General features: G+C 34.1%; 6 protein-coding genes and 1 long non-coding RNA gene across 10 annotated transcripts; 5 read left to right on the top strand and 2 right to left on the bottom strand.

Moving 5' to 3' along the window:
• Positions 1 to 557: 557 nt before the first annotated feature.
• LOC143052921 (uncharacterized) lies at positions 558 to 2,253 on the top strand. Its single transcript, XM_076226092.1, has 3 exons — positions 558 to 707; positions 998 to 1,144; positions 1,860 to 2,253. The coding sequence occupies exons 1-3, from the start codon at positions 569 to 571 to the stop codon at positions 2,165 to 2,167; spliced, it is 594 nt and encodes a 197-aa protein (XP_076082207.1). The 5' UTR covers positions 558 to 568; the 3' UTR covers positions 2,168 to 2,253.
• A 3,558-nt stretch (positions 2,254 to 5,811) lies between these two features.
• LOC143050937 (uncharacterized) lies at positions 5,812 to 7,248 on the bottom strand. Its single transcript, XM_076224037.1, has one exon. The coding sequence runs from the start codon at positions 7,246 to 7,248 to the stop codon at positions 5,812 to 5,814; it is 1,437 nt and encodes a 478-aa protein (XP_076080152.1).
• A 12,892-nt stretch (positions 7,249 to 20,140) lies between these two features.
• Positions 20,141 to 25,637, top strand: LOC143051444 (angiopoietin-related protein 2-like). Its single transcript, XM_076224335.1, has 5 exons — positions 20,141 to 20,217; positions 20,304 to 20,455; positions 22,386 to 22,482; positions 23,742 to 23,906; positions 25,191 to 25,637. The coding sequence occupies exons 1-5, from the start codon at positions 20,172 to 20,174 to the stop codon at positions 25,448 to 25,450; spliced, it is 720 nt and encodes a 239-aa protein (XP_076080450.1). The 5' UTR covers positions 20,141 to 20,171; the 3' UTR covers positions 25,451 to 25,637.
• A 5,848-nt stretch (positions 25,638 to 31,485) lies between these two features.
• Positions 31,486 to 34,591, top strand: LOC143052917 (uncharacterized). Its single transcript, XR_012971292.1, has 2 exons — positions 31,486 to 31,848; positions 34,121 to 34,591. It is a non-coding gene; the product is annotated as an uncharacterized LOC143052917 (long non-coding RNA).
• Positions 34,592 to 54,558: 19,967 nt separating this feature from the next.
• On the top strand, positions 54,559 to 76,566 carry LOC143052916 (F-box only protein 31-like). 4 transcript variants are annotated; one of them, XM_076226082.1, is made up of 10 exons: positions 54,559 to 54,657; positions 57,470 to 57,677; positions 58,332 to 58,388; positions 58,904 to 58,980; positions 60,265 to 60,438; positions 61,467 to 61,541; positions 62,580 to 62,674; positions 63,326 to 63,485; positions 65,798 to 66,021; positions 76,111 to 76,566. In XM_076226082.1, the coding sequence occupies exons 2-10, from the start codon at positions 57,524 to 57,526 to the stop codon at positions 76,268 to 76,270; spliced, it is 1,176 nt and encodes a 391-aa protein (XP_076082197.1). In that variant the 5' UTR covers positions 54,559 to 54,657; positions 57,470 to 57,523; the 3' UTR covers positions 76,271 to 76,566. The 4 variants fall into 4 exon arrangements, with proteins under 4 accessions (XP_076082197.1, XP_076082200.1, XP_076082198.1 ...); XM_076226085.1 differs by having other exon boundaries at positions 65,798 to 66,051; positions 76,111 to 76,300; XM_076226083.1 differs by lacking the exon at positions 76,111 to 76,566 and adding an exon at positions 75,306 to 75,464.
• Positions 71,069 to 73,398, top strand: LOC143052915 (zinc finger protein 862-like). Its single transcript, XM_076226081.1, has one exon. It carries the CDS (start codon positions 71,552 to 71,554, stop codon positions 73,130 to 73,132), a length of 1,581 nt encoding a protein of 526 aa, XP_076082196.1. The 5' UTR covers positions 71,069 to 71,551; the 3' UTR covers positions 73,133 to 73,398.
• Positions 76,567 to 86,701: 10,135 nt separating the features above from the next.
• On the bottom strand, positions 86,702 to 101,962 carry LOC143052914 (cholinesterase-like). Its single transcript, XM_076226080.1, has 4 exons — positions 101,813 to 101,962; positions 89,983 to 91,306; positions 88,428 to 88,689; positions 86,702 to 86,904 (listed from the first exon to the last, which is right to left on the bottom strand). Exons 2-4 carry the CDS (start codon positions 91,208 to 91,210, stop codon positions 86,751 to 86,753), a joined length of 1,644 nt encoding a protein of 547 aa, XP_076082195.1. The 5' UTR covers positions 91,211 to 91,306; positions 101,813 to 101,962; the 3' UTR covers positions 86,702 to 86,750.
• Between the last annotated feature and the right edge of the window lie 18,745 nt (positions 101,963 to 120,707).

The raw sequence follows: 120,707 nt of genomic DNA, 5'->3' as shown, positions 1-120,707 counted from the left end.
TTAATTTTGTTTTGACAATTTTAGGTATGTGAATCGTGTATGTGATAGCCGACATATATAAAAGAACTATATTATATGGGAATGATATATAAAGTATAAATAAAGAAGATGTGTTGTCGTTGCCACTTAGACAACTCTCTACAAGAGAGTCAACAAATGAAAGTCACTGTACACCTTTCAACAAAATGCAAAGCCCATACCGCATAGTCAGCTATACAAGTCCCCGGAATAACAAATAGGAAACAATTCAAACGAACAAAACTAACGGTCTAATTTATGTACAAAAAATAAACAAAAAAACAAATATGTTACACAGCAATAACGGATAGGCATTGAATTACAGGTTACTAACTTAGAACATGCAAATGCATTTAGATTGTGACATGGTTAAACACGCTAGTCCTTTGACTGTTATAAAAGGCGTGTCGTATCACTCATTCCCAATCACGTTTAATCGATTCAGTATTATCAATCAGAATTGAAAAAAGTTCTGATTACACGAAATGGTATAAATACAGATATACGCCGTCGTATCACCACACGTTAAACTCGTCAAACAAAATCAACCATGGTTATGATCAATCTACTGATGTTGAGCTTTATCGGAGCTGCATTTAGCACTGGTCCATATGGCAATCGAAGAGGGTACAGTGCTGGGTACGGCGGTGGTGGTGGAGGAGGAAGAGGCGGTGGTGGTGGAAAAGGAGGTTAGTTAATGTGTCAGTATTTATGTTTTCGACTACTGTAAATTCAGAACTTCGAATGCATTTATTATTGCGATTTTGTCATTTTAGACTAAGATACGTTTAAATTGTTTGCAATATTGAGAAAAAAAACTTTGATTTATTGCAAAAATAACTGTGTCGCATTGCTCGCTATAATTTTTGAATTAACAGTATCATGACATATTAACTGTGATTTGTCTATTTGATAGTGTTCTAGATTATACGACAGTGTTGAATGCTATACTCTAGTTTTGACATTTTTACTTATCAAGGTTATGGCCAAGGTTATGGTGGTGGAAGAAGCGGAGGTTATAGTGTTGGATATGTCGGCGGTGGTAGGGGAGGATTTGGATTAGGATATGGAGTTGGTGGTGATGGACTGTTGGTATTAGGGGGAGGAGGAGGTGGAGGAAAAAAAGGTAAATAAAAGTTACATTTTTTTTTTTTTTTGTATTTTATTATCAGTACGTTACTACTTTGATGCATAACTGGAAAAAATACACCATGATCATAGTGAAGTATAACAGTAGCAATTTTATCGATAATTGATAAAGTGCACGAGTTTATAATTTCAAAACACTTTTTCACTTATAATGCATTTATAGACTAGTTAACTCGAACGCTCTATTCATGCTCGTGTGCACCTGTATTCATTAAAACCTCAAACAAAGTTACCATTTTACTTTGAAAATGAAATTGCAATTTTTTAATTATTTGTGTTTAAATTAAATATGAACAAACCACTTGTCATAAAAAAGGAAAATATGAGGTTAAATTATTTCATGTGGCCGAAGCGCTTATCTTGATTTAATTCAGGAACGCTCATACATGTAGCCAAATAAATGAAAGCCGTGAATGTATAATTTCCTAAACATTGGAAGAGATACATGACACACAAAATAAATACCAAATAGCTTAATCCATCTTAGGTTAACTTTGCCTCAGGAGTTCATAATTTCAAACTTTATAAACGGACATATTCTAAAATTGCCTGCAGTATATTGAAAATATATTTTGCTATTTGTTCATTTCACAAACACACCAACCGGTAACCTACTATTATTATTACCTTGTAAATCAAAATTTTAAATGTCATTATTAAATGCAATGTGTTTTTGTCATCGGTAATTACAGGTGGTCAAGTATGGTGTACCTGTCGTAAAGGACAATGTCTTAAAGGAGAATTTGTTTTGGACAAGTATTGCAGACTAACACCCTTATTCCCAGGAAAGTGGACTACATGTTGTAAGGTGTTACCAGGAAGTGTAACTAACCGTAGTTACGGGGGAGGTGGTGGGGCTGGATTCGGCGGTGGTGCTAGAATCGGTGGCGGAGCTGTTATCGTAGTTGGATCTGGAGGTGGTGGAGGATCTGGATATGGTGGAGGATCCGGGTATGGAGGTGGATCTGGATATGGAGGCAAAAAAGGAAGTTCATACTAAACAAGATTCGTCTGACTAGTTATTAAGCAAATAATGTGTTTTCTGATATATTTCAAAATACAATTAAAATATATTCATACATAATGGTGGTTTTTTTTTAATTATTTATGGCGAATCAGACATTGTTTGGTTGTTTTTTTTTTATTTAAACCACGTTATATATGTTCAAGACCATATGAGTATTTGAACCATACGCGTATGGTCATGACCATATGCTTATACTCATATAGTCCGACCATACGCGTATGGTCCGACCGTACGCGTATGGTCGGACCATTTGAGTATAATACTCGTTTGGTTATTAACAGGCCGGACCATATGAGTATTTTGACAATATAGGTATCTTTTTTAATTACATTTAAAAAGTTTCAATAATACAAAAACTTTATCTTAAAAAACAATGATGGTTACATGACAGTATATAATTATTTTTATAATTCAAATACTACGTAAAAATTAAACATTGATGCCATATTTAGTTTTCATCTCTAATTACATTCTTGTATGTAGACTTGTGGTGACATTTACTTCCACACGGTATCATAGATGTTATGCATCTGCAAGTCTTGGTTGTGCACGATCCTTTTTGTAGCTGCGTACAGTGATATCGAGGTCTTGGCCCATTCTGATATGTCTACGGTGTTTTTAAAAAGCTATAGATCTCAAATATCGTAACATGACTGCAATGCACACTATTCACAAGACAAATTAAATAAACTATGTTACTTTCCAGTGCCATCAAATCTTGTGTAACAGTTCAAGAATTTTTTTATTTTTTTTTTAAGTCACTCCTTATAAAAAAAATCGGTAATGACCATCGGTTATGATCATCGGTATAAAATGTGTTTCTCATAGTTTTCGTATAGTATATAAAAATAAAATTAACTATGTGGAACTTCTAATTCTTATTTAGCTAATTTTTATTATAATATAATAATAAAATCATCTATATGATAGCGTCTTTTTAATGAACTGTCATACCATATAAATAGTTTATAAGTTTAAAAAGTAAACTGTAACAGAGTGTAACAGTGTTAATTACCCCGACCATACGCGTATGGTCGGACCATATGAGTATATACCCATATGGTCCAAATACTCATGTGGTCCGGAACATATACACAAAAATATTTTCATTGAAAGGAAGATTAATGCTTATTTCAATTAAGTTTGTTAAAATTCACATGGTGTTCTTTATACTTGTCAGAGGTACTATTGGTTTTCATAGTCACTTCCTGTTGCACGTCAAAAGGATTTGAATATCACTGCATGCATCTCATCCACCATTTGCTATCTCAAAATACACTTACAGACTGTAGTAAAAAAACATTCCAGTTCCGAATTTAAAACAAAAACTCTAAATATTGATATTAAAGTATCCTTTGTCACCATCTAATGGTGTTTATACATCTAAGCGTATTTTATACGCTCATGTTGGTAACAACGTATTTGATTTTAACGAAAGACGTTTTTGTCTAACTAAAATATATCACACCAGAAAAGTGGACGGGCTCGTAGCTACGAAGTTTTAGAATATTCGCTTTAATATTTCATAACGGTCAAAACAAACATACATCTCATAAAAAGAATCAATTGACTACAAATTTCAAAAATACACACACACACACATACATGTTCTTTAATCTTATTTGAAGTTCTTGAAGGAACTGTGACTCATGCGAAATCATAATATAATAAACGATAACACGTAACATCCGTACAAGCAAGGCAAATAATATATATTTGCTCAGGGACACATTTTTGTCTATAACAAAATAAAAATAAGGAAATAAAAATACACGGCAATCTGACATATAGCATTTGTCAAACGTGACAACACTGTTATTCTTCTACTTGACTTACAAATGCGATTGAGTTCAGGTTATTTATCTACTGATAAACAAATGCATGATTGATGTTTTAAAATGTATGCATTTATTTCTTTTTCCTATTAATAGATTCGTATATATTTGGTGACCTTTATACGGCGTTGTCTGTTTATTTGTAATATATAGTGATATATTTTGCCTCTCTTTTACAAAACAAATGCTATTCATTCAAAAATAATTTAATTTTGGATGTAACGCGTCTTCTGATTGGCTGACGTTATTTTGCCCATAGACATAATTTAATCATGTGACCGTGACGTCATCAACGTTTTTTCAAGGTTTTCTACGGTTTAAAATAGAATTTAGAATTAAATTATAAGAAATGACTGTAATATTTTTTTCGAAATAACATGAAAAATGTGGTGCACACTGTTAAATAACCCGCTATGCGCGTTATTCAGTGTGCACCAAATTTTTTATGTTATTTCTTCATAGACAGAAAAAATATTACAGTCATTCCTTAAATGTTTTTCTGTGTTTCATCAGAATCAAAACTGAAGACAAAAACAATTGGCTGCCTTGAAATTAAAAAAAATGTTTTAAAACGGATGTTTACCATTTATAAATTAATTCTATTTTACTTGTATTGGTTTTCGACATATTTGAACGAACACTGCCCTGCTACTGGTATTAATCACTGTGTTTGAAAGTAATATAAATCAATTGGAAGAGCTTTTACGGAGTTTATTCGATAACATGAGTATTAATGTTCAATATTTTATATGATAAATATTGAACTTCTGTATCGATGTAAATAAAACTATTTACTGATATTTTTTCGTAATTGCAATGCTCATTTGCTAAAGAATGTTAAAATGGGTTATTATTTGTGTATGCATTGTGAACATAGACGGTGATTTTCCACAAAAATCAATATGAAAATGAGGTGACTTTAAAATCCAGTCGGACGTCTTAAATTAACACAAATTACCTGATGGTTTTATTTGAAGTTCCTTTTATGTCAGATAGCGCTTCAAGTTTATAAGTACTCACCCATTCCTGGTTTTCATATGCATAGTTCAAGCGATCCCGATGAAGGTAATTCAAAACATCGACGGAACACTTGTGCTTATATATATAACTGTGTTGATTTACAGAATATTTTTTCAGCACATCAAATGATTTATCCTGTTGTCAATATCTTATTCGTGTTGTTGATAGTATTTTTTTTTTATTATTAAGTGAAAATGTAGTTTTTGAAATTATTCTACAAAAGCACTATAAATGCGTTTTCGAAAAGGCTTACCCTGCCGCTTTTTTGCGTCAGTCCGAAGTTCGGAGCCTCTGGCCTTTGTTAGTCTTGTATGATTTTTAATTTTAGTTCTTTTATATATTTCGGAGTTTAATAAGACGTCCATTATCACTGAACTAGTTTACATTTGTGTTTAGGGGCCAGCTGCAGCACGCCGCCGGGTGCGGGATTTACCCGCTGCATTGAAGACCCATTTGTGGTCTTCGGCTGTTATCTGATGTATTTGGCAAAACTTTTAGGAATTTTTGTTCTCAATGCTCGTCAACTTCGTACTTTATTTGGCCTTTTTAACTTTTTTTGGATTCGAGCATCACTGATGAGTCTTTTGTAGACGAAACGCGCGTCTGGCGTATATACTAAATTTAATCCTGGTATCTATGATGAGATCCTGATCCTGATCCTAAGGTCAATAATTGACACTACTGTTCTCTGTGTGCTATCTTCCTCCTCTTATGGTACACCGTTGCTCGAGGTAATATCTCGCGGTACTTTGGTATACTTGTTTAGGCGCAGAATCGGGAATCAGGGATTGCAAGTTCTTGGAATCTCCCTGATTTTGTAATATATTCCCCTACAATTTGCGATGTTGCTTCGTAGGTTTCTCTTTTTGGTGGTGCTAGTATTGACTGTATATTTGTTGGATCGATGTTAAGTAGTTCCATTTGTCTTCGCATGTCCTCTCTTTCTTGTTGGTATCTTGGGCAGTATAGCAGGAAGTGGTCTGATGTTTCTTCTTCTCCGCATTCACAATATGGCGTGAGGGATTGACCGATTTGGTTTCTGTATTTGTTTAGTCTGCTGTAGCCCGTTCTTATTTCTGACAATATTCTTCCTATTTGGTTGTTAGGCTTGTCTAGTTGTGCGTCCTTACCAACGATAGGAATTAGGTTGAAAAGCTGTCTTCCAGTTTCACTAATTGTCCATCTGCTTTGCCATTTGAGTTTTGTAGACATCTTGACTGCACATCTTACATCTGACATGGTTATGACATTATACTGATCATTTAGTGATGAGGCCTCTTTTGCAGCGTCTTTTGCCAACTGGTCCGCTATCTCGTTCCCGGCTATATTAGCATGGCCTGGGATCCAAGATAGGGTTGTTAGTATGCCGTGTCTTAAGAGCGTTCCCATGCATTCTTTGATATCAGTAATTGTGTCGATGTAGTTAGAAGATTTCCAGTTCAGAGTCAAGATGCCTACAGCAGTCTGGCTATCTGACAGTATTTTAAGCTCAGAAAACTGGTCCTTTATAGTCGTTATACAGTGCTCCAGGACCATTAGTATGGCTACTAGTTCAGCAAGAAGTATCGATCCTCTATTAGCTACTGGCCTCTTTAGACTTATGCCTTGGCTATTTCCAGAATATACTACTGCTCCTGCCCCACATGGTCCCGGGTTACCTTGACATGAACCATCAGTGAATGCCACTACTGTTGAGTCTGTGCTGTCTCCTAATAGGTCCTTTACAACCTGTTTACTTTCAACAGTTTGTTCGGCTGTTCTGTTCTTTGAGCTACCTAGACGACTCCAATAACTTGGTGATCTCCTTAGCATGACATCTACACCAGCTTTGTATGTGAATTCTGGTTCTATAAGTTTGATGTCAACTTTCGTGGCTTTGAACATGTCTATGGATTGGTTTATAGCTTTACCAAATGGAGAATCCTGTTGTTCATAGGTTGCGTTGTTTGTTAAATACTGTTCTAGTTGTTGTTTAATTGGTTCTGCTATGTTCTTTGATTGTATTTTTGCCAGTTCACGTACTGATATTTCCTCTATTCTGAGGTCTATGGGTTGTATATTGGCTTCAACTTCCATGGCCTCTCTACCTGATGTTCCTGGTAGTCCTAGGCATATTGACAAGCCTTTTCTTTGTACAGCTTCTAATTTCTTCATATTCTCTGCAGATGTTATTTGCCAGACTGGGCATGCATACTCCATGATAGATCTAACCATGCTGTTGTATATTTGGAGTAGTTTTGATCTTGATATTCCTCCCATGCCCTTAATATCTCTAATTACATATATTGCATTATTTGCCCTCTTCTGCATCAGATTGATGTGGGTGTCAAATTTAAGCTTCTCGTCTAGAGTTACTCCAAGTAGCTTCGGTGTTGGACTATATCTATAGGAGAAGGAGTTGACTTTTAATGTTTTCTGCTCTGCATCTGTGTTGCCTTTTGAGAATAGGCATACTTCACACTTTTCCAGGTTTACATTAATTCTCCATTTTTCTGTCCATTTTAAAATAGTTTTGACATCCTCTGAAGTTCTTTCTTTCATTTCCTTTATGTCTTTCCCCTTATGCCATAGAGTGCCATCATCTGCAAACTTGCAATTTTCTCCTTTTGTGTTATCCATTATATCAGCTATGAATATGTTAAACAAGGTGGGTGATAGTACTGACCCTTGTGGCAAGCCGATTTTGGTATCAAATTGTTCTCCAAAGAAGTTATTCAGCATACATCTGGCTGTTCGATTTGTGAGAAAGCTGTTTATCCATAACCAGGTTTTTCCCTTTATCCCAAGTTTATGCAGCTTGATCATTAACCCCTCACGCCATATTGAGTCATATGCCTTTTCAAGGTCCACTAGCCATGCAAGAGTTGATTCATCCTCATTGAAACCATCCGCTATTGTTTGGACTAACCGAAGTAGAGCATTGGTGGTTGAGTGATTCTTTCTGAACCCTTCTTGAGTTAAATCAATCAATCTGTGACCCTCAATATATGCCACAATGCGTTCTAGGATGACTCTCTCCATTAGTTTGCATATAATGCAAGTTAGGCTGATTGGTCTGTAAGAAGAGGATGAGTAATAGCTGGTTTTTCCTGGTTTTCTTAGAAATTTTACATCTGCCATTTTCCATTCTGTTGGTAATTCCCCTTTTTGCCATATGATGTTCATCATTGTTACTAAGGCTTCTGTAAATTTGTCACCTGCATGCTTATAGAGTTTATTTAAGACAATAGACCCCATACAATTGATAATCGAGACTTCAAGAATGCCAATGATCATATGTCGTTATTAAAATATCATATTATTTTTTTTTTAAAACAAGCAAACACGTGCAATGAATTGTATTTATATTGACAATATTGTGTTTGTGAATGTTGTAACAAAAGTAAGTGCACAAAAGTACCCTGGAAATGTTGTAAAAATAATTTCAAATCAGTTATGATCAATCAAGTTTAATTGCTTTAGTATTATCAAGCATAACCAATGTAGTTATGATTACTTCGAATAGTATAAATACAGATTTTAGCAGTTGTATCACCACACTGTGTTAAATCGTCAAACCTCATTCACAATGACAATGATAACTATACTACTGTTTTTATACTACTTTTTTGGAGTGCATATTGCGGTGGTGGTGGTAGAGGATTTGGATCAGGTAGTGGTGGTGGTGGTGGACCATTGGTTTAAGTCGGAGGAGGAGGGGGAGGTGGAGGAAAAAAGGTAAATGTTAAAATATTATCAAGAGTTGCATGATCCATATAGTCTCAATCTAACCTATTTGCTTCCTGATGCCTGTCCCTTCTTAATCAATGAAATAATTGTCGTTTTTAACAATAGTGTGTTTTGTCATGGGTAATTACAGGTGGTCAAGTATGGTGTACCTGTCATAGAGGACAATGTTTTAAAGGAGAATTTGTTTTGGACAAGTATTGCAGACTAACACCCTTATTCCCAGGCAAATGTACTACATGCAGCAAGGTGTTACCAGCAAGTGTAACTTTTTGCGTGTCAAACATCATCTAGCTGCTATTTGAAAATTCACTTAGTACCAAAAACATTCCAAATCCGAATTCGTAAAGGTCTAAATTTTTTATTTTACAGTAAACTTTGTCACCATCATATGGTAAAATTGAGAATGGAAATGGGGAATGTGTCAAAGAGACAACAATCCGACTATAGAGCAGACAACAGCAGAAGGTCACCAACAGGTGTTTATATATCCTTGCTTGTTCGATTCATCTTGAAAGGATGTATCTACATCGGTGCCAAACAAAAGAAAATCCAAAGATCGTTGGACTTTTTGTTTCTTGGCAGGTTGCTTGTCAACTTCAGTTTAACTGGTTCTTGATGACTTTTTAACTGTACGTTTTCTAGATACATCTATATCGTAACATGAGACATTTGCTTCAAAACTGCGGAGATTTCAACCAGATAATCCAACTCGTGATCTTTGAGAGGCATATATGTGTCACTTTTCTTAATAACAGGTGTATCCAGCATTACAACCGTTATAACTGTACGTTGTTCACATAGGAGTTCAAGCTTTAGCAGAGTCGAATTCCATCTCGTAACAACGTCTTGTATAAGTTCGTTCAGTCGTAATCCGAACAACATTTGTATTTGCCTCATTTCTGCTGTTATTGTAGTTGAATGCTTAAAATGTCCCACTAACCTACGGGTACGTGAAGTAAGTTTGGCAATAGCGGGTATTTCCAAGCAAGGTATGATGCAAAGCTGAATGGTATGACCAAAGCATCTCAGGCATCAGTCATAATAACATTCCATCATTACCGAACTGAACAAATAAATCACACGACGGGTGCCGTATACGGTCCAGGAAATGCTTACCTTTCCGGAGCACCTGATTTCACACCCGGTTTTTAGGGGAGTTCGTGTTGTTTCTTATTTATTATTTATAACTGTTGATGTAAATGTCCTTTTGTTTTTTTGAGTCTTTGTTTACTCCTTGGTTTTGATTGTTATTGTCATCATCAAAGTCACATTTTCCTGATGCACAATTCCTGTTCCTAACATTGTCATATACAGAACTCACAATTTTACCGTCCAATTCAAATTCTGAAACTGTAGATATTACACGTTCAGAAAGATGTTCGCCTGTATGGCGTTCAGGACTTTTCAAGAGTAACGAGCACATTTGACTGTTTATTCCAGTCTTTGTAAATGTGGTGTTCTGTGACTCTTAAAACGCTTTTTGTAGCATTCGATGTCCATGTATCAGAAGCAAGGGATACGCTTGTCAAGCAGATTAGACTCTTTAATCAAACTTTCTTTGTTATCACTGTATGACTTTTCTATTCTGGATTTTATAGTATTTCTAGATGAAATTTTTAATTCTGGAGCTTTTTCGACATAAGTTTTGAAAATCCCTTTCTTTCAACTACACGAATGGGTAAGTAATCCAATACAGTCATTTCCACTATTGAACTTGTTATTAGTTTAGATCTGGGTGTATTAAAAAAGTCTAAGAGTAATCAATAAACTAAACAATTGATCTGTAAAATCAAGTACCACGCTAATCATACAATCATTCCACAATCATATAATAAATATTTCAGTACACATCAATATCAATTTATTAAAATTCTAAAAAGGTCCGCTTAACCGGTTACGGATTTTGGTATTGGGTATTCGGTCCTTCCGACGATTAACCGGTTAACCGTTGACAACACTAGTAATAGTATTTGGCCAACTTTCTGTATGATGACGATACTTGTTCCTTGTACAACAGCAGTACAAAGATAAGAGACACTCATAGAAGAGTCTTATCTAAAGAAATAATGATACTGGAAATTGATCACCGTAGAAGTGAGCCATTTTATGAAACACTAAGGAAGTAACATTATCCAGTGGTTACTGAGAATACCAGATTACTGTTCATGCAACATGTTAAATGTTCGCAATGTCTTGCAGCAGATGATTTACCAAAGACACAGATAACTAGAAGACCAGTACCAGCTACATATTCCGATAAAAGGTGACAAATGGATTTAATTTCAATGCAGAAACCAAATTTCAAAATTGTCAAGACGTTAGAAGCATAACAATATTACAATGTCACCGATAATTTCAGATTTTCAACGTTGACATTCCTACCGCATTTGTTACTCTTTCTCCATACATAGGACGCATACTTTTAATTCATTGCGCGCTGTGACGGTCTATGGTTGTTGGATATATTTAGGTGAGGAGCAATAAACATTAGGAAGATAGATATTAGTTGATTTTCGCAACAAAAAAAAGAAAAGAAAATGAAACAATTGCAAAAAAACAGCAGTAAATTAACAAAACAATGCAATTGCAAGTTAGTAATATCGATAGTTTCAATAAAGATATGATCGAATAATCGGGGATGTATCTGACCAATTGATTGTTCTTTCATTGAATTATTTACCACATCTCCTTTTATTCATCATCGACATTTTTACCACATCTCCTTTTATTCACCATTGACGTATTTACCACATCTTCTTTTGTTCATCATTGATGTATTTACCACATCTCATTTTATTCATCCTTGACGTATTTGCCACATCTCATTTTATTCATCATTGACGTTTTACCACATCTCATTTTATTCATCATTGATGTATTTACCACATCTCCTTATATTCATCTTTAACAATTACGGGGGCTTTCAAATAAAGATGATACATAAACTAGTAATAGTTTCATTTTAGAAGCTTCAGTTAACATATAGGCGTAAACAAATAAGTAAAATATAAACACAAAATATTCATATAATACAATACAAAAGATACACATGTGAATAATCGAAATAAAGCGGGTCCAAAAGAATTAACAAAACGCGCCAACTTTACAATTGAACATTCAAATAATAAATTTTTATTTTGGAAAATGGGTTTGGGAGGGTGGTTGAAAAATTATACGTTTCAAATCAAATAATAAAGGAACAACATACCAGTGTGAGCAGACTTACAAATGTATATATTATCCTTGTACCTTAAGGCTTTCAGTCAAATGAGCAGACGGATTTCAGCCGAGTAATTACTGGTTTTTAAATTATAAAAAAACGTATAAAATGTCTGTTTTAGACGTAGACCTCAAGTCCTCAGCAACAAGATCAATACCGTTGTTAATCTTTCCAGCAAACAACTTACTGAGGACGAAACGTCATTACTATCTAGAAGCCTAAACTTTTGTCCAGTCCCAGGTCCAGTGAATGATACTAAATTGTCTGAGGAACTGGATTATTTTGCCATGAGCCTCCGCATCAAGGAACATTTTGCATCGAAAGAGGACGATAGCACCACCTCAGATAGTGACTCTGATGACTCCAATGAATATAACTATAGATTTAGAAAGAAAAGCAACTGGGTCCCTAAACCAAGCAAAAACACCACCTTAGAATCATTTATAGACAATGTTAAAACGGATATACTTACAAATGTAAAAATAAACAATCAGACCTATGATAATTTAACACCTGATGAACGTGTGGCTTTGACAAATTTGAGAGATAATGACGACATTGTTATTAAACCTGCAGACAAAGGGAGTGCAGTTGTCGTCATGGACAAATCTAACTATGTCCAAGAGGCCATTCGCCAATTAGATGATGACCGGTTTTACAAAAAACTTAATTCGGACCCCACCCTCCAATTCAGCGAGGAAATAACAGAATGTTTAAAGGAAATGTGTGACAATAACATCATTGATATAGATACTTTCAAATATTTAAAACCTGAAAATTCAAAACCTGGGCGATTCTACCTGCTCCCTAAAATTCATAAACCTGGTAACCCAGGTAGACCAATCGTCTCAGCTAATGGTCATCCCACCGAAAAAATATCCGAATTCGTTGATTACTATCTTCGACCACATGTAGAAAACTTGCCATCTTTTATTAAAGATTCTACAGATTACTTACTAAAGATGCAAGATTTAAACCCTCTACCTGCCAATACTACTCTTGTCACTATGGATGTCACCTCTCTCTATACGAATATTCCCCATGCGGATGGTATTGAAGCATGTAGAGAAGTTTGGGACTCTCGATCTCCTAAAATTCCACCTACTGATTGCTTAGTTGAAATGCTTACTATGGTCTTGAAAAAGAACAACTTCACATTCCAAGGAGAACACTATTTACAGACAAATGGCACTGCTATGGGTACAAAAATGGCTCCATCTTATGCCAATATATTCATGGGTAAATTTGAAAAGCAACTGCTCCATCGAAAAACCGCTTTCCTGGTATCGATTTATTGATGACGTTGACATGAAATGGGACAAGGGAGATCAAAAATTACAAACTTTTATAACAAATGCTAACAATCAACACCCTACCATCAAATGCACCCATGAAACATCTAATTCCACCATAAACTTCCTTGATACATCTAGCACCCTCTCTGTAGGTATAATAAACACAGATATAATTATACTCTAAACCTACAGATACTCATCAATACTTGTCGCCTGAAAGTTGCCATCCTCCACACTGCACGAAGAGCATTCCATACAGCCAAGCTCTCAGAATAAGGCGAATCTGTTCCTCTGAAGACACTGCAAAACAACGTCTGGGGCAGCTTAAAGGACATTTAAAAAGAAGGGGATATAAACACAAAAACATCAAAAATAGTTTTCGAAAAGCGGAATCCATCCCCAGTAGCAGTCTGCTAACTTACAAAGATAAACAGAAAAGTAAAAGAATCCCATGTGTGCTCACCTACCATCCATGCCTGAGAAATAGTTTCAAGACCATTCGTGATCATTGGACAGCAATCGAGAAACATTCGAAGTTATCCAAAATCTTTCCTGAGCCTCCCATGATTTCCTTCAAACAACCTAACAGCCTGAGAAATATACTTGTCCGTGCTGACCTTTCCAAACCTAACCATACTGTAGGTAATTGTCAGCCTTGTGGCGACAAGCGCTGCAAATGTTGCAACCAATTGCAGCATTCATCAACATTTCACAGTTAGACCACAGAAAAGACATACAAGATCTTTTGCAATGTCAACTGCAAAAGCTCAAACGTGATTTACGTTCTTGAGTGTCCTAGATGTGGTCTCCAATATGTTGGTGAATCTATGCAGCCATTTCACAAACGCCTCAATGGCCACAGGAGTGACCTCACAAAAAAACTGTATATTCCTGTCAGCCAACATTTCAGGTTACCAGATCACAATCTGAAAGATTTTGATCACATGAAGATCCTTGTGATCGAACAGGATTGTACATGGCAAAATAGGCAAAGAGAAAATCGGGAGAGGTTTTGGATAAAAACACTGGGTGTCCTCCATCCAGATGGAATCAATAGAAAGAAATAATTAAATTTACAGTCTAGTGTTTATATTATTATATTCAGGATTTTGGATCAAAATCAATCGACCAAAACTTACCTGTATTATTAGTGATCTATGTTTACACCTTATACATTATATCTCATTATTGCTAAAACTTTTGTCACCGAGGAAGGCCATTCGTTGAGCCGAAATATTTGCAATTATTGTATAATTAATATCATCTGTTCAGTTTTTCCATCTTTGTGCAATGATATTCAACACTTTTTAGTGTTTTGTTTTCCATCTATTTATCGGTATTGTTACACAATCTTTCAGACTCATATATATATAAAGTGCCTAGAAAATCAACCTAACGATGTTAGAGTAGATTTGATTCGTAACTTCCTCCCCGGCGACGGGGCTGGAACCTGTACTTTATTTTCTAACTTCTACGACAACACCGCCTAGCATTATATATATATATATATATATATATATATATATATATATATATATATATATATATATATATATAATTACATTATGTAACAGCTGATAAAACTCACTAATATAGATGTATCAATAGCATAATGATTTGAATTCACCGTAAAATTGAATATCGTTCCTGCATGATTATAAGACTTTTCAGGCATAGTAACTATGCGTTACGTTCTACTTATTCTTCGTCTTACAAATTGTCGGTGTTTAACGCTTCTTTCTGTACTATATTGTGACAGTCAGTTTTGTTTTCGTTGGAGGAAAACCAGAGTACCCATTTAGAATCTCCGACCTTCCGAGACAAATCTTACATTTTAAAGAAGTTTTTTAAAGTTAATTGCCTTTTGTTTGGTGGGGGGGGGGGTCTGTTCACAACTAATATCACTTATTTATTTTTAGAAATCATAATGGTGAATAATAAATTAAAATGAATAATATGTGACAATCTTTATTATTTGTAAATGTCAAATTGTTACTGTTTGTCGTATAGAACTGAATGTCGATTGAAACACAAATTGTGTACACCGCTGAGACATCTACAACATTGTAGTTTTGATAGTTTCCTTCTTCCGTTATGTCGATAAGAACATGCAACATAATCTTTCACATTGCCGTTGCTAACTTTGGAAGTTCTTGCTTCCTATTTCAAGTTGACCCCGAGAATTGAACTCTCATGTGTTCCGTTGATAAACTTTCAACTACCGCAGGAAATAACTGTACGCTTGATAGTGGACGAGGGTTATTTGAGTTCTTTTTTTTTATATAAAGAATGTACGAATTTATCACAAATTTTTAAAAAAGATTTAACATCAATTTCTTCCATATTTCATGTAATGTTTTGTCGTTATCAAATACAATGTGTGTTGGTCATTGTTGATTACAGGTGGACAAGCATTGTGTACCTGTCGTAAAGGACTTTGTCTTAAAGGAGAATTGGTTTTGGACAAGAATTGCAGACCTTCACCCTTATTCCAATGGAAATGGAATACATGCTGCAAGTGGTTTCCAGGAAGTGTAACTAGCCGTAGTTACGGGGGAGGAATTGGTGGTGGAGGAGCAGGATATGAAAGTGGAAGTGGATGTGCATACATACATACCGGTTTTTAGTGATGGATACGGCAGTGCACCTGCAGTTATAGTTTTGTCAGGTGGAGTCAAAAAATGGAAGTTCATACTAAACGAGATACGTCGGATAGCACTTATTATGTTTACACATGTATATGTATTTTCCAATGTGTAAACCTAAAATAAAAACATTTTCATGCTTAATGTTTTATTTTATTATCTATTACTGGCGAACCATATTGTCTTTTTTAATAACAACAACATTTCCATAACATATATATATATATAACAGTGTGTTTACAAGGAATTAGATTAAAGCTGTGTTTATTTCAATAATTACGTTAAATGAGCTCGAGCATGTAATTTAATCCTGAGATAAAATTTGTATTTTCCTTTTGTATGTGTGTTGTACTATGATAGTATTTTAATTTAACTGTATGCGGTCCAAACATCATTTTCTATCTTCAAAAGAAATAAAACAAAACACCGAACTCCAAGGAAAATTTGAAAACAAAAATTTCCTAACCAGATGGCAACATTAAAGTGCAAACGCATCAAACAAATAGATAACAACTGTCATATTCCAGACTTTTAAAAGACATTTTCTTATTTAAAATCTGTTTTGTATAGCTAGCTTCACCTCTCATTTGTATCAGATTCGCATAAAACTCCATTATATTAACAACGATATCTGAACAATAATACACTTAGTAAACAAACATATCAAACCCGAATGTTTAAGAGTCCACTACATTTTGATATGAAAGTATATTTTTTTATTAGACATTTGTTTTACGGGTTTTTAAGATACATAACAAGAAGTAATGTCTTTTGCAATAATTTTTCAGAGTTTAGCTGAGTCTGTGCTTTCTCTGTTCTGTGTTTTGTATATTGTTGTGGTTTATTTAGCTGATATTAGTTTATTTTTGCTTTGAAGTTTGTAGGTAAGTTTTCGATTTTTTAGTTTCATTACCTTTTTGGTATTTTTCGCCTTTCTTTTAAAACAAGTCATATGATTTACTTATTATATGTTATAAGTAATTTTCATTGAATGTCGTCGTCCATTTTAGGTCTATGAATCTGGAAAAAGATAAATGCGAGTAGATAAATAAATAATGAGCATGGAGTGGTTTTCAAACGGGACATGTTCATGTATATACACAAAACGCAGTCCACTATTCTAAATATATTAGATTAGCTGTCTGCAACTCAAATTTGCATTTCATCTTTACAGTTCTATTTATACCATGACACCTTGTTCAACCTATACAATGTTAACGTGTTTCAAGGCAACTGTTCTCGATATATTGTCCTTAATGATAAAGAACAAAAGATGCATAAAAATGAATTATATTATTTTCTTTGCTATGTACATTGTTTTACATATCATGCCTCTGAAAGAATCCAATATAAAAATTCGAAAATATGGTATGATTGCCATTATATCACTTTCAATTCAATTCGATTAAATCTAATTAAACTTTTATCTGTGAGCTTTTCAAATTGACCCAACCGCGAATAACAAAATATATACACACATACAAAAGTCACAAAAGTCATGAAAGTCATAATTTGTACATTCAGTGCTAAATGACATATAAAAAATTGAAAACAACACGTTTAATAATTGCATGCGTCCGAATTAAGCGCTTTTCTGGATTAACCGTCATCAGGAACGCTCAAAGCCAAACATTTGAAATCCGAGGATGTATACGTATCGAAACCGTTGAAGAGCTATATGACAAAAATACCTAAAATAAATAGCCAAATTCATCTAAAGTCAACTTGCTTGAGGGAGTTGAAACCTTAGTTTCCTAATAATTTCAAAATTTATAAACGGACAATTTTAGAAAGGTTTGTAAAAAAAGTCTCCATTTCATAATATCAGTTACCAATAATCTATATGACATCTGGCAAACCCAAAATACCATGGAAAAAACAAAAATAGCGGAAAGTTTAAAAGACCTAAAATGAATTAGTCTAAAAAATCATATAACTTTTTTTCGAATTGTTTGTCAACAGATGCATTATTTTATCTTAACAAATCAGACATTATCGATTTCCAATGCCGACAGCTACTTTTAACGTCGTTTTTGTGAAGAGAACGAAGTATGAAAATTAAAACATTATTCATTGAGGATTCCGAAATACTTATGTGTTTTTAAAACAGTCTCACTTTTTGTGGCTTTATCAAGTACACATTTTCTCAAAATATTTCATTTCTTTTTCTCAGTGTAAGAAATGTGGAATATCTGCAATGTTCATTGCATATATGCTTTGATTTTATTTTCTACATTTGTCATTACAAATGCCCACAAAAGATTAAAAGCAGGTAAAAGAAACAAACAATTTGATGATAAATATAAGACAGGAAATGTTTTATGGATGATAAAAACAGAAAATGTGCATATATGTTTAACTTCATGTTATGACCACATAGACTGTAGGTCGATCGCCTATAATAACAAAGATAAAAGATGTCAGCTTTTTAATAGGAACTTTCAGAATCAGAATTCTGCGGGTGTAGGATTCTTTAACGCTGGATGGAGACATTATGACGTTTCACAAGGTACGCTTATTTTTTCTACATTCAAGCAACAGTCATAAAAGGGGTATTTATACGATAATTTAAGTTGCTTAAAATCTTTTGTTGAGATGTACGTGCTACTTATACATTTTCTTACGAAACAAAATCTGTATAAAGAAATTTTTCAATCTGATATGACAATTGAAATATGTTGATGATGTAATTGCAACATCACAAATGAGGTCATTTTATCACTGACCAATTACACCATATATTCCTATATGTCATATTTATATAAGCTCTTCAGATTGTTTTGGCTCACCTGGTGCATCAACATTGGTCAATATTTGATGTATATATCATACTCAAGGAAAGAACGACTTGAAGCATTGACAAATAAATAAAATGAGAATGGCATTGGAGAATGTACAAAGAGACAACAACCCGACCAAAATGTTTCACAAGATTCATGATCTTAGTTTCTTTATTGCGCCTTTTCCTTTTTATTCAACTGATATAGAATTGGGTTTCTTTTCAACATACGAAATGTGTAAACAGCAACCGGGTATCAACAAATAATGTACACAAGTTTAATTCGGGTTGGTTTAGGAATATAAATGAATTGGTCTATTTCTAAACATTTATCAATTCACAATAACGTGTAAATTTTGTGTGCATAGATGAGTGCAGTCCTGTGCGGTGACCTATAGTTGTTAATATCTGTGTAATTTTGGTCTTTTGTGGATAGTTGTCTCATTGGCAATCATACCACATCTTCTTTTGTATATACTAACCTGTTATCATGGGTAATAAATCAGACATATGTCTGTTTTTAGGACTTCTTCATACTTATAAACAAATATACTCAAAACCAGATCGCCCTGTTATAGACATTTCATATTTGACTTTTCATATTAGACCTTAGCTTTTATTATGAACACATTTATCAAATTGATTTCCCCCCTGCTTGTCAATGTATTATATTCGTTAGTCACTTAGTTGATCTGTATACTGTAAATTCATTTATTATTGCTGTTTTGTCATTTAAGACTAAAATGCTATTTTAATTTATGCGATATTGAGAAAAATCCTGTTTGATTTATATAAAAAAAAATCAAATGCAAGTTTAAATTTTTGCAATTATAACTCGCTTTTTTCGCACGAATAAACAAAATCGCAATAATTTCTCAATTTACAGAAGAATAGGTTTTTAATCAATTAGAAGTTGGATATAAAGATTCCTACAATGCAACAATTGTGTTACGAGACATTTAAATTTCGAGTCTTTCTAAATAATTGAAAATTTGACTGTTGAGCGAGGAGAAATATCGTATCGCACTTAACTGATAATTGTTGGTGATGATTAAATGATTTAAATAAAAAGAAAACATGCTGTCAATGTTAACTAATGGCGACAACGAAACAGTAGTAATATTGAAATTAGTTGACTATAAACATAATATATATTTGTAAATGTACACCAATATTGTTTTCATTTGTCGATTTTGATAACCAGATTTTGAGATTAAACACGCTACATTTTAAAACAGATCTAAACTTATAGAACTTTATATAGAATGCTTGCAGGTATATACGACGTAAAGAATTTATATTCAACTGATAAAATGAAGATCGTTTATATCGCTAAAATACAATCAATTGTTTTTTCAAGTAAGCACTTTAAGTACATTGACATCCAGGGAAACATAAAAATTTCAATGTTGCTTAGGGAACATGTATACGCGTTTTTAAAAAGATGTTTGCCGATGAGACAACTATCCATCAAAGTTCAAATGAAGTGGATGTTAGCAAGTATAAAACATTTTCGTTTTGTTTCTCTTTTAACAGACATTGCATTGTATTGTCTTATACAAGTCCACATCATCTTCTTTATACAGGGTCCTGCAAAGTTGGATTGACTACAGCAAGAGATTGCTCTGAGGTACAGTCACAAGGTCACGACTGTAGTGGGGTATACACCATTAAACCATCATCAACAAGTACAGTTCAGGTCTGGTGTGATCTACATACAGACGGTGGTCGGTGGACTGTAAGTTATCCTTATTCATGTAATTATCATCAACATATACAGTCCACGTTATATACTTTAAATGAGTCTAGACGGTGTTTGATAATAGGTATTTTATTGTATGAATCATTAAACAAAATTACAGTCATTGATATAGTGATATTACTTGGTTACTTTTGTATTTCCCCGGCGAACCCACAACCTCTTATGATTCACGTATAGTTATTTATTTTGTTTACAAGTTTGATTAAAATCTAAATTCTTAATTTTTCTATTTGTGTATGTATTAATGGACATATAACTGTTTCACGCTTGCTAATAAAAAACAAATTATGTTTTATATTAAATGTGTTAAATAAGCGATATAACATTTTCCTGCAGTTTTGTTTTTATGCCCCACCTACGATAGTAGAAGGGCATTGTGTTTTCTGGTCTGTGCCTCCGTTTGTTCGTTCGTTCGTCCGTTCGTCCGTTCGTCCCGCTTCAGGTTAAAGTTTTTGGTCAAGGTAGTTTTTGATGAAGCTGAAGTCCAATCAACTTGAAACTTAGTACACTTGTTGCTTATAATATGATCTTTCTAATTTAAAAGCCAAATTAGACTTTTGACCCCAATTTCACGGTCCACTGAACATAGGAAATTAAAGAGAGAGTTTCAGGTTAAAGTTTTTGGTCAAGGTAGTTTTTGATGAAGCTTGATTCCAATCAACTTGAAACTTAGTACACTTGTTGTTTATGATATGATCTTTCTAATTTTAAAGCCAAATTAGACTTTTGACCCCAATTTCACGGTCCACTGAACATAGAAAATGAAAGTGGGAGTTTCAGGTTAAAGTTTTTGGTCAAGGTAGTTTTTGATGAAGCTGAAGTCGATTCAACTGGAAACTTAGTACACTTGTTGCTTATGATATGATCTTTCTAATTTTAAAGCCAAATTAGACTTTTGACCCCAATTTCACGGTCCACTGAACATAGAAAATGAAAGTGGGAGTTTCAGGTTAAAGTTTTTGGTCAAGGTAGTTTTTGATGAAGTTGAAGACCAAACAACTTGAAACTTAGTACACATGTTCCATATGGTATGATCTTTCTAATTTTAATGCCAAATTAGATTTTTTACCCAATTTCACGGTCCATTGAACATGGAAAATGATAGTGCGAGTGGGGCATCCGTGTACTTAGAACACATTCTTGTTTACTTTATAATTTAACTACAAATTATCCACGCTAGCAAGTCTTGAATAAATATAAGAAGATGTAGTATGAGTGTCATTGAGACAATTAACTCTACATCAAAGTCACAATTTGTAAAAGTTGAAGTCTATTTGAAAAAATAAATTATGACAATTGTCAAAATACACAGCTCGGGTTCGTGTTTCTCAAACTCTTGTTATGAACTGTTGTATTATGTTGATAGTTTTGATTAGTTTGCCAGTCCTTCTTCCCTATCAGTTTTAATGTCCATTTAGAAGCTTCAAAATTTTATAGTATAATCATTCAGACGAATAAAAAAAACGACAGTAGTATATCGCTGTTCAAATTATAATATTTCACATTCGAACTTCTTTGAACGAATGGAATGTCTAAATGCCATTTTGTTTTTCATTGGTGGAATAGCTATTTGTTTTCATAGTTATTAAGCTTATAACACAATGTTGACTGTTATATTTCCATATTGACGACTTTACCTACTATGTCTGTTTGATTTGTTCACACATTGTTGTTAATATAATGGAATTGTATGCGACTGTCATACAAGTAAGAGATTTAGCTAGCTATGAAACCATGTTTCATTCACTATGTTCTACATACGGATATTTCTGTACCATGCTAGGAATATGACATGCATTCGTTCGTTGTGTTTTAGATTTTCATTTTGTCATTTAACAAAAGAATTTTTGATTTCAATTTTTCTTGGTACTCAGGTATTTTTCTTTTATACTTTGATTTTATCAAGGTTGTCCAGCGTAGACAGGACGGGTCTGTAGATTTTGACAGGAACTGGGTCAATTATCGAGCTGGCTTTGGTGCTCCACATACTGAGTATTGGATAGGTTTGTACATTATATTATTATATTGTTCTTCATTAAATTTCTGCTTTTAATACTGAAGGTTAATTGCATCAATTAAAAAAACCTGATGAAAGTCATTAGACACTAAAAAAAAGTAAAATCACAAAAATACTGAACTCAGGAAAAAATCTGATCGGAAAGTCCATAATCACATGGCAAAATAAAATGACAAAACACATCAAAAACGGATGGACAAGAACTGTCATATTCCTGACTTTTAAATGTAGAAAATTGTGGATTAAACCTGGTTTTAAAGCGCTAAACCTCTCACTTTGTCAGTATCATCAAATTCCTGTTAGTTTATGAACAGTATAGTTTTGAAAGTGAATAAAATTTTGATGCAATAGTTTCTTTTAATAAATGGACACGTTGTTTTATTTTATAAATTTTCTACGAGGATATTCTCAGCACCAGATATTGAACCATTATAAACAGTCAGTTGTGTTACTTAAACAAGTTATTTTTTTTAATTACTTACATAAGTATTTTTTTATTTTAAAAATAATAAAATTACTTAATAGAGTTATTTTAATTTGCAATAGAAACATAGATTAAATGTAGTTTTCATGATTTTAAACAACATTTTATATCATAAAATAAAGAATTTATCAGATTTGAGAGGAGTATAGAGATAAATGGTTACTTTGAAAATAATGACAAAAATATTACTTGAAGAAGTTATTTTAAACATTTTTGACAAAAATAGCAATAACACTTATCTAAGGCACATATGTAATTGATTTAGGTTACAAATTATAAATAACTTCAGGTCTTAATTAATTCACAAGTATCTATCTATTTATATCAGTCTACCGTCAAGATTTTAGAGGAAAATGATAATTTAATAGTCCCAAGAGACCAATCTTTGACCCAGAAGCGTCGGTATGAAAGATAAGTGCATCGGAAAGTTAATTAGTGTTTCTGAAGAATTAGTTTTTATATATCAAGGGAAAAATAACCAGATAACTGTGAAAATTATTTAAAGCTAGTAAAATCTGTATTCTTGAACACCTATGAAAATAATATTCAGAAAAATAACTTATATAAGTTATATTTAAATTAGCCTCGTTTTCAACATTACTTGTATAGGTAATTTTAATTGTTACTTGTTTAAGTAATGCCCCTGACTGATAAAGTACGTAGTATCATTTTCAGATAGCTAACTCGGCAATTTATACATATTTGAACATAACATGCGTTCATAATATAAAATCCTCAGCACATTAACTATATCAATTTAGGAAATGAGAATTTGTTCGGGTTGACTTCATCTGGTAAGACAGAACTTCTAATCTTGATGGAAACCTGGAATGGAGTTTGGAGATATGCCAGATATTCTGAGTTTTGGATTAATAGTGAGAGTGATAAATACCGTTTAGGACTAGTAGGTTACAGTGGTACAGCAGGTAATGTTAATTTTGATCTTCAGTGCTGTACAACTTTGTACTTTTTTTTCACTTTCGATCTTTTATATCTGGGCGTCACTGGTGAGTCTTGTGTGGACGAGACGCGTTTTTGGCGTATTGAATTTTAAACCTGATGCCTTTTGTTATCTATTAATCTTGTGTTTCTTTGTAACATTCGTTCTCCTATTTATTTGTATTGTAGTCCTGTAATATTATGTTGTCATGTCAATGTTATATTTAACATTGCCATTAAAGTGCGAGGTTTGGCATGCCATAAAACCAGGTTCAACCCACCATTTTTATCTTTAAAAATGTCCTGCACCAAGTCAGGAAAATGGCCATTGTTATATTATAGTTTTTTTCTGTGTGTGTAACATTTTAACGTTGTGTTTCCGTTGTGTCGTTTGTTTTCTCTTATGTTTGAGTGTGAATTCACAATACTATAAGACGTGTCACGGTACTTTTCTATCCCAAATTCATGTATTTGGTTTTGATGTTATATTTGTTATTCTCATCGGATTTTGTCTAATGCTTAGTCCGTTTCTGTGTATAATACATTTTAATGTTGTGTCGTTGTTCTCCTCTTATATTTAATGCGTTTCCCTCAGTTTGGGTTTGTTACCCCGATTTTGTTTTTTATCCATATATTTACGAGTTTTGAACAGCGGTATACTACTGTTGCCTTTATGTAATATGTTCCTTAAGTTGAAACTATAATCCTGTTCTCTTTTCACAAATATAACCTACCGAATCAGACTTATTACCTTGTGTGTACTAGAATGAAAAATACGAAAGGTGCCAAATGTGGAGCAGGATCTGCTTATCATTCTAGATCACCTGAGATCAACCACAGTAGTGGGTGGGGTTTCCATTGCTTAGTCTTTTTTATGTTGTGCTGTGTGTACTATTGTTTATTTGTTTGTCTTTGTTCAACTATGGCGTTATCAGTTTATTTTCGATTTAGACCTTCAGTATTAAATAATCAACATAACAATGATACTCGAAGGTTGCATGGCGATACTATCCCATATTTCTGAGTGTCAATGAATTCTGAGGTTTCACTTATATTTGTCGGAGTCGCTAATATGAAAATCTAAATAAAGATTATTTTATTTTCTCCAGTTTACTAGATATCGGTTACATATATAATAACAGATTGTTCATGTTATTCATACAAAGAGACATAGAAATACGGCTTGTTTATTTTCGTTTGAGTTTGTTATTCTTTTCTAATTATGTGTAAGAAAATTGTTAATGTTATGAGTTATTTTTCCTTACTTACAGGTGATAGTCTACTTAACGATACTGCTTCACAACAGGCAGGATGTCAGTTCAGTACTCGTGATAGAGACAACGACAAATTCTATGATGGAGTTTGTACGGACATTGTTCGCGGAGGATTCTGGTACAACATGTGCGCTATGGCAACCCTCAATGGGTATTATTACAGCTCTGCTGTTACGGGGGTTCCTTCTTGTCATTGGAACACATTCAAATATCAAGAATCGCTTAAGACAGTTTACATGATGGTTAGAAAAGTTTGAGTGTTCTTTAAGTTTGTTTCAATGTACTTTTTTTTATATAGATTAGACATTTGGTTTTCCCGTTTGAATGGTTTTACACTAGTTATTCTGGGGCCCTTTATAGCTTGTTGTTCGGTGTGAGCCAAGGCTCCGTGTTGAAGGCCGTACATTGACCTTATTGGTTTACTTTTTTTAAATTGTTATTTGGATGGAGAGTTGTCTCATTGGCACTCACATCACATCTTCCTATATCTATTAACAATTTGTGTTTGCACTATGTAGGTGTTGATAACTGCTCATTATTGTAAAACTGTCAATAGAGCTTTCCAAATTAAAAACCTGAAGTGCTAATTATTTGTGTTAGCTTTTTTCTCCAATTTAAAAATGGTTTGATATAACGTGCTACCACTGTAAAATCCAAGTCACCATAAACTAAGAGGCTTATATGGACAAAGGATAGGCGAAATAAACAAAAGGGATAATTAAATTCATAAGTTGAAAACAAACTGACCATATCGTGTCCTAGAACGAAAAACGACGTTTATTATTGTTTACACATCATATATTTTTTTAATCCAAAACTCACCTAAATGTGACAATAATTTGGACCGGGAGTCATCTATGCACACAACTTTATAAATATGCATAACACATATGAATAAAATCACCACTGATACTTATTAAAATGGACAAAAGAAGACTGGCACCCAGTGTTTAAATTCTAAGTAATTTAAGTGTTTATACAAAGAAGAGGACGTTTTATCTGACTAACTTTCAATGACAATGGACTCATCGCTAGTTTGGTTGGTATTGCTCAGTTTTATTGGTCAGTTTGAATTTTTTTGTAATGTCTTCTGCATCAAATAATTATTTTTTTCCGCCAACAGACTCACACACTAGTGTTGACGACATGCAATTATTCAAATCAGACGCGAACGATTTAAAATTTAATTTGAGATGTTACAAGTCTCTTGATTGGCTGAACGTTTTATTTTTGTCTATCGGCTCATGTGCATACTTTTGTCGTGAGGCCAAATCATCATAATTTTTCATGGTATTTTTGCATTGACAGGGGAAAAAATATTACAGTAATTTCTTGATATCTGCATTCTTTGATACGGTATGTTTTCTTCTGTCTAATGTTCTACTTGTATCTTTAATGAGGCCCATGGTGCCATAATTATGTAAAGATTGCTGTTTAGCGTAAAACAATGGTCAAATATACCAAGCTTATAATTTTGTAAGTCGCAAACACAAACGACTATCAAATCAAAACAGTTAAAAATTTAATTTCTTTATTTTTTAATTAAAATTGAGTATGGAAATGGGGAATGTGCCAAAGAGACTACAACCCGACCATAGAAAAAAAACAACAGCAGAAGGTCACCAACAGGTCTTCAATGTAGCGAGAAATTCCCGCACCCGGAGGCGTCCTTCAGCTGGCCCCTAAACAAATCTATACTAGTTCAGTGATAATTACCTTTCCAAAAGAAAGAACGTGAAATGCTGACATAACTCGATTATTTCCGATACATTGTATGTACGATTCCTCGTGTCAGTAATCCTATTTTCAGTTTGTACTAACCTACCTCGGAGTTATGATCAATTGTGGTTGTTCTCTCTGGTAGAAATAGACATCGACAGCATAACTTTGATCAACACTGTAAAATATTCAGTACTTTTCCCGACTTTTGAAAATCAAGTGCTTGCTGTGGACGACCTTCCATAAATCTTAATTGCACTTCCTTGCTTTTAACATTTTTGATGTTTAGTTTATTAGTAGTGTATATCGAACTGTGAACTTCCGCCATTTAATGTTTATCAATAGAAATCCATCAAACGACTAAGAACATTTTAATAGTAAAGACTCTTTACCACCAATATAATCTTCGAGGCGTCTAATTAATTGTATGCATAATTTTAAATCCTATTACACTTAAGCATGTATCAAAATACCAACTCGATAAAATGCAAATCAATTGTGCTGTGAAGGTAAAAAAGAAAAACTTTATGAATTGACAAATACAAAAACACAAAATATATTTTAAAGCACATATTCAAATCCAAAGGAAAATCAAATAAAACACAATTCATTCACAGTCTTATGATATAACCTATGTACAGACCTGCACTGTTTATATTGATGACTTACAGTCCGATATGCGGTTTAAATAGAACAAAAGAATTCGACGTCTTGTGTTTAATTCTGGTCCAGTTAATATTTTTTCGAACGAATTTTGGATCTGACGATATTTTTTTTGAAAATGAATCTTACCCCTCTCTCTTTTTCACAATTTGAATTTGAAGTTAAATTTTCGTTCCCGTATGTAAATAAGTAACAACATATGTACATTTTGTAAAGAAGGACCAGAGACCATAGAACATTTATTTTGGAGCTGTCCGATGGTCGCCAGTCTCTGAGATGCACTAAACATCTGGATTTTTGAAATGACAAATATTGAACTGCCTTTGAATATTATTTTATTTGGTATCTACGAAAATGTTAAATTGAATTTTGTTTAAAAATAAGATTATTCTACTTTCAAAACACTACATTTACCGAACAATACTACAAGAAGTTTTGCCAAATTTAAATGCTTTAAAAAACTATTTAAAGGAACAATTGAACTTAGAAAAATTCATTTCATTTAAAAACCTCTATGTAGAGGAATATCACAAGTACTGGAGTCCCTGGGCCCCTATCATAGAATAAATAATAAATGTTAAATTTTGATTGAAACACCACTTATGTATATTGCAAGAACAAATAAGATTTCAATGTTATAAGATATTTATTTATTTTCAACCTATTATTGCACCATCATATATATTCAATTGTTGTTTTATTATTTAATACTTCCTTTGTGTGAAAATGCCATTCTGTATACCTTTTCTCATACATTTTGTGCTAGTCTATTTGTTAAAATAAAGAAAATTCCTTATAAAAAAAGATGCAGATGTTCAGATGTTAACCATGCCCATTTACATTTTAAATTTAATGAGAAACAATTGTCAGTACATTTAGTAAAACTGCAAATCGACGTCAACATATGTTAACATTAAAGACTAAATACTAGTTCTGACGGGGACAACAGGTGGTTGTATTGTCAATGGCATACTTCCTATTGCTCTAAAAAGTCCAAGCAACACGGATAGTCCGTTTTCTCCAATGCAAATTAAGTTTAAAATGTTCGGAAATGATCCAAAGTTAATTAGTGTGTTAGTAGTCTTCGAAAGTGGGATTGAATTAGTGCAATCATTTCATCTTAAAAAAATAATCTCAAGACTTAGTATGACAATAAGTGCTACAATTGCATCAATTGTGTACTTGTAAATAGCTAATTCGTGTTGTTTTACTTTCACTCTGTTTATTCAGTTGGCTCCTCAAATAGAATGTTAATTTCCGCATGTTTCATAATCAGCTCAAATTAAAACAAACCCCAGTTGACTAGATTGTTGGAATTATAGTCGCCGAATGTTTCCGTGAAATCCTTTTAACTCCTCGTTTTAAAGTTGCAGGCAAAAACAATTTACTAAAATAAGATTATACCTGGCATTCAAACAAACAGGTTTTTTTCTGTTTGCATCTTGACTATGAATTTAAAAGGAGATAACCAAAAGACATAAACAGTAATTATACCAAAATTAATACCAAGACACAAGTTATAAACTTATAATTACATTAGATGTATGTTTCATTATAATACGTTATTCTGATTGGCTAACTGCACACCACCTGTTATTTCTTAAGCAATTGCATTACTCAATAAAACTTATCATTAATGATAACACGTGGTGCCGCAATAAAGTGCACTGGTAAAATAAATTCTATATCTGAGACTACTACAACACATGTATTATATTAGTCTCAGATTATCTAACATACATGTGAAAAATTTGTCCCGTCTATTGATATGATATGGGGAACATTTCAGGGCAGCGCTCCAGACAACCCAGTCAGGCACCCTATGGTCGTCGTGACATTTCGTGATGATGTGGAAGACAAGTTGGCATTTTTGCTGTCTTTGGTCCTGATTTTGATAAAGAAAATCTTTTTTGAGATTAGCAAAATTAGGATCGAGACTCTCTTTTTTCTTGTCTAACATATGTTTAAGAAGCATGAAAATGAAAGTAAAAATCTATCATTTATATAAGTGTTTCGTCAGTGCACTTGTCCGGCTGGCCAGTACACAAAAAGGTTTAAATTCGATCTCTGCAAATACGACAAAGAATCAACGCTGAATTTAAAATTTCATTGAAACAGAAATTCGATATTAAATTAATGACCCTTTGACAAATATTCTTTAGCGAAAATACATTCGAGAGTGTCATACTTTTACGTAAAATTATAAGCTTTGATAGAAGCATGTTGTTATAAACAAAAAGTAAAATCATAAAAAAACTGAACTCAGAGGAAAATCAAATCGGAAAGTCCCTAATCACATGGCAAATCAAATGACAAAACACAACAAAACGAATGGAAAAGAATTGTCATATTCCTGACTTAATACAGGCATTTTCAAACATAAAAAATAGTGGATTAAACCTGATTTTTTCTTTATTTAGGAACAATCTTCGTTGGTAAGGAGGCATGTCGTAACATAGAATAAATTTGGCACTTCCGTGTTGACTTGAGTTATCATTGATATGTTCGTAATAATACATTAATTGTTTTAAAAACTTTGAATTTTTAAAATACTAAGGCTTCTCTACCTCAGGAATAGATTACCTTAGCTGTATTTGGCAAACCTTTCAGGAATTTTTGGTCCTCAATGCTCTTTAACCTCGTATTTCATTTCGCCTTATTGACATTTTATAATTCGAGCGTCACTGATAAGTCTTTTGTAGACGAAACGCGCGTATGGCGTAAATATAACATTTCAATCCTGGTATCTATGATGAGTTTGTTGTGCCCTTTGAACTTTAGGACGCTTAACTATGGCAACAGAATACGCATGCTCGAAAATCCTTTCTGTGATTGGACAAAATGTTGTCATGGTAGGTGATTTGGTTGTGTTTGAAAAGACGTCTCGTTAATTATATCGTGATGGAAAGCAACTGAAAAACTATAAATATTTGAACTAGATCTTACAAAGATTTATATTTTTATGAAAATAATTGTTTCTCCAATAGCTCTTTGCATCCGTGACAGTTGTTTATTCGGGACAATTATATAATTTTTAATGTAAACTTTGTTGTACGAACGTACATGACTTTTAGAACGCACCTACGCAAGTGAGATTTTCGCGGGGTTTTGGTGAATGTAAACAGAAAGATACGAGGACCGAGAATACTGAACACAAACAGAGAAAAAGTTATTTAAATGGTATATTTGTGCTTCTGAATGTTATCGAAATGATAGTTTTAAACATATACTCAAATTTAAATACGTCGGATATCTTTTTTAAAGATAGTTCTTGTTACAGATAGTTTTCTCATTGGCAATCATACCACATCTCCTTTTTTATATTTGTTGAAAAAATTTACTACGCTTGTATGGATAATTTTTAAATCCGATTTATTAGACATGTCATTTCAAATTATCACCTATTTGCATTTAAAGATGTTGAAGTGTTTATCCTATAAAACATTTTATAAGATCTATGCAATGTTGCATAGATCTTATAAAATGTTTTATAGGATAACAAATTATCCAAACAAGTATAAAAAATTAGATAAAATTTCGCAACAGGCGATACTTATCAATATCAATTTCTAACACTGAAGATATTTAATATCAAACGTTTATCTGACACTGTTGAACTTCGTTGGTACGGAGGCATGTAGATTATTGCGTAAATTTATAAACAGTGTTCTGTTGCATTATTGCATCTGATTTATAACGCCTGTTTAATTATTTGTTTTAATCCCAATTATCAGACATGTCTATTCACGTTAACTGTCTGAATTTAAAGACGTAGAAGTATTTATCTTATAAAACATTTTATACGATCTATGCATTGTTGTCATTTTGACAAACGTGCAATACTTATAAATATGAATTTCCAACACCATAGATATCTAGTATCAAAAACTTTTCTCACACTGTTAGACTTCATGTGAAAAAAATATTATGCAGGTTAGAATTTGCTTTTTCCTTCTTCCTACAACATTTGGGTTTCTATTTCAACTTACCACGCCTGGCCCAGTAAATGGTGGATTAACAAATAATCATTACAATGCGCTATTGGATATCATCACAGAGGAGAGAAAAGAACGAAAACAGATGGAACAGTATATCAGACAACTTGAGATAGAGGTTAACAAACTGACCAATATTACATCTAAAATACCTATTATTCAGAAGTACATTGATGAACGCTTTCACAATCTAACTGTTGCCTTTGAAATAACCGAGAACGAAATTAAAAATGTCGTTAGCGGTATGCAGTACCAAGTGACAAGTAAAAGAGAGCAAGGTCAGTAATTATTTTGATAAATTGAATTTATTGTACGTGCACATGATGATGATACACGCGCTTTGCACGCATACAAATTATAAGGCTTTTTTTAAATTCATTATTGGTTCTATATATTCAGAACTCTGGACCGCGATGGTACTCCGAACCGCGATGGTCACGTTGAAGTGTGATGGTGGAATTGGGACGCTATATCTTGTTGACAGCTTAGCCGAAGTGCGATGATTGTGAGGCTGAATTGCGATGGGTTACATTAACTATAATGTCAATACTTTTCATAAAATTGAACACGTAAATGGGGAATATGTGAAATGTGAAACAACCTGACCAAAGAGCAGAAAACATCCAAAGGCTATTAATGTGTTTTCAACACAGCGAGAAAATCCCGCTCCCGGAAGCGTGTTTCAGCTGACCATTAAATAAAAACGTGTACTAATTTAGTGATAATTGACGTCATACTTTACCCAAAAATATATAAATGAACTAAAATTTTAAAACAAATCATACAAGATAACAAAGGCTAGAGGCTCCTGACTTGTGACAAGCGCAAATGTGCGAGGTTAAATATGTTTTGTGATATCTCAACCCTTCCCTATACTTCCACCAGTACGCACAGTAACACTGCGTTCAAAAGAAGTTCGAGTCTGATGTCAGAATAGGTTACAAAACAAATGACAATGATACATAAATTAACAAAGAACTACTAGACGTTACTAACATGCCAGCTCCAGACCTCAATTAAACTGATTGGCAGATTATGTCTTCATCATATGAAATCAAGCACAAGCCCTCCTGTTAGCGGTTCAGTATCATAGTATCATACCATCATAATAGATATTTAATAAGCTAGAGGTATAGGGGAGGGTTGAGATCTATAAAAAAAAAACATGTTTAAACCCGCCGCATTTTTGTGCCTGTCCCAAGTCAGGAGCCTCTGGCCTTTGGTAGTCTTGTATGATTTTTTATTTCAGTTTCTTGTGTATAATTTGGAGTTTAGTATGACGTCCATTATCACTGAACTAGTACATATATTTGTTAAGGGGCTAGCTTAAGGACGCCTCCGGGTGCGGGAGTTTCTCGCTGCGTTGAAGACGTATTGGTGTCTTCTGCTGTTGTCTGTTATATGGTCGGGTAGGTGTCTCTTTGACACATTCCCCATTTTCATTCCCTATTTTATCAAGTACCAGGATTATAATTTAATACGCTAGACGCGCGTTTCGTCTATTTAAGACTCATCAGTGACGCTCAGATCAAAATAGTTATAAAGCAACAAATATATGAGAATAACATAACCCGTATCATACCAACATGTTCAGATGTTAATGATGAAGTCAATTTGATTCCTAGAAGCGGCTTTTCATTTTTATTAAGTAAATCATCGATAATGTTACCCGTTTAATTCAGTCCCGGTTTATATCGAATAACCATTCATGACTGTATCATTGTGATGTACTTTGTAAATTGGCTAGGACAAAAATAAGCCATTGTTCATAAAATGTTTAAAGACTAACCCGAATGTTGTATGTTTAAATTCCAGTTGAAAATATGTTATGCATATTCAACATCGTAACAATTTTAAAGGGGGCTTATAAACTTACAATCACACATAGAAACCAACATGATCAAAATGTCATCAGTATTTTATGGACAATAATGAATTCAAACTTATAAATTAACTTTTTGACAAATCAATTCTCATAATAGTTGCACATCTGTCATTTATAAACTAGTCATAATGCGCCTAATTACAGAGTTGAATAGCCAACCTTTTAGAATAAGTTTATTTAAAGGATCGATAAGTTTACCAGTATCGTTTCTAAATTTCCGTAAAAATGAGAATGTGCTATATAGTCTGAAAGTACAACCAAACTTCTAAACCAAATCTTTATATCTATGGAAGAATTTAGTAAAGTTTTTCAGTAATTTGTGGTAACGAAATCCCTGGCTTAATAATTTAACAGTAATACGTAGATTACGTTCGTTAAAATCAAAAACGTCACAACAGACACATGCATAGCGAACTAGTTGTGAAATATAAACACCGTAAAGATGGTGCCAAAGGATCATCCCCTTCTCTTTGTAGATCTATCTATTCGGATTGGAACGGTCTTTGTTCTCCTGAGTTTGATTGTACAAGGCTCTCTATAAATAGTTAAGTCCTTTCAATCTTACTATGCGAACCATTTATTTATTTTAGCGTCTGCTTAGCAAGTTATGATCTATAAATTATATTTGTTGCTGACTGTGTAGTATTGAATTTTTTCTGTTACAGTTTATTTGACTGCGTGTACTGATGGTGGTCACTATAATAATAGAGCCGTTAAATTTCCGGACTTCAAAACCTCACATGGTGTCGTTACTGTAGTTCCTTTAAAAACTCGTGGAGAATTTACATGTGATCAGTTTGGATTATACCTCATCGTTGCTAGCATAACGTCTGATTCACCTAATGCAGCTTATCAAATAAGAAAAAATGGAAATGCGTTAGTTGACGTTCGTATAGTACCAGACTATTCTAGTGGTCCTCTAAAAAAATACACCGGGACAGGATCAGCTGTTGCCGATTTGAATAGATATGATCATTTAGAAATACATGTGGTCACTAATAGCTACATTTATGGAAAATATTCGTGTTTGTCTATCATCAAAATTGATTAATATAGTTACTCATTGTACATATGCTAGTACAAATCATCTTCATACTTTTTAAAACTTTGTGATTAATTATCATCTTCATCCTTAATATTGTGATTATTTATCTTCTTCATACTTTTAACTGATATAAGCAACTCCTGATTTCAGTATAAATACATCCTTTGGTTTTCTGTAATGGAATAAGATACGCCAGTTGTAATGCCGACCTTCAAAACGTGTGGAGATTTTTTTTTATATACAATCTCAAGTTAAATCAATACGGAAATAACATCAACCCCAAATAATGTGTTGACAGTGTAAGCGTCTACCTGTCATGTGTATCAAAGCTCGCGATAGGGAAACAAGATAGAATTTATTAAGATAGGGAAAAGGAAATCATTGGTAAATTTCATTATCAGAAAATTCTGTATGATATAAGTTTTAATTATTGGCAAAATTGATTAGAAAAAAAATGTCAATATGTATTATTCAAGCTTGTTATATACCATACGTATGTAAGTAACATGACATTGTTTCAGTTCGTAGCAACACTAAATTGTTTAAATCCTGTTATTACATACAAAATACCGTAATTTTAAGATATAAATAGTTTTATAACCAAACCATTAAATGATATGGGTTAAATGAGATTTTTCATGATTATCTGCGGATCTATATCATTATTTTCTGTATATACCAAATTAAAGAGTTAAGTAATTTGAAATAAATATATTTTTTCATTAATTTTTATATAAGAGGAAGATGCAAAAAAAGTATTTATGACAATGAATGCTCATTGTTTTATTTTGCACATAATGCGTTATCCATTTTTACAAACAAATGTTTTAAGGGGATTCCCAATCCAGGTTGTTTTTAGAAATGTAAACAAGGTACCATGTACTTACAACAACTCATCGTCGGCACCTGGGAAAAGGTGTATAGTTTCTCAAAATAGTTTTTATATATTCTATTTTGATTATTAAATATACAGTTTTTATCATTTAGAAAAAATACTCATGCATAATATTCGCCATTTCCATTCTCAATTTTACCTCTTTACTTTCAACGTATACCATGTATACAATTTATATGTAACATGTTTCAAACTACTCAAATATCCACTTCGCAATGTTACTGCAACCAAACAGAACTGAAAACATGTTGTCAAGGATTTCACAGCTGTTGCTACAATGTATATATGCTGTCTGAAGCTTTCTGATTTTGAATTGTAGTATGTAAGCAGTTTTTTAGTCTGTCGTATACCCAATGAAAATATAAAGGGATATGGAGTAAATTTTCATGAGACAAAATTGATTTCAATGCAAGTATTGTTGTCTTTCTTCTTCAAGTCATTATGAGGCATTCAATAATGATCACTATTTTTCATATCTGGAAGTAAGTTCAAGTTGACCCTTTGCATCGATTTGAACAGAATTGTTGTTAAATATCATACATAGCTACATTTATATTTTTATGAAAACATTATGTCCACAGGCTCTCTCAACCTTTACTGAGAGGAATAATTTTACCTGTGTTTGCTCTAAGATTTTTATATCTTTTGTCAAATGAAGTTGGGGAAGGGATATGTTGTTTCATCTGTCCTTCACATAGTTAAAGTCCATCTATATGTGGATAAAGTCGCAGTTCGTGCGATATTGTTAATAGATGTGTTTTTGAAGGGCCCCTAAGGAAAATAAGGTAATATTGACTTATATTTCATATATGAGTGACTGATTAAAGTTTGCGTTAGATATCAAAAAAAAAAAAAAAAGATGTTGTATGATAACCGATGAGACAATTACCGACAACAGACCAACTGACACAGAAACTAACAACTATAGGTCACCGTACGGCCTTCAACAATGATCAAAGCCCATACTGCATATTCAGCTGTAAAAGGCTCCGTAATAACAATGTAAAACAGTTTAAACGAGAAAATAAAACGACCTAATTTTGTACAAAAAATGAACGAAAATAAATATGTAACACATAAACAAACGACAACCACTGAAATACAGGCTCATGATTTAGGACAGTCACATACATACAGAATGTCATAGTGTTAAACATGTTAGCGGAACATCAATCCTTCCCCTTACCTGGGATTGTCGTGTAACAGTACAATACAAGAACGAACTATAAAAATCAGTTGGAAAAGGCTTAACTCATTAGATTGATAAAAAAAATACTACAAATACAAGTGGACGTAAAATGGTACTAGAAAAATCCAAAAAACAAAAAGACAATAAGTACAGATCTGAGAGTGCTTGCAATTACTGACAGTTAGTTCAAAGCCACTATCAATTAATAAAGATGTTTTTATCTAAGACTAAATCATCAATCAGTACACACCAACCATCCAATGGATTCAATGTAAGGACGTCAAAAATAGTCAGCGAAAAACATGACCTTGTGCAATCCCAAGATATAGGTATCGACAGACAAATCCCTGGCGTAATAATTTACCAGAAATACATAGATTAGATCTGAGATCAGGAGTACAAATATTTTGTCAGTAGATGCAACTTTGATAGTCACGAGTTTTAAAGTATGATAACTAATTCAAGTGAATTGGAACTGTTATGGCAATTGTGAATTGAGGATTAAAGTCAACTCAGTATACAGATTGTTTATGCAATATTTGTTTACACCAAAATCTCCATCTTTCCGGCACAAAAATGTTGTGCTTGCTCCAATTAACTCCCTTGTAGCTTAAGATGTCAAATCAGTAGAATCTTTCAATGTTCATTTGTTAATTCCGCAATTCTAAGTGTTTCTCGATTTAATATTTTGTGACCTCTGAAAAATACAAAGGCGAAAAAAATAATATGAAACTTCAGAACCGCATTGTTTTAAAGATTTCAACAATGTGTTGTAATTTCCAATAATTGATGTAATTTATTCAAAATAAAATCTTGAGGAACACCAAACTTCTACTTTATTAAATAACATACATGCTCCAATCGATATTGACATTAATAGGTCTTTTATTGCAAATTCAAAGGAACATGACCATATGAATTTTGTGTTGAAGGTAAATATTCAATTATTTGATTCATATAATGTCGAGATTTTTTGCATTATCTTAAAGGGTACAAAAAGCGTCCGAGGCGGAGATGGTTGTGACCTTAAAACAATTCCGTTAGCCACCTACTTCTATCTATATGGATAGTCGACCTTCCCGTGGATATAAACAAGTGCCTGTACATATTTCTATATATTGTTTTAATTTCATTACTAGTTTGTTTCGGAATAATATTATTTAGATCGATTCATACAACCTCATTTCTGGTATCAGGTCGTTGTGACCACAAACCGTTCCAGTCCTAAAACAGACACCACTTGTTGCTATCAAAAAGGGGATCTTACAGAATTGTTTAAACCCACAGCGTTGTGCACCTGTCCCAGGTCAGGAGCATGTTGCCTTTGATAATTTGTATGAATTCTAATTTAAGTTCATTTATATGGTTTGAAGTTTAGTATGACGTCCGTTTTCATTGAAATAGTAGACAGTTTTAAAAAGGGGCCAGCTGATACCCACCTCTAGGTATGGAATTTACTCGCTGCGTTGAACACCCATTGGTGTTATACGGCTGTTATCTTCTCTTTGATCGGGTTGTTTCTCCTTGACCTATTCCCAATTGTCTTTCTTTATTTTGTTGATTAATCAGTCATTATCAACAATTTAAACATTATTTTTAACATTATTGTGTTTTCAGTTCTTTTTTACGTCTTTTGCTTTGAAAAATGTTGGTTGTTTCTTTTTTTTTTTATAGTATCTCTGTTTTGTTCACTATCAAAGATGTGTTAAAGATCATTACATCCACGTGTCATTTGATGAAGTCCAATATTTGTATTTGAACATGTTGAAGAGTTTATTTTATCGAAACATTATATAAGCTCCATGCAATTTTGGTGTTTTGTCGAAAGGTGGGTACTTATAAATAGCAATCAAACATTGTAGATGTTTAAAGTATCAAAAGCTTCTCCGACACCGTTAGACTTTATGTGAAAAAATTATAAATTATGGTGGTAGTAATTTGGCTTTTTCTTCTTCCTACAACATTCGGGTTTCTTTTTGAACTGACAACGCCTGGCTCCTTACATGGTGAAATAACAAATAGTCGTTACAATGCGCTCTTGGATATCATCATAGAGGAGAGAAAAGAACGAAAACAAATTGAACAGTATATTGGACAACTGGAAATGGAAGTGAAGAAACTTACCAATATTACATCTAAAATACCTATCATTCTGAAGGACTTTGAAATATTGCGTTCAGAGCTACATACAGTGCAATCGAAATCTACACAGTTTGAAAATTGTTGTTCTTACTACAGAAATTCTACGTCTAAGATAACCATGACAATGTTAAATAGAATTAGAAATGACATAATGGTCTTGGAAGATAAACAGACAAAGGAAAGTGAGCACGGTAGATAATTATTATAAGTTAATTAAGTCTTCTTTTTGAATGACGGTTAGACTCACGAAATTAATATCTTCATAATGTTCTTTGATAAGTCTGTGATTTATTTTTAAATAGAAGCATGCATGTGAAGTAAGCGGCAATTTCGTTTTTTCGTTTTTCGATATTCACACGATTTAATATCCAACCGGCTGCTGGCAGTAGTTTTCATATTCAAACTTCAAATTTCTTAATGACAGGTACATGAGGTACGCCGACAGAGAAAAGAAAATCTCAATTTATAGAAATTGCTGGGAAAAAACCTGGTCTCTCATCCAATCAAAATACAGCATTATTACATAATGTTGAATTAATCCTAAAACACCATAAGGTCAAAGATTTTATCATTTTCAGATCATCATCACATTACTATCTTTAAATACTATTTGTTAGCTATCTGTATCTTATTTTCTCTTTTACAGTTGCCGTTACTGCATGCGCTACTGGTGACCGCTATAACAATAATTCAGTGATCAGATTCCCTAACATCAGAACATCATACGGAATCAATACGTTATCCACCTTACAAACCAATGGAAAGTTTACATGTGATAAACCTGGACTATACCTGATCATTGCAAGCATAATGACCCATTTATCTGATGCAGAATATCAAATCAGAAAAAACGAAAACACTTTAGTTTATGTGCGTATAGTGCCACGCTTTTCTGGTGATCAAATCGAAAATCATCACACCGGTACAGGTTCAGCCGTTGTTTTGTTAAGCTTACGTGATACAATAGATATACATGCTGTTACTGATATCTATATTCATGTAGGATATTCGTGTTTATCTATATTCAGAATTCATTAACATATTTATTATTGATGGGCATGATAATAACACATTATAAGGTTTCAGAAAAGACTACATTATATTACAATGTAGTATTAACTAAAAGAATATATTAACAATAGAATCCTTGTGTTGATGAAGATTTTCTACATTTGAAAATGCCTGTACCAAGTCAGGAATATGACAGTTCTTGTCCATTCGTTTTGTTATTTGATTTTGCCATGTGATTATGGACTTTCCGAATAGATTTTCCTCTAGGTTCAGTATTTTTGTGATTTTACTTTTTATTGATATATTCAACCACAAAGTACACGTAAGATGAACATGTTGGTCAGCATACGGTCTACACAAGTTGTTAATAAGTCAAAAGAAGCCATTACAATTTAAACAAAAAAGCACCCAAACTATAATTAATTAAAATTCAAATCTGCCAAAAGACAAACAATGCAGTGAAATATTCACCTAAGTGCCTATCATAGCATATAAACGTAACAAAAATATAAAAGAATACCTTGCTAAATCAAGGCAATAGTTTGGAAACATCTGAAAGGGATCAATGGTCCAAGGACACATGTATCGTCCCTTAGTCCCTAGTGTAAACAGTGTATAACTTGCATATTATTTTCATACACTTTCCCAATTTATTTCTTGATACTTCATGCATGAAATATTAATATTATGAATTTTACGTTTTTTTTTTTAAATTGGGTGCTGAACTTTCTTTTCAAGTAGTGATTTGGTCTAGTTAAAAAAAAAAAGGTCAAAATTAGTATGTCTGAATATGTCAAAATGAATTTTAGACCCCTTAACATAGAATTGTCAATATTTTGAGTTAGAGCTGATAGACTTTTCTATAACTTTGATTTTTTTTATCCAAATAGTAGTACACTACACTGTGAAGTTCTTTTTGAGATAGAGCAATTTCAATGGGTTTTTTATTTGAATTTATTGTCTAAAAGAAATGCAATACGAAATAACTGTGTTCTCAGGCCCCATTCTTATCTTCTATATAAGCTTTGGATTTCAAATATTTTGGCCACGAGCATCACTAAAGAGACATATATTGTCGAAATGCGCATCATGTGCAGGAAAATTGGTACCGTTAATGTTATTGGTATTAACAGTATAAGCCCGAAACACTGTAAGTAATAATCTTAATTATAGGCAACACTTTTTCATACATATGAAATACAGGCCACATTTCTTTCTAACAAAAATTTTGTAAACGTTGTGTCGCGTTGCTGTTGTTTTCTAAACGCTACAGAAGTAGAAACAAATATATCATTCAACAAACGACAAACTGCAGACGCATTTTTATCGTTTGCATCGTTTGTCAAAGTTTATGTAAACTTTGCAAACGTAAGTTTGAAAGAAATGATCAAAACATGTGCGCAATTAGCCGTTTGCATCGTTTGTGTTAGAAAGAAATTAAATGCACTCAGAATAAACGGTGAGAAGTCTTGAGATTTATTACGTTTGTTGATTGAAGGAATTGACCGCGTTTAATGATAGCATTATTGAAAGTTCAAACAGTGTCAGTAAACAATGATTAAACGATGTATTTGTTTCTACTTTTGTAGCGCTTTGCAAAAGATAAGAAACGCCACACAACGTTTACAAAATTTTGGTTAGAAAGAAATGCACTCTTAATAATTATTGTAGGAATAATGAAATGTAAAGGCCGCATTTCTTTCTTACCGAAATTTTGTAAACGTTGTGTCGCGTTTGTTGGTGTTTTCTAAACGGTACATACACCGTGTAGAACGCCACATGCGGGGTGTCGGCTATGTTTGACATGGGGTGGCAATTTTGAAGCGACGAAAAAGTAACAAGGTAAGTTCAAGCATCAACATTTCTTATTTTTAGAACTCTCAGTACCATATAATGTATTGCACGGAAGGAACTGCAACATAATCTATTTCCTGAAAGCAGAAGCAGTCGTTTTCAGTGCTCAGTTTTCTCAAACACCTCGCCCTACTTTTCCGAGTTGCAGATTTTGAGGCTTTATATGCCAATTTCGGTATAAAAAACTACTTTACACAGCTACCCTCCGTATCATTTATATAGAATTGTATTCCTCTCATTGACTTATACCAAATACCAGTTTCTTAGTTAAAATCAATTGGTTTTAAAACTGTTATTCATCAAAATATAAAGTGTCGCTCGGGGTGTCAGATTTTGCGTCGCAAGGGATAGAGGCTTGTCATAAAAAAATACATATTTGCATGTAAATTAGCCTTCATATGATACATTTTATTTCAAACACATCTACTTTACCATGACAAAACAAGGATTTTTCATTTTGCCTGTTTTTGGTCTTATAAAAGATATGCTTTTGATTTCATTCACATCTACTTTACCATGACAAAATAAGGGTTTTTCATTTTGCCTGTTTTTGGTCTTACAAAACATGTGCTTTTGATTTCATTCATAGTAAAAATGGCTCAAAATATTTAGTTTCCAAGCTGGTAAACGATTTTTTCCTTTTTAGTCACTATCATGGTAAAAAAAAAAGGCAAGGCTATGGCTTAATAAACCAAAACATGGTGGAAAATCACAAAATAGTCCTCAATATAAGTTATGCCTGAAGCCTCCACCAGCCAAAATGCATCATAGTTCATCACCAGGTTCATCTAAAAAGCACTCGTGCAAGCCGCCAAAAACCATCACTCCTAAAAGAATTAGAACACTCTCTCCAATGAAACACTCACCGGCATCTTTTTCAGCGAATGACAACACAACTTCAAGTAATCCTGAAGACGATGATACTACAATTGTCAATGAGAAAACAACGACTTGTACACAAATATACAACGGAACAGGTTTACAAGAAAATATGATTCAAGACAGTTATTTCGTTCGTAATCGCCCAGCTAGAACTACATACCTTAAGTTTGTAATTTGTCACCATAACAGTGTATGTGTGTTTGAATTAAAAAGTATCAGATAGAGATCGATTTATAAGAAAATGTATTCTTTTTTATGACAAGCCTCTACCCCTTGCGACGCAAAATCTGACACCCCGAGCGACACTTTATATTTTGATGAATAACAGTTTTAAAACCAATTAATTTTAACTAAGAAACTGGTATTTGGTATAAGTCAATCAGAGGAATACAATTCTATATAAGTGATACGGAGGTTAGCTGTGTAAAGTAGTTTTTATACCCAAATTGGCATATAAAGCCTCAAAATCTGCAACACGGAAAACTAGGGCGAGGTGGTTGTGAAAACTGAGCACTGAAAACGACTGCTTCTGCTTTCAGGAAATAGATTATGTTGCGGTTCCTTCCGTGCAATACATTATATGGTACTGAGAGTTCTAAAAATAAGAAATTTTGATGCTTGAACTTACCTTGTTACTTTTTCGTCGCTTCAAAATTGCCACCCCATGTCAAACATAGCCGACACCCCGCATGTGGCGTTCTACACGGTGACATAAGTAGAAACAAATACATCGTGTAATAATAATAAGTCTTTCTAACCCTGTTTGAACTTTCAATAATGCATGCACATGTTGTTGGTAAACATACTTTTTACCAACGCAGAAACAAATACTTAGTTTAATCAGGTTGAAGTTAGAAACAAATGTAGCGTTTGTACTAACAAACGACAAACTGCAGACGCATTTTTAGCGTTAGCATAGTTTGTCAAAGTTTATGTTAACTATGCAAAGGTATGTTAGAAAGAAATGATCAAAACTTGTGAGCGCGTAGCCGTTTGCATCGTTTGTGTTAGAAAGAAATGCGACCAAAGTTAGTCTGATTGTGTGTAGTATTAAACAATCATTACTGACGAAAATGCATGTTATATAATTTTTTTAAACATTGTTTGAGTCCGTACGCTTTTCCACCAAGGTATTTTGGTTTTGCAAGATGTCGATAAATTTTGATAAAGTATTTTGAATAGCTTATAAGTGTATAACAAGAACACTTTTCCTTGGAGTTCAGTATTTTTGTGATTTTATTTTTTCCTTGTAAGAGTATTCTCCCCCACACCTGTTTTCTTGTAGTTGCTGCTAGTGGACAATCGTAGAGAAGCCATAAAGTTAATAAATTACACTTAACAGTTTCAGCGCAATGAAAGTCATTTTATTTTCTGATCATATTGTTAAACAAATCCTTGAACAAATGAAGACATAATTACTGCTAATTTTTAAATAAGAACAATGTCTATTTATTCACACATGTATTTAATGTGGAACAATGACCACGGTCATCTGTAATGAAACATAAAACATTATTAGCAAATAGTTCAGTCCATAGTTATAAGTAGCAAATGTAAATCGGCAATAATAACCCTCTATCTCCCTCTATTTTTGGTTCCTGTAAAGTTCCATTAAAGGTGGCAAATACTTGTACACTGTAATATGACTAAAATGATATTCACACTAATCTCTGTTAGTTGAAATGCGAAACGAAAATTCAAAATGTCAATGTCATGATTGCTAATCCATAGTATAATCTGAATGCCAGGCAGGTGGTCTACTAGCACGACTAGATTTACGTTGTGTAGTAAGTTCTGTCGGAGTAATAATAAACGGAGGAGTGTTGGTGGTCGGCTGTGTTCCTTGGTTCTCAAGTGGCGTTTCTGTGAATTCTAAACGACGGCGCTCAGGATGTGTGTTATCAACTCTAGGACTTTGGATGACTAAAGTCCTGTCTTTGGGCGTATCCAGAATGTGAAGTTTTTGCTCGCTAGGCAAATCTTGTGAATCGGTGAGTTCTGGTGTAGAGCTGTCCTTGGAGTCTGAAGTTGTCTGACCAAGTGGATAATGCTTTTCACGAGTAGAATCTTTAGGGGTTTCCATTAATGTATCAGAAGTCGGTTGTAGTACTTGTTTGGTGTTGAATGATGACGGGACAGGTACATTCTTATAACAAAGGTCATCTTGTAAAGTCTTTGATGTTTTGATGCCCTTGACAGGAACATACTTCCTGAGAAACTTCCTGTTGCGTAAAGTTACTCTTCCAGAGCCATCAACCTTTACAGCATATTGATCAAATTGGCGGACTTCAATGATGATGCCAGTTTTGTCCCATTTGAGTGGGTAATACCCTATTTGGTTCTGAATACGCACACAATTGCCAGTTGCAAGTTGAGGTAGTATTTTTGTCTGTTCTGATAAGCGTTCGCCCTGGTTGATGTGGTGGTTTCTTAAAGCTTCTTCACTGGCATCTAACGTTTCCCTCCAAGTATTGTGAGGAGAATATCTTCCTGGTGGAATCGGAAAGAAATCCCCTGATTGGATGAACAAAGACGCACATTACCGGGGAAAGTTTTGTGTCTCTGTCAGGTGTATTTCTGTACTGAAGCATGGCCCGTTGGAATGCATCCGTGTCGAGATCCCCTTTAGAATCAGTGTTATCAGCAATCATGCGTTTAACGGTTTTTACTCAAACTTACGCCCTGCAATTGCTATGAGGGAAAGACACTGACGATATGCGATGGTGTGCACCCCAGTTACGAAGAAACTGTCTTGTAGCAGTAGAGGTAAATTCAGGACCACCGTCAGATGATAGTTCGTCGGGAATTCCAAAAGTGACTAATGTACGTCGAAGTCAGGTATTGAGTCCGGCTGCTCCGTTCGATGATCTTTCAAAAATTGGCAAGTTTGAGTATTGGTCAACTATGACAAGGTAACAAATCACTTTGTATTGAAAAAAGTCAGAACAAACGCATTGAAATGGGTAGTCTGGTGACATCAGAGGTGTAGGTGGGGCACTCGGGTTAGAAGGTGCTATCCGATTACAATGGTTGCATCCAGCTCTTTGTGCTGTAATAGCAGGGGTAATACCTGGCCAAAGAAACGATGACTCTGCTCTAGAAATCATTGCTGTTACTCCTTGGTGTGCTGCGTGTAAAGCAAACAACACTTCATCTCGGAGACTGGGGGGAATGATGATTATGTCCTTGTATATTATAACACCATCAATAGTGTAAAGGTGTTCACGGATTTGGAAGAATTCCCGTAGTTGTGGAGGAAATTCATGTCGAAACTCAGGTGTACCAGACTCGAATGAGTTGATAAGTTCATTCATATTGTCGTCACTTGCTGTAGCGGTACGAACTATGTCCCAAGTAACGGATTTAACTGCAAGCGAATTAAGCGAGGATACGGCTGATATGAAGACACTATTATCTATTTCAGTAGCATCCGATTCTAAATCTATATGATGTATGTCTGATAAAAAAGATGTGGCGGGTGGCAACGGGTCCGTGTAACACTTATCAATTCAAAGTTTTAAAAAGTTTTGAAATTTTAGATTTTTGGAATTTTGATCAAAGTCTTAAAATATCAAAATTTCAAATAGTGTTAAAGTTTTGAAATTTTGAAATTTTAACCAAATTATTAAAATATCAAAATTCTAAATATCGTTTATAAGGCCACATCAATTTAATTTCTTGTTCTACGGATTTTTGGACTCCAAAATTTGGGGCGAGCGAGCGATTTGAAAATTTTAATAAAAAAATATTTAATTTGCAAATTTTTGAGGCGAAGCTTGAAAAGTAAAGGCGAGCGATTATAATTTTTTTTGTAAACATAAAATAATAGGTTTTGACAATATTAAACCTTGATTCATCACTTGTACTTTGACATTTCTTTAATTTCTGAAGCATTTTTTCCCTGTTCACCAAGAAATAATTAAATCTGGTCTATGTATGTGTGACTGACAGTGAGACAATTCTCCATCCAAATCATAATCAGTTTGGGGGCAACCCCTTAATGTTATAAATATCCCTTTTACATGTTTTATGAGGGATCAATATAAGTTATAATATATTTGTTTGTACAAAAGGGCTTATATTTTCTCATAGAACTATATATCTATCTGGTATTAAATGGTCAAAACATGTCCAAGAATTTAGTAATATTCCTGGACTTTAACCATGTTAACACATTTACTTTAACAGTTTAATATTATTCAAAATAAGTGGACCCCTCTTTTAGAAAAAAATGTTTAAAATATGATGTAACTCTCCTCTTTATGGGTACAAAATTTTAAGCGTTCAAAGGTTTTGTATAGAAGAACTATACAAATCCTTGGTATTTCTATTTTCTTTTCTACATCAGTAAAATGACCCCTTGTCTGAGGGAGGATTGTTCTCAATCTGATAATAACAAACACAGGTCAAAGTACGGCCTTTTGCACAGGGCTTTGATACAGACCAAACAGCAAGCTATAAAGGACCCCAAAATTATTAGCGTACACAATTCGAACAGGAAAACCAACGATCTAATTTATATATCCAAACGGGAAAATACCAATGAATAACATCAACAAACGGTAACTGCTGAACGACATGCTCCTGAATCAATCAGGACAGGTGCATAAACATGCAGCGACTATGGATAGTTTTGTTTCGCCAGCATACAATACAATTGCAGTTGAAGGCAAATCCTTCAGAAGTTCTTTGTACTTTATTCTAACAACGAACATTTTTTGATAGGGAATATAAGTAAGAGGGAAAGAAACCAATTTTTTGTTCTTCACGGAAATACCCGCTGTTATAACTTTTTATCGGAGCACTCCAGGTTTCAGGCTGAAACAAATATTATCACAGATATTTACACAGTGTGGTGGGGTGCTTTTATGTTTAAAATCGTTATATACAGGTTAGACTGTGATTTAACAAAATTTTATGTTGATATCTTTTTATAATATTTACAAAAAAAAAAACGGTGCGGGAAATGGACATGATTACAATTCCAGATGCGGGAAGCGGGAATATAAAAAAAAATAAAAAAATCTGTTTTGAAAAAAATAGGTGCGGGCGGGTCCGTCGAACAAGGTATCAAATTGGTGTGGCCTAAATTTGATAGTTTAGAAATTTGATCAAACTTTTGAAATATTAAACCTAACGCGCAATTTTGATTATTTCACTTTTTGAAAGTTTGATTTTTTAAATGTTTGCTTAAAATATCAAAATAGAAAAGGGGCAATAAGAGGGATTCCTGTAAAAAGCAAAACGAAATAAAAGCGGAACGAAACGAAACAATATGAATTAAAAACATATTGATACTTAAAAGTTTATGTATGAAATAAAACGGACATTTGTAAGCGGTGAAAAATTGGATGACAAAATTAATATTTCTTAGAAGATAATCTATTTAAAAACCAGACGTACGGCTCTGATATTGACCATTTTACCTGCTGGTTTTATGATACTGAATGCATGGTGTTCTAATTAAGGTTGTGCTAGTCCACAGTGTGGGAGGTTTTTAATATAATCTTCTTTACGCTGAAATTAAGACGGTACTAAGATCCAATATTAGCAAATTGGAACCAAGATACTGTTACAAGGTATCTACAAAAACTCATCATAGATGGATACCAGAATATAAATTTTGCCGGTTTTTGCGCCAGACGCGCGTTTCGTCTACAAAAGACTTATCATTGACACTCGAACCAAATGAAGTTAAAAAGGCAAATAAAGTCAAATAAAATTGAAAAGGCCAAATAAAGTAAAAACTTTTAAATCCAACGTATAGCTCTGGTTTTGTAAAAGTTGAAACCTTTCATATCATATATATATAAACGTATACCATAAACATTATTTTCACGAGCATTCATATTTATGTAATAGTTACCGCTGTACTACATTAAGCACCCAACTTGCATTCATGTTTATGTAATAGTTGCCGCTGTACTACATTAAGCACCCATCTATCCAGTTGTAGGTGCCGGCGTTTTGAAAGTTGAAAATTGTGTTCAAAAGTTTCTATCAGCGATAAATGGTAATCTTCTGGGGAACCAATATTAACATAGTCCCTGTTTTTTTACTTGATACTACCACTAGGGGCTTCGATAATGGTACATTAAAATATTCTGATCCCTAATTTGATGATATAATATTATGTGCCAGCAGAGGACAAAAGAAAAATTATCCATGCCTTTTAGTGTTAAATTTTGAACCAGACAAGTTGATTAATAGCGATGAAAAACTTAATAAAATTGTTAGTGCTTCGACAAAACAACCTCACCCCACTTTTAAAGTTAAATGGTTGCTACCTTAACGACAACGTTTGGACTGGTTATCATACACGTAGATCCATTATAGGTTCTAAATCAACCACTGTTTTATAATAGTAAACAAAAGGAATAGATTTTGTTGTATTAAAGGATATTATTGTCCCGTATTTGCATTTTGTTATTTTAGTATTTTTAAGTTATCGTACGACAATCGACTTTGAGCAAACTAAAAGTACACATGTATTTAACAACATATTTAAATCCATCTATAAGGGAAACTTTGTCCTCGGAAGTTGAATCTTACGTTTCTTCGTAATTTGTATGTAAACAACCTATTTTAAATTATCGATTTTTTTTGTTGCCAGTGAAAAATATTTCATGAATGTTCCCGAACAAATTAGCAATAAATGCAACAGGGAGAGAGTGTGCATAATGAAGACATATAAAACCTTTCAATTAGTTTAGTTGAGGTCTGAAGCTGACGTATGATAGTAACTGCGAGCCTTATATATATTGTAGTCCTTTGTTATTTTATTATCATTGTCATGTTCATTAGTTTCTTAGTTTGTTTCCTATTTTGACATAGGACTTGTATTTCCTATTAAAGTGCGTTTTACTGTTCGTATTATTGTGTGTTTTTCATTCTTTATTGGCTAGAGGTATAGGAGGAGGGTTGTGATCTCACGAAACATGTTAAACCCCGCCGCATTTGTTCGCCTGTCCCAATCCAGGAGCCTCTGTCCTTCTAAGTCTTGTATGATTTTGATTTTAGTTCATTGTTATATTTCGGAATCTATTTTTTTCGCGACAAGTCGAAAACAATTTTTTTTTTTCAATTTTAGCATTACATATAGTGGCAGCTGAGGGTGAAACAAACAATTTTTTTTTTTCTGAGAATCAAAAACAAATTATTTTTTTCTCCAAAAACTGGAAACAAACTTTTTTTTCCAAAAAAAACCATAGCCCCCCCCCCCCCCCCCCCCCCAGAAAATCAAATGGTTGCTGCCTTAGTATTACATCTATATTCACTGAACCAGTACACTTTTTTGTCTAGGGGCCAGCTGAAACACGCCTAGCACAACTTTCATTGCGACGCTATATATTAAGTATTCCTTCCGTATCATTTCTTGGAACTGAAATAAATCATAAAAGGCAATATATTATCATCATACAATCGATAAACAAGAAAGGAAAACGTTTTCAGTTGTATGCGACCGAAGCGATTTTTCTGGATCTACCTTCATTAGGAACGTCAAAAAGGCGAATAATACTATATGGTTTACTGCGAGTTGGTCATTTTTCACTGATACTTCTAAATGTTGGGCACTGGGAACACAAAATAGCTTTTAATTATTTATCTCAAACGCTAAACCTTATATAAGAGATTTAAATCAACGTAGTTGATACCGGTTTAAAGAGGTTTAATTATTATTTTTTTTTTGATAGATGCACAACCTTAAAATTTCAGGATACTGTTATCCCATGTGATGTCTAATATGTTTCATAAAAAAAACGACTTCTTCTTTTCATTATTTATTTTGTTATTAAGAATGATTTGATATACTTCGTGCTATTTATTTATAACTAAGAATAGTTCTTATCAGAGCCGTGTTTACATCATTGATTACAGGTACCCCTCTTGTCGCCCCTTTATATTTTTGATATTTTAAGCAAACATTTAAAAATTAAACTTTCAAAAAGTGAAATAATCAAAATTGCACGTTAGGTTTAGTATTTTAAAAGTTTGATCAAGTTTCTAAAATATCAAATTTATTAACGATATTTAGAATTTTGATATTTTAATAATTTGGTTAAAATTTCAAAATTTCAAAACTTTAACACAATTTGAAATTTTGATATTTTAAAACTTTGATCAAAATTCCAAAAATCTAAAATTTCAAAACTTTTTAAAACTTTGAATTGAAGTGTTACACGGACCGCAACGACATAGTACTTTTCCTGATGGCTGCTATGCCATCTGAGATAATAAGTTTGGTGACGTGACACAACGTCATTAGCATGATGTTTGACGCTTGGTGTAAGAATCATCCGGAAACGATATCCGAGTGTTTTCTCTTTCAAATTTCGAAGGCGTGAATTCGATATATCTTCTAAAGATCTGTCACTGAATATTTTCAGGAGTGGTTTATGGTCAACAGCTATAATAAGATCGTCGCATCCCAATACAGAATACCTCGCTTTGTCCAAAGCGTCGACAACGGCTAGTGCTTCGCCTTCTACTGGCGCATAAACGGGATTCAGCTGGATGTGTAAATCTACTCTCGACAAGAGTTATTCGCCATCCTGTATTACAACAGAATGGTTCACTTCCTTTGCAGGAACAATGTTTCTGAAATAGCTAGAAGCCGATACCAGTTTTTGACCAATCTGTAGCAAGACATGTCGGTTTACTTTTATCAAAAATGCGAACGCCCTCTTCTATTTCGCTTATGATAGCAGCTTTCGATTCCTCGAACAGTTTGTTGATGTGTTCATCCCAGAAAAATGGTGTTCCTGATTTCAATAATTGTCTGAAGGGAAGCATTTTATCAGCCATGTTGAAGGCGTAGGATACTTGATTATCGAGACCAAACCATGATCGTACATCGGTGATATTTCTAGGTGTTGGAAAATCTAGAATCGCTTTAAGGTATTTCATGCAAGGACGGACAGTGTTGGACGTGACTTCAACTCCAGCGAATTCTACAATATCTTGACCGAATATGAACTTCGCAGGATTAAGAGTGATGCCATGACAACCACAAATATCGAGCCATTGTACAGTTTGAAAAAAGCTTTCCTCAATTGAATCAGCCCATAGGAGGACGTCATCGACACATTTGGTTTTGTTTGGAATGTAGACAACAATTTCATCATACCGTCTTGTATAGGCGTCGCCTGAAGCTATATAACCTTGTGGAGCCGTTTTGTAACGATATCTGCCCCAGGGTGTAATGAAGGTAGTCAGATGGCGATCCTCTTCAGGAATTGGGACACACTATGATAGCCGTTCCAGGCGTCAAAAACGGGTTTCCTCTATCCATTCGGTACTGATCTAGCCTGGTGAAAAGGTGAAGGCGTATGGTGTGTTTCACGTGTTGCATGCATATTAAGGGATTGAAAATTAACAGTGCGGTGTGGTTTTTCATTTTTCTTGGCACAAACGACCATTCAATGGCACCATGTTACAGGTTCCAATACGCCAAGTCGGATGTCTTGATCAAGACCAGCTTTTACTTCCTCTTTCCAGTGGATTGGTACTGGAACTGCAGTGTGATGAGCCACATGTTCAGCTTCGGGATCCACCATCAATCGCATTGGTGGTCTATCCATCAGTGGCAATGGCCGGTGACCACATGTATTGAAGGTACTAGATTTATAATACTCCATAAGGAATTGTTTTATTTTTTCTAGGTTATCTTCAGTTGCTGGATAAGGTAAGTTCCTTGGCATTGGAGGCGGCAGCTTCCGTTGAGGACAGTTACAGGTGGTATCTAGGCTGTTAACACTTCCGATGTTGTTTGTAATGTTGTGAGAGTTCTCAGTACCGGGAGTTTGTTGCGTATCGTCAATTTCACCAATTGTTGGAAAGCTGTCGGAGATCATTCGAAGAGCAATGCAAGCTTCTCTGCCGATAAATAGCTTATCAGAGTTGTCAGTAACATATGTTATTTGTCTCGTTTCGACATGTCTGCCTTGATCATCTTTGCCTGAAATGCGGAGTATGGTTGCACCAAGGATCGTAATACCTTTGTTGTTGGAAGTATGCATTTTCATATTGACAGGGATTAATTCAGTCTGATGTATTCCTAGTCGATGGATGACCTTTATACCGGCAAGGCAGCTCTGGCATCCAGTATCCGCTATGGTAGAGATTGCAACAGTATTTGTTCTTTTTGTCATGTTGAAACCAAATGCTTCATATTCTTCCGATAATATCCTTAAAACAAGGTTGACGAAGGGTTGTGGTTGCGATGCCTTGATGATCCAGGTATCTGACAGATTATCATTAAGATGATGGTCTATGGCTAGCGTTCTGCCATTTATTTTATGTGAATCGCTGGATATGCTGCACAGTGAATCAAAAACAGCACCTTCACACTCGTCTGTATGATAAGTAGCTGTACCAGTTTTTGATTTTTCCTTGCTCCTACAAACCTTTTCAAAGTGGTGTTTACGGTTGCAGTATCCACACTTATGGCTATATGCAGGGCAATCTGATTTACGGAGACGAACTGATGCACTTTTGCCGTGTCCCTTTTTACCACAATATGTACAAACTTCATTTTTGTCCCTAACGGCTGTCTGTTTTGCCTTTTTATAAGAGCTGCTGGCTGCTTGAACTGTTTGGGAATCGAGTAATCTAGATTCAGAACGTTTCCCTGAGTCTTTTGCTTCAACGAATTGAGTGACTTCTTCAAGGGTCATGTCTTGGTTTTTGTCACCGAAGAGATCCAGTTGGATTTCTGGATCGGAAATACCTCGTGCAAGAACGTCCCGAATAATGGTGTCTGTATAGTTCACATCTGTGTTACAAGTAGGGCACTGTATATATGAAGAATTTGCAAACACCGGCTTGTCCTCGCAAACGTGCACAAAAGCTACGCACTGGTTCGTCACGGTCTTGGCGCATATTATGAAGTGTGACTCTGGCAACCATCGTATTTTCTTCACGAACAGCAATTTTCTTGATTGCGGCTAACACTTCTTGTACAGGTTTGTTCGTTAGACTACCCCCTGCTGATCATGTCAAGTCCTTGCGTAGCTGCTCATCGCAGCATTCTAGAAGCTGAACTACCTTGTCACGGCCGGCAATTTTCATTGTTTCAACATAATCGGACCACCGTGATTCAAAATATGCCCATTCCTCACTAGTTCCAGCTGTTGATATAACCGGTCTTTTCACTTTTTCTACTTTCGCTGCTGTGACTGGTCCCGGAGCGTGTGTTGTACTATGAACAGTGATGAGTACATCTACGATTGCTGCATCAAGATCGTCAGTGACATATTCACATCCAGGTATTGGACACTGTACTGCAGGCATTGTCGTATAAGTGGTGTTCCTCACAGGTCTTCAGTGATTACTGGCCGTGGTCATAAATAAGAACAATGTCTATTTACATGATTTATTCCATGTATTTAATGTGGAACAATGACCACGGTCATCTGTAATGAAACATAAAACATTATTAGCAATAATAGGCACAGTTCAGTCCATAGTTATAAGTAGCAAATGTACCTAGGCAATTATCAGATTATAACCCTCTAATTTTAAGACTTATAAATCCGTTAATTATGTTCTAATATTTGTTGAAATACCGCGAAAACAATTAAATACACGCGAATTCATCAACAATACTAAAATCATGACAAAACCACATCATTATATAATACAGCATGAACATATATATAAGAAGTGTTTTTAAATCATTTGTTTAGGATTACTCGGAGTCTCCGGTAGATATTCATCAGTTTCAGTCAAGTGTAAACTCTTGCTCGAAATCTAACACTTGTCTAACACAATCTTATTTGGCAGCTGTTGTAATTCCAAAATATACTACTACTACTATACCTGTATACTGAAAATATGCCAATCATCATGAACAACTTGGTTGGTATGCATGAGTCCTTATGAGTTTCAGTGGTATAAAATAAGATTTGTAAGTATACTAAACATATGACTCAGCAACACGAAACCCACAAAAATCCGTAGTATTCTAAGGTGGTTCGAATGGAATCCGCTTTTTTACGCTTCACTAGCTATGAACAAAGTGTAGTCAACCGAGTACCAGGTTACAGATCCTGCTGCACATGAAAGTTGATATTCCGGAAATACAAATTAGTCATCCGATTTCGTGTATTATTTTCACGTATCGTCTTCCTGTACATTTTTGTTTTGCATCTGTCACAGAAATAATGATGTGATATAATCATAAGTACGTCTAAAGAAATGACAACTCTAAGACAGATTCATATACATGATATACATATAATATGTATACATAGATTTATATAAAAGTCTGAAAATTACACCAAAAATTAGATTGTAATGCTGACAAAAAAAAAATTGTCCCTCAACGGGATTCGAACTCACACCTTTAATAAATAGATTTATATAACTCGTCTAAACATCAGCCTCACAATGTTTGATCTGTAAATTTTCGTTATCAAATTTTTGTTCTTTACAATGCCTGGATTCTAACTCATTTTACTGAGATATTGTGGCACCAAATCGGATTGCATTGTGACTGACACACTAGACCACTACATCCTTTAAGTCCAAGACTCTTCTGTATCTGTATCTGTATGTTACACAGTGCAGGATCCGATCGCGGATATATGCGCACTGGAAGGAGAGCGGGTTGGTTAGTCCAACCGTTGGAGGGCAGCCGTGAAACCCTCAACTGTCTTTTGACATGCAGTTACCTCGTCCAGATGGTTCCACTCAACTATTGTTTTTGGAAAAAAAGAGTTTTTACGAATGTCTGTTTTGCAGTCTATTAATTTATACGATCTGCTATTTCTGGTTTCTTGTCTTTCCACTATGTTTGAATATTGGAAGTCACTAAAGTTTTTTGCTTTCACTTGGCGTTTATTTCTTGTCTTTTGTAGATAATCTGTTGGATCAATAGCCGGCACCAATCCCTCAACCACTTTGTAGAACATAGTCAGCCTCTGATGTTTCCTTCGCTCTTGGAGAGGTGGCAGTTTTAGCTTAGAAAGCATATTTGTGACGCATCCGGTGTCTCTGGATTTATAGTCGTGCAGAATGAAACGTGCTCCTCTTTTCTGTATACTTTCTATTTTTTCTATTTCCCTGATGGTGAATGGGTCCCAGATGACAGCACCGTATTCTAGTACGGATCTAACCATGGCTAAGTAGGCAAGTTTTTTGCACTCTTGGGGGCACTGGCGTAAGTTTCTTCTCAGGAACCCCAGTGTACAGCTTGCCTTGCTTGTTGTTTTCCCTATGTGGCTGGTCCATTTTAGGTCATCAGATATGTTAAGACCTAGGTAAGGATGCATTTTTGGCACAACGTCTAACAGCTGTTTTATCAGACAAGCTGCCTTGGCTGGGGACATGGGACCCTTGGATCTCCTGTAGTTGGTGATCGCAATACTGGTATAAAATTTTGTACCAGTATTGTAACTTTTTTTTTATCTGGCAAAACAGTCGTTGTACATCAGAGTTAAATTCGGACTGTGGCCATAGAAGGAAAACTAAAGAGTAAAATCTAGAAATAAGCCTTTGCTACAAAATTTACTGTGGTCTCGCTAGCCAAAAATAGAAGGATGCGGTGCCCATAATGCAATTAGCCTTGCCCTTTTGCCCTGCCGCTTTCTTCAAAAACACCCTTGTGCCGTTTTAGCAATGTACATGTACTATAAAATTACCTTTTGTGTCATCGATTTCTTATCAGAAAGCAAATTACATTTATGACACCTGATGATTGACCCAAGGTTAACGTGTCATTATAATGAATCGCATGTACAGTACGCGATAAATTTGCAGGAGAAATTTGTTTGTGCCAAAAATGCATCCTTTTATGCCACAACTTTTTTCCTCTTAATTAGACTACATATGACCTGTTTTAAAATAACATAGTATCATACATTTTTGTCATACATGTATGCACCAAACACAATATATGATTGTGCCAATCAAAAGAAAAATGGCTTTCCACCTCCTTTATCTGGGCTTGAGACAGGCTGTTTACACTGGCGGAGATAAAGTCATTTTAAATCAATACTAATAGAATACTTTCAAAACATAAAACTACATGTATGTACAATTTTCCAACATATGTATATGATAATAAACATCATAAAGGCAGTATTTTGAAACTCATTATACACACAGTCGCTGCGGCTGAGTTCTCAGTCTGAATAATTCTCATACTTTTTATATGATAACTGCATCTTACTGCTGCTGCATTAACTGGAATAATTATGCGCCCTCTAGCGGCCTATAGCCTATCGAGGTTAATGTTGCAAACAGAGATTAGTTGGCGATCTTAGAATTATCTACTGACATTATTCGGGTTACTGCCACTTACTGCTGCAATTTATGGACATCTAAAACAACAACTGGCTTCCCTTAATTCGATTATAATTTCTTTAAAGTTATATCCTTGTTATCAAAGCAAAGACTTCTCTAAAACTGATATTTTAATATTCTTCACCATGTTCACTGAACACTTTATTATTTAGTGTTCACCTGTTGGTTTATAAACATACATTTAGTATACCAATGTATAGTGCAAATCCTCTTATTTGTCCTCATTTTTCACCACCAAAAGTAACAGTTATTTTAAGTATGTTAAGAAAGATACTTTATAAGCCAAAACAATAATAAATAATCATTAATCATTTTTAAAATATGTATGATAACTATGTGTACAGGTGAGTTGGCGCAATTGATACATTTGGAAAAAAAGTTGGCGCAAATAGCACCTCTCAAAAACAGTAATTGTTGTAAAAGGACTCTTGTCATTATTGCTATCATTTGCTAGGTAATTAATACAATTTACCTTGTAGTCAACATCATAATTGAATTTAAATTTATTAATTGTGTCAGTGTGTGGATAAGAATTTGTTAGCTCAATATCACCATGGTCACTGGCGCAATGTTTACCTTTGTTTCATGTTATCATGCTGCCATTATGATTATTTTGCTTAAGATTTTGGATAATCAAGTATTGAAATATTTATCTGTAATGAGAACTTTGACCTCTGTTTATTTTTCAGATAATGAATGAGGACAAATGTGACCTAGATGAATAATGACATGTGAGGGTCAGTATGACAGTACTTTTAACAAATTTACCACCAGAACTTATCATTAGGATACTTGAAGATATACCCAGCAGAGATATAGGACGTTTAAGTCGAACCTGTACACAATTAAGATCAATATGTAGAACTGATATTGTATGGCAGAAACTGTGTCAGAAAAGTAAGAAATGATATACATACTGTATAAAGCCTTATCATTGCACATATAAGATGTAAAACAAGAGGATAGGTTATTGAGACAGCAAACACCCAATATAATAAAATATCAAAAACCTTAATTTAACTAACCGTAATCATGTTGTTAATAAATTTAACAGAAACTATAAAAGAGCTGCATGTATAAAAAAGAAGATGTGGTATGATTGCCAATGAGACAACTTTCCACAAAAGACCAAAATGACACAGACATTAACAACTATATGAGCTGTTATATAAATGTATATGTAAAATTTCTAATTAAAAAGACACATAAAAGATCTGCACTGAAGGTTGATAGATCACTTCATGCATTCCCGCTCCCTACCCCGTTCAAAACTAGTCACCATGATTAATGAGAGAATTGCAGTCAACACTCAATACTTCAAATAACAAACACTACATTTGTCATTTAGGGCTTTTTATAGCTGACTTTGTTGTATGGGATTTACTCATTGTTGAAGGCTGTGCAGTGACCTATAGTTCTTAATTTCTGTGTCATTAGGTCTCTTGTGAAATGTTGCCTCATTTGCAATCATACGGTATTACCAAAAATCTTCTTTTTTATATGAAAAGAAATATATACAGTCTAAGTAAATAAGTTGATGTTTTTTTACAGTTTGTGATATTAAAGTGGAGGAATGGGACACAACATATTATAATATTTATACAAAAGGTCAGTTACATACATTGGTAAGTTTTAAGTTTTTAAAGAAATTTTTTTAATAAACTGGAAATTTATACTAAAGAGACATCTGGTAACTGATACTCAAATCTCATAAATTAATTAAGAAGATTAAAATCAAGCGATTCAAAGTTAAACAAAACTGTTGAATTCCAGGCATCTCCTGCTCCTACTGAAATATTGAAAAAGTGGAAATAAGTCATTCTTCAAAAAATATTGATGAAACAGAAGAAAGTGCCATGGTGACAATCAAAACAAAAAAGCAAAACGAAAGAGCAAAAGAGCAATGTACACAAAGCTTAGACATCTTAACTCTATCTAGTGTACTCATGTGTTCAAATATATATATACAGAAAACACCAATTGAGAATCACTAACTTTGCCCTCAAACACTTGATGAACTCAAGCGCTCTAGCAGAGTAAAACTAACAAATGTGTGTTAATAATTTACAGTTCTACACAGATATGTTAAACTAACCAATGTGTGTTAATAAAATTTTTTACAGTTCTACACAGATATGGGAGATGTCTAGGGTTATGGAGAAGGAACATGAGGCCCTATGGTGGACTGATGCAAGTTAAAGTATGTATTATATATCTTGTTTGTTTGGTTGCTTATCAGCTGAGATATAAAGTGTTTAAATGTGACCAGTTCTTCCTAAGATTTGTATGATTGCCGGTGAGACAACTATCTAACAAACCTGTGCACTTTGTAATAACAAGTGTCATCATGAATGTTAAACTTCATTAAGATATGAAGGTGAATTTTAGTATGACACACAAGCGTTGTTTAAGAAACTGCATATACTGTAAACCAACTTATTATCACAGATACTTTTTTTTACATTTTGCCCTTTTCAACTGATTTACACAGGCAAATTTCACTCACATCAATTTCACGTGAAATTTAATTCATGTGAATCTCACGTGAAATTCACATGAATTTCACCTCAAACGAGCTTATACGTGAAACTCACGTGAAATCAGTTTTTGTGAGTTTCATGTGAATCTCATGTGAAACTCATGTGAATTTCACATGAAAATCACGTATATTTTTTCATGTGAAATTCACATGAATTTTTAAAATAGAGTATTTCAAATAACATCTAAATTTTTAAATTTAATCAAAATCCTGAAAAATATTAAAAAATTTTGTTGTAAATTTCACGTGAAATTCATGTGAAAAATTTCACATCAGATTCATGTGAAAAATTTCACATCAGATTCATGTGAATCTCAATTCACGTGAAATTCACATGAAAATTTTCACGTGAGTTTCATGTATAAGCTCGATTGAGGTGAATCTCGCGTGAAATTTTTCATGTGAATTTCATGTGAGATTCATGTGAAATTCATGTGAGTAAATTTTGCCTGTGTACAGCAATTAATTTAGTGATTCTTAAATTTACTTGATGAAGATTTGATTTTTGGTGTTTGAACGCCACTTTTAAGCACTGTATTTAGGCTATTTTGTGGCAGCCAGTTTTTATTGATAGAGGAAGAAGGAGTGCCCAGAGAAAATCACTGACCTTCGATAGAAAAATTGACAATCCTATCCAATTAAAATTGGAGTTGAGCACACCCGCACGAGTGGGGTTCGAACTGACAACCTCAGTGTTGACTGGCTAGTGATTACAGTAGTAACTACTTAGACCACTCGGCCACCAAGACCCTCTACTTGATGAAGATGAATAAGGAAAAATCCAAGTTTTATGTAATCATGACGATTTTTCGTGTGAAAATGGAGAAAATAAATCACTCATGAAGATAAGTTGGATTACAGTAGTGTTTACTTTGGACAGTTTTAATGTTGAAGCTACAAAATCTTTTTTCCTCTTTAAATTTATGTTTAATTCTGATTGTACAGGTAGACAATGAGAGACTTTTAGCAACAGAATACAAACCACCTTATGTATCAGACATTCACGGGCCATTACGACCTAAGAAAGTGTTTAGTATCAGCATAAATAAATCTAAGAATCGAACAGAGATACTGTGTTTACATGGATATGGTGAGGCACATCCAGGGAGTATAGAATTTGTAAGTATAGAACACACACGTGGAAGGTGTATTTGACTCCTAAATCTACATGCACCACCTGGGGGGAAATATCAGTCACATAAGAATAAGAATTTTATATTCCAATCAAGAACCCATAACGGGCAACATTTTCCAACAACAATATTGCCAATATATATGATTGGGGAAATAACCTTATATAATTCTATCATGTTATGGACAGAATCAGAGCCTAACACATTCGGTGTCCTATTACAACATATCTCATAATAATCATTATCAATTACAAATGTATATGTTTTGTTTCCACATGGATCTTATTTCTAAACATTGAATAATATAATTTCCTAGGCACATAAGAGTTTTGTGAACAGTCAGAAATATTTTTTAACCTTAGGTTATTCTATAAAATTAGTACATGTACAAAAACTGTTAACTTTAAATATCTAATAATAATTTAGTCACATATATACATACACAAGATAATGTGTATTTTTAGCTCACCTGGTCTACAGGGCCAGGTGAGCTTTTCTCATCACTTGGCATCCGTCGTCCGGCATTCATAAACTTTTACAAAAATCTTCTCCTTTGAAACTACTGGACCAAATTTAACCAAACTTGGCCACAATTATCTTAGGGTATCTAGTTTAAAAAATGTGTCCGGTGACCGCGCCAACCAACCAAGATGGCCGCCATGGCTAAATATAGAACATAGTGGTTAAATGTAGATTTTGGCTTATATCTGTCTGCCCTGAAATTTTCAGATGAATCGGACAACCCGTTGTTAGGTTGCTGCCCCTGAATTAGTAATTTTAAGGAATTTTTGCAGTATTTGGTTATTATCTTGAATATTATTATAGATAGAGATAAACTGTAAACAGCAATAATGTTCAGCAAAAATAAGTTCTACAAATAAGTCAACATGACCAAAATGGTCAGTTGACCCCTTAAGGAGTTATTGCCCTTTTATATGACGCAGCCTGAAAGGAAGATGACAAGAAGGTGTTAAATAAAGCAGGATATATTAACTTTAATTAATTACTTTTCAGGAAACAGAAGAATCTGATGTTGTATTTAAGTGTTGCCAGATGTCAAGCCATGTTCACCCTAAGGGATCCTCTGTGGTAAGTAATTAATAGCGATATATATTGACTTATTTACTGTAAATTCAGTAATTATTGCATGTATTTCTTATTGAGATTTTGTCATTTTAGACTAAAATGCGTTTTTAATTTTTGCGATATTCAGAAAAATCCTATTTGATTCAAATAGTGCAAAATGCAAGTTTTAATTATTGCGATGATAACACTGTCGCATTTTTGGCAATAATGAAAACATCGAAATAATTTCTGAATTTACAGTATTATCAAAGTAAAGAATTAAGGACTAATCATTCACCTTTTTTTCAGGCCAAATAATAAACCTTTTCTATGTTATCATCTGTAATAAACTGGCTTTTGTCATCAAAAGTTTCAATTTTTTCATAAATAGGTTTTGTATTTTTAGCCAAGCTATATTGAGGTCCTTTTTGCTCATTTCTTAAAGGTTTTATGGTGACCTGTTGTTGGTAAAATATTTAGCAATGTCATGCATTATATAAAAAACAAAAACAAACTGAAGTTGACTCTTGAACAAATTTTTTTTTCTATATTTATCTGATTTATTTGTAACTCTACTCTCACTGTTCATAATTTTTCTCACCAAGAGGAACATACATTGTGAAGTCAAATTTTATTTTATCAATCTTTGTACTTCAGTGTTCAATTTCTGTATATAACACAATGACATAAGGAGACATTTTCATGTATTTTTGCAGGAGTTATCTTCCATGATTAAGAAGAAATGTTCCTATATTTAGACAAAAGTTATCTACAATGATTTAGGAGAAATTTTCTTTTTTTACACGAGTTAGAAGGAATTTTGTCTTATTTAATGAAATATCTACCATGATTAAGTAAAAATTTTCATGTATTTTGACAGGAGTTATCTACCATGATTATGAAGACATTTTCATGTATTTTGACAGGAGTTATCTACCTCGATCAAGAAGAAATTTTCGCATATTTAGACAGGAGTTATATTCCATGATTAAGATTTTTTTTATGTATTTTAACAGGAAGTTTCTATCATGGTTAAGAAGAATTTTTTATGTATTTTGACAGGAGTTATCTACCATGATTAAGAAGGAGACAAATAAACACACCATACCATTTACAATAGATGATCAGAAAAGATTAGAGTGCTACATGAAGAATGTGTAAGTGGGTTATTTACTCAAAAGGCAATAACTCTTATGCAGGGTGATATAATACAGACAAGGGGCAAAAACTCTTTTTAGATTATGTGAAACATGATGATTGCTTGAGATTAAAAGTGATAATATCATTATTTAGAATATGTACATCCTTATGTCATACATTGTTATATTGAGGAGAAATCACAACCAAATAATTATCAAAGAGAAAAAAAAAGAATAATTAAGCAGATATTTAGGTGAAATAAAAGAAATCCAAGGACTTGATGTAGATACTTATACCTTTCATGAATGTGACCTACCTAATAAGACTATTTACCAGATTTGTTATAACATGAGCACCACGATGGGTGCCACATGTGGAGCAGGATCTGCTTACCCTTCTGGAGCACCTGAGATCACCCCTAGTTTTTGGTGGGGTTCGTGTTGCTTATTCTCAGTTTTATATGTTGTGTCATGTGTACAATTGTTTGTCTGTCTGTCTGTTTGTCTTTTTCATTTTTAGCCATGGCATTGTCAGTTTATTTTTCGATTGATGAGTTTGACTGTCTGTCTGGTATCTTTTGTCCCTCTGTTATAAGACACTGTCATTCAATCAAACATTGTGTATTTCAGGCTTTATTCATGAGATGGGAAATGTGCTTTTTCTTTCAGTCAGAAATATAGACTGACACGTATAGAAGTCCAGAGACCTGACCCAATATACCCAATACAGCCTGGTCTGCTTCTAGCCCATTACAGTGCTCATGGAATAGAAATGTTCCTGTTGCAATATGATATGATTAAGAAAGAAGCTGAGGTCATCAAAATTACAGTAAGTTCTAATTAGATGTATAAACTATTTAGTTTAATTATTCTTTCACACAATTACATTTTCGATGAAAAAGTAAGATAAAATATTCTAAAGCATGCCAGCGACGACAATTATGGAATATTTCTGTCTGTCTTTCCATACCTGCATAACTATACCCCCGATTTTAAAAAGTAGGGGTATACTGTTTTACCTAGATGTCTGTCTGTCTGTCTCATGGTTTTTTTTTTGTCGCATTTTTTTTCAGGAACTACATCTTAAGGATTTCTGAAATTTGGTTTCAGGGTTTATATAAGTCAGCTATACTGTGTGATGCATTTTTAGATTCATCACTTAACATCTTCCTGGGTGGGCAGGGCATCATCAATGAGCACTAGGTGGCAGATTAGTTTGTTGATACAATTCAAGCATAGAGATCATAGATTGAGTAACAGTAAGCATCTTCATTGTGAATAAAATATTTAGGTTCAGTCTGTTTGAATTTTTAAAGGTGATTCAATATTCTTTTTTATAGTTGATGAGACAACTGATGTATATGCAAGATAAAAAGATGTAGGGTACATATGCTCATCAGTGAGACAGCAAACCATCATTTTCTATGTAAAGATGTCAACATTCACACTGCATTATTTAATATTTAATACAATACTTATGGTCGCTGGGCTTCTAAAATGTCGTATATGACTTTTTTGGCTAAAAATACTTTTTGACACCAATGGTCTGGGCGGGAAGAAATCTTTGGTATTACAAAATAGCATACAGTTAGACCAATCAAAATGTATGAAATAAGACATATTACAAAATTGCCAATGTCAGTTGTTTGTAAAGTTTGCTTCCAAAATGTTGTATGAAAACTTGAAAATCCTTGTAGAATAGCTTTGGGAAAAAAATAATTGTACATTTCTTTATTTCTGTGAAAATAATTTAAGTTCTTGGATAATCCAGAAATGTCACATTTCACTGCTATTTACAAAAATGTTCAAGTTCACATATGACATTTTGGAAGAATGCATTTTACCAAAATTTTCAAAGCCTGTTTGCATGGTTTGTGAGATATTTTTTTCTTGAAAAATTTGTAATTTACAACATTTCAGAAGCCCAGCGACGTTATGTCTTTTATCAATCTTTATTAGAAAAGAAAGGAAAAAAAATCAAATACAGAATTATACAAATCAAGTTTTTCTTTTAGTGGTCCAAAAGTGTGGAATTCTTTACCCAGTAAAATTAAAAAATCAAAAAGTATATCTGCTTTCAAATACTCTTACAAGTCATTATATTTTCTGCAACTGTTATTTTTGGAAAGAACTAAATGTGATATATAAAAGTCAGTTTATTGTTTTGTTGTCCTTAACAGATTACATTTTATCAACATGCATATAGAATTACTATTAATGTCATTTGGCAAGATCATTTTACCTTTACTTGTAATGAAAGTATCGCCATTATGACCCTCAAACACATGTATATTGTATACATATGATATTGGATAGTTATGCTTTAATTAAAAGAGGGAAAGTAATGGCCTACTGAAAATCAGGGAATTTGAAGATATTGTAAGGGCTGATTGAGATTATAACTCGTGCATTAAAAAAGAAATAACCGAACGGCAGTATTGATTCCAGAACTCAGATTGACAATGCAGTATCAAAAAAAGAACTAAAAACCTTAACACAATGAAATTTATTGTGTCCTATAATGGTAGTTTAGGTATTTCCTTTAGAAAGTGCAAAAGTTGGGACAAGTGGGTTTCTTTCAGACAAAGAAATTATCATAGTCAAGCAAAAGGTCAATTGTATAGAAGGTAACAGAAAATTAAGAAATTATTGCATGTGTTTATTATTGCGATTTTATCATTTTAGATAAAATGGGATTTTAATTTTTGCAATTTTTTGAAAAATCCTGTTTAATTCATATAAAAAATTATAAAATGCAAGTTTAAAAATTTTTGCGATTATAACATTGTTGCATTTTATGCAATAATAAAATCATAACAATAATTTCTGAATTTACAGTACTGACGTCCCGAAACTTAAAAAAAAGAATTTATAGATCCCGAAAGGGTCAATCCCGAAATCCCGAGCTTAAAAACACCCGATCCCGGAGTCCCGATAAAGGTCCTATCCCCCCTCTTTTATAGATAACTGGTATACCATCTCATATGGAAGAAAGCTTTTGTTGCATTTTGTCACCTTATTGATTGATCAAAGGTTTGATATGATTGTTTTATTTAAAATGTTCCAGGGTGATCCTGATGTACCATAAGGTTAAACCAGTCTTAGTATTTGATCAAAGGTCTGATATAAACCATATTTCAGGGTGATCCTAATGTACCAACAGGTGAGACCAGTATCTACATTAACTTACGTAAACCTATGCAGCTGACTAAAGACCAGCAGTTAGATGTTAATAGCTTGTTACTTTTAGAGGAGGAGGATATACTGGAATCAGATGATGTACAACCTAGAAACCAGCCATTTGTGATACCTCCAGGTTTTTCTACCTTTTTAGATGATTTTACACCAACGACATGCGAGTACAGGTGATGACCTATATATTACCAATGTTGATTGTAAGCTTCAATCTTCTGGTGTGTCTTTTCATTCAATACTATTATATAGTTGTCTTTGACGCTCTATGTTTATGATTTTGGCATGTAGAATAGATGGAAGGGTTCTGAGAGTTTAAGATTACAACGCCAAGTCAACATTAGAAAGGGGAGGTAAATAACAAAGTCAGACACAGTAAGAATTGTTTTATAGCGAATCACATTCAATCCATTGTTATTTTAAGGCGAAGTGTACGTAATTGCACGCCTCTAGCGGAATACGGGATTAAAAACGTTTGTCGTTAGTTACGCAAGTTATCTCCCTTACTCCAAGAAAGGACACACGAAAGAGAAACTACTTTCTGCGGTCTATAATGAATCCAACAAGCACGCCTGTCTGTCTTAAACCTAATATAAATTATCTAAATAATTCCAATTAGATATCACAGCATTCTGTACGTTGTTCTTTGTGCAGCCTGACTTAAAAACACTGTTTTTTTTTTTTTTTTTAGACGCGTAGGAGAAGGCATTTCGTGTTTATGATATCAACAGAAAGAAAAAACGCCTCACAACAAAATTATAAACAAATAAACAAATAAACATGTAACAAATTTTCTTCTATTGATATCAAATTAATTAAAATGAAACCTGAATTGACCCAACAATATCGTTTTAAAAAGCCGTAGAGTGGGGCGCTCATATTCGCCGTGGACACAATTTCGCCGTTTTATGATTTTGAGGTTTAAAAACTTCAAAGGATGGCTGAAATGGCAGAAATATGCCGATAAATTATATTTTTATAACAAATCTGATTATTTTTGAAAATGAGACCAAATTTCGGCACTTACCGCAAAGGACAGAAAGACGGACTACGATTTTCAGCCAATTTCCTGAATGAAAAAAAAATTTCAAAGAAGTATTTCTTAGTAATTCTTTGACTGATTGCCCTAAATTTCAGTTTTTTACACCTTTCAAATGTCTGCTATTCATCTATAATGAAATTTATTTGATACATATTGTTAAAAGCTGCAGTTATTTGGTTTTAAATAGATGTGTAAAAACGGCGAATATGTGTCCCCCGTTGACAAAAAATCAGGAAATTTCAAACACCCTTTAATCCAACTTTTCAGATGATTTTTCTCAAAACAAACACGTTTTCAAGCTAAGAATATTTTGCATTTGAAGTTATCTTCATATAGAAATATCAGTATACTTCAAAAACATAAAGACCTGAACATAAACTGAAGAAAACATGGAAAGATATGGCGAAAATGAACACCCCACTCTAGTCTTGAACGAAAAACACAGTACTCAACGTAAAGTTTTATAATAGGTTACAAATAATTAATGAAAGACGTGTGAATTTAATTGTTTAATCAAAAAGACGTTGAAATGTTCGTATTTTGTGCAATTGAAAATTTAAGGACATGACTTATATTCATATAAGAAATCAGACGATACCAAGAGAATAATTTGATCACTAGTGCAACACTTACAAGTCGGAAGAACAAAGACGGAAAACAAACAAAAAATAAACAAATTATGCCCCAAAAATTACTCAGTAACTTAAAAATTCTAACATTTATCTTAAAATAAGTAAAAATTATGTCATTCAACCCCCAGTTTTCAGCTTTTTCTACATGTGCAGAAAATAAACAGGTGTCTTCTATTCCGTCCGCAATTTATGGGAAAACTAAATCTAAATTTAGAACCATATTGAAATTGAAAGTACACATGTAAGATAAAATATAACATGTCATTTCTTCTTTCACAAATTCCAATTTCGAAGAGATATATAGCGAAATCTGTTTTCTTTTATTGTGCCTGTGTGCATCATTCAAAATTAGAGAATGTAATTTTGAAGTATCAAGTCTCAATTCAAATTTAAGAATGAATAGAATATAGAATTACGAGGGGGGGGGGAGGGGTAGGACCTTTATCGGAACTCCGGGATCCGGGAATTCTATTTCCGAATTTCGGGTAGTCGGGATTTGATTTTTTTTTAATTCGGGACCTCGCCGGATTTCGTGTTTTTAAGCCCGGGATTTCAATATCTGGATCCCTCCTCGATCCCCTCCTCCCTCTATTATGGTTAAAGAAAAGAGGTCAGGGAAGTTTTGTGATACTTGTATTAAACTGCAATTTAATATTTAGTGGAATGGACTATTACATTTCGATTTTTTTTTTAAATTTAACCAAAGTTTACTGCAAGGGGTGTTTAACGACCTCGATGATTATCCATGAGGATCTCGCACTCGGTCAGCTCTAGGTTTTCACCTAGTTCATTATCATACAAGAATTGAGAAGCCTGTGGTTTACTAGTCTTATAATATGAGATTTTGGAGTTCATATAATTTACATTCAACGTTTTTATTGAATATTTCAAGGCTTTTTGACTATCAATGTTGACCCCCCACCCCCTTTCCAATTGATTGGATAAAACGAATGGATTGCCGCCCCTATTTCAAACTGAAGTCCTATAAACTGACTGGTATTCGAATTTGTTAAAAGAAATAATTGGTATCTCTATTGATTCAATACCGTAATGCTGAAAATTTGTTTCCGCGAATTCCGAACAGCTAGAAATATATTCCCGAGTTTCAATTTGAGTAACTTGAATAATTCAAGCCCTTTCGATGTCCGATTTTCTCCCACACGAGAAATGTAGCATTCGTACATCAGCTGAAAAATACGACTGAATTATTCGGGTTACAATTTGTGTAAATCCCGAATGCACATAAAAGTAAAGGTCCAGCCCGACTTTCGGAAATGGACTGTTGTAGATTTCAGATTGATTTCCAGAAATAAAAATCATACAAAAATGTTTCACGCAAATATTCGTCTTCAGACGTGTAAAGTTATACAACGGTTACTAGCCGGTCTGGATTGTGATAAAAAGAAGTGCATGCGATGCATAAAATATATAATGTCGTGGCTCATGGATGTGTTGAATTATAGAGATGCTTATGCGGCACAAAGATAAGATTGATTTACCCAAATGTACTAAGAATTACCACACAACTTAAATTTACTTAAATATTGATTTGTTATCCTGTGCCAGACAGATGGCTGATATTCTGAGAAGAGACCTTGATGAAATGAAGTTTTATGAGAACAAAGATTTTGAAAACAAGTCGCAGTGTTTAGATTTTAACAAAAAATAAGGCACTGAGGTCGAAAATAGTTCTAGTTCATAATGAAGAAAATGTCAACCGTTTTCTAGCTTGGCGATCTCCGCACGCACCCGAATATAATAGACAAATACAATACAATAGTACACAAAACGTAACATAAAGAACTTAAGACCGAGCAACACGAACTCCAACAAAACGGTATATATTTCATACAAGTAGGACTATATGAAGCGTCGTAACTGTTGCGGCGACGTCAATAACGTTGTCGTTGTTTTTTGTTTTTTTTTACACTCAAGATTCAACTTTAACAGCGTATAGCTTGAAAAGTAGCACGGTTGCTAAGGACTTTCTTTGCACCAATCGATTCCTCAGACATTTTAGAATCGTCTCATAAATTTAAAAAAAAATCGATTGTCTAATATAATAGAAAATCTTGGAAATGTAACAATTCCTGTCGAATTTCACGATTTTCCCTATATATCCTTTGTAATTTTGGTGCATGATGCTGTTAACTTCAACAGCTCGTATCTCAAAAACGAAAACGGTTACCCCCTTTTTTTATTTTATTTTCCGATTTATTTTTACAAGCAGAATCTACATGTAAAATTTAAAAAACATCCATTGTGTAGTTTAATTACGTACACTTCGCCTTAATTCAAAAGATTATTTTTACTGATACGAAATAGTGAGATGTGGAACTATCCATCAAAGGCCAAATGATGTGGAGGTTGGCAACAATAGGTCAGGGTATGTTTTTCAACAATGAGCAAAACCTATTACATAGTGTTCAAACCAGAAAACCAACAGCCTACTTTATGTACAAACTAATCCTCCCATGACCTTTAACAGATCTGCAGGGCTCGACATTAACGCTTGTCCGATTGTCCGCTACGAGAGGTAAAAAGGGGCGGACAAGTAAAACCCCAGTAGAGCTTGTCCGATGGGACAAGTAAAATAATCTGTAGAAAATAATTTAAATCCCACTCTGATGATCAAACGAAATTCGTTAATCAATAAGGTTTTAAAAATGTTATTTAATTTGACCTGTTATAAGATTACAAAATCAATCGATAATAAATTTAAACTGTTGTCTTGTCATATACTTCTGCATAGAAAAAACACATTCTGTAAACGTAAACCAGTCATCGACACTCTTACTACTGAATCTTCCTCCGATCATTTAGAACAACCTCCAGTGGAGAAACTTTATCAGTGATGCGCTTTAAAGATACGTAACTCAGCTTTGAGATTAAAATAACAATATTGACTGAGACGGACATTTTATAAACAAACCCCTTCGATACAATCATGGACTTAACAAAATTTGGTTTCACTACATCTGGGAAAAAGAAAAAAACAAAAGACGAAGAAGAGTATAAAGAAAGGAAGAAAGAATACGAGCTTAAAAGACAGAGAACGTATTTACCGAGCTGGGAAGAGGAATTCCTTGGGTTAAAATATGCTGTTCATACGGACGATGATGGGAAGGTTGATGAGTCAAAATCAAAAACAATGATATGCCAAACGTGTAACAACTATCCTGATTTAGCAGATAGAAATTGCTCCATGTTCATAGGAACAAGTGCTTTCAGAAAAGATACATTAATTGCTCACTGGAAAAGCAATTCACACAGGAAATGTGAGGAGAAGAAAAAATCAGATGAAATGAAAAAAATTGAGGCATCTGGAAGTTGTAGTTCCTCTCAGTCTGGGCCTCTTTTGTCCTGTGTTAGGAAAATGGAAAAGGAAAATGAAGACAAAATCAAGAAACTAATCACCACTGCCTACTTTATTTGCAAGCATGAAAAGCCCTTTACAGACTTTCCAAGATTGATTGAGTTACAAGAGGTTAATGGTCTAGACATGGGAAATTTTTATAGATCTGATAATGCTTGTAGAAGGTAAACTGAATTACTCAATTATTTGAAATTTTAGTAAATATATTGTAATAAGATTTTTATACTGCAAGTTTTACTATGTATACATGTACTAGTATATTAATCCTCATCATCCCAATGTACTAGTTTGCACTACAGCAGCCTTCTGATAATATGCCTGCTTCTACTTGCACTTTAACTTTTCTTGCAGCTTTTATTTATGCTTTCAATTCATGCATGTTACTTTGTATATGATATACTTATTTATTTTAGTATGATCATGCTTGCTAAACTTATATACCTTACAATACCCAATATTACTGATCAATCATTCATTGCTGTTATGCTTTAATACAAGTGACTAACTTTAGTCAGAGAATTAGAGAGTTGTCTCATTGGCGATCATACCACATCTCCTTTTTTTTTATAGATGTGTTTTTTTCACACACTATCATCCCTGATATTTTCAGATTTATCCAGTTTATATATGAAGACTTATTCAAAGGTGTGAAGATGCAAATAGAGAATGATTTGCACTTTTATTCAATTCTGATTGATGGAGCTACAGACTCTTCTGTCACAGAAAATGAATTAATTTATCTGAGATTTGTTGAAAACGGAAGGCCAGTTAACCACTACTTCAGTATAGAAGATGTAGAAAAAGCAGATGCCCAGGGGATTCTGAAAGAAATTGAGGGGGCCTTCACTAGGAATGGGATACCCAATTGGAAGGATAAATTGATTGGTTTTGGTTCGGATGGAGCCTCTGTAAATTTAGGATGCCGTGGTGGTATAGCCACTTTGATTAAACGTGATGTTCCACATTTAGTTATAACACACTGTATAGCCCACAGGCTTGAGTTGGCAGCAAATAGTGCAATCAAAAACCACAAACATATGAAAGAAATACAGGATTTACTGCAGTATTTGTATAAGCACTATCAATACTCTCCAAAGGCCTTACGAGAGTTAAGGCAGTTAGGTGAGGCTTTAGAAGAAAAGGTGTTAAAGCCCACAAAACTTGCAGGTACAAGATGGCTGCCACACATTCACAGGGCCCTTGAAGTCTTGGTTAGAGAGTTCAGAGTATTGCTAGCACATTTTGAACATATTCGGGAGTCTAGGTCTGGATCTGCAGAAGTCCAAGGTAGAGCTACCTTTATCAGCAAAAAACTCAAAGATTACAAGTTTCTGTATATAGTATTTTTCTTCCTTGACATTTTAAAAGTACTCAGTGTTCTTAGTTTAAAATTTCAGCAAGATTACCTGACCCTGTCAGCAATGTTTGATGCAATTTCTGCTGCAAATCTGTCTTTGATTGAACTAAAAACTGCAAATGGCAAAGAGTTGACAAATTTTCTTGCTACTGTAGATTCCCAGAACAGTACATATAAAGACATTCAACTTTCAAACATGAACATTGATGAAGATTTTACAAGACAGAAACAAGTGATAGTTGACTTGATTGTTGCTGCTCTGGACAACAGGTTTGAACCCATGGAGAAAGACCCAGTACTTAAGGCAGCATCACTCATTCTTTCTTTTAGTGAATGGCCACAAGATAGAAATGACCTAGCCACATATGGGAATGAAGAGATGGCATACCTGTTAGAGAATTTCCATGAAATTCTAGAAAGAAATGGATGTAATTTAGATGCAATCATGGACCAAAACGGGGAATGGAAAGATTTTAAGGCATATATAGGGAGACACAAGGCAACAGTGGCTGTTGAGAACTTTTTTATTTACCCTGATCTGAAAAAAAGATTTATTAATATGATCTTGGTACTAGAGCTGCTTCTTTCTTTTCCCCTGTCTAGTGCTGTGTGTGAAAGAGGCTTCTCTGCTATGAAAAGAGTCAAAACTGACTGGAGATCTTCCCTAAAACCAGAAATGTTGATAATGTTACTATTCATAACTGTTGAAGGACCTGAACTCAATCATTTTGATACAAACTCAGTCTTCAATCACTGGTGGTCAAGTGGAAGACAGAAAAGACCAGGCTTCAACCCTTACGAGTTTATAGGATTGAGAGCACTACCAGATCCTGACATGGAACAGACTCACTCTGATGATGACATTGATGACAATTAGATAATTAGAACCCTTTTGACTAAATGCAGTAGCCATTTTTCAAAATTTGACTAGGATGTCACTAGATAATAAATATATAAACTATAACTGTTATATTCTTTTATTTCACTTTGTGCAAGCCATTAACATAAAAATTAACTATATTTTTAAAAGAAAAAAAAAGTTCACAATTATTTTTCGGACAAGTAAAATTCCATTCGGACAAGTTCATTTTGGTAAGTACTTGTCCTACAGGACAAGTTAAAAACAAAGTTATTGTAGAGGCCTGATCTGTAATATTAGAATAAACATCAGTTGTAAACCAACCTTATTTTGCAAGCAATTTATTTTTGCTCCTTTAGCAAGTATAAAAAAAATTTGCAAGGGTTCCCCGGAACCCAATGTCTTGCCGACTTTTGCTGTTAATCGCAGACTCAACAAAAATGAGGAAAAAAAATGATAAAAATATTCCTCTTGATACTATCTTTTGATTGTAAGAAGCTTATGTCCAAGTATGGTAGAAATCCACGTCAACCGTTTTATTCTAAACATTAAGGACCATCTCAGATTCTTATGATTGTCTTGGTTTAAAAGGTAAAAACAAACAAAGGGATTGAACTTAATCAACTTTCCTATAATGTTCTTTTTATAATCTTCATGTTTGATAATTCCCTTGACTTATATGCATGTTTTTAACAACACGGAAAATCAGAATTCAGCAGTATTTATATTTAGTGTTTTTATTAATTTCGAAACACGTCAGAGGGAATTCGCCAGTTGTGATAAAAATGCGAGAGTTCTCTGAATTCCTATAAATCTATTTCGGTCATTTAAGAACTGAAGTGGAGTTTTGCTTATATGTCACTGTTATTATTGAGGGTTATTGTTGCTGCATAATTTTAAATCATATGCATCATTTGAATTAAAATAAATGTAGTCCACATCGTAAAGGTTTACTTTCAACACCCCTTCAAGCGAAATGGAGTCTTCCATATTATCGTTTCGAGTTGTCTCCCTTCTGGAAGTCACTTCCGTGAAATCTGAATCAAAACAACACGTAGAGAAAAATTAACTTGTTCTGTCGATAAACGTCGTATTATATTAAAAACGATCGCAATTTAAACCGAGGAATGTGTACGGAAAGGAGTCATGATCACTGAGCCAAAGGAAATTAAATAGTTAACGAGTTAGGAATGGGGTTCCTCCTAGAATTAACGTAGGAAAATAGGTGATAAAATACGAAGTGAAATACTTCTCTCACTCTGAGTCTCAGTGACTGCTGTTGAAAGTAAACTTGGAATTGATAGTACAAAAATAAAACACAATAGGCCTAAGTACATTGTTCATACACTTTTAACAGGGATTGGCTATTTTGTAACTTACGTAAATTACATTTTACATGTGCAGTTAAATTAGTTTTGAAAATAATATTATCCAGCTACATGTATACATGTGTCAATGAAAACAATGGCAATCTGCTCTTTGATTTATCTTAAAGGTGCCTAGATAAAGTCCCTTTCTCAGATAAAGTAATTAATAGGCCAGCTATATTTGGTGAATGGATGATTGTAAGGTGTACATGTCCCTCAGGCAGGTTTCATATTACCTTGAACTCTTTTTCATGGATCATTATTAATGTTAAGATAATGTGATACATGTAGTAGAACCTTTGTCTTAAAGACCTTCAACATGAGATTCAGTAATGGTCAGTTCAGCAGTCAAGCTATCTGATATACATGACATATATATAGTTTGCACCTATCGTAAGTCGTGAACCTGCTGTTCAGTAGTTGTCGTTTGTTGATGTGGTTCATAAGTTTTTCAACCTTTTATTTTGATTGGTGTTCCTGTTTGAGTGGTTATACACCAGTCATTTTTGGGGACTTTTATAGTTTACTGTTCGGTGTGAGACGAGGCTCCGTGTTGAAGACTGTACTTTGACCTATAACGGTTTACGGTAGTGCATCATAAGCCTATTTGGCTGGCTGAATCATTATGTCAATACTCAATATACATTATATTGTATATATTCAGGTTGCACTCTAATAAACTATTTATTCATTCATTCATTCATCTAACGGTTTACTTTTGAAAATTGTGACTTGGGTGGAGAAATGTCTCATTGGCACTCATATCACATCTTCTTATATCTATATGATACACCAACCTTTTATTTAGTATCTTTCTGTTGTAGGTACTTGTCCAAAGGGAGAGTGGCAGGAACGGGTTACACCAATCCCTCATTTAGTCCGGGACATTTTAGTGTACAGTCCCAAGATACTTTTTATAATCTCTGGTTGTTAATGCATTGTGTATTTGGTTATTACAGAATAAAAGATTTTTAATAAAACAAGGACAATTCTTTTTTATTTTCTGCAAATGAATTACCACTTCCTTTTGTAGTATGGACAAAGTTCTGAAAAGCTAGACTTAAACTTTCTGTTTTTGGCTGAAGTGTCTTACTGATGCTTGTAATTAGGTCAGTTTATAGGTGTGTCCATTAGTGACAGGTCAGTGATATTTGGTATGCAATTGTATAAGCACTGGCCCACTTTATGTCCACGGAGTTGGCCAGGTTCCCTCAATTACGGTCAATTGACTGACTTCAAACTTTGCATAGATTGCATGTTTGAGTTTGCGATTAGGTTATATGAAGCATTGTATCATTCAGCTTCATAGTCTGTACTGATCCTTTCATATTCTACTGCATACTACCGATTTCAGTCAGTGAGTTTAAATCCTGGACACATGGCAGTTCGTTCTAATGAATGTTTTGTCACAATGTTGATTACATTCTGTAAGGCCTCATCTATTTATCAGATTATGGATAACATTTTTATTATCTGTGGACCAGAGTTCTGCTTTTTAAGGTAGAACTGTTTTATCAAAGAAATGTTTGCTATTTTATATATTATACTTTGCACAAATGTTGCATGTGAAATTTTGGTAGCTTAATATTCTGTCTATTTTTTTAGAAACACACCCCTGTTTATTTACAGATATTTCGCCAGGGGACGTATTGCAGATGATGATTACAGGGATCCAGACCTTATTTCAGTCCATTTTGTTCCTTTCGAGGCCCATGGCGTCTTCTTTGTTTTATGGTTCAAATTTTGGGACATGGACGGTTTCTACAGAATAAAAGATATCAACATATAATACAATTAAGAAGAATAGTTTAAAAAGATATTTACTGTTTCTTTATACAATTTATTTATAAGTGTAAAACTAAAAAAACACAATTGTCTATTATAAGAACTAGGGGATGTGGTATTATTGTCAATAAGACAACTATCCACTGACACCAAATATTGTAGAAGTTAACAACTTTAGGTCGCCTTACTAGGCACAAAAAACCATACCACCCAAATGACCAATGCAAAACAATTCAAAAAATAATACTAATGGTTCCGAATTTTGTACAAAATAATAAAATAAATACAAATATTACTTAACGAGTGTCTGAATTAATATCGTAGTTAAGGCAGTTTTGTTTTTTCCAGCATTGTATTTTGAATTCCAAATATAAATCATAAGTCATTTTTGTTGAGCCTGCAACTTTTGTCGCAGAAAGCTCGACATAGGGAAAGTGACTGGCAGCCGCGGCGTTAGTTATCCTTTTAAAAGCTTTATATTTTAGAAGGTGGAAGACCTGGAAGCTTCATACTTTGTATATATAAAAAAAAAAGGTGTGATCTGATTGCCAATTAGACAACCCTTCACAAGAGACCAAAATGACACAGAAATGAACAACAAAATGTCACTGTACGTCCTTCAACAATGAGCAAAGCCCACACTGCATAGTCAGCTGTAAAAGGCCCCAAAATGACAACGTAAAACAATTCAAACGAGAAAACTAACTGCTTATTTATGTACCAAAAAAAGAACGAACAAGAATGTGTCCTAGGTACACGGATGCCCCACTCGCACTATCAATTTCCATGTCCAATGGACCGTGAAATTGGATAAAAAATCTAAATTTGCAATAAATTTAGAAAGATCATACCATATGGAACATGTGTACTAAGTTTCAAGTTGTTTGGTCTTCAACTTCATCAAAAACTACCTTGACCAAAAACTTTAACCCAAAACTCTCACTTTCATTTTCTATGTTCAGTAGACCATGAAATTGGGGTCAAAAGTCTAATTTGGCATTAAATTAGAAAGATCATATTATAAGCAACAAGTGTACTAAGTTTCAAGTTGATTGGACTTCAGCTTCATCAAAAACTACCTTGACCAAAAACTTTAACCTGAAACTCGCACTTTCATTTCTATGTTCAGTGGACCGTGAAGTTGGGGTCAAAAGTCTAATTTGGCTTTAAAATTAGAAAGAACATATCATAAGCAACAAGTGTGCTAAGTTTCAAGTTGATTGGACTTCAGCTTCATCAAAAACTACCTTGACCAAAAACTTTAACCTGAAACTCGCACTTTCATTTCTATGTTCAGTGGACCATGGAATTGGGGTCAAAAGTCTAATTTGGCTTTAAAATTAGAAAGATCATATCATAAGCAACAAGTGTACTAAGTTTCAAGTTGATTGGACTTCAGCTTCATCAAAAACTACCTTGACCAAAAACTTTAACCTGAAACTCGCACTTTCATTTCTATGTTCAGTGGACCGTGAAATTGGGGTCAAAAGTCTAATTTGGCTTTAAAATTAGAAAGAACATATCATACGCAACAAGTGTACTAAGTTTCAAGTTGATTGGACTTCAGCTTCATCAAAAACAACCTTGACCAAAAACTTTAACATGAAACTCGCACTTTCATTTCTATGTTCAGTGGACCATGAAATTGGGGTCAAAAGTCTAATTTGGCTTTAAAATTAGAAAGATCATATCATAAGCAGCTTCATCAAAAACTACCTTGACCAAAAACTTTAACCTGAAGCGGGACGAACGAACGAACGGACGAACGAACGGAGGCACAGACGAGAAAACATAATGCCCCTCTACTATCGTAGGTGGGGCATAAAAACAAAAATGAAACACATTTACAAACGAAAACCACTGAATTACAAGCTCCTGACTTAGGACAGGCACATACATACAGATTGTGGTGGGGTTAAACATGTTAGCGGGATCCTAATCCTCCCCCTAATCTGAGACAGTGGTAGAACAGAACAACATATTAACGAACTATAAAAATTAGTTAAAAAAGGCCTTACTCATCAGATGGAAAAAATACAAGTGGACATGGTATAGATGCCTTATTTTACGAAGTTTTATGTCCATTGTCCTTGACCTCATTTTCATGGTTCAGTGACTACTTGAAAAAAAGACAAGATTTTTTGTAATGTTAATTTCTTTCTAATTATGAGTGATATGTTTACTATATTTAGTGTGTGTGTACCTTGCAGGGTCCTCTTGTCCGCCAGACAGTTTTTATTTGACCTGGATCAGTGAACACTAACTATATTTAGTATGTGTGTACCTTACAGGGTCCACTTGTCCGCCAGACAGTTTTTATTTGACCTGGATCAGTGAACACTAACTATATTTAGTATGTGTGTACCTTACAGGGTCCTCTTGTCCGCCAGACAGTTTTTATTTGACCTGGATCAGTGAACAAGGTTAATTTCATATATCAGATACTATAAGCAATATGTATGTCTTCTATATTTGGTGTATGGAATGATTGTAAGGTGTACATTTCAAACAGACAGTTGACATCTGACCTTGACCTCATTATCAAAGTTCAGTAATCAAAGTTATATTTTTGTGTTTGATCTGTATTTCTAACACTCCAAAGTTTTGTAATTATGACTCAATGATAATTCATGTCAGCACAAAAGTGCTGACTACTGGGCTGGTGATACCCTCGGGGAATTAAATTTCACCAGCAGTGTAATCGACCCAGTGGTTGTAAATAAAATCATTATAATCATAGATACCAGAATTAAATTTTGTATTTACGCCATACGCGCATTTCGTCTTCAAAAGACTCACCAGTGACGCTCGAATAATGTTTTCTGGCAGGACTCATCTGACCTTGACCTCATGTTCATTGGTCAATGTTAAGTTTTTATGATTAAGTTTGTTTCTAAGATACTATAGGCAAAGGTCAACTATAGTTAATGCATAGATTGATTGTAAGGTATACATTTCTGTCTGGCATGGTTCATCTGACCTTTGAATCATTTTGATGGTTTATTGGTAAATTTTTAAGTTTTCTTGGTTAAGTCTACTAGTATTTCTTAGAAACCATAAGCAATAGGTCAACTATGTTTTGTCTATTGAATAAATGTAAGGTGTATTTATCGTTTATTTTATCTGACCTTGACCTCATTTTCTTGGATCATGTTAAGTTTATGGGATACTTGCACCAAAGGTTTATATTTAGGACTACATATGTATTACCATAAAATCAATGGTTAGTAAAGAAGGCAAGCCATTTCAGCGTGTGCACTCTAATCTTGGTTATTAATTGTGTTGTACAGTGCCTTTAGTCCACTATTTGTAAAAAATACAATAAATGCATAAATGTGTTCTGCTCTATGGTCAGGTTGTTGTCTCTTTAACACATTCCCTATTTCCATTCTCAATTTGATGATCATGTAGTTCCACGTTCTGCTATTAAGATGATATCCTCTTACTAAGTAATTTAAAGATTGGTGATTATATCTTGAACGCTGGGTGCTGGACTATCCCTTTATGTTAAGTATTTCACCACACGTGATAGCAAAGGGTAATATATCGGCATAAAGTGCAAACTCGTGCTTAATTCATCATCATCATCATCATCATCATCATCATCATCATCATCATCGTCATCATCATCATCATCGTCATCGTCGTCGTCGTCATCATCATCATCATCATCATGACGAAGTAGCGTTAGCTAACCTGGAAGACCTGCATACTTTATACTTTGTAAATAGATGTCTTATGTTACTTAATTTCCGTCCGTCATTTTTTTTATTGACCTTGACCTCATATTCAATCGGAGTTTCTTTAGACACTTCCACAAAACTTGGGCAAAAGATCAAAGAACCCAGATCATTCAATTTTACTTTCAGATATTTTGATGGTGTTCTTTTTATTATCAATTGAAACTTGAATTCTAATTAGATTACATTAATATATCCCGCAGAACTTAGAATTAAAGAAACAATAGACACTGCTTCCTCTGCCTCATTTTTATACCTTTACCTCGAATTTGACATACACAGTCATCTCCGTACTAAAATTCATCACAAACGAAACGATTTTAATTTTGATAGAATCAATTCCCCCCATCTTAGAAGAAACATACCATCTTCATATGCATATGAGATATACATTTTCCCAACATATTCGGTATTCAAGAACTTGTAGACTTTGTAAAACGTCACTAGTTGATGAACCAGGGGTATGTCAAAGAACGTCTCGTCATTTTTCTATAAAAAAAAAAAACGTTCATCGGAAGGTACCAAGATAATACGATAATAATAATGTTGATATTCCGAGAATAGAGTGCACACGCTGAAATATTCCGTATCAAGTTTGCAAATAATACACGATAGCATTGAAGTAGGGTTTATGTGTACTGACGTAATCTATCATCTTAATAACATGTTATAATATCACTTTTAATTAACTGTTTATACTGTTTTTATTTATACCCATTTGACGTGGCTCGGTACTTGTACATATCGCCATAATGATTGTGTTATTGTCGATAATAATTCTCGTATTCTTGTCTTTCTTTTTTGATAATGTGCTTTTTCTATATGCTATGTGGGTTTTTTTTTTTTTTTTTTATATATAGATATGACGTGGCTCTGTACATGTACCCCCCGTTATTGTGCTATTGTAAAACTTTTTTTGTATGCTTATCTTTTTCAATTTTGCTAATGTGCTTTGTCTTTATGCCTTTTTGTGTTTCTTTGATATATATATATGTTACAGGCATTTTCTAAATTTAGGCATTTTGTAAAATGCCTGTAAGATTCAATCATTATACATAATGACTAAATTTTCTAGGCATTTTACAAAATGCCTGTAAAAATTGATAGGCATTTTGTTATTTTATAGAATGAAATGTTAAGAAAAACAATTTAAAGATTTGAACACCAGAGCAGTTTTATTAAAGATAATTACTGAATTAAAAGAGAAGAGCTAAAATAATCAAGAATACACTTTAATGAATTATTCCAATTCATACAAGTACAGAACTTGACATTTTCTTTTTTAATTTCTCAAAATGTTTGGATGACAGAACATTACACAATATTTCTCCTGATTTTTTGCAAATATATTTTTGGGCGTAAAATCTAAAAGCACTCCAACCACATTTGGAGAAATCTGGATCTTCACACTTTAGCTCTTTCATTACCTCTACCGATAAAATACTTAAAGTTAGGTAACATCAGGTTTGCAATAAGCACACACGTCACACATGGATATCTTCTTTTTCGTATGTTCCCAAACAAAAACAAAGTATATTATTATGATTCGTTTAACTTGCACCTTTTGACTTATAGCCTTTAACGGACTGAAGCAGATCCTTCTAAAGCTAGAGACGCTCCTGTCAAAGCACTGTTATTTTTCTTTTCTTCGTCAATTTCTAGCTCTCTAAGCTAAAGGGCCAAGTGACCTTTTATCACCACTTGGCTGCTGTCTTCCGTCTTCGTCTGTTTACTTTCACAAACATGTTCTTCTATGGAATTACTCAGTCAAATATAACTAAACTTCGCCACAATCATCATTGGAGTATCTTGTTTAAAAAATCTGTCCCATTAATCCCCGACTGCCAAACAATATAGCCAACATGGTTATAAATGGAACATAGGGGCAAAATACAGTTTTAGGCTTAATATATCTCTAAATATAATTAATTTAGAGCAAATCTGACATGGGGGTTAACAAGTTCTTCGGGTTAAGATATATCAGCCCTTATATTTTCAGACGATCGGAAAACCCGTTGTTGGATTGCTGTCCATGAATTGGTAATTTATGGAAATTTTGCAGTTTCTGGTTATTATCTTGAATATTATAAAAAGAGAGAGAGAGAGAGATAAACAGCAATAATGTTCAGCAAAGTAATATCAAAAATTAAGTCAATGGTCAATCAACTCCTTCAGGAGAAATTGCCCTTTCAATCAACACTGTCTGCACGTTAAGAACTCTATGGCTGTTCTGCAGGGGTAATTTTCTGTTCCTGTCCTTAATACCGTCATTTCAATTGCAAGCTGCAGTCTAAACTTCTGTCCTTTTTTCAGGTCAATCAACTGTAGAAATAACCATAAGGAATTGTAACCAAATAGTTCACGTTTTAAAAATGCATGACATATTTGCGACTGAAGCAAAAAAAGAAAAAAAAAAACAGTAATCAGTCAATTGAAAACTATTTTTTTTTTCTGCTTCATATGTTTCACTTTACTGTTTTGAATCTAGATTTTCTTAAATTTTGATTACAAATTCTGTTCTTTTGATAGAACAATTTATCCTTATATCATTTTGACAAACTAATCATAAATTCACAATTGGAATCTGAAATACAGAGTGAGTACGCAATGAACGTAGTTTCACTTAAAAGAACATAGCATAAGACATAAAAACCTTCCCATCTGGTTTAAGGAGAATCAATTTATTCTAACGAAGCATTAGTTACTTTTTGCAAGATATTTTTTGTCCACTTTTGTCATATGCATCTCAAGGATATCCCCCTTCTACAAATTGCCTGAAACTCAACAGGCAATTTGTGGAATTTTGCCACAAAATTTCAGTCATTTTACAAAATGACTAGGTATTTTTAGTCATTTTGTATAATGCCTGTCAAGGTTAGGCATTTTCTACATTGCCTGAAAATTTAGTCATTTTACAAAATGCCTAGTTTTAGAAAATGCCTGTAACATATATATGACGTCCTTATACATCCATTCTTGTGTTATTGTACTATGCCTAATTTATGATCTTGCTTTTGATTTTTGTTAATATGCTTTGTCTATATGCCATTTTATGCCTCTCTGTTACATATTTGTTTGTTTTCATAGTTAGTAAGATTACTACTATAACACATTGTTGACAGCTGTACCCTTATTTTTGATATTTTTACCTATATTGTCTGTTTGGTTTTTTTTTGTTCACACATCGTTGCCAACATAATGGAATTTGATGAGACTGCCATACAAGTGAGAGGTTTAGATAGCTTTAAACCCACCATTTTCTACATAAGAAAATACCTGTTCAAAGTCAGGAATATGACAAGATGTTATCCATTCGTTTAATGTGTTTCAGCTTTTGATTGTTTTTTTTTTTTTTTTTAATTTTATTAGAGACTTTCCTTTTTAAATTTTCCTCGGAGTTTATTATTTTTTTAGTATTAATTTCTTTCTTACTATGAGTAATAGGATAACTATACTAAGTATGTGCGTACCTTGCAAGGTCCTTATGCTCGTCGCGACAGTTTGTATTTGACCATATACCAGATAATATAAGCAATAGTATAAAAATGAAGATGTGGTATTATTGCCAATGAGACAACTATCCACAAAAGACCAAAATGACACAGACATTAACAACTATAGGTCTCGTACGGCCTTCAACAATGAGCAAAGCCATACCGCATAGTCAGCTATAAAAGGCCCCGATAAGACAATGTAAAACAATTCAAACGAGAAAACTAACGGCCTTATTTATGTAAAAAATAGGTCTACTATAGTTGGTGTATGGAATGATTGTAAGCTGTTCATGTCCAACTGGAAGGTGTCATATAACCTTGACCTTGAAGGTGTAAATGTCTGTCTGATGTCGTTCATCTGACCTTGATCTCATTTTCATGGTTCATTTGACATGTTAAGTTTTCATGCATAGATTTATTGTAAGGTGTAAATTTCTGTCTGGTGTCGTTCATCTGACCTTGATCTCATTTTCATGGTTCATTTGGCATGTTAAGTTATCATGCATAGATTGATTGTAAGGTGTAAATGTCTTTCTGATATAGTTCATCTCACCCTGACCTCAGTTTTATGGTTTATTGGTCTATTTTTAGTTTCTTGGTAACTAAAAGCAATAGTCAACTATATTTGGTGTATTAGATAATTGTAAAGTGTACATGTATTTCTCGTTTGGTTGGTTTACCTGATCATGTCCTCATTAGGTCTTTCCACCTTTCCGTAGAAAGACCTATTGGTTTTCTTCAATTTTTTTATTCTTCCGCCTAAGTTTTTCTTGCGGTGTGATTTTAATTGGAAAGATGTCGCTTAGTTTTTTTGTATATGGTATTATACAGTCAATACATTTTTTGAACTGACCCTGTTTAACCGAACACTTTTCTTTGTAAGAGTTATCTCGCCAAACACTGTTTTTCTTGTTATAAGATCTCCTCCGCAACTGTAAAAGAAAGCGACAAATTTGTTTTTCCAAATTGCTTGTTATATCTTCAGGATGTGAGGTTTTATTTCGACGGAAGCTTTATAAAGACTCCATATGAGAGTGATTTCCCCTTTTGTATTGAAATAGATGAAATGCATTTGTAACTGGAAAACCATAAGTGAAAGAGGCTTAGGGTCCAGATTTTAGGTTCATCGGTCCAAAAAAAAAAATGAGGTCAAGGTTAAAGGTCAAGGTCACATTCCAAATTTTGATTTTGGCTTGTTATCTGATATTTTCGGAAATCGTTCAAGATATTGACAAAATGTTTTCACAGAATTGTAAGTTGCGACATGTGGTAACACGTAAATTTGAGTTAAAAGGGTATGTAACATTTAATGGGAGTTTCCCCTTTTACATCTAATATTGGTGGTATGGTAATATAACTCATTAACAATATAAAGTAGAGGCCCAGAGTCTTTTGATTTGAGGTCCTTGGTTGATTACCTTAAAATTGAGCTCAAGGTCATATGTAAATTTAACGTTCTAGATTTTGACCTTTGCTTTTACCTCGTATGCATACAAGATAAAGACATGTGACTTTTTGCAATAGGTTGCAAGCAATGTGACCTTGAAAAAGCCAACCGGAAGTAACTTTTGGTTAACGGGAAGTAGCTATTTTGTTAACTAAATAAATGTAAAAGTATATAAAACCATATATTTTTGGAATCAGTGTCAATTAAAGTCATAAGAAACGAGTGACGGGTGAAAAATAATGTTCTTCCAATTCTTGAACCAATGCATACAAACATCATTAACTTAGTCTTCTGTGCACGAATTTATCATTTTTTTTCGTGTAAATTTCGTATAATCGTCAATTTTTTTTCAATCGGTCAGTGTTGTTGTGAAAATATGGTAGGTAATTAAAGTTCGTGTTTTGAAACCAAAGTTTAACGATTGTCACCGGTTTGTCAACAATCGACAAAAAATCAACAAAAAGCATGGAAATTAAGCACGTGTTTAACATGTAAATTCAGATAATAGTTTATTTTAAGGAAATCCATGCGTATTGTGATCACCGTATTTTTACGAGATGGGTCACACTGAGGTCACTTTGCATACGGAAAATATGTCGGGGAAATTGCTTCCTGGAAGGAAGCAATTAAAATAAAGTTAACTTCTTCTAAATATGAAAAAATTAAAGAATTTTCTTCAGAAAAAAAGTATATGTACATAAGTTTTATAATGAAAACTATCCATTGAGTTATAAAAATAACATATGAATTATTTTTTTGATTTGAGGTTTCTTAATTATGACTTTAAGCTATAAAAAAAACGGAAGTAAACATCTCCTTTATATATATCTTTTTGTATAGAAACCATATATTTTTGGAATCAACGTTCAATAAGCTGTCATTTGAGGCTGAAATCAAATTTTAATATTTTTATATCAAAATAGATCCTTACTGGTTGAAAGACCTTCAATTGTTCTTTTTTTTTAATTTTCTTTGATCTTGTTAAGTTTATGTGATACTTGTAGTAAAGGCAGCAGTAGTATACCGCTGTTCGAAATTCATAAATCGATAGAGAAAAAACAAATCCGGGTACAAATTAAAACTGAGGGAAATGTATCAAATATAAGAGAACTACGATACAACAGACACAAACATTAAAATGTAACAAACAAACTCCGAAAACGAACTGTAATATGACAATGGCAATTTTCCTGACTTGGTACGTATAAATGACATATTAAGAACAAAAATCAAAATGCACCTGGTTTTGTGGCATGCCTAGCTTTATATGTAGGACAACTAGTATCAACATAAAAAAAAATGTTAAGTAAAGAAGGCCAGACATTTCAGCGTGTGCACTCTTGTTTATCTTTTTAACATATCCCTAGTTTTTTTGGTGTCACACAATTTAACCAATCAGCTTTGAGCAACTACATTTGCATTAATGCAACAGTAGCTGAATGTCAGATAAAAATATTTGGACAATTTTGGTATTTCAATGTTGGTTTCTGAAATCCTTTGCTTGTCGACCGGTAATCGATAGATGTTTCGTCATAATTTTTTTTAGATTTACAAATGTCGTTTACACATGGTAATTCTCTGCTGAATTTAGTCATAATTTGCCTAGTTGTGTTTAGAAATGAAGGGAAAGGTATTAACGGTAGTATTTTTCATCAAATATTTAACATACCATGTGAGATCACCATGCATACTCATTGTTTAAAGTTAAAAATATTCACTTTGCAATTTACAACATTTCAATAAAAAGAATTCGATACATAATTAACTTTTATTTTTATATTATTTTATATACTGGACTTCTGATTAATCCAGCACTTTTTCCAGGAAATCACACTGTGGTTCCAGTAGCTTCTCGCCATCTTGTGGACAATCGCTGTCAATCACTAGATACTTCCGGTCCTTCCTAAAATACGGATCCCAATCATCTCCACAGCTATCACCTCTAAAATTAGGATTTCTGAAATAAAATTAAAATTTGGTAATACGTCCAATGACATTATCAAAATATTATTTACTCCTCATTTTCTGTTGTTTTTTTCTGTCGATTTATGAGTTTCGAACAGCGGTATATTACTGTTGCCTTTATCTATTGTTACATTTTGACTAATTGCAAATTCACATGGTACATGGTTGTTGCTTGCATACGGGCAACAAGCAACATTTTACAGAGAAGAGGTTACTAAGTTGAAAAATTTGTGTCCAATCAATTTGTCAATTTTGAACAATAAAATATGTTAAAGCTCACATTTTACAATTTACTAAATAGAAACTAAATGCTTATAATTTGATTCGTCTGGATAAGCCCCATCAGTGAAGCTCCGTTCAAATTAGTTAGAAAGCCAAACAAGTTTTCAGTTAAAGAGCATTAAGGACCCAAAATCCCAAAAAAGTTGTCTCAAGTACGGTCAAGATGATCGATGAATGAAATAAGAAAACCCTTAGTATTGCAAACAATTCATACTTTTGCAACTAGAACATTTATAAAAATAATCATATATATAATTGATATTCCTGTCAACAGGATGGTGATACCCTCGGGGAATAGGTGATTTCAGAATCTAAAAACCGACGAGTGAACGGCAACGGCAGTTGAGACATATTCGTGGTCATCCGTGATACAACAGTCGAACGATACAAATATTCCATAAGGTTTATCAAATGGGGCAGTTAATCTTGTCTTTTGAAGAGTTGACTTCAACTTTTTAATCAGGAGCTTTTGGTTCAATAGCTTCTTTGTAAGCAGTATTTCTCTATCAAGTGAACGAGGGGAGATCAGGAGAGGTCACATATAATTTATAAAGGAACCGCTGAAATCTTTTTACATAAGAATGGAAATTGTACAATTTGAAAGCTAAACTTATCTCTGTTTAACGACTGGAAGGTTGATTGTCAACATACCCTTCTTGTAAAATGATGAGAATAGAGATAAAAGGAGCAGTACTGCATGCGTCTGTTTTTTTTTTTTTTTTTTTTTTTTTTTTATTTCAAGTGTGATGGTATAGTTGAGTTCATCATAGTCACCACAAGTTTTATTATTTAATCAGACGAGAATATTTCCAATGCGGAAAGTGAACTTGAATACTAATGCTCATTCTCTCATAAACCTGCTACATGCATGACATGAGGTCTACTTCATATGAATACGGTAACAAAAGGAGGTTATCGTGCAGTTGGCTTCAAAAGTATTGCCGATTGGTTGATGTAAAATGCGTCCTCTAAGCGTTATTGATAAGGAGTTAATGATTAAAAACCAAGCATCTTCATCGTGTTGTTGAGATTTTTAAGTTGTTTTTGTTTTGGTTTCAAATGTAAATACCGATAGGACTTTTTTTCCTAAAAATTAAAAAAAAAAACAATGTGTAAATTCACTACGTTTTACTCCGTATAAAAAAAGATGTGGTATGATAGCCAATGAGGCAACTCTCCACAAGAGACCAAATGACACAGAAATTACATGATTATACTTAGGAAAATATTTACCCTGTTTTAGCAAACGTTGCCCAGTATTTCATCATTCTCTCACTAACACCTTTGTCTACGTCAGTAAAATGTACGTTGTCAACCAAAGGATAGCCAAATACATAACTGGTCTCTGAGCCATGTATAACACCGAACCAAGATGGCGTTGGACTTCTTGCTGATCTATGTTCAAATGAGTACATATAGACTGGGTTTCTAGGTTTTACAGTTGATAACGTCTGCGCAATCTCTACAACAGGACACCGGAAGATAATATCTGAACCTGTAAGTAAATAAATAATGTAAATCCTGCACAAATTTCCTACTTTAATGGTTTTACACTATCAATTTTGTGGGCACTTATTCATGTTATAGCTTTTTTTATTGTGTGAGCCAAGGCTCTGTGTTGAAGATCATACTTTGACTTATAATGGTTCACTTTTATCAATTGTGACTTGAATGGAGAGTTGTCTCAATGGCACTCATACCATATCTTCTTATATCTATATACCTTATGTTCAGAAGATGTCGTTTGTTGATGTGATTCATAAGTGTTTCTCGTTTCTTATTTTTTATATAGATAAGACTGTTGGTTTTCCCCGTTTGAATGATTTTTGCACTAGTCATTTTAGGGCCCTTTATAACTTATAGACCGTACTTTGGTCTATAATGGTAATGTTTTTCTTTTTTAATTAGTGACTCGGGTACCTCATTTGGCACTCATACTACACCTTCTGATATCTTATAAGGTTTTCAAAGTAATAGACCTGGCTTGACAATGATCAATACTGTGTATTCAAACATTCATGATTGCGATGTTTTTATCATCGAGATAAAATGCGACAGGGTTATAATCGCAATAGTTTTCACTCGTACTTTGAAATATTATATACATGTATGAATTAAACATGATTTTTTTTCAATATCAAACAAAATAAAATATCGTGTTTTAGTCTTAAATGACAAAATCGCAATAATAAATGAACGGAATGGTTTCTGAATTTTATGATACAGTAAATAAAGGCAACAGTAGTATACCACTGTTCAAATATCATTAATTGATTGAGAGAAAACAAGTCAGGGTTACAAACTAAAACCGAGGGAGACACATCAAAAAAACAACGAAAGAACAGACACACTGAAGTGCAATACAAACAAACGTCAATGCGACATACATAGAAACGATTCGAAGTATTTGATAACAACTGCCATATTCCTGAGTTGTATGTATTGTTTGAGGCAAGCTGTGTGAGATGGGAAAATGCAAATTTTTAATTAAAATTTTTATAGTATTACCCTTTTCTTTTTCCTCGGAGAAATACAATACTTCAAAACATATAGTCAGGAAAACAGCCATTGTTATATTATAGTTTGTTTCTGTGTGTGTTACATTCTAATGTTGTGTTTCTGTTGTGTCGTAGTTCTCTTTATATTTGATGTGTTTCACTCAGTTTTAGTTTGTAGCCCGGATTTGTTTTTAATCTCAATCGATTTATGAATTCCAAACAGCGGTATACTACTGTTGCCTATATTTATAATGTTGAATTAAAGGTGACAAAATAAATAGTTACATTACCTATGTCGTCACCAACATCGAGGTACAAGGGAGGTTCGTTTGGAAGATACGGTTCTAGGTATTCCTGCGCAATTATGTTCAAAGTTTTATTACTTGACGCCGAGACAAGGGGAAGTAACTGGTAGAATTCTTCTCTGTTGACTATTCCAGGGAGAATATTTATAGGGATTTTCAATACACCAACGTAATATGCTAGGAAAAACGTCACCTCATCCTCAACGACACCTAGAAGAGTTGGGATCCGGCGGGGAAAAGGACGATTCATCAATTCTTTAGGTGACTGCGTTATAAATCCATTTTTATCAATAGTTGGATAATGTACCCTGAAAAATAACGGAGCTTTAGGGTTAGATGGTAACTGTAAGGCTGATAACGCTGACGCTGGTTTTAACCGTAAACATTCAATTGTTTCGTCAACCGTGTCCTTCTTGCATCCAAGATGGTTGGCAAATTCATTGGCCGTGCTAAGTGCTTCTGTGGGTGAATGGTACCCGTAATCAGAGTTCGCCGCTCCACTCATTATGATAGCCTTTTGGAAATAAGGTCGTGTAAAGCTAGAAAGGGTATGGTAATTTATACTTGCGGCCCCTGCACTTTGTCCAAATAAGGTTATTTTCCGCCTACTTCCTCCAAACCTTTTGATGTTGTCATAAATCCACTTTATTGCTAGATATTGGTCAAGTAGACCCATATTCCCGGGCGCTTCGTTATCATTTAAATATAAGAAACCCAATGGCCCGGTCCTGTAGTTCAGAGTAAACACAATGGTGTCTGTATATGCAGCGAGAAACTTGCCATTATAATCTCGAACATCGCCTGCGATTAAACCTCCTCCGTAGATCCATATCATAGCAGCTTTCCGTTTACAACCTCCCTTCGGAACCCATGCATTCAGATACAAACAATCCTCACTTTGCTCTTCAGCTGGAACGTCAGTAGCAAATATAGCAGGCTGAGAACAGGCTTTAGAGAAACTTCTGCTTTCTCTGGTACCCTTCCAACGTCTGACTGGTATCGGTTCTCTGAACCTTAGAGAACCAACTGGGGGTTGAGCGTATGGGATTCCTAAAAATGTGACAATTTCTCTATCAAGGACAGTTTGATTAAATCCCTGAATAAATCCAGTTTTAGTCCTTATTCTAGTTTTCAATGAGAAGCAATGTGTTGTTAGACACGTTGACAGAATCAGACACACGCCGATAATTCTTTCCATGCTAATCGGAATCATGTTCAGACGATGTCAATTGGCGAGAGACTGTCACTGTTATATTGGTTCGATTTAAAACAAGCGGAAAATGTTTGAATATAGATCACTATTTCCTTCCTGAAAAATAGTTTATATCGTAATTTGATGAGTTGACATAAATTATTAAATCGCGTTGTATGCATTTATATAGACATAAGATTGATGGTTAGTGTTCATACATTACAGCAATATGTTGCATGGAAATTTTAAAATAATTAATAGTAAAAATAAATAATTGCCAACATGTGTGCTAATAAATGAATAATTGAGTTTAATACCTATTGCATTACATAGTACTAAAAGTTGAAAGATTATTTGTGTCAGGTAATGTTCGTACACACATGCACAGATATCAACTACAGAGACAATGTTAATTGCTGATAATAGAACACAAGTTGAGTAAAATGTCATTTATTCACAAATGTATTTAAAATGCAACAATGGTAGTAGTAGTGAATAAATGACTGACTTTAACAAGCAAAGGTGGTGTTGAAAGAGTACAACAAATCCCACCAGAGATATCCCAATCAGAGAACTCAGTATACACCTTATCGCTATTTGTCTGCCATTACTGGATATCACACAGGTTCCCGTAAAATTTTGACGTCATAAAGCAAAAAATCTGACGCCACAATGGAAAAGTGATTGTTGTATGCGTCAAAGGTTCAAGCGGCCGGGTCAGTCGGGATTAGTGATAAGGTGTATTCAACTTAAAGGAACTCTAGAACTAAAACTAGCAACTAGAAAAATTGGGCAAACCATGTTGACCTCATTAAAATACACAACCTTTAGAATGACAATCTTTTCTCAGGCGTATACAGATTACGCATTTATTGTAGGCCAAAACTAGTGTTATCATGGATCACAATAATCGTTGTTATCTCTATTTTACGAAAATTTCCTTTGATCTTACTGACTGATAATTTCCGTTTTAAGCACAGTGATATAAAAAATTACCGCTGGAAACTTTTAAAAGACACACGTGCCGTTGTCATTGTAATTATCAACGTCGTCATAGGCAAAATAGCGATAAACATATTACCATTGGTCATTTCACCTCGATTTCTTTTCTCACTTTCAACATATTGACTCAAGCGAGAAAATCAATCTCGTTGAGATGACCTACGATAATATATAAACTTAATATGATATGATAAGAAATTATAGTGTAAAGTACACAAGGTTGACTACTACAAAAATAACATAAAAATTTGTTAAGGGACTTTCTGAATTTTCTTTGGAGTTCGTTATTTTTTGCTAGTTTACTTTTTATAATTGAATGTAATACATTTCTCGTCTTCATTACCAGATCCCACAATAAAGGACAATAAAAACATCACTTGTTACATTGCCTTTTCTTGACAATAGTATTACGGGATATGTCAAAACATATCAGACTTCCTTCCGACAATATTATTGTTTGTTTAGATTAATTATAATTAACAAAGCAGCTATATTAAAAAAAAACAGAGGCTCCAAGGAGCCTGTGTCGCTCACCTGATAGTTTTGCATGAAATAATGTAACCATTATACTTTTGCTTTAATTTCAGAGATATAAGTCAAAAACTGCATTCCCTCCTTTTATTTTTAGCCATGTCTGCCATGTTGATTGGCAGGCAGGGTCGTCGGACACATTTTTTAAACTGGATACCCTAATACTGATTGTAGCCAAATTTCGGTTAAATTTGTCTCATTTGTTTCAGAAGAACACTTAACAAAAATTTACAAAAAAATCACTTTAAAGGGCAATAACTCCTTTTGGGGTCAACTGTACATTTTGGTCATTTAAACTTATTTGTAGATATTACTTCGATGAAAAATTATTACTGTTTACAGTTGATCTCTTCATTATCTATAATACATTGTAATAGTATTCAAGATAATAACCAAAAATTTCAAATTTACTTAAAATTACAAATGAGGGGGCAGCAACCCAACAACAGCTTGTCTGATTCGTCTAAAATTTTGTATTAAATAAAACGATAATAAAGACAACTACACCCATCAATTATCCCATGGTAAGAGGTTTTTCTGGTCGACATGTTTCGCCAACAAGCGTGGTGTCTTCCACAGGTGCTTGAGGACAGGATCCTCTATGAACCCCATATAGTCCCTATCCCTATTATCATAAATCTCAGATTTTTCGATATATATTACTTATTTGTACCATATATATACTAATATACCATATTTATACTCTAAATATGGATGTTTACTATCAACGTGAATCTCGACTATAGAGCGAAGTAAATAGTAAACATGCATATTTAGAGTATAAATATGGTATATTAGTATATATATGTACAAATAGGTGATATATATCGAAAAATCTGAGATTTATGATAATAAGGCGGAGGGACTATATGGGGCTCATACAGGATCCTGTCCTCAAGCACCTGTGGTGTCTTCATGACAATATTACATATCAAATCAACCACACGATCATGACGATTACCATTTCAGGTGTTGGTTCACCTTGTTAAAACTAAATTTATTTTTTAGTAAATGTCAAATTTGCTCTAAATGCTTTAATTTCAGAAATATAAGCCAAAAACTGCAATTTTACCCCTATGTTCTATTTTTAGCCATTTCGGTAATGTTGGTTGCAGGTGGGGTCATCGGACACATCTTTTAAACTAAATACCCTAATAATGATTATGACCAAGTTTGGTTAAATTTGTCTTAGTAGTTTCAGAGAAGATTTTTGTAAGATTACAAAAATTTACAAAATCTTGTTAAAAATTTACTATAAAGGACAATATACAAAGAAGATGTGGTATGATTGCCAATGAGACTGTCAACGTATATTTGTTCCTAATATTGTGACAAAAATGTAGTTAAGGCATAAGACAATATTTGTAATTTATCGTTGAATTGTAATCTATAATAAATCACCCGTTTGAACAATGCGTTAACGCAAAATACATATAAATCATTCTTTTATCCTCGGTTGTTACGAGACGTGTTAATAGTTGCTAGGGTGCTCTCTTCGAGGTCCGCGCTCTTGGTAAATAACACACTGATTTATAGTGCGAGTTCGCTCATTTATTAATTGGCCGTGGACGGATGAACATCGGAAAGTGAATACCAGCCAATAAAGTAGTTTAAAAGGAAAGTTTGTAAACCTAGTTTGAGTTGAAAGCTTGTGGTTTTGAAGCAAGCGGTTTTTGAAGTCTTTACGATTGTTGCAAGCTACCGGATTGTTCCGATACTGTAATTTCCCTCGGGAATGGTCGCAGTCCCTCGAACAGGTGGTTTGTAAAAGTCTGGTGACTTTGGTGCTTCGGAGACTAAGTATTACAATTATTGCAAGCTACCGCGTTGTTCCGAAACTGTAATTTCTCTCGGGAATGGTCGCAGTCCCTCGAACAGATAGCTTGTAATAATCTGGTGACTTAGGTGCTCCGGGGACTAGGTGCTTCAAAACTAGTTGTCTCAGGAACTAGGTGCTTCAGAGACTAGTTGTCTCAGAGACTGGGTGTCTCAGAACTATGTGTTTCAGGAACCTAGGATTTTTGAAGCTTATTCTTAAGTTTAATATAATTGTTTGTCAAATCAGTTGGGACCTCGGAGTCAGTGAAAGGATCAAGGATAAATTGAGGTTCTAGTTTTCAGACTACTTTTTGATACAAAGTTATTTGTGTAAATAGTGTTATTTCTTTATTAAGTTTCAAAGTTGGTCTTGTAGCTTTAAGTAAAGCCTCCAAGTTGTAGTTGGGTTTTTGAGTTAATTAAAAGATTGATATTGGAGTATCTCAGATTCTGTGAAAACGGATACGAACATATAGTTCATAAGCCAAACACGTTACAAAATTGGTGGCAGCGGTGGGATCTGAGAAACTTCAGTATTATATGTAAATAATCACATTGTTTTATTGTCATTATTTCCTATTTGTCCTTAATTGCAAGAAGCAACACATTGTTTTGTAAATACATTGATTTCTAAGTTGTTTAATAAAATAGTTTTGAAGCACTTGCTTGATTTATTTTTCCAAATATGTCCCGAACATACAGAGAAGATACAATGTTGTATGACCCTTACAGTGACGAAACCAGAAATTTGACTAAGGAGTTAGATAAATTAAACAAGGAAATAGAGTGCTTAAGATCTAAGAGTTTTAAAAATGCCCCAGACTTTGCTCAGTCAACCCCTATTAAACAAGCAACACGTCCAAGACAATCTGACTCTGGAATTGCTTCTGCTAGAATTCCAAGCCTCGACTTTGGTACAGGCAGCAACATACTCCAAAGTACACACGTTGGGGTAGGGGCTAAGACAAAAGTTATGCCACGGCCTGAAATACATAATAAAGATATTCCCGATTCTGTAAAATTAACACCAGAAATGAGAACTTATTCAGATTCTGTTCTTGAGACAAATTTTGTCACTGAGAGACGAAAGAAAAGTCTACAAAAACCCCAAGACAAATTAGGTGCATATAGGGGAGACAACAAAAACAAAAATATTATAAAACCCGCTACGTTTGATGGGCAGGGCTCATGGATAGATTACAAATCTCATTTCGAAGCTTGTTCAAGTATAAATGGATGGACTGATACAGAAAAGGGTTTGTATTTGGCAGTTTCATTGAGGGGGCAAGCTCAGGGGGTACTAGGAAATCTACCCACAGATAAAAGACAAACTTTTATAGAACTTGTTAGGTCTCTTGAAGAGAGATTTTCGCCTGCCAATCAAACGGAGTTGTATCGAACGCAACTACGGGAGCGTCGTCAAAAAGCTTCAGAAAGCCTTCCTGAATTAGGTCAGGACATAAGACGCTTGGCGAACCTTTCATATCCAACAGCCCCAAATGACGTTAGGGAAACTCTAGCTAAAGAGCAATTTGTAGACGGGCTCATGAGTGTGGACATGAGACTTAGAATTAAACAAGCTAGACCTGCCGACCTGAATGACGCAGTTCGGCACGCTGTTGAACTAGAAGCTTTCAATAAGGCTGAAATAAAGCGGGAGGAAAGGGAAAGGTTATTTAAGAGCTACAAATACAGATGTAGACACCACTGACACTATCGACAAAACAGTAGAGCTACTTAAAAACATGCAGACAGCTTTGACTGATCTGCAACAAGAAGTAAAAGCTTTGCAACAAACTCAGGGAAAAGGGTGGTTTCCTTTTAAAGGTAATTCACAATTTCAGAATCGTAAGAAACGTGGATGTTTCAACTGTGGAAAATTTGGACATTTCAAAAAAGATTGTCCCGAAAGTAGTGTGAAAAGGGAACGTTCAAACTCCCAAAACGGACCCGAAGTTTCACATGAAAAACAGAACGGTGTAATAGGAGTTAACAAATTAGCAAATGAGGCTGGTATGTTTATAGAGGCTAAGGTCAATGGTTGTAAAGCAAAGATGCTTATAGACACAGGGGCGACAGTATCCCTTATTTCAAAAAAAATGTTTGACAGTATGAAATCTCAGGTTCTGTCACCAATGGACAGAGAGATACAGACTGCAAATGGATCTCCCTTAATTCTGTTTGGGAAAACTATAATTGACATTGACTTAAATGGACATGTTTGTTCAAACATTGCTGTAGTAGCAGACCTAAACGTAGATGGTATATTGGGAATAGACTTTCAAAGAAGCCATAATTGTGTAATAAATATTACTAAAGGTAGCATTTGGGTAAACGGAAGAGAGAACCGTTTACATTTTGAAGGTCAGATAGGCTGCTACAGGGTAGATGTTGCAACAACTATAAAACTGCCTCCTACTAGTGAAGTAATGGTGTCTAGAAACATAAAAAAACCTGTTATACCAAACCCAGAAGTTGGTATTATAATTATAAATAAAGATCAAGAGAAGAGCAAGTTGATATGCTACCAGTGTAACAGACGGTATAAAAAGACAGCATATCATAGACGTCATATGACAAGGTGTCACCAGGGGAATGGTGCTGAAAACTTTGAGCTACCAAAAGATCAAGATGAAACACACGACAGTGGAAAAGAGATGTCAGATCTTGTAGAGTTGAAGAACTTGGCCAATAATGACGAAAACAGTCTGATACAAGAAAAAGTTGTTAGAGAGCCCAAAACAGATGTGGAGACTGTTAATAAAATGTGTCTTAAAACGAGGAGCACAATAAGGCCGTCAGGACCAGTGAAATTTGTGGCTCCAAGAAATGAAAAATCACTTGATCTTTTGAAATTTCTCGAAACTGTTAATAGATATATTGGAAATAATAAAGAATTAAAACACACAGTTCAGGAAGAATTTTCTATATTTGGTTGAGTTTTAATTGGTTATTGAGATAGCAATGTTTGGTTGTTGTTTTTTTATAAAATGTTATTGTTATTGTAACTGTTGAGGTGTGTTGAAATACACTCAGCAAAGAGAAAAAAATATATAGATATATATGTAGAGTCCGTCGGATGGGGACGTTAAATCCGAGGCCCCATGTACAGGAACATGTCACGCCCTGTGCATGTAAAAGACCCCTCCTGCAGATTTCGTTAAGAGCAGGCTCCTTGGGGCCGCTGCAGAGGCAAAATTTGTTATGGACATTTTAAACTTATTCTTTGGCAGTAACGCTCAACATTATAGACGTTATAATAGGAAAAAAAGTATGTTAGTCATGCGAGGACGCATGCAATCGGAGGCGTGGGTAATGTGACAAAAATGTAGTTAAGGCATAAGACAATATTTGTAATTTATCGTTGAATTGTAATCTATAATAAATCACCCGTTTGAACAATGCGTTAACGCAAAATACACATAAATCATTCTTTTATCCTCGGTTGTTACGAGACGTGTTAATAGTTGCTAGGGTGCTCTCTTCGAGGTCCGCGCTCTTGGTATATAAACACACTGATTTATAGTGCGAGTTCGCTTATTTATTAATTGGCCGTCGACGGATGAACATCGGAAAGTGAATACCAGCCAATAAAGTAGTTTAAAAGGAAAGTTTGTAAACCTAGTTTGAGTTGAAAGCTTGTGGTTTTGAAGCAAGCGGTTTTTGAAGTCTTTACGATTGTTGCAAGCTACCGGATTGTTCCGATACTGTAATTTCCCTCGGGAATGGTCGCAGTCCCTCGAACAGGTGGTTTGTAAAAGTCTGGTGACTTTGGTGCTTCGGAGACTAAGTATTACAATTATTGCAAGCTACCGCGTTGTTCCGAAACTGTAATTTCTCTCGGGAATGGTCGCAGTCCCTCGAACAGATAGCTTGTAATAATCTGGTGACTTAGGTGCTCCGGGGACTAGGTGCTTCAAAACTAGTTGTCTCAGGAACTAGGTGCTTCAGAGACTAGTTGTCTCAGAGACTGGGTATCTCAGAACTAGGTGTTTCAGGAACCTAGGATTTTTGAAGCTTATTCTTAAGTTTAATATAATTGTTTGTCAAATCAGTTGGGACCTCGGAGTCAGTGAAAGGATCAAGGATAAATTGAGGTTCTAGTTTTCAGACTACTTTTTGATACAAAGTTATTTGTGTAAATAGTGTTATTTCTTTATTAAGTTTCAAAGTTGGTCTTGTAGTTTTAAGTAAAGCCTCCAAGTTGTAGTTGGGTTTTTGAGTTAATTAAAAGATTGATATTGGAGTATCTCAGATTCTGTGAAAACGGATACGAACATATAGTTCATAAGCCAAACACGTTACAATATTTGTTCCTGAGGGAAACAATATTATGATAATATTTGTTCTGCGGAAATTATGTCATGGAATACTTTTTCCTTCTGTATTATATTTGTTCCACTGATATTAGGAACTTAGAACATACTCACCCCTTTTCGTCCAATGAAAGGTAAGTTTTTTACCCTCTAATTTTCATAGTACATGGTTTTCCATGCCCTATGAAATTCTATACATGAATTAACTATGAAAGTGAACTCTTAACAACTGCACTAACAAATTGTACAATTCCCTGAGGCATTTTCCATAGGGAAAAAGTCTACTGATTAAAGATGAAAGAGCAATGATTAAAACAAAACATTTTAAATTTTGCAAATTTTCATACATTTTCTAATGGTACACATATATAGAATAAACAAAAAACAATTGGGGTAAGGATATAGGTAAAATAGTATTTATTTAATTTATATAAGTGCAGATAGATATAAACCTGATAAATAATTCTACCCCATTTTAGATTTTCTCTAAATGCTTTGGTTTCAGAGATTTAAGCCAAAATTCACATTTCAGCCCTTTGTTCTATTTTTAGACATGGCGGCCAACTTGATTTACAGGAAGGGTGATCGGACTCTTTTTTTAAAACTAAATACCCCAATGATGATTGTGGTCATATTTGGCTCAGAAGTTTCACTCACGCTGGGGTATATACACTCAAGACTTGGTCCATTTCTTGACGGGAAGATAGATAGATGAGAAGATTTTTGTAAAAGTAAACGACATAGCCAGAAATTAGTAGTGCTTTTGCTAATTAATATTCATAATATGTAAATGAGAATTGTACCACGTGATTATAGTTTGAACTAGACTGGCTTGATATCGTTAAAATCTTTAAAACACGGATATTATAAGTTGCCCGTCATAGAGTCCTTGTTTATCATCACTCTGATATTTCCGTAAAGTTGTCAGGCGGTCAAAATCAAAACAATGAACGCGAATTAAGTGAATTTTTCGTGTTCTCGTGAGTTTATTCTTCTTAAAATATTGGCATTTTAACTTTACGTGGGAACCTAGAGTTCAACGACTACACATACAAGGTTTGGACTTGCTTATTCTTTGGACATCCAAGTTTCAAGTTTCACCCCGGCAACTGTAACGGTTTATTTCTTCCTCTGTGATATTATATCCGGAGGATAATTTGTCACGGTAATTTTTTTCCAGGCATGGAATTTCACTGGTAGAATTTTTCCAGAGCAGTGAAAATCTATCTGTGTTATGGGGATAGTATGTTCCGGTATATATTTGGCGTATCATATTTCACAGAACCTTGTGAAATATAGTCCCATTAACTAGTATGTAAGTTACTCGCAATCAATATATACCTGACTTTAATTATAAAATGTTTCACAAAGGTAGAACAAATTTGCATAATTTATCAAAGGGAGGTAATTAGGAGCAATTTATATTTTAAAGATATTAATATAATATATTCCTGAATCTATTTCAAAGTGAAATTTTTCCTTGAATCTTATTTTTTATATATTCATTTATATAAAAAGATGACTTACAACATGAATTTTTAATAAGACAGATAACATTTCACAGGTAAATACTATCCAGCTGTTAAAATTGCTTTTGTTCCAATATATTGTTATACTATAATTTATCTGATTTCCATATAATCAACAACAACTTCTTTGTCCCCAGACTATTTATATAGTTAAAAATATTATCATAATCAAATTCTTCCATTACTGTTAACAGTAGTAATGCAACTATATTTCTACCTTTACGTTTTAATTTATATTTGTACTGAGATCTGAAAACAACTCACTTTTACATGTATTTCACTTACCTTATTTAATCATGATATTATTTCATAATTATGATCTTTGAAATTATTTCTGGTTTTCTTTCTTATGTTTAATGATAATTTTCTTTTTAAAAGAATGATATTTACTTGATTTTTTTCAGGAAATTTTTTCAATGATAATTTGTGAAATAATTCCCATTATAATACATTTTTTTACAAAATAGGTTTAATTCAAATACACTATTATTATTTCATAGTATTTGTAAAGGATATTTTTTTTCTAATAACTATTCGATAAGTTAATTCCCCAGATACAATTTCACGACAAAGGAAAAAAATATCCCAGGGAAATATTTTCCTCCGGATAAAAAAATAACAACAACAACTGTGACATTTTTTCCTCCGGATCAAATTTCACCCGGATATAATTTTGCTTTACACAACTTGTTTTTCTAATGACCTTGTTAGCCAATTTTCAACACGCAGTTTGCAAATTTGACGTTTCAGCCATTTTAGCTTGTATTTTATACTGCAATGTTAAAAGCCTCTCGCTTCGATTTTCAAAATAGCTCAGGAACCTTGATTTTTGAAACGACAGTCATTATGTTTTGTTGAAATGGTGTATATTGTTGTGTATATTTATTTTCTGCCCCGGCAACCTGTCTATCACTTAAATTAAAGTTAAAATAGACATTTTTTTCAAAAATCCCTATCATTTCAATATAATTTCCGTGACCCGTATCCGATTTCATTAGTATAATATTCAAATGAGCAAAGTGGCGTTGATTTCTGGATATGACGGACGACGGATGACAGACGACGACGGACGCCTAGTGATGACAAAAGGTAACTTGTCCCTTTATACGCAAAACAGCCCCATTACATAAATACTGGCCGTTGTATGGTACGTTAAGCTAAATATCATAACTGGTATTTGGGAAGATCTGTGTCAATAAACGGGACGTACTTTGTCTGCTGAGTTAAACGCTGCCTCTTCAAAACTGAGCATGAAACTGCATTGACAAACCCAAAAAACAAATAATTGAACTCCAAATAAACTTTATAATCAATGAAAACAAGATACCATACCATAAATCGCTCGCCACGAGATAATTAGTCTCTGGGTCTGTTTGATATGACAAGTAAATGATAACACTGTCAAAAATATAAATGGACGTTCTTACCTGAGCCAATTTAATATATTGTCCTGTGTCCCGAACTAACAGACTAACCGTCTGTTTCACACCTAATCTGAATGTGCTCTCCTAATCACTTTACCTGTATAAAAAAAATTGTGCTCACTGTCACATGATTTACCTGGCTCGTGAATTAATGAGTAGGGTGTTAATCTATGAGGCGCCGTTTTACTATTTATTCCTCTTTTTCTGATATCAAAAAATATTTCTTGATATCAAAAAATTGAATTCCAGGAATTCGATTTCTTGATATCAGAAAATAATCTTTATTTCTTGATATCAATAATTCGATTTTTTGATATCAGAAAATATTTTTTTGATATCAAGAAATCCATTTTTTGATATCAGAAAATAAATTTTTTGATATCAAGAAATCCATTTTTTTATATCAAAAAATTGATTTTCTGATATCAAATAATACTGACGATTATTTGATATCAAGAAATACATTTTCTGATATCAGAAAATCATTTTCTGATATCAGAAAATCATTTTTTGATATCAAAAATTCGAATTCCTGATATCAAGAAATGATGTTTTGATATCAGAAAATAAGAAAAATATCAATGATTGCCCCTGTGTTTCAATAAAAGCTTCCGAACGCACCCATGAGCCCTAACATTGTTAATAGTGTTTCGGCCTTGTTTAAGGAATTAACGAATATCACAGTGTGGCTTCATTAGTCATTAGAAGTTTTGTACGTTTGTGTATCTCACATTTTAATTATTTTAAGGTTTATAGTCAACAACTGTATTTCTTCATTGAAAAGCAATTATACGTTCCGGTTTCTTTTATAAGCAATTATTTAGTATCCTCTGCCACATCGAAAAAACGAAGGCCGACGAGAAGACAAACAGCAGTCTACATAACTCCAGATAGAAAATTAAAAACTCAGCAACACGAAACCAAATAAAACCTGGGGTGATCCTTGGTGTTGCATTTTGTCCCCAGAGTATTTGAAATATGAAAGTAATTGTGCATTAAAATTCATTATTAGACAGCTGTTGGCTAATTTATACTTCAAAGTCAGTTTTTTAGAACATCAATATTATATTTTACCTGTTTAATAATTAGCTATTTTTGTTTGACTGTTCGCATTTTCTGTAAGTCCAGAAATTTTTGTTGTATAAAAATAAGAAGATGTGGTATAATTGCCAACGAGACAAATCTCCACAAGACACTAAATGACACAGAAATTAACAACTGCTAGTATATGTCACCGTACGGTCGAATGTTTACAAACACGTTTGTACGCCTTTTGACGCAATTCTATAAAAAAAAAAAATGAGACAAAAGACAAATGATTTTTATTTCAATTCGTGATAGATATATGTAAACAGTTTCAGAGAAGGCATCATCCAGGGGATTGAAATTCTATTTTTGGTCAAATTTGGGAAAATGTGACATCTTAACCCACTTTTTGCAATACTATTAGGAAAAACAAGCAGGTTGTTGTCATGGATACACCAAACAGAAATATCTTAAACCATTCAACTACTGGGTATCAGATCTATGGAAAATACTGATTACATACATATATGAATATATATGACACAAACAGTAGACTTAACTTGTAAGAAAGCAAGAAAAAGGGAATTGTAACATTTATGTATATTGCTATCAAACATCAGTACTAATCCAGTGACAAATTTCATTTTATGGTGTCTTTTTCAAGAAAAGAGCAGTAAAAATCCCATAACAAATCAGCATCCTACTTTACTTACAGGAAGTTTTTATAACCATTGGGGTCCTCTTTGTTGAGCTCCTGCAAGTCTGTCACACTTTTGATTTTGTTTTTGCCATTTGATTAGGGTCTTTCCGTTTTGAATTTTCCTAGTTTAGTATTTTTGTGATTACAATTTATACTGCCGACACAGTGGTCGCCGTGTCATCCACTGCATCACCTAAATTTCTCGGTTCCCTTTGCCGTCTACCCCTTTTTGTTCGTCTTCTACGCTCTCTTCAAGCTCCGTCACAGCTATATGAACATGAATATATCATCCAGCCATCGTATCTAATCTTGAACTCATCAATATTTGTTTTCGATAAGTCAAGTTTTGTTAAACATTTTCCAGTATTTAGTTAATTCTTAGGTCGACTAATTCCTTCGATTGAGATTATTCTACGCAAAAGTAAATATACTATGTAATATTTTATAATAATTTCAAAAATCTTCAATATATTGTCTCGAATTTCGTACTTATAAAAAAGAAGAATTGGTATTATTGCCAATGAGACAACTGTCCGCAAGAGACCAAAATGACACAGACATTAACAACTATAGGTTGAACTGTACGGCCTTCAACAACGAACAAAGCCCAAACCGCATAGCCAGCTATAAAAGGCCCCGATATGACAATGTAAAACAATTCAAACGAGAAAACTAACGGCCTTATTTATATTAAAAAATGAACGAAAAACAAATATGTAACACATAAACAAACGACAACCACTGAATTACAGGCTCCTGACTTGGGACAGGCACATACATAAATAATGTGGCAGGGTTAAACATGTAAGCGGGATCCACCCCTAACCTGGGACAGTGGTATAACAGTACAACATCAGAACTGACTATAAAAATCAGGTGAAAAAGGCTTAACTAATCAGATGGACAAATATACAAGTGGACGTCGCCGGGTACTTGTACATCCCGACAACAAAAAGACACTAGGAACAGATCTGAGAGTACTTGCAGTTATCTGACAGCTAGTCCAAAGCCACCAACAACTAATAAAATAAAAGTCATGCATCTAAGAGTAGTTGGATCAGTAATCGTTCAGTTTCGATTAGAAGATTAAACTTTTAGTGTACATGTCTTTTTAATCAAATATTGTTAATGAATAGAAGTTTTCTAGAGACTTTTAGGTCGAATCATGTTTTTAAACTTGAAATGTATAAGCATTTTGTTTTTGTAACAATGGAATCAGAAATTGTCATAAATATGACAAACATCGTGTAGCGTTACATTCCAGAAACATACCGGAAACATTATTTCACATATTTCCTTATGTTCGGGCTAATGGGTAAGCTTGAATGCTTTTATTGAAACACAGGGAGCCTTCATTTATTCATTTATTTCTTATTTTCTGATATCAGAAACTGATTATTTGATATCAGGAATTCAATTTTTTGATATCACAAAATCATTTTTTGATATCAGAAAATCTATTTCGTGATATCAAAAAAAGATTCATATTTTCTGATATCAAAAATTCGAATTTCTGATATCAAAAAATCGATTTCCTGATATCAAAAAATGAATTTTTGATATCAGGAATTCGAATTTTTGATATCAGGAATTCGAATTTTTGATATCAGAAAATATGCTTTATTTCTTGATATCAAGAAATCGAATTCCTGATATCAAAAATTAGAATTTTTGATATCAGAAAATCATTTTTTGATATCAGAAAATCATTTTTTGATATCAGAAAATAAGTAATAAATAGTAAAACGGCGCCTCATATTAATCAGGGTGAAATTTATACGTCATACCTTTGTAAGCCATGAAAATAAGATAGTGAGAAGCATTACAATTTATAAATAAGCAAATAGATTAATAAAAAAAATCACATAATTGAGTTGGTCACTAAAGGGAATGGCCCCAGACCACAATTAATGACGCCACTTTTTTGTCCACGAATAAAGTTCCTTGTTATTATAGTGTCTTTTTTCTTTATTTTTATTCTCTGCTTTTCTGATTCATTTCTTAATTTCTCTAGTATAGAAATGAAAGAAGAGAGTTGAATTATTTTTAAGATGTATTATTTTAACTACTCAGTAGTTGGAATGAGTGATTATGCCATTTGCATAAGGGTAGAATTTACAGTTTTCGGACCATCTCTTGACTAGTCTATACCAGGACGGATGTGTTTTGGCTAATTTTACGAAAGGGGGACCCCGGGGCAATAGGGAGTCCGTTGACATGGCAACAACAAATTAAAAAATGCTGCTGAATATCATGTGAGACTTTTACTGTACATTACACAAATTCGCAGTGTAATTTTTTTTAACGTGAAAAAGAAACGTTGTAAAGAAAAGATAGGGAAATTAATCATTAATAGCGGGAGGCAAACGACAATTTACAAATTACTGAATAAGAACTAAAGACTGAGCAACGCAAAGTGAAAGTCTCATCAATTTCTTAATACCAGAATCGAAAAACCGACGAATGAACGGCAACAACAATTAGACATCAGGGACGCAAACGGTGAACGATAAGTAAGAAGTTGAAGATCAGTGATACAGATCTTCGATAATGTTAAATCAAATCATGATGGCGCTAGTAAATCTTGTCTTTTGAGGAGATGACTTTAACTTTATAACTATAAGTATTTGGTTTGGTAGCTTTCTTGTACAAGCAGCATTCGTTTATCAAATAAAATAGACGAGGACATTTATTACTTATACAGGTGCGGCTGGAATTTTGTTACATAAGAATGGAAATTTTACAAATGAACAGCTCAATTACGTAAGTTAAAAGAGAGATATTACAATATCAAATATTGCGGAGAATATATATATATTTAAATAAAGCTAATTCTAACAATGACCACTGCCCTCGATCTTGATATATCCTTAACGGAAAGCTTAATACTAAAATTTATGATAAAAGATATATGATTTATCATTTCCTATCGTTAATTATACATTATTTTTTTAGATGGTGACGTTCCCTTGTCACCATCTTACGGTGTGTATATATATCTCAACTTGTACGATTCGCTCGTGTGTGTAACAATGTTTTAGATTTTAACGAGAGAATTTTATGTATTACTGAACAATTATTACACTTGGGTTTTCAATATCACAAACTAGTCAAAACATTTACTAAATTTTATCATCGGTATAAGGACATCATAAATATAGCTCAACATGCAGACTTCTTATCCGTTCAGGTATTTCACATCCAATATTTTATGGAAATATTCTTTACAAAGCACAAAAATGTCAGTATTCACCTCAGGTGCTAACAAAACCTTTAAATAGACTTATTAAGACGGGATATAGTTACGATACTGTTATCAGGTCATTAAAGATTGCATATTTTGGCGGTAATATTGATACACTTATAGGGTCTTTGCATCGGAACTAAACACATTTATTATTAATAAACCAGTTGTTGGCATGACACGGGTTATGTTCTTCTCATATATTTTATGATGGTATGATACTAAACACCTCACGGGGAGGATTGTGCCGGATATTCATATGATGAAGACATATTTTTTCAATCAGTTTAATTGAAGTCTAGAGCTGGCATGTCAGTTAACTGCTAGTAGTCTGATGTTATTTATGTATTATTGTCATTTTGTTTATTTTCTTTGGTTACATCTTCTAACATCAGACTCGGACTTCTCTTGAACTGAATTTTAATGTACGTATTGTTCTGCGTTTACTTTTCTGCATTGGCTAGAGGTATAGGGGATAATTATACATAGTGCAATACAATTACATAAATAAATAATGTACAAAAGTAGATAGAGGCATTCATAATTGTTCACCCAGAAAAGTTCAATTTGTTATTGATCTCCTTAATACGTTTACAAAGTTTGTTCAGTTATGTACGTTTTGGGGAATTCATTAAGTCATAAAACTTCAATGTATTTGGTCTATTTCTATAGTGAAATGCAATACATTGTTTTCTACAGCTTTTTAAAGTTGAAGCAATCAGAAATGTAATGGTATTCATCACCAATGGTATCTAAATTACACAATACACACCTTCTGTTCAAAGTTCGAAATTTATGAAATAATGATATCTGCCTGTCATCCAAAATATTAAATATTTTTCAAACTCCAAAGTATCTTTATATATAAGATAATGCAATGCTTTTGGTGATTCCTGTAGGCTTGCTAGCCATTTTTGTTTGAATTGATCTATTAAATTCTGTTTGATAGTTACATGTAGGTATGTTTTATTTTGTTGTCCAATGCATATTACAAGCCACACGTGTCTAACATTTATTTGACTTGTTTTAACCATAAACTATTTTGTACCATATTTTGCAGTTGCTAAGTTATTGAAGGAATGACAGTAATATTTTTTGTATTATTCAACAGTGTGCACCACATTTTTTATGTTATTTCGAATAGACAGAAAAGTTATTACAGTCATTTCTTATAATTTAATTCTAAATTCCATTTTAAACCGTAGAAAACCATGAAAAAACGTTGATGACGTCACGGTCACATGACTAAATTATGTCTATGGGCTCATAACAAAATAACGTCAGCCAATCAGAAGACGCGTTACATCCAAAATTAAATTATATTGAAATAAAAGGCAATTTTTCAGGTTTTCCAGTTACCAACTTGAGCCAATAATTTATCATTCGTAACTTGACGAAACGGGCGTCTGGCGTACTAAATTATAATCCTGGTACCTTTGATAACTATTGATTGAAATATCTAATGAATATCTTCCCAATTCACCATAATCATGAAATAGGAGTTGACTTTTTTACTCCTAGTAATAGTTTGCCAAACTTAATATGAACCCTCTCGATTATTGAATTATTTCCAAAACCCCAAACTTCACACCTATACAGAACTATTGGTTTCACAATTTTTATCAAATAGATCAATTTGGCATTAAATTGACAGATTATTTACTCTACCTTTTCGAATAATATCGTACATAGCATGTGTTGCCTTTTCGCATAAGAAAATAATAACAGAATAAAACAAACATAATGTAACTTACGTAAGTCATTGATTTTTATACCAAAATTTACATTTGTTTCTATCTTAGTTTCATCATAAATGTAATTCGGAGTTTAGTATGACGTTGATTATCACTGAGCTAGTATACATATTTTTTAAGGGGCAAGATGAAGGACGCCTCCGGGGGCGGGAGTTTCTCGCTACATTGAAGACCCATCTGTGGCCTTCGGCTTTTGTCTGCTTTATACATCTATGATTTTATAAAATGAGGCAGACGCTATTTTACAACCGATCATGTGTACAAATCGTTTCATGATAAGGCATGGAAGTTGTAAAGCACAGAAAGTAATACGATACCGCTCCTGTAAACGGTTCTTTATTTATACTTGTACAAACGGTTCTTTATTTAGACTTGTGCAAACGGTTCTTTTATTTAGACTTGTACAAACGGTTCTTTATTTAGACTTGTACAACGGTTCTTACTTGTACAAACGGTTCTTTATTTAGACTTGTGATTGGAAGTTTTTAATTTTTTTTTGTAACTTAATGTTATGTCACGTACTCGGGGTAGTGACTTCTGGGTATCGTACCAAAGTTTACCCCTGGATATTGGAAGCTGCACCGTTTCTTATATTTTTATCTTTAATTTGTTAACTTTTGCCTCTGACACACAATAACAATTTGTGGGACGTGTTGCTGTCTTTGAACAGACCTTGTGTTATGCAACAACCAGTGCTAACCTGTGCACTATTCCAAACCTTGCTAATGTCTACCTATGCGCTACTATCCTGTGCACCGCTATCCTGTGCTTTATCTGGCTTATTCAGCCTGTGCACTGCCTAACCAGTGCACGTATTTCCGCACAGTCGCCTATGCACCTATTACCCGGTGCGTAAATACAACTTTAATACTCCTGCAACCTTATTCAGGTACGCAGATAGATTCTTATTCAGATTCTATTTATTTTTTTATGAAGTGTAAATAATTACCTTTTCCCTTCTTTAAGGCGTCTGGATTATCCATCAAGCGACCCTTGTTCTGACAGCACATCAGCTTATATACTAAGGTTTTGGACCATACCATTTAATTTGGACGATACCATATGTCTTATTCATATGAGTGTTTATAATTACCTAACCCTTAATGCTAAAACGTTTGAATGACGGCCCTTATGTTTACGACTACCGATCGGAATATTTCCGGGTATGCTAACCACGACCTGACCGTTACTGATTCTAAATATTATAAATATCCATAGCAATGTAAACAAAACAAACCGAAAGTAGACAACTGTTCAACTTTCAAACATAACGAGTTCGTATAACAATGTTTCAGCTTGATAAAAGAAATAAGATGAACCCTAGTAAAATAAAACTGATGAACCATGTTCATCACATTACCCACGCCTCCAGGAAATGCGTCCCCGCATTTATCGAAATCAATTGAGCACATCTACATCAAGTGGACATTTTTCAGTCCCAAACTCTATCCGGGTATTGCCTCGAGCCATGCCATTTAAAAACCACAATTATAACCGTTACTTCTTCAGTAGCTAACCACTAGAACAACTCGTAGATGTATGATCTACCCGACATGACAAGATTCCCACTCAACTGTATACTATTGTCTTTACACTGGAGGAAACGTTAAACATGGACATCAACTTAAACACGTCAACTTAATCATAAGTACCCTTACATCGTTTTACATCTTTATTTGAAACATGTATGCTGACATATTTTAGAACCAGCAATTTTTAACCTTTAAAACCAACAAGCCAAATGTTACATTTGAAAACCACTGAAAATATCAAAGCCAAAACCGGTATGAAATAATTTTGCCTAACAACCGGCCACTTATGGACCACTCAAAGAGCTTGTTGAGAGGGATCTTTAACGTGCACAAAGCGTGGTACTCCTTGAACACGGGACCTCGGATTTAACGTCCCCATCCGACGGACATACATATTAAAAATATACAACAAAATAACATTTAGATAGCGATTCCTTCACTTTTCCATTACTACTTTTTTTATATTTATATACATGATAGGAATATATATACAACAATGAGATCCAAATTATCGAACAAAATCATGAAGCCATGTCGGCTGTTTGGTAACCCTGCGTGGACGCCCTGTGTATACTGATTCATCCCTTGAATCACTCTGATCAACAATGTTGTCAGTACTATCAAGCTCCTCATTGAAAATTTCAGGCAACACACTTTCCGGCACAAAAGCATCATCATTATTTTCGTTCCTCTCCGTTTCTCCTCTCAGTAGTTGACCCTTGCACAACCTCATTCTATCTACATGTATGACCTGTGGTCGGCCACGCCTACCACAGTTAATGAGATAGTTAACATCCGAGTATTCTTTAAGAACTCGAAAAGGACCACGCCAGTAAGATGTGAATTTTGGAGAATGACCAGCTTTTCGAATGGGAAAGAATACATATACTTGGTCGTCTTTCCTAAATTTGCACCAGTTTAACTGTTTGTCATAATACTTTTTCTGACGCACCATTTCCTGTCCTACGTGTTTTCTAACAAAGTGGTGAGCTTCTTCCATTCGTTCTTGAAGTTCCCATGCCCATCTGTTTTGTGGAATTTTCTTTAAATAATCAGGTACATCGTACATGAGGTCCACAGGTGTAGCAACTTCGCGACCTAACATCATGCGATTAGGCGTACATCCTGTGGTCTCATGTTGAGCTGATCTATATGCCATCATAACGTAGGGCAATAAACAATCCCAATTCGAATGGTGTTCGTCAACATAAGCCGTCAACATTTTGGCTAATGTTCCATTAAATCTCTCTACCATTCCGTCACACTGCGGATGGTAGGGTGTGGTTCTAGTCTTGTCTATCTGTAATAAGTGACACATTTCCTGAAATAATTCGCTCTCAAACTGCGAGCCTTGGTCAGAGTGAACTACAGTAGGCACGCCGAAACGCGTAATAACCTCTGCTACTAATATATTGGCTACAGTTGATGCAAGCATGTTAGGCATTGGAAAGCTTTCCGTCCATTTGCTGTAATAATCGCTAATGACTAGGATATACTTGTGCCCTCTCTCGGTTTCGGGTAGTTCTCCCAATATATCCATAGCAATTCTTTCCATTGGGTAACCCGATTTTTGCAACTGCATAGGAGCCCTTTGCCGTTTATTCGGACCTTTTCTCTTGGCACAGATTTCACAACCGGCTATATAGGCTACTATGTCATGTCGTACACCAGGCCAGTAGAACCTATCTTTGATTCTAGATTGCGTTTTCTTGATGCCAAGGTGGCCTGACGTCTTGTTATCATGGCACTGCTGAAGTATTCGACGTCTTTCTGTAAGGGGCACTATCACTCTACTTTTGTTGTTGTCTCTGTGCACTTTGCAAAGTACTCCATCCTGAATCTTCAGGTCATCAAACTGCGACCATAAGCTTTTAATAACATAATTGTACTCTCCTAGATTTTTCAAGTTAGGCTTGTGCCCATCCTGTACCCATTGTCTTACAATTTGCAAATTTTTGTCATTGTCTTGAAGATGTTTGAGGGATATTTCTGTGTTTCTTTCACATTCATCGGGCTTTGATGACACTGTCTGTACAAGTTGTTGTGCCTTATAATCAGAGCTATATCCACACTGTCTACAAGGTATCCTACTTAACGCGTCTGCATTCTGGTGCTGACTTCCTGGCCTGTGTTTAATTTTCATGTCATATGTACTCAACACTTCAAGCCATCTTGCTAATTGTCCTTCTGCGTTTTTGAAGTTTAACAACCATTGCAATGAGCTGTGGTCCGTTCGAACGATGAATGCTCGGCCATACAGAAAATGACGAAAACTTTTGACGAAGTGTACTACTGATAAGAGTTCCTTTCTAGTGACACAATATTTCCGTTCTGTTTTTGATAATGTTCTGCTTCCAAAAGCAATGACTCTCTCTTTACCATCAATTTCCTGTGATAGCACAGCTCCGATAGCGTTATTACTTGCGTCAGTGTCTAGGATGAATGGTCTAGATAAGTCTGGATGTGCAAGAATGGGTGCTTTAGTTAGTTTTCCTTTCAAGGCTTGAAAAGCTTCCTGACATTCTTCTGTCCATAAGTACTTTCGTCCTTTTTCTGTTAGTTGATGGAGACATTTGGCGATTTTTGCAAAATGTTCTATGTACCTCCGGTAATATCCACAGAGACCCAAGAATGAACGTAATTCGCTCGCATCAACTGGAATGGGCCAATCCTTTATGCTCTTTATCTTTTCTGGATCCGTGGCTACACCTTCCTCAGTGACGACATGTCCAAGAAAGTTAACTTTCTTTGAAAATAGTGTGCACTTCTTGGGTTTGAGCTTAAGGCCAGCTCCCTTTAGTCGATCAAAAACCGATCGCAGATTTTCGAGCATTTCCTCAAACGATTTTCCAACCACAATTATATCGTCCAGATAAACTAGACATATACTCCACTGCAGTCCCGCCAATACTCTCTCCATTAATCTTTCAAAGGTTGCTGGTGCACAGGCAAGGCCGAATGGCATCTGTCGAAATTGAAACAGTCCCCTTCGGCTGGCAAATGCAGTTTTCAGGCGATCTTTCTCTGCCATTTCCACCTGCCAGTATCCCGAACAAAGGTCTAAAGTAGAGAACCATTTATTTCCGGACAATTGCTCCAATGAGTCGTCGATGCGGGGTAATGGATATGCGTCTTTTACTGTTAAATCGTTGACCTTGCGATAATCAACGCAAAAGCGTGTAGTACCATCCTTTTTCTTGACCAGTACTATCCCAGACGACCATGGACCGTCGGCTGGCTCAATTACTCCGCGTTCAAGCATGTCATCGATATGTCTATCGACTTCCTCTCGCATATGAATGGGGGTGCGGCGAGGCGGTTGTTTTACTGGTGCATTATTTCCTGTATTTATGGTGTGGCGCACCAAATTAGTTCTACCTAAGTCCCTGTCGGATGCTGCAAAAAGATCTTTGTATTCATTGAGAAGATTTTCAACTCCACGTTTTTGCTCCTGGCTAAGATTTTCGCTGCAATTACTCAGTAATTTTTGCAATTCAATTCTTAGGTTCTGATCCTTATGTATATCAGTAATATTTTTGTCGTCGCTTATCACGTCCTGGATAGGGCTTATATTTCCTACAATTGTCCCAGCTCTTTTTATCTTCACTACATTCGATACATTCATAAAGCGCAGTGGTACGGTTTCTGAGGCTTTAACTAAAGTTCTTGCCATTAAGGCACTGTCCTTTGCTACAAATTTGTCACAGGGTTCAATGATTCCTAAGTCTACTTCATTCTTTGTTGACGGATATTCGTTAATGTGACCCCGGACCAAAGCTTCTGTGCCTGGCTGTATGCATGTATCCTCAACTACAGACACTCTATAGCAACCAAGCTGTCCAGTGAAGTTCAGTGGTATCACCTGGTTATTACAAACCATATGTTCTTCTTGTAAATTAATCAGACATCTATTTTTCTTGAGAAAATCTAAACCAATTATGCCATCTAAAGCAAGATCCGCTACTACTGCCTCTGCTAAATATACGTTATGATCAATCCAGATGTGAAATTCACCTTTTCCCGTAACGTTTAGTTCAGAGCCGTTTGCTGACATAATAGTTTGAACCACTTGATTGAGGTTTGGCATCTCTTCTTTTCTCAAACTATTGAATAGTTTATTTGATATAAGAGTGACAGTTGCGCCTGTGTCAACGAGAAAACTGGCTTTTATATTTCCTATAGCTACGTCTATATATGCCCCTGCTTCTTTCGTCGAGTTATTTTGAACATTGAGCTTGATTTGTTTTCTCCGCTGTCTTCTTGTTCGAGAATGTACTGGCCTTGCAGAGCCATTCTCGTGGTTCCTGTATTGACCGTTCCCGTTGCCACCTTGCTTTCGTAGCCTACATTCTCGCTTAAAATGTCCATATTTACCGCAATTGTAACATTGCTGATTCCGTTTCCATTCCGGATCGGCAGTGTTTCTTTGTCCGCTGTTTTTAAATTCATTTAACTCCATTCGAAGTGATTCTAATTGCTTAGTAAACGAATCCATCATTTCTGTAAACTTATCGTCCTTAGATAATTCTTCTGTAATATTATCTGCATGCGTAGCCCGCATCTGAGGTTTTACAAAATCTTGTCTTTTCTCTGCTTTGTAGAACGCCTCAAGTTCGACAGCTAAACAGATTGCTTGGTTTAAGTTTTGCGGTCTGGATTGTTTAATTTTTATCCTCATTTCACTATCGTGCAATGCATCTAAGAAATAATCCTTTGATAATGTTTCTTTTACTTCAGTGGGTGCTAGTGGGTATGCTCTGTTTACTAATCGCCGTATAGTTTGTCCTAGTTCTGGCAAGGTTTCACTCGCGCGCTGGCGTCTCTCCTTTAATTGAACTCTGTATAGTTCGTTCTGATTTGGCGGAGCAAAACGCTCTTCTAATGATTTCACTAAGGTCTCATAATTCATTTTCTTATCAGTTGGTAAATCGCTGAAGACACTCTGTGCGTGCCCGCGAAGGGCAGCGGCAAGGTAAAGCCCCTGTTCATATTCGTCCCAATTATTGATGATAGCACATGCTTCAAAGTGCGATTTAAAATCAACCCACTCGCCAGACCCATCATAATTGGCCAGTTTGATTTCTCTTCTCGTATTCTTTCCAGGCGTGCGTACTTTTTCCTGGTTATTGACAGCCTGTTTTGCATTCCTTTGGCTAGGTCTTAAGATAGGAGAAATCTCCACTGAACCTCCGCTACTGGTACCGGGCGTTGCGCTAGTTGTTTTGTAATGCCTTTGCTTAGAGCGGGCTCCCTGTTCGTGCTCACTTACGTAAGGTCCAAACAATGTTGGTGCATCATCAGCTCGTTGAAGCTGTGTTTGGACTGTGCGCTCTGTGACATCGCCGAAATCCGTGCGCCTCGTCTGAGAAATACCAGAATCTGTCAGGTTTCTAGGTTGCTCTTTTGGGGTAGAGTGTTGTGGTGTCAAAAACCTAGGATTTTGAGTTTGTCTCAACTTTTCTATCTTTTGCTTTACATCTTCCTCTAACGTACTTATATGCTGTTGTAAATCGTCCATGTTTAATCAAGTATAGGTGCACTTGCCAATATCCCACCGCTGCCACCAAAATTATGTCACGTACTCGGGGTAGTGACTTCTGGGTATCGTACCAAAGTTTACCCCTGGATATTGGAAGCTGCACCGTTTCTTATATTTTTATCTTTAATTTGTTAACTTTTGCCTCTGACACACAATAACAATTTGTGGGACGTGTTGCTGTCTTTGAACAGACCTTGTGTTATGCAACAACTAGTGCTAACCTGTGCACTATTCCAAACCTTGCTAATGTCTACCTATGCGCTACTATCCTGTGCACCGCTATCCTGTGCTTTATCTGGCTTATTCAGCCTGTGCACTGCCTAACCAGTGCACGTATTTCCGCACAGTCGCCTATGCACCTATTACCCGGTGCGTAAATACAACTTTAATACTCCTGCAACCTTATTCAGGTACGCAGATAGATTCTTATTCAGATTCTATTTATTTTTTTATGAAGTGTAAATAATTACCTTTTCCCTTCTTTAAGGCGTCTGGATTATCCATCAAGCGACCCTTGTTCTGACAGCACATCAGCTTATATACTAAGGTTTTGGACCATACCATTTAATTTGGACGATACCATATGTCTTATTCATATGAGTGTTTATAATTACCTAACCCTTAATGCTAAAACGTTTGAATGACGGCCCTTATGTTTACGACTACCGATCGGAATATTTCCGGGTATGCTAACCACGACCTGACCGTTACTGATTCTAAATATTATAAATATCCATAGCAATGTAAACAAAACAAAACCGAAAGTAGACAACTGTTCAACTTTCAAACATAACGAGTTCGTATAACAATGTTTCAGCTTGATAAAAGAAATAAGATGAACCCTAGTAAAATAAAACTGATGAACCATGTTCATCACAGTTATACCATTATAAATTGAATTATTATTTCAAAAAAAGAAAAGAAAGTTGAATTTTTTTTTAGGGAAAAATAGAAAACACTTGTTATTTTAACAATACTCAGATGTGACCTGTATCTACTAATTACACATTGCCCTGTAGTAGACAGTTGATTTAAATAGGATTCGACCTCACACCCTTCGTCAATAGACAATGACTGAGGGCGCAGGGCAAGTAATCTCGTTGAAAATGAGATGTGCCACTGCTAATACAACTGCATACCAGGGACTTTCTATACTATATAGTATATAGTCTATGCTATATAGTAGAGAAAGCCCCTGTGCATATGTACCAAATGACATTAATCTACCACTAGTAATTCCCCATAAACAAAACTCATCATCACAAATAAATACACTGTTAAGGCATCACTGGAAATAGCATACCTATTTCTTGCTTAATTATGCTCCATAAATGTAGTTTCCTTCACAAGTTTCGATTTGTTAAACTGAGTTTTAATACGCATATTACTGTGTGTCTGTTTGTTCTACATTAGCTAGAGGTATAGCCTAGGGGAGGGTTGAAATCTCATAAACATGTTTAACCCCGCTGCAATTTTGCACCTGTCCCGTCAGGATCCTATGGCCTTCGTAAGTCATGTATGTTTTTTTTTTTAAATTTTAGTTTATTTATATGTTTTGAAGTTAACTATGACGTCCATTTTCACAAGTTCCAATTTTTGTTTAGGGGCCAGCTGAAACCCAACTCCTGGGGCGGGATCTTCTCAATGTGTTGAAGACCCATTGGAGGCCTTGGGGGTATTTTTGCTCTTTGGTCGTGTTGTTATCTCTTTGACACCTATTCGTCATTTTAATTCTCAATTTTACTATATATATCAGTTTGTAGCTTGAATATCTGACTATATATCTAATTGATAAATTTCTTGAAATGTTCATAGATTTTTGTAATCAAAAGCTGTTCTTTTATTTAAGTTTCTTTTGAATTGTTTTACAATCGCCTTTTATAACTAACTATGAGATATTGGTTTTACTCATTGTTAAAGGTCATGAAAGTGACCAATAGTTGTTAACTTCTACATCCTTTAGTTTCTGATGGAGAGTTGTATCATTGGCAATCATACCACATCTTATTTTTAAACAGTTTGGTTTATATCAAAAGAAGAAAATTCTGGAAAATTTACACAACTATGACCCAAGCCTCATCAGGGTTTCAATTGAAATTGTTATTAAATAGAATGATGCGACTGGATAAGCATTACAATAATACGTAAAATAGGGAAAAAAATGATTTTTTTTTACAAAATTTATTTCTGGATACTATCTTGTGATCATAAACAAGCTTCTGTCCAAGTTTGGTTGATATCCAGGATAGTTTAAAAAAGTTATTAAAATTTCAAAAAATTTAACCACAGAGTGAATATTTGTGGAGCCATAGTCGCCAACAGAATGTAGGATCAATATGTCTGGCTTTTTCAACAAAGGCTCACCAATAAAAGTTGAGTCAGTCAGAAGTCTGTGCATATTAAACACTATGACAAGAGTGCACACACTAACATGTCTAGCCTTCTTTACAAAACATTGAGTTTAGTTGAAAGTAATAATATTAAGTTTTAAAACAACTATCATATGAACTTAACATGATCCAAGAATGAGGTCAAGGTCAGAGAGATCAAAATTGAAATACATGTACACCTTACAATCATGCCATACACCAGATATGCTTTAAATATACTAGAAGTTGATCTATAGCACATCTTAAGTATCTTAGAAACACACTTAACTAGGAAAATCTAACAATGATCTGGGAACAGGATGTCAATATATATGTTCCTGTAATGATCAATGAACCGTGAAAATCAGGTCAAGGTCAGATGAACCCTGCCAAACATCACATGCTTAAATTATATTTGACCTATTGAATATAGTTTCTGAAAAAAAAAACTTCACCAGGCAAACTTAAATTTGCCATTGAACAAATCCTACACCAAATATAGTTAACCTTTTGCCTATACATGTAATATAAGAATAAATTGCTTCACCTAGCGCAGAGGTCCAACCCTGAACAGTTTGGGCAAAAATGGACACAATATTGGCCCTAGATACAGTAAATTTGGATTGTAATTAAATATTTGACTCATAATAGGTTTCTGACACAGAATAACTGTAGTCAAAGAACTTAGAATTGATTATCTGATTTGAATTTATATTCAAATTTTTGCTATTGTGCAATACACAATGCTGTTTAGAATTGACCCTCCCCCCTTCCCCCTAATTATTTTTCTTACCCCCTTTTTCAAAAAAAATATTTGAAGAGATTTTCTTCTTTATTTGTGAAAGTCTTGAGAAAAAATTATCTCCCCCCCCCCTCTTTTTTTATAAAAAAAACAATTTTCTCTTAAGATATGGTTATAATCTCAATTCAAATTTAAATGGAGTTTGCAACCATAATTACCCATTTAAATACATCATAAAAGACTTAAAATAGAAAATGTCATACATAATCATGGCGAAAATTAATATACCTTCATCAGTAGTTTTAAAACAGAAAGTTCTAAAAATAAATTGCCAACTTATCACCTCAAGACAATTGGACATACACAATTTAAAAGCAGTGTAAGGGAGGTAATTCAAACACAACATTTTGCTTTTAAAGTAATTGTCCATTAACCAGGAAACCCTTGTTTCCCTCTTTTTTGCCCCCTACTCCTAAATGGTTCAAGCCATAACCCCCAATAGTCAATCCTAACCATCCCTTTGTGGTATGGAAACTGGTGGTATAATTTCAGAGAGATCCATACAATGTTCCACAAGTTATTGTCTTGAAACTATAAACTATTGGTACCAAAACTCCCAAAATCAGTCTGAACTTTTCTTTTGTGGTATTGAACCTTCTTGTAAAATTTCATAGTGATCTATTTACTTAAACTAAAGTTATTGTCCAGAAACCAAATGGGTCTTTGGACTAGGATGACATCATACCATAATATGAACCCCAAAAAATGTTTGTGGTCGTTTAAAAACAAATTAAAAAAAAACCTTAATATTGAGCAATAAACTGTATCATATTCATTTTGAACATTCAAATAAATACAATTACAAACGAAATAAATAATATAAGATAAATATTGGTCTGTTTTATAGATTTTCTCATATCACCTCAACACCCCAAGGGTGACTGGGGTATAGAAATATGGTCACTTGGTCTTCTCCCGACCGGCAGTAAAACGCTTGCTTAAGTGGGGCGTCCGTTTGGCTGTGCGGGATGTATCAAGTTCGCAGTCACGTCCGGTCAGAAGGGGGACGTTAAATCCGATGCCTCGTGTAAAGAGAGTGCCACACTCTTTGCACGTTAAGAACCCTTGCAACAACTCTTTGAGGGGTCCGTAGGTGGCCTGTTGCAAGGCAAAATTTCGGTCCCTATCCAATATACCCTCATTTTCCAGTGGCAGTCCAAATTTCCCCGACCATCATCCTAGATGGCCTCTATTACAACAACCTACCTATTGTATTTATTGTAAACTTGTTCTCGTCCTGAATATGTATGAAATATTTGCCAATGGACGTTAAGCAACCAACAATCAATCAATCATATCACCTCAACTTTCAAACAGTTACAGACAGTAAAATTGAGACTTGGATGGAGAGTTGTCTCATACCACACACATCTATTATATCTATTTCCATAGAGAAGGTTAATATTTATATCAGGTCAATTTCTATCAGACGCAACTTATGTAACGGTTTTTGAATATAAAACCAGGTGCTCCGCAGGGCGCAGCTTTATACGACCGCAGAGGTCGAACCCTGAACAGTTGGGGCAAGTATGGACAAAACATTCAAGCATGATACAGCTCTGAATTTGGATTGTGATCAAATTTTTGACATTACATGGTTTTTTTTTACACAAAACAAATGCCAAGATTTTACAAATCAATTAAAGATTTCTTCTTCAAACTTTTTAAATCTAAAATTAAATAGTTGACACAGCATAGGTTTCTGACACAGAATGAATGTGGTCTAATGAACTTAAAAGGTTTTTTTTGCCTTTGAGCAAATCACTATGCTGTTGAATATTAATCCTCTCAAAAAAATGTTTGAAGAAATTTTCTTTTTATTTATGAAATCTGAAATGAGAAAAATTTAACCCCCCCCCCCCCCCCCCCCCCCCACTTTTTTTTCACATCCCCGTTTCCCTTTTTCAAAACTGATATCAATTCAAATTTCTA

This window comes from Mytilus galloprovincialis, chromosome 11 (genome assembly GCF_965363235.1).
Source record: "Mytilus galloprovincialis chromosome 11, xbMytGall1.hap1.1, whole genome shotgun sequence".
NCBI lineage: Eukaryota > Metazoa > Mollusca > Bivalvia > Mytilida > Mytilidae > Mytilus > Mytilus galloprovincialis.
Note: the sequence above shows the minus strand (reverse complement) of the source record. Positions and strands in the feature narration are given on the sequence as shown.

Bases quoted from the DNA above. Each gene is read 5' to 3' on its own strand.
- LOC143051444 (XM_076224335.1), top strand. From the start codon at position 20,172: ATGAGACAACTATCCATCAAAGTTCAAATGAAGTGGATGTTAGCAA. The intron at 20,456-22,385 runs GTAAGTTATCCT...GATTTTATCAAG, and splicing joins CAGACGGTGGTCGGTGGACT to GTTGTCCAGCGTAGACAGGA. The intron at 22,483-23,741 runs GTTTGTACATTA...ATATCAATTTAG, and splicing joins ACATACTGAGTATTGGATAG to GAAATGAGAATTTGTTCGGG.
- LOC143052914 (XM_076226080.1), bottom strand. From the start codon at position 91,210: ATGATTCCGATTAGCATGGAAAGAATTATCGGCGTGTGTCTGATTCTG. The intron at 88,690-89,982 runs GTAATGTAACTA...ATTTACTTACAG, and splicing joins CGATGTTGGTGACGACATAG to GTTCAGATATTATCTTCCGG. The intron at 86,905-88,427 runs GTAAATATTTTC...ATTTTATTTCAG, and splicing joins GCAACGTTTGCTAAAACAGG to AAATCCTAATTTTAGAGGTG.
- LOC143052916 (XM_076226082.1), top strand. From the start codon at position 57,524: ATGACAGTACTTTTAACAAATTTACCACCAGAACTTATCATTAGGATA. The intron at 58,389-58,903 runs GTCAGTTACATA...AATTTTTTACAG, and splicing joins TTATAATATTTATACAAAAG to TTCTACACAGATATGGGAGA. The intron at 63,486-65,797 runs GTAAGTTCTAAT...ACCATATTTCAG, and splicing joins CTGAGGTCATCAAAATTACA to GGTGATCCTAATGTACCAAC.
- LOC143050937 (XM_076224037.1), bottom strand. From the start codon at position 7,248: ATGGAGTATGCATGCCCAGTCTGGCAAATAACATCTGCAGAGAATATG.
- LOC143052921 (XM_076226092.1), top strand. From the start codon at position 569: ATGGTTATGATCAATCTACTGATGTTGAGCTTTATCGGAGCTGCATTT. The intron at 708-997 runs GTTAGTTAATGT...TTACTTATCAAG, and splicing joins CGGTGGTGGTGGAAAAGGAG to GTTATGGCCAAGGTTATGGT. The intron at 1,145-1,859 runs GTAAATAAAAGT...CGGTAATTACAG, and splicing joins AGGAGGTGGAGGAAAAAAAG to GTGGTCAAGTATGGTGTACC.
- LOC143052915 (XM_076226081.1), top strand. From the start codon at position 71,552: ATGCAAATAGAGAATGATTTGCACTTTTATTCAATTCTGATTGATGGA.